A 144,179-nucleotide genomic window follows, 5' to 3' on the forward strand; every position below is an offset into this window, starting at 1 on the left:
CAACCGTTAATGAATCCTCCCTAAATATATTTACAGAATAGTGCTTAGGTAGAATTTTGGCATTTACACATGCAAATATACACCTAGGCACATAAATGCCCTTATTCTAAATATTTATATATGTAGTAAGGGTTTGTTAACACTTATGATATTGAATTACTCCCATAGTTGCAGGGTAGTCAGACAGTTTCAGCCCAGCACTATCTACAGAGCATTTCAAATTCCATGGAGAGTGAAGTTTATACATTTACTTGTTGCTGGTTAATGGCTTCTTATGAAAATTTACCTCAGTACATATATGAAAATATACATCTTTCTTTCATGCATGAACCTTACTCACATGAATTGACTAGTATGTATTGCAAGTTAGATAAACTATGGACTTCTGAAATTCTCATAAGAATTCTCTGAGCAGTGCTAATAAGGTAGCTGTCTCTCTCGTATATAGCTTGCTAATTGTGTAATCATGTTAAATGTTCCCTTTGTAATTCCTAAATAGCAAGAGTGTCTAAATAATCAGTCAGGATGACCTTCCTTCACTTTTCCAACTCCCTGAGAGTTTGACTGCAGCATGTGGAAGAACACTATGATGAATGTTAAGTACATGAACTGTCTAAACTGTTTTGCCTTTAAGGGGGGAATTTTATCATTTTTTTTTCTTTAATCATGGATAAACCCTGTTTTTCCTGTGGGAAGGGCTTTTATAAAATTATTCCAGGAGTTATGAGTAAAGTGAAGGCAACACACAAACTTATGCAAATAACAGTGATATTCAGCCATTATCTGGATAAGCTATCCATTTAGCATAGGCTTGCTATTGGATATTAGTAATATCAGTCATCATATAACATGAATATTCAACTTTTCTGACTGTGCAATTCTATAACAGGGCATCTGAATGTAGACAACCTGATAATGTGAGTAGTGAACCTATTTTATAAGGATACTTAGAAACATAGAAATAGACAGCAGATAAGGGCCACGGCCCATCAAGTCTGCCCACTCTAATGACCCACACTATTTATTTTTGCGGATAGATCCCACATGTCTATCCCATCTGGCCTTAAAATCTGGCACGCTGCTGGCCTCAAAAACCTGGAGTGGAAGACTATTCCAGCGATCAACCACCCTTTCAGTGAAGAAGAACTTCCTAGTATCACTATGCAGTTTCCCGCCTCTGATTTTCCACGGATGCCCCCTTGTTGCCGCGGGACCCTTGAAAAAGAAGATATCTTCCTCCACCTCGATGCGGCCCGTGAGATACTTGAATGTCTCGATCATATCTCCCCTCTCTCTACGTTCCTCAAGTGAGTAGAGCTGCAACTTCCCTAACCGCTCCTCGTATGGGAGCTCCTTGAGTCCCGAGACCATCCTGGTGGCCATTCTCTGGACTGATTCCAATCTCAGCACATCCTTGCGGTAATGCGGCCTCCAGAATTGCACACAGTACTCCAGGTGCGGTCTCACCATGGATCTATACAATGGCATAATGAATTCCGGTTTACGGCTGACGAAACTCCTGCGTATGCAACCTATGATTTGTCTTGCTTTGGATGAAGCTTGCTCCACTTGGTTTGCAGATTTCATGTCTTCCCTGACAATCACCCCTAAGTCTCTTTCTGCTTCAGTTCTTGTCAGGATCTCGCCATTTAGGGTGTAAACCTTGCATGGATTTCGGCTCCCCAGGTGCATGACTTTGCATTTTTTGGCATTGAAACTGAGTTGCCAGGACCTAGACCAGCGCTCCAGTAGAAGTAGGTCATGCACCATATTATCTGCCATTGAATTTTTGTCTGTTGTGCTTTTGCTCACTACATTGCTTAGTTTGGCATCATCGGCGAATAATGATATTTTACCTCAGAGCCCTTCTGTCAAGTCTCTTATATAGATGTTGAACAAGATCGGGCCCAGGACGGAGCCCTGTGGCACTCCACTTATCACCTCTGACATTTTGGAGGGGGTGCCATTCACCACTACCCTCTGAAGCCTACCTCCAAGCCAGTTCCCAACCCATTTGGTCAATGTGTTGCCCAATCCTAAAGAACTCATCTTGCTCAGCTACCTACGGTGAGGTACACTGTCAAATGCTTTGCTGAAATCCAGGTAGACGATGTCCAGGGACTCGCCAGCATCCAGCTTCCTCGTCACCCAGTCAAAGAAGCTGATCAGGTTGGATTGGCAGGATCTCCCTTTAGTAAATCCATGTTGGCGGGGATCCTGTAGATTCTCCTCGTCCATGATCCTATCCAATTGGCATTTGATTAGGGTTTCCATTAGTTTGCTCACTATTGATGTGAGGCTCACTGGTCTGTAATTTGCCATCTCCATCCTGGAGCCTTTCTTGTGGAGTGGAATGACGTTAGCCGTCTTCCAGTCCATCGGGACGTTACCTGTACTAAGGGAGAGATTGAAGAGCGCCCTAGGGTGTAGGTTGTCAGGCCCCATTGCCTTGTTGACCTTGATTTTTGACAGCTTGCAGTAGACGCTGCTGGGTGTAAACTTGAAATTACTAAACGAGTCAACTGATTTAACCCTTGTTTGTAGCTGAGGGCCGATTCCCGGCGCTTCGCGGGTGAAGACTGAACAGAAGTATTTATTTAACAGTTGGGCTTTATCCGAGTCCGTCTCCACATAGTCTCCATCTGGTTTTCTGAGACGTACTATCCCGCCCGAGTTCTTATTTCTGTCACTGATATACCTGAAGAAAGATTTATCCCCTTTCTGGATGTTCTTTGCTAGAGACTCCTCCATGCGGAATTTGGCCTCCCTAACTGCTGCTTTGACGGCTCTTGACTTGGCCAGATATTGTACTCTAGAGTCCTGTGTCCCTGATTGTTTGTAAGAGATGAATGCTTTTTTCTTCTCTTTGATGAGGTCCGAGATCTCTGTAGAGAACCACTGTGGCTTGTTGTTCCTTCTCCGTTTGCTTACTGATTTAACATAGCGGTTTGTTGCTTCCTGTATGGTGGCTTTCAAAGTTGACCACATTTCTTCCACGCTGTCGGTGTCTGTTTGGTTTGTAGTGCCTGGTGAACGAAGTCTCCCATGTCTCCCTTAGGTTGCAAGGTCCTTATAGGATACTCATGTAAACTAGCATCAAAATGTAGGTGTGAACATTTACAATAGATCTATGGCTTGTATAAATGTTTGTTCCTAAATACAACAGGAATGCACACAACTTCTGTCTGCATAAATGTCAACCCTACTTATGTCCCGCCCTTGCTCCTACCCTGTGAATTTCCATCTAATAGTTATACACTATGGCAGTGGTTCTTAAACCAGTCCTGGGGGACCCCCAGCTAGTCGGGTTTACAAGCTATCCCTAATGAGGCAGATTTGCATATAATAGAGGTGACAGACATGCAAATCTGCCTCATTAGAAACATAGAAACATAGAAAAATGACGGCAGATAAGGGCCATAGCCCATCAAGTCTGCCCACTCCACAGACCTACCCCCTAAGTCTGCTCTAGAGACCCCGCTCCAAATGACCCATTCTTAACTCCACCCTCTCAGGGATCCCACATGGGCATCCCATTTACCCTTAAAATCTGGCATGCTGTTGGCCTCGATCACCTGTATCGGAAGCTTGTTCCAATGATCAACCACTCTTTCGGTGAAGAAATACTTTCTGGTGTCGCCATGAAATTTCCCTTCCCTGAGTTTAAGCGGATGCCCTCTTGTGGCTGAGGGTCCTTGGAGAAGGAAAATATCTCAAAAACCCGACTGGCTGGGGGTCCCCCAGGACCTGTTTAAGAGCCATTGTCCTAAAGCTTTAATTGCTGCTATGACTTCTTTTAAAATATCTGGTTCTTTGGCTTCAGTACTTAAGCGTACCTGATTACTATTATCCTCTATAATAAAACCCTAAGTGCACATGCACACTGCCACTGTGCTGTGTGCCTCCGTGCCAAATTTGATTTCTGGCACATGGGGCGGCTTGCGACTGCGGTGGTGGTTTGACTTCTGCGCTGCCGGGACGCCACTTCTCACCCCCGGACCAGCAAACACAGCAGCCGCGGTGCATTTGCTAGGCTGGCCCACTTCGATAATGCAAGGTGGGCCAGCCTAGCAAAAGCCCCAAGTCTCCCCGGGCTAGCGGATGCTGGACAGGGGGAGCAGGGAAAGGAGAAGGCCTACTGCTGGACAAGGGGATCAGGGAAGAGGTGCTGCTGGGCAGGGGGAGGTAAAACAAAGGGAGAAGGGCTGATGTTGGACAGGGGGAGCAGGGAAGGGGTGCTGCTGGACAGGGGAAGGTTAAATGAAGGGAGAAGGGCTGCTGCTGGACAGGGGGAGCAGGGAAGAGCTGCTGCTGGACAGGTGGAAGGTAAAATGAAGGGAGAAGGGCTGCTGCTGAACAGGGGGAGCAGTTAAGGGGTGCTGCTGGATAGGGAAGGAGGTAAAACGAAGGAAGAAGGACTGCTGCTGGTCAGGGAGAGCAGGCAAGGGGTGGTGGTGGACTGCCGAGGAAAGAGAGAGACAGAAAGAAAGAAAGAAAGACAGACAGACAGAAAGCGGCCAAGGAGAGAGAGAGAAAGAAAGACAGACACACATATCTATTCTAGCACCCATTAATGTAACGGGCTTAGACTAGTATATATTATAAACCGCTTTGGGTGAATCTTTTCATGAAAAGAAAGTAAATGAATGAATATTCTATAAAGCACCTCTGCAGTTAGACTCGGTTTATAGAATCACCCATAATGCCTATTCACATAACTAACATTTAGGTGTAGGCATTTATACCAATGAAAACCAGGTCTAAATGCTTGTGCCTAAGCTGTGCATGATTCAGACACATTCTATAATAGTACGTCTAACTTTTAGAAATGCCTACAACTCGCCCATGCTCCTTCCCTGGCCAAGCCCCCTTTTGAGAGACGCATACTAGAATTTACCACTTTAGAATACACCACTTTATAGAATATGCTTTGAAAAATGTGCACATAGATTCTAATTAGTGCCAAGGCGTGTTAATTGATATTTGTGCTAATTGGTTTGTTAAACAATTAGGTTGTGTGCACAAATCTGCAATGCACACAGATTTACGTGCACAAATTTGGGCGCACTATATAAAATCAGGAGGTATATCATTTGAGTATGAATTATAGAAGTTAATGCATAGGAATAGATAGGCAGACCTTACACATGGAGCTAATACAAGGAGTGAAGCCACCCTAAAATTGAAAAATTTCATCTTTAATTTTTTTTTTTTTTAATAAAACTTTATTCATTTTAAAACCAGCAGAAAGTAATAAAACTTTATTCATTTTAAAACCAGCAGAAAGTGCAACATATTATTCAAACAGTTAACAAATTAGACAGCACTCAATACCATCAAATGATACAGTAAATACATATTCACCTCCCCAACCCCACACAACCTTCCTAAAAGTATAAAAACACTCAGGATAACACAAATGATCAAGATAGACAACCTTACAAGCAATTAATAATTCAATACATATCGCCTCTCCCACTCACCCCCATCCTGGATGTGCAAAATCAAAATCAAAAAGGGCAAAACTAATAATCAAATCTTGCAAAATTTTGTTAATGAGTCCCACATTTCTTTGAACTTCTTATAATGTCCCAAATGCATTGAACTCATGCATTCAAACTTATATGTTTGGCACAAGGTTTTCCACCAAAAACTGTAGTTTAAGCTGTCCCAAGTCTTCCAATTCTTCATAATAAGCTGAATGGCAACTCCTGTCATGATGAGCAATAATTTATTATTATGTGGAGTTATCGGACTTTTGTATATTAATAGTGTACCTAAAAGCACTGAATCGTATGTCAGTGCCTGAGGAACTTCTAGAATCTTGTTTATTTGACCCCAAATGGATTGCCAAAATTTAAGTATCAAGGGACAAAAGAAGAGCAGATGATCTAGTGTCCCTATATCTAGATGACAGTGCCATCATCTATTTGACTTAGAACTATCAAATTTTTGTAATCTAACAGGGGTCCAGTAAATTCTATATAACAGAAATAACCAGGTTTGTCTCATAGATGCTGATTCTGTGCATCTCATCCTCCAAGTGCAAATCCGTGGCCATTGAGTGGCAGAAATTTTCTGCTTTGTCTCAATGCTCCAAATGTCTCTTAGCTCAGATATTAATTTATACCACTTGGCTGCCTGATGCCCTAGCAAATTGGTCTGGAAACACAGGCCCGGCAAACTATACTGAGTTTTTAAATTGCACCAATCAGGGAACCCCTTCTGAATGGCCTGTTTCAACTGCAACCACTTAAATACTTGAGACTTTGCAATACCAAATGTTTGTTGCAGTTGTGAAAAGTCAATCATCTTCCCTTGCATATGCCTGCCTGCAGCCAGTGCTTCCAGAGGATCTTAGACTCACCAATTTGAATCTTGGAGTTTATCCAGTGGCGTACCTAGCATATATAACACCTGGGGCCCATCATTTTTGACACTCCCCCATCTGTATGAAAAACATGATTTTTAGTAACAATCCACATGTCACACAAGAGTGTACCTAGGAAAAGGCAGCATCTTACATACTTTAGTGAGCAGTACATCAATACACCCATTATAAAACTAAACAAGCCAGACTAGTACAGATCAATCCTACACAGTCAGTTCTAACAGAAAGCCATGTCTTTTCGAACACACAGAACACAGAAGACACCTTCGCCTAGTATGTAATCACAAACTAACCCCTCCCCCTTTTACAAAATTTTAATGTGGTTTTTAGCCACGGTGGTAACAGCTCAGATGCCAACGTTAAAAAATGCTCTACAGTTTTGTAAATGGGGAGATAGAATAAAAAAATGTCGACAAAGGTTAAACTGAAGCACCAAGAAGCTGGACTCTGCATACAATGCAATACCACAGAAACAGTGATGCATCTCCCTTAAAGCAAAAAAAAAAAAAAATGTTATTTTTTCTACCTTGTCTTCTCTGATTTCTGCTTTCCTCATCTTCTTGTCACTCTCTTCCTTTCATTCACTGTCTACCCTCTCTCTGCCCCTTCTATATAGCATCTTCTCTCCTATTCCCTTTCTAGAAACTTTATGCCCCCTCTTCCATCTCTCCCACACCCCCATGGTCTGGCATTTCACTCGCTCCTCTCCCTTCCCCCAACTTCCATCAGCATCTGCCCCCTTTCTTTCCCTCCAACTCAATTCCATGCCGTATCCTTCCCCCTTATGTCTCTTTCCCCTTTCCCTGCACACCAATTCCATCAGCATCTTCCCCCTTTCTCCCACTCCACCATGCTTCCATACAATCCTGACCCCCTTTCTCACCCTTCACCATGCTTCCATACCACCCTGACCCCCCTTTCTCACCCTTCACCCACCCTGCTATGCTCCTTTCTCTCTGCATCCAAATCAGCAAGGTCCCGCGATGACAACTTCTGCTGCCGCTGCTCCGTAAGAGGTAAGTGACATCGGAGGGGGATGGGCCGGCAGATGCAGGGAGTTGCAGCAAGGTCCCAAGATGACTGCGGCCGCCGGTCCACCCCCCCTCCGACGTCACTTACCTCTTTCATAGCAGAGGCGGTAGATGCAGTCATCACGGGACCTTCTTGCATTTCAGCGCAGCTGCCAACTCTGCTCTGGAATAAGTACGGCAGCCATGCTGAGGTGCCATTTAGAGCAGCGCAGGAGGTTCTGGACCCGGCTGGCTGTGCACTCACCCCGCACTCGCCTTAGTACGCCACTGAGTTTAACTATAAGGAATGACAAATGGATTGATAAATTGGAATAGGTATTATGTTGCTAATAAATTTTAATGTCTGCCATGTAGATAATAAAATTCTATTGTCATTGTACAACCTAGGTAACTTGATATTTAATGTATGACACAATCTCAATGGAGACAGGAGTTGCCATTCTAAATAAAGCCAATCAGGGAGATGTTCCATGAACATAAGAACATAAGAATTGCCACTGCTGAGTCAGACCAGTGGTCCATCATGCCCAGCAGTCTGTTCACGCAGCGGCCCTCTGGTCTAAGACCAGCACCCTAACTGAGACTAGCCCTGCCAGCGCACATTCTTGTTCAACAGAAACTTATCTAACTTTGTCTTGAATCCTTGGAGGGTGTTTTCCCCTATAACAGCCTCTGGAAGGACGTTCCAGCTTTCTACCACTCTCTGGGTGAAGAAGAACTTCCTTACGTTTGTACGGAATCTATCCCCTTTCAACTTTAGAGAGTGCCCTCTTGTTCTCCCCTCCCTACCTTGGAGAGGGTGAACAACCTGTCCTTATCTACTAAGTCTATCCCCTTCAGTACCTTGAATGTTTCGATCATGTCCCCTCTCAATCTCCTCTGTTCGAGAGAGAAGAGGCCCAGTTTCTCTAATCTTTCGCTGTACAGCAGCTCCTCCAGCCCCTTAACCATATTAGTCGCTCTTCTCTGGATCCTTTTGAGTAGTACCATGTCCTTCTTCAGGTACGGCGACCAGTGCTGGACGCAGTACTCCAGGTGAGGGCGTACCATGGCCTGGTACAGCGGTATTATAACCTTCTCTGATCTGTTCATGATCCCCTTCTTTATCATTCCTAGCATTCTGTTTGCCCTTTTTGCTGCCGCCGCACATTGTATGGACGGCTTCATCGACTTGTCGATCAGAACTCCCAAGTCCCTTTCCTGGGAGGTCTCTCCAAGTACCGCCCCGGACATCCTGTATTCGTGCATGAGATTTTTGTTACCGACATGCATCACTTTATACTTATCCACATTGAACCTCATCTGCCATGTCGATGCCCATTCCTCAAGCTTGATTATGTCACGTTGCAGATCTTCGCAATCTCCCTGCGTCTTTACTACTCTTAATAACTTCGTATCATCCACAAATTTAATCACCTCGCTCGTCATACCTATGTCCAGATCATTTATAAGGATGTTAAAGAGCACGGGTCCAAGCACCGAGCCCTGCGGCACCCCACTGGTGACGCTCTTCCAGTCCGAATATTGTCCATTTACCCCCACTCTCTGTTTCCTATGCTCCAGCCAGTTTTTAATCCACGTGAGTATTTCACCCTCAATTCCATGTTGTTCATGTGGAACCTTGTCAAATGCCTTCTGAAAATCCAGATATACAATGTCGACTGGATCGCCCTTGTCTATCTGTCTGTTTACTCCCTCAAAGAAGTGCAGCAAGTTCATCAAACACGATCTGCCTTTGCTAAAACCGTGCTGACTGGTCCTCATCAGCCCGTTTCCGTCAAGGTGATCAATGATGCTGCCCTTTATCAGTGACTCTACCATCTTTCCCGGTACAGAGGTCAGACTCACCTATCTTCTTGCACGGTATCCTCTGGGTATACCGGTTCCCGAACCATCGACTCTCTCTCTCTGTCGACTGTCGGCTTTCCCCTTCTTCCTAGTTTAAAAACTTGTCCACTTCTCCAATACATACCCTTTAAATTAACAAGCCTTTTAAAATGGACATGAATATTAACTAGTTAAACAGTAAGTTCTGCTAATGTGATACCTGCAGTCCTCAGTCCCCTAATTTACATAATAAGAGTATACTCTTAGATACAGATCAAGTCATCAATGAGCAAATACTGAGAGTTAACAAAAAAGAAGTGAATTCTACCATTCTACCAGTTATCCTATCCAGAAGTTTAACAGTTAACTTATTTTGGGTTTTTTTTCCCTGATTTCCTCTCTTTGTCAATGTTTTCCTTTTAAAAGTTAAACATTGCAGTAGTAGCTCTATTTATTATTCTCCCTGTGGTGATTATGTCAAACTTGATTGCATTTTGTTTATTTCTTTGTGGACCTTTATATCTGCTGATGTGAGGATTTTAACTCTCGTTGGATTACAACAGGGACATAAAGTACAACCAAGGACATAAATAAACATGAACAATCTGACATACAGACCTGTAGACAGTGAAAGAGCAATTTCAAAAACCTGAAATACAGTTAATAGTAGAGAGGTAGAGCTAATTGTACCCTTTATTGGTCATTTCAAAGAACCAAATACCTCAAGAAAGAGGATCTGGCCGAAATTTAAAACCAGTTAACTGACCAGGAACGGCTTCTGGCCAGTTAAATGACACTTAACCAGCTATTCAGAAATATTCAGCAGGCCTTTTCCACTGAATATTGTAAGCTAGTGCTTAGTGGGTAGACAATTATATCGCACGATATAACCAGCTACCCACTGACTAGGTTTGGCAGCAAAATTAGGAATATATTTGGCCGTTTTAAATCTAACTGACCAACGCTGAATATCTGCTTGGCCAGTTAAATTTAAACTGGCTTAAAACCGCCCAGATATTCAATGCTGGTCTATGTAAATGGGCCGGCATTAACTATCCGGGCTGAACGCCAACTGCAGGAATAATCCAGGCTGCCTTGTAACACGTTATTGGGAATCTTCTACCTCAAGGCCTAGTGTAGATCTCTTAAAATTATGGACAGAAGTAAAAGTATACTCCATAGGTAAAATACGAGAGGCTATGATCCGCAAGTGCAGAGTGGAAACTACAGCCTCTTTTTATCAAGCTGTGTTAGGGGTTTTTTTTATCGCAGACCGCTGCGGTAAAAACTCTGACACTCATAGAATTCTTATGAGTGTCGGAACATTTACCGCAGTGATTCACATTAAAAAAAACTCTAACGCAGCTTGATAAAAAGGGGGTCTAAAAGATATGCAGACACACAAGAAAATAGGCAATTTATATAAACAGTGCCTGGCATAGCCACATTTCACCCTGAAGGCTTTGTCAAAGGCAGAAAACTGTCAAAGAAATAAAATACAAAAAGAAAGAAATTAAGTATACTCAAATTAACAAGTAAAAAACCCAATTAAACAGTTCACTAAAATATGAATGAAAATAATAGAATCTTCATGCATAAAATATACATAATATTTCATATACAAATGGTGCTTGACTTGTCCATATTTCACCCCGAAAGCTTAATCAAGGGCAAAGGAGCAGGGTTTGGGTAGAGCATAGTAGGAATTAGTACATATGCATGTAGGTATTGGATTCCTTAATCCATCCACCCCAAACCGTACCCACAGGTGTGTATAGTACATTTTGGGGGCTCACCATAAATTATAAGGGGGTTATGCTGAGATATACATCTAAAAAAAAAAAAAATCTATAATTGGCTAACTGTTTTACTCCTCAGGGAGAGTGTTAGACCTTGCGGAAATAAAAATCTATTCCAAACACTTATAAATAAGCGGACATCAGTATGAGCTCTAAGAGTATAAACGTGGGATTTTTGAGTCAGGTAGCAACTCATAGGTGACCAGCACCAGACATAAGTCTACATGAGCGCTGCCTCATACATCATTTAGTCCTTAATGTGCAAAACCTGTGAATCAAATACTTGTAAAATCAAGGTCAAACAATCGCTACGGGGAGAAAAAGTATTAAATATATATTCTATAAACTCCCTAGAATATGCCCTATCTATACTCTATAACAAATCCTATCTAAAGTGCAAATGCTTTAAATATGAATTAATACAATTGATAAAAAATGAATTAACAATACACATTACACATTAGTATGACAGAACCCCTCAAAGTGCCTTAGGGGGAAAGAAGCACAAGAAATTTACTATAAGATGCCTAAAGAAAATTACAGATATACATCTGACACCCTTTATGTGAAGTTCACAGCAGTGCTCTCTAAGGTGCCCCACTGCTCTGTTGGGATGTCTATGAGGCCAATCCATTAATATACTTGCCCCTCCCATGTCCAAATAATCTGGATTAAGACCTTTTGAACATGAACATTTTTGTATTCGAAAATGGCCAAAACATTAGATATACTAAAGGCCATGACATCCAAATAGGTCATTTTCCAAAAAATTTTGTGGACGTCTAGTGGTTTCAAAAATGGATGTTTCCCCTCCCCAATATTTGAATGTCTTAAGAGAAACATCCAAAGTCAGACTTAGACACATTATCGAAAATGCCCCTCTTATGTTCTAAAATGGATGTTTGTATAAGTAACTGGCATGTTAAACTCAATTTTCCATGTATCTTAGAACAGGCTTTACATCAGCAGATCCTGATCTAAAATACTAGAGGAACTTGACACGTTTTAACTGGATGTCTCAATTCCAGTTTGTATGTTCTTCTTAAATACCGATCCAAAGTTTTGTTGGTTTTAATAGATAGCTTTCACTTATTTATATTGTAATAGGTAGAGGAATAACCCATGGAAGGTTTATTCAGAATTTAATTCTATTCTTGCAGTCTCTATGATTGCTGAAAAAGATTTATTATTTTTTTGTTTGATAAATGCATGGTCTGCTAGATCTATGTATGAAATTATGTATGATTTTCTTGTTAGAGAGTCTCCTGATATTTGTTGCATTGTAAGAGCCTTGAATTCTTGACAGTGACATATTAATTCTAAATCAATTATGCCCTCCTGGGTATTAGTATGAATTCTGTCCTAGAATCACACAGGTCACGGAGGTTGGGGGCTTAATGATGACAAAACCCCCCACATGTTACTAAAGTCTTGGATTCAGAGTGATTGCACTCCAGGCTGTGAACTGCTATTGATTTTTTTTACATAGATGGGGAATTTGCTTGATTTATCAACCTCTTCAACCTTAGCTTATTGATCATATTTTTTTAGTTGAGTATTTAGCTTCTTTTCATATTGACATTTCTAATTCTATTATTGTGGGAAAATGCAATGTACTGATGGATTTTTCATCTATGGCTGGGCCACAGTTGGAGTTATTGGAAGCAATGACCTTATTTGGTACAGTATAGGATTTTGATTAACAACTTTTCATTAGTAGCTCAAAGCTAGTTATATCTAAGGGGTTGTTTTTCAGTTGGCGGTAATCAGTGTTTAGCTGATTGATACTGGCGTTATACCTGGAAATTCAGTGCTTGGTCATGTCCAGGTTTTGGCATTGATTTCTAGATTTGTGAAGCTGGCTAAATTATGGCCAGTTAAGTGCAATATTCAGCACTTCATTGGCTATGGGGCTTTGTATAAGGACAGGACATACTTTTATATAATCCCATTTATGCAGTGACATTGTTAACATTTTTGTAAGAGATATTACTGAAGGGCTGTTGGGTAAGATTTGCCACTTGCGGATGATACCAAAATCTGCAACAGACAACCCTGATGGTTTGGAGAACATGAGGAAGGATCTAGTGAAACTTAAGGAATGGTCTGAAATCTGGCAGCTAAGATTTAATGCTAAGAAATGCAAGGTCATGCATTTGGTCTGCAAAATCCAGAGGGAACAGTACAACTTAGGGAGTAAAGAACTTTTGCACATGAAAGAGGAGCAGGACTTCGGTGTGATAGTATGTGATAATTTTAAGGTGGTCAAACAGGTTGAAAAGACGATGGCAAAAGTTAGAAGGATGCTAAGGTGCTTAGGGAGAGGAATGGGCACTAGGAAAAAGTAGGGATGCTCATGTTTAAGATTCTGGTGAGACTTCATTTAGAATATTGTGTGCAATTCTGGAGACCGCACCTTCAAAAAAGATATAAACAGGCAGCCAAAAAAGCAAACAAGATGCTAGGAATTATTTTTAAAAAGTGATGGTTAACAAGACTAAGAATGTTATAATGCCTCTGTATTGTTCCATGGTGCGACATCACCTTGAGTATTGCGTTCATTTCTGGTCACCTTATCTCAAAAAAGATATAACAGAAATAGAAAAGGTTCAAAGAAGAGAACTCCTCTTGTATGAGAAAAGACTAAAGCAGTTAAGGCTCTTCAGCTTGGCAAAGAGACAGTTGAGGGGAGATATGACTGAAGTCTACAAAATCCTGAATAGTGTAGAACAGGTAAGAACATAAGAATAGCCTTACTGGGTCAGACTAAAGGTTCAACAAGCCCAGTAGCCCATCCTCACAGTGGCCAATCCAAGTCATTAGTACCTGGCCAAAGCCCAAAGAGTAGCAACATTCCACGCTACTGATCCAGGGCAAGCAGTGCCTTGCCCCATGTCTTTCTCAATAACAGACTCCAGGAAATTATCCAAACCCTTCATCAAAGACTAAGGGACACTTAAGGTTTCAAGGTTCATTAAAATTTCTTATACCGCTTAGTTCAGATACAGTTACAGGGAAATACTTTTAAAACAAATAGGAGGAAATATTTTTTCACTCAGAGAATAGTTAAGCTCTGGAATAGAGAATGACACGGTGACAAAATTCATCACTGTTCCCATCCCCGTGGATAACTGCGGGAAATAATCCCATGTCATTTTCTAGTGTCTATTTCAACCTTGGTCCTTCTACACCAGCATTCTTCAAAGCAAAGCTTGCGGGTCAGTGGTTGTGCCCAATTATACTCTGATTCTTCCCTCTCTTCTTAAAGAATGACATGAAGATGGTTTCCCGCAGTTATCCGCGGGGACGGAAACGGTGATGAATTTTGTCACCGTGTCATTCTCTACTCTGGAACGCATTGCCAGAGGTTGTGGTAAGAGCAGTTAACATAGCTGATTTTAAGAAAGGTCTGGACAATTTCCTGGAGGAAAAGTCCTTAGTCTGTTATTGAGACAGGCATGGGGGAAGCCACTACTTGCCCTGGATCGGTACCATGGAATGTTGCTGCTGTCTGGGGTTTGTCAAGTACTAATGACTTTGATTGGTTACCGTGAGGCTAGTTTTAGGTTTTTAGGATGGAGTTGATCCAGAAGAAGGCTACTAAAATGGTTAGTAGTCTACATCATAACAGATTCAAAGATCTCAATATGTATACTTTGGAGGAAAGGTGGGAGAAGGAAGATATAGTAGACACGTTTAAATACCTATGTGGCATAAATACACATGTGGCCAGTCTCTTTAAATTGAAAAGAAACTTAAGAGTGAGAGGGCATGGTGATTGGCTCAGGAGTAATCTAAGGAAATATTTTTTTTTTGTTTTTACAAAAAGGGTGGTAGATGCGTGAAATAGTTTCATGGTAGAGATTGTGGAATCAAAGACTGTGTCCGAATTCAAGAAAGTGTGGTCTAGGAATGTGGGATCTCTTAGGGAGAGGAGATAGTAGATGCGCAGAATGAATGGGCCATTTGGCCTTTATCTTCCCTAATGTTTCTATGTTTCTAACTGGCCAAGTACTGACTCTGCCCTAGAATACCTCCATAATATCTGATTTTGAGTTCAGCACTAACCAGAGCATGAGAACAGCCATACTGGGTCAGATCAATGGTCCATCTAACCCAGTTTCCTATTTTCAACAGTGGCCAATCCAGGTCACAGTACCTAGCAGAAACCCAAATAGTAGCAACATTCCATGCCATCGATCCCAGGGGAAGCATTGGTTTACTCCATATCAGTTTGATTAGCACAAACCTTTCTTAAATCTAACTATGCTAACCACTTCTTCTGGAAATGAGTTCCAGAGCTTACCTATTCTTTGAATAAAAAATATTTCCTTCTATTTATTTCAAAAGTATCCCCAGGTAATTTCATTGAGTGTTATCTGGTTTTTGAAAGAATGAAAAATCAATCCACTTTTACCTGTTCTATACCACTCAGAATTTTGTAGACCTCAATTATATCCACACCTCAGCCTTCTCTTTTCCAAGCTGAAGAGATCTATCCTCTTTAGCCTTTCCTCATTTGAGAGGAGTTCCATCCCCTTTATCATTTTAGTCGCTCTTCTTTTGAACCTTTTCTAATTCTGCTACCAGTATATCTTTTTTTTGAGATACGGTAACCAGGACTGTGCACAATACTCAAGGTGAGGATGCAGCATGGAGCATTATAATATTCTTGGTCTTATTTATCATACCTTTCCTAATAATTCATAGCATCCTGTTTGCCTTTTTTTGCCGCAGCTGCACACTGGGCAGAAGATTTCAGCGTAGTGTCTACAATGACACCCGGATCTTTTTCGTGAGTGACTCTTAAGGTGGAATCTAGCATAAAGTAACTATGATTTGGATTATTCTTCCCAATGTGCATCACTTTGCATTTGACAACATTAAATCTCATTTTCCATTTGAATGCCCACTCTTCCAATTTCCTAAGGTCTTCCTGCAATTTTTCACAGTCCTCATGTGTTTTGACAACATTGAATAGTTTTGTGTCATCTGCAAATTTAATCAACTCACTTGCCATTCCAATTTCCAGATCATTTATAAATATGCTAAATAGTACTGGTCCCAGTTCAGACCCCTGTGGCACTCTACTATATACCATCCTCCATTGAAAAAAAATGGCCATTTAACCCTACCCTCTGTTTTCTGTCCAATAACCAATTCCTAATCCACAATGGAACTTTGTCTCCTATCCCATAGCATTTTAATTTTCTCAGGAGTCTCTTTGGCAAAAGCTTTCTGAACATCTAGATATGCTACATTAACCGACTCATCTTAATCCATGTTAATTCACACTTTCATCAAAATCAAGCAAATTGGTGAGGTAAGATATTCATGAAACCATGCTGACTGTCCCATTAAATCATATTTGCCTATGTGTTCTGTAATATTTTTTATAATACTTTCCACTATTTTACCTGACAATAAAGTCTGGCTTACCAGTCTGTATTTTTTCGGATCACCCCAGAAACCTTTTTAAAAATCGGCATAACATTGACCACCTATGGACAATTTTTTTGACAGGTTTCAGATCACCAACAGAAGATCAGCAATTTCATGTTTGAATTCTTTTAGTACCCTGGGATGCATCCCATCAGATGACTTATCACTCTTAATTTGATGATTTGGCTCAGTCTGTCTTCCAGGTTCACCAAGATTTCTTTCAGTTCCTCTGCATCATCACCCTTGAAAACCATTTCTGGTTCAGGGAAGATTCTGTTACACCTTCTTCCATTAAAACTGAAGCAAATAATTCATGCAGTCTCTCCTCTTTGGCCTTATCCTCTCTGAATGTCCATTTCGCTCCTTGATGATCCAATGGTCTCACAGATTCCCTTACAGATTTACTTCTTATATACCTGAAAAAGCTGTTACTATGAGCTTCTTCTCTTTGGCAAGTTTCTCTTCATATTCTTTGTTAGCATTTTTTAAAATCAGTGCTTTGCATCTAACTTGCCCAACAATTTCAGCAGCATTAATTAAGTGCCACTGAAAATGATTGGTTAGCTCAAAATAAGCAATTTAACTGGCCAGGCACCATTTCTGACCAGCAAAATCAGTTTGAATATTGACCCTTAGTTTTTTTTTTACTTGAGGCAAACATTGGGATTTTATTCCTGGCTTTCCTGGGTCTCGGCCTGCTGTTGTGAACATTGGTTCACTCTTCTCTTTTCACCAACTCACAAGAAAGGATAGTTTTGGATTTCATTTTTATTCTAGGCAAATTTGTAAGTCTCCTCCATTAGTTTTAATTATTTGAGTTCCATTGTCAGACCATTACTTGTCTTTTTCCTCATTGCATCCATTAATATTGCTGACAACTGTTTTAGAATAACTAGGAGTTGGGATAATCCTATAAAATTTTCCCAAGTTGTGGCATGAGCACATGGGAGAATTTTTTAAAGCTAAGAGCTCCTTTTACTAAGGTGCGCTAGCGATTTTAGCGCACGCACAAAACTACCGCACACTAAACTGCACAGTACACTTCTAGAATAATGACAGCTCAATGCTGGCGTTAAGATCCAGCGCACACGGCAATTTAGAGTGCACTATTCCACGCGTTAAGGCCCTAACGCACCATAGTAAAAGGAGCCCTAAGTGGTACTCTCACATTTTTCAAGTTGTTGAAGCACATTTTTCACCAGTTATAGTTGGGTCATGGTTGTAGGTCAAAAATATATAAATTGATATCAAATGTAAAAAATAAATTGTGGCAATTTTGAGAGAGAGTTTTTTTTAGGATCGATGAAAGACAATGGAACCCCTGTTGATACAGACGTTATTATCTAATCTAATCTAATCTAAACCTTAGGTTTGTATACCGCATCATCTCTACATTCGTAAAGCTCGACACGGTTAACAAGAGTTAGGGTAGAAAGGAACTCCAGTGGAGGGAAGAGACAAAATGAAGAGAAAATTTAGAGGACTAGAATAACCAGAGAGGGAGGAGGAGTTACATTTTTGAGAATAGCCAGGTTTTCAGATGTTTATGGAAGAGTTGGAGGGAGCTCAGATTCCTAAGAGGTTGTTCCAGAGCTGAGTGATTCTGAAAGGGAGGGAAGAACCTAGTTTTCCTACAAGTGAAACGCCTTTTAGAGAGGGAAAGGAAAGTTTCAGTTTTTGGGTGGATCTTGCAGAATTGGGGTTAGAGGAGTTCCAAGAAAGAGGAATGAAGGGAGGGAGAATACCGTGTAGGATCTTGAAAGCGAGGCAGGCACATTTGAAGTGGACTCTGGAGATAATCGGAAGCCAATGGAGCTTGGATAAAAGCGGTGAGACGTGGTCGAATTTGCTTTTTGCGAAGATAAGTTTAGCAGCGGTATTCTGAATCCGCTGGAGACTTTGAAGGTTTTTCTTTGTTAGGCTAAGGTAGATAGAGTTGCAGTAGTCCAGTCTGGAAAGGATGGTGGATTGGACAAGGACGGCAAAGTGTTTTTGATGGAAACAGGATCTCACTTTTCTCAGCATGTGAAGGCTGAAGAAACATTTTTTTACTAGGGAGTTGAGGTGCTGAGATCCTTTTCCTCTCTCATGAAAGACTGCTTACGTTTTGTTTGGGTTATTACATATATGTAGAACCCTTATAACGCATGCTTGTTCTTTAATGAGATCTCATGTGACACTGAGATTTACAGAGGGAATTAAACTTTCTAAGAGAGAGTTGTCATTTGTTGAATGCACCTGATGCAAATATAAAACAAAAGGTTATAAGGAACAATTTAATTTATTATTGAAGAGCTATTCACAGCTATCGATTTCAACTAAACAAATGATCTATTCTAAAAAAAAAAAATGCTGTGCATCAATCTGGGGCTTTTAAGGCTGTTCAGAAGCTTATAAAGAGATTTACAAGTTGATAAATTGGTTGTTGAGTTAGAATATTTTGCTAGGTTTTTTGAAGCAAAACCAAGCTGTGTTTCAATAAAGAATTTCCCTATTGATCTCAATGCACTGATATTAATAACTTCTTGTTGTGGTTAGAATTTGTTGAGAGGTTTTTGTAGCAATTTTGAAATGTATATCTAGATTAGACCCAGTCTGAACATGTTTAAAGAAATGCCCTTGTAATGGTACCTGTTGTGGAGGGATCAGATTAATGGTTCATTAGCACTATGGGGGCAATTCTATAACGTAGGTGCCAACACTTACGTGCCCCTTTTATACATGATTTGCATGTATCATTTTTTTTAATTTTAAATATTTTTATTGAAACATTTCCAAATAAAACATAACAAATTTAAGTTTATACTAAGTTACTTTCATCTTCTGATGCAATCCAGAAATGGGCAAAATGTAGCCACATTGGGCAATTTTAAATAAACATTTTTACCATTTCATCTTTGTGATCTACTTTTTTTTAAGGCCTTGAACACTGCATGATATCCAGTGGCACTAGGCAGCTAAATACCAGTGAATATCATATCGGAGGGGCCAGCCAGGAAAGGTTAACTATACAGGAGGCCTTTTACTTTGCCTATCAGAAACAAAGAAGCTCCTTCCCAGAAAAAAAGTAGATTCTAGACCCATGTGACACCTACACCTTGTAGCCTTCTACCTTCTCCTCACTAAGAACAAAAGTGGTCCGCTCATCCTGGAAACCACCTTCCCCCCTCCTTGGTTTCTGCAAGAAATCCTTACCCCATTCTTGATGAAAAACAGCTGGTGGAGACAACGGATCCTGTCACATTACACCTTAGTAAATAAGCTTCATGATAACTACCATGTTTCCCCGAAAATATGACAGTGTCTTATATTAATTTTGGGCCCAGAAAATGCACTAGGTCTTATTTTCAAGGTAGGGCTTATTTTTTTCATGAACATGATCATTTCTCCCTTCCTCTTTCCTTTCTCTCTCCCACATGTGCAGCATCTTTCCTCCCCTCTCACTCATCCCCTTGTGCCTTCCCTCTGCAGCATCTTTCTATCCCTCCCATCCCCCTGTGCAGCAGAACCCTTGCCCAGCTTATATCCTTCCCTCCCTCCCTTCCTCCCTCCCTCCTTCTCATTCCTTGCAAAGCTTCTATCCTTCCCTCCCATCCCTTGTGCAGCAGAATCCTTGCTCAGCTTCTATCCTTCGCTCCCTCCCATCCCATGTGCTGCAGAACCCTTGAGCACCCCCATGCGCCATATGGGCATCTGAACCCCCGCTGACCCTCCCATTCTTCTCTCCCATCCGAACCCCTCTGACCACGAGCCATACCTCCCTCCAGAGTAGCATTGGGCCGGTATCACTCTAAACAGGCTGCTTTGTGACCTCCTCCGTCATGGAATTCCCTCTGCCACATCACTGATGATGTCATCAGTAACATGGCACATGGAAGGCCCCGGCAGAAGGTCACCAAACAGTCTGTTTAGAGTGATGCCAGCCCGACGCTGCTCTGGAGGGAGGTATGGCTCGCGGTTGGCGGGGTTCGGATGGGAGGGAGGGAATTATGGAGGGTCATTGGGGGTTTGGTTGCGTGGCGAGGTGGAGGTGTGTGGGGGGAAGCACTGCTGCCAGCAACTAGGGCTTATTTTTGGGGTGGGTCTTATTTTCAGGGAAACATGGTAAACATCTCAGTGGCACTCTTGATGCTAGCCAGCATACAGAGTGTCAACAGGAAACCCACCAACAAGACCTTTAGGATCAGCAGGGCCTTGCAACATTTAACCCCTCTTTTACTAAGGCACGCTAGCCAATTTAGCACATGCTAATTGATTTAGCACATGCTAATCGATGTAGTGCATGCTAATGTAGCGCACGGTAATTGTTAATGATTAGAATGCACTAAATTGGTTAGCACGCCTTAGTAAAAGGACCCCTTACTTAGGTAGATCTCACCACAGGAATGTTCACTATTCAGTTCTGAGGTAGGATATAAATTCAAGGGCATTTACCACTGCTCTAGAACAGTCTTATGCAGTTTTGATGCAGATTCTCTCCCCCTCCCCCACCCCCACCCATACACACACAATTTCTTTAGTAATTTTTATAGAAACATACAGGAAAATCTGAAATAAAATTGTATTACTAATAAAAAAAAATCATGGATACCAAAATTAAAAAATTACAAACTACATTAAGGAATTCACTATAGAGTCATCTGGGCTTAAGAGCAAAGAAAAAGAAAGAAAAAAAATACTCAAAACAATGACAGAATTAAATATTGGTGCTGATTCTATTTGATAATTAGTTTTCCAGATACTTGTTTAAGAACATTAGGCCACCTTTACCCATATTTCTATTTGCTTTCTTTTCTTCTCTGTCAGCTTTTATTCTCAGGGAGGATTAACACCTTTTCCCTGAGAATAAAAAAACTGGATTTCTCTATCTTTCACCTTCAGCAAAACATAAAGCAGTCAGAAAGAATTTCTTTTTTGGCAGTATGACTATCATGTCCACTCCGGTTCTACACAAATGGGATTATCGCATATTTTGAAAAATACTTTTCCAGGAAGCAGCTGCTTATCGTGAGGCTATAAAATCGGATGAACTCAATCTCATAAGTCCCCATGACTCAGTTTGAATGGAGTCTAATGTGTACAACTGAAGCAAATGTTTGTTTCACCTTTATGCAATTTATTGATAAGTTTCACTACATCATTGCCATCACTGTTACTTTAATGCTAGGCAGAGTTTATGCATACAGTGTTTCCCCGATAATAAGACACTGTCATATTAAAAAGGCACTAGGTCTTATTTTTTTTCATGTACAATGATCATCTCTCCCTTCACCCCAATTCTTCCTATTTCCTTTCTCTCCCCCACATGTGCAGCACCTTTCCTCCCATCTCGCCTATCCCCTTGTGCAGTATCTTTCTATCCCTCTCTCTCATCACTTGTGCAGCAGAACCCTTACAGCTCCCTTCCCTCCCATCCCTTGTGCAGCAGAACCCTTGCAACTTCTATGCCTTCTATGGCCTTCTCTTGCCCAGGTGTTCCTCTGCCACATCACTGATGATGTCATCAGCAACACAGCAGAGGAATACCCAAACGATAGAAGGCCATGAAGCAACCTGTCTAGATTGCTGCCGACATTGCTTTTGTTACAAGGTATTTTGGTCTCACGCTTGGTGGGGGAGAGATGAGTCAGTGGGATGGGTCAGTCAGATGGATCAGTGGAGGGGGGCAAACGGGGTGGGGGGGCAGAGTGGGGAGGGGTGGGGGAAGCACTGCTGCTGGCGACTAGGGCTTATTTTTTGTGGTAGGGCTTATATTAAGACCTACCCCGAAAATCATGCTAGGGCTTATTTTCGGGGTAGGGCTTATTTTCGGGGAAACATATTTGCCTTTAGGTAAACCAGATAATTTGAAATTATGTCAAGAATTTCATTACAGTGCACAATTCCTTCAAGGTATTTTAGCTTTGCACACTTAACACTTTTCAGTCTTTTGCTCTTTCTCTCTCCCAAAATAAAATGTCACAATTAATTTAATTTCAATATCAGTGACTTTGAAGGCCAAATTTGTATTTTTCTGTGATCCTGCTTATGCTTACATTTAACCCCAAATCCAATGAGTTTTAGACACAATATAATGTTTGGTTCTTATATGAGTGCTTGCTACAGTTCTTATGGAAATTAGATTTCATTCATATCAAATATCAAAGTCTTTAAATGAAATTTTAAAGTAATCTTATTGGAACTGATATTCAAAATAATTTAGCCAGTCAGCAAGGACTACTGACTAATTAAATTGCAGATAGCTGGCTATTTCTAAATATTCAGCGAGAGATAATCAGTTATCTCCACTGAATATTTTTGGTCAGCGCCTAAACATGAGCTGTCTATCTCGGGAGAGGGTCAAAGTTATGCCAAGATATTCACCCCTAACCAGGACTGCTTAAACAGCTGTTCTATCTTTATGTACTAGCTGATGCCCGGTTAATGCTGAATATTGGCTTAAGTGGGCATGTGCTAGCCAGCTAGTGAGAATCCGGATATTCAATGCCATTTATAGAATAGCGCTAAGTGCTGTTTTTCAGTGTCGATGTTTTAGGCACCATATATAAAATTTAGTCCAAGGTAGCCTTGACATGCCGATATCTAGGTGGGACTGCTTATGCCACATCAATGGCAGATATAAATTGCCATGCTTAAATGCACCTTGCAGTATACAAGGAAGGGCTGTGGCTCACTGGCTGAGCTGCAGCCTCTACACCCAGAGGTTGTGAGATCAGATCCTGGTGCTGCTCCTTGTGACTCTGGGCAAGTCACTGAAACCTCCAGTGCCTACCACTTTGAATGTCAGCTTTGAAATGCAAAGGCAATACAGAAGTCCCCATTCCATTTTCATACACAACTCGTAACATTTTATAAATTGTAAGAATTGCTAGGCTGAATGACCATGACATGGCCATGATCCAGCTACAGGTATGGCCTACATGCAGTTGCGCATTAAGGAGCATGCATGTCATCTTTACAGAATAGTGCCTAGCATTTATGCACTTTTTTTTGCCAATTAAAGATGTCAATCCTGGGTGTAAGTGCTAGTATTCTGTAAATACTGTTACATTGTTAGTACTTTAATTCACTAGAATTACCCTCTAGGGTTAAAGAAGAAATCTAACAAGTTCTTTAAGAATGAGCCCCAAAATGAATATAAAACATCTAACAGACCTTACACAATAATAGCCATAGGAAACTATGGGCTCCTTTTACGAAGGTGCGCTAGCATTTTTAGCACGAGCTACAATGCCCCCAGCGCTAATCCCATGCTACACGGAAAATACTAACACCCGGTCTATGGAGGCGTTAGCGTGTAGCGCTTGTGGCAGTCTAAAACTGGTAGTGCACCTTCGTAAAAGGAGCCCTATATTGTGAAAGTCAAACATATCAATTAATAATCTGAAATGCACTGCACAAAATGAAAATGCAAACTTTACTGTTCACTGATGACGTACTATGTGTTCAATAAATTTAGCAAACAATGGAAGAATAGATATAGGTACAAAATTAGAATCTCAGGGTTAGCATTTGTTTTGCTTTTCAAAACAGGGCATACGACAGCACTTTTTAATAAAGGAAGAAGCTCATGCAATAAAAGTGAGCTGTCATTAAGATCTACAAACACTAGAACTATTTCAGCACTGCAAAGACTCAAAGAGTGAAGAGGAGCTCAAAATCCTCTCCAATATTCTTTCAACATAGCTGAATTTACCAACAGAAATTTACTGCAGGGCAATTCCTAACAAATACTCATTCAAACATTGATATACTGCAAACATTCTATGGCACAATCCACTGCTGCTTTGGTTCAAGGAACTTAGCATACTGATCAGAAAGCATTACAGCCTCTGAGCTTTCCACTGTTCTTGGTTTTATGAATCTTTGAACAGTTAAGAATAATTCATATAGTCAAGAAATTGCCTGATTTTTTAAAAAATATATTTATTATGGTCTGTCATACAAAGTAAAAACACCCCCTCTTCCCTCCCAAGAACCAACCCCGCTGGTGGCAGAGAATAAAAACCACAAGACTCTACAGAAAATTATCTATTCAATAAACGACTTAGTGCTACAGGTGTCAAGGTATTCCAAAAAGGTTCCCATGTAAGTACAAACTGCATTCCTGCTTTAGAATCAAGATCAGAGAAGTCTCTTCTTTCCATTGATGGTTGAAAAATCATTAACGATCACCACTGGGTCATTGAAAGGGGAGTAATTGATAACCAGTACTGCAAAATGCTCTTTTTCTCAAATGGTACAACTCTTTGGAGAAATTTGTCTCATTTCTATAGGAGATGAGATTGACAATTTATATTGTCCAAAGAGTATTAATGGAGAAGGTCACCAGAGGTACTGCCACTGAGTTGACACTGCAGACGTAAAGGAAGTCTAAAACTGAAGAATGAAAGGGCAGGACCTCAACATGTGACCCAAGTTTCAAATTTCTAGATTATTGGGTCTTGATATACCGCTTTTAAGTGCAAAACAGTTTACAATTATACAGAGATTTAAAAAAATATAAAAATGGGAGGAAACAGACTACATGAACAGTACAGACAAAACATGCTACATAAGAGAAGTGGGTAGGAATGGGAAGAACAAAAGGGATAAAGGCAGTCTTTAATGTTTGGCCAATTTTCTAAGTCTCATTAGCAGTTAGTCCTAGGAATAGATCTCATAAGCATCTTTAAAGAGAGAGGTTTTAAGGCTAGATTTAAAGTTGTTGAGATTAGTTTCCTATCTCAGGGCCAAAGATAGGGTGTTCCACAATGGCTGATGAAATTTAGGTCAATGATCATCTTGTCTCAGCTTTGCCTAAAAGGCTTGGGGGTAGAGAGACGTAAAGCAGAAGTAAAACATTTATATTACAGTTTCTAAAGCAAAATACTTTTGGTTGAAGTATCTGCAGATTTAACACAATTAGTAAACTGTTTCAGAGTGAGATCATGTACAATATCTCATTTCCATTTTTCAACATGTGAGTCATGCGCCAAGTTTTTCACCTTATTCAGTAGGTTTTTATGATAACATTTCAAAGGAACCAGTAATTGAGCATCTAACCAATAAGCGTCAGTTAAAGGTTAAGAACATAAGAAGTTGCCTCCGCTGTTTCAGACCAGAGGTCCATCGCGCCCAGCAGTCCGCTCCCACGGTGGCCCATCAGGTCCATGACCTGTAAGGTGATCCTTGTCTAAATCATTTAATCCCCCTTGTCCTTCTGTTTATACCCTATCGTAACCTATCTCTACCTCTTTCTGTATCCCTCAATCCCCTTATCAAAAAACATACAAAAGGAGTTTTTTTTTATAATGGCCTGCCTCTACATTCTGCTGTTTAAATGTCCATACCACCACTATGTCTACATTTACAACAGAATAATGAACCCAATAAAAGCCTAAGTCCCAAATGCCCAAAACCAGACCTTTTAGGCAAAGGAGGAGCCAGTCCTTCGCCTAAAAACTGGATTTTGTAACAATGTCTGTCAAAAAGAACAACGGTTACAGAATCCACAGCACCCCCCCCCCCCATGGGAAAGGATTGTGGCAGGAGAGATGGCTCATCTCCCCTGCTGTGATAATGATTTGATGGGTACAATTTTAACTGTACCCTCTCAATTTGAGTCCTTATCAACAGAAGGAGCAAATCCAGATACTAGCTTAAATATTTTTAAACTAATGAAAAATATGGTCAATATGGAACTGTATGTCCAGGCGTTTGATCGTCCAGACCTGTGTTTTTCAACCTTTTTACACCCGTGGACCGGCAGAAATAAAATAATTATTTTGTGGACCGGCAAACTACTAGGACTAAAATTTAAAAAACCCCGTTTCCGCCCCATCTCCACGAGCTTGGTCACCTCAGTAACTATAGAAAAATAGACAAATATAGTGCAAAATATAGACAGCAGATATAAATTCTCAAAACTGACACGTTTTGATCACTAAATTGAAAATAAAATCATTTTTCCTACCTTTGCTGTCTGGTGATTTCATGAGTTTCTGGTTGCATTTCCTTCTGTCTGTGTAACCTTTCTTTCATTTCTTTCTTTCTGCACTCAGGCCCAAGAATTGTCCCTTTCTATTCCCTCCCTCTTTCCTTCCTATGTCCTCAGTGCCCCCGGTGCCTCCTTCCCATGTCTTTAGTGCCCCCAGTGCATCCTTCCCATGTCCTTAGTGCCCCTTCCTGTCTTTAGTGCCCCAGTGCTTCCTTCCCATGTCTTTAGTGCCCCCAGTACCTCCTTCCCAAGTCCTTAGTGACCCTTCCTATGTCTTTAGTGCCCCCAGTGCCTCCTTCCCATGTCCTTAGTGCCCCTTCCCATGTCTTTAGTGCCCCCAGTGCCTCCTTCCCATGTCCTTAGTGCCCCTTCCTGTCTTTAGTGCCCCCAATGCCTCCTTCCCATGTCCTTAGTGCCCCCAGTGCTTCCTTCCCATGTCTTTAGTGCCCCCAGTGCCTCCTTCCCATGTTATTAGTGCCCCCAGTGCTTCCTATCCATGTCTTTAGTGCCCTCAGTGCCTCCTTCCCATGTCCTTAGTGCCCCTTCCTGTCTTTAGTGCCCCATGTCCTTAGTGCCCCTTCCTGGCTTTAGTGCCCCCAGTGCATCCTTCCTATGTCCCTCTCACTGCCTTCCAAACTTTGTACCACCCCCACCCCTGAAGCCAGCCAGCATTGCCTGTCTACCTCTCTCCCTTCCTCCTCGGCCAAAGCCAGGCTGCTTGCCTGCCTACATCCTTCCCTCCCTGTCGCGCAAAAAAAAAAAGCCTCCCTCCTTCCTTTCCCCGGGTCGGCTGCTATCTTACTGCCCTGCTGCTGCTACTGCTAAAGCCGACAGGAAGTCTTCTTTCCGACGTCAATTCTGATGTCGGAGAAGACATTTTGGGCCAGCCAGGCAGCGATTGGCTGGTCCAGATCGTCCTCTCTGACGTCACAATTTACGTTGGAAAGAAGACTTCCTGTCAGCTTTAGCAGCAGCAGCAGGGCGGTAAGGTAGCAGCCGATCCGGGGAAAGGAAGGAGGGAGGCTTTTTTTTGCGTGCGACAGGTAGGGACAGGGTCTGAAAACGGGACCTATGGTCACCTTAATCTTGCCGGCCCTGTGCGGACTGGCAGAAATTTCCTGCAGACCGGCACCGATCCGCGGACTGGCGGTTGAAGAACAGTGGTCCAGTCTGTTATTACATCTATCTTTATACCACATTTCTCGTCCAAATATTCAGCCAAGCCCCAAATGCCAAGAAAAAGACCTTTTGGATGTGGGAGGGGCCAGCATTATGATGGACTGGCCACCCAGACATGGCAACAGAGCAGTGGGGCATCTTACAGGGCACTGCTGTGAACTTCACAGAAAGGGTGCCACATAAACATTTCACCAGAATTCACATATAAGTAATGTTGAGCCTCCCAAAACACACCCAAAACCCACTATACCTATCTGTCTCCAACCCCAATAGCCCTTATTGCTTCAGGTGACACCTATATGGCAATACAGTAGGGTTTCAGAGGTTTTTGGTGGGCTCATATTTTCTACCATGAATGTGGTGTTTAGAATGGCTATGGGCCTGGGTCCTCCTCTCTATGGTTCATTAGCCCACCCCTTTACTACTTAAGCCATTTCTGTGCAGCTATACCAGGCTTTCCTATAGCAGGTGCTGATATTCCAGTGACAGGTATGTATGTTATTATTCCAATTTTTATGGCGGTGTGAGGGGGTCAGTGATTACTGGGGGGGGGGGGGAGTGTGGGAGTCTGTACTTTTTGTCTGCAGTGGCTACCTGGTTACTTTGGATACCTTCTGGGCACTTAGACCTGGTTTTAGATCGCCTAAGTCACAACGTAAAAGTTCTGTTCAGGCAGCCTCGTAAAACTTTTGATTATCCCTGCAGTATGACTAGTCTAGGTCGGCCCTCATCTCGCCCAAATTCCGCCCTCACCACTCCTCCAAAAATGCCCCTTTCAGCTTTGGGTGCATTGCGGCATTCAGAGGCCTAAAATGTCCCTGGATACATCTAAAAAACTGTTTTGATTATATCAGCACTTGGACGACCTGTCTTTTAGACATATTTCCATTTTGATTATGAGCCCCATAGTAAATAATGGCAGATAAAGACTGAAGTGGTCCATCTAGACTGCCCAGCAGGATAAGTGCTACTCCATGTAGGTTAGTTTTCCATGTCTTCAGTAAGGCTTTAGAAATATATGTCTTTTATAGAAAAATATAGAGGAAAATCAAGAATGAGTTACAGTAGGAAATGCCTGGGCTATAATATTAGTACAGATTATATAGAGACACTTAAACTATTTTGTTTTCCTATAGATACTTAATATGCAACTTCCTCGGTCATTCAGCTGTGAAATGTAATGTGCTCTTATCACATTAGACATGCTTACTGAAAATCTCACAGGTTCTTTACAATAGAAAATGACAGCTTGAAAAGACTTTAAAAAGTCCAGTTCTACGTACTGTAGATCATAAGACTGAAATGAGATGTCCAGGTCAGCACTTGTTCAATACCAGTGACATTTTAGAAAATGCTCTGCTAGCTCAGAGTTTCAAGTTTGTTTACATTTGGTATACTGCCTGGGGCCATGCCTTCATGGCAGTTTACAGTAATAATTTTAAGTACTGGAAAGAGAGAAAATAAAAGATTACCAATCATATATGAGAAAAAGAAGAACAAAGAGTGTGTATCTTACTGCACTAGATTCAATCTATCACAGTCTATAACTTACCCTTAAAAAATGCTTTGAGACCCTTTAGAATTTAAATGGATGGGCAAGGATGGCAGTTTTTGCTTCAGGGTTTTTTTTCTCCTTAATTTCCTCACTATTATGGGCTCCTTTACAAAGCCGCGCTAGCGGTTTACCACGTGCTAAACCGCCGGCCGCACTAGCCGCTACCGACTCCTCTTGAACAGGCAGTAGTTTTTCGGCCAGTGCGGGGGTTAGCGTGTGATCAAAAGTCGCGTGTGTTAAACCCGCTAACGCGCCTTCGTAAAAGGAGCCCTATGTCTCATACAAAAAGAAAAGAGGTTGTCTTAGCAGTACTTTTCCCAGCAGTGTCCATCTCTCCCATTCAGCAGAAGCTAGATTGCTTCACAATCAGGACTTCATCGGTGCAACCTGGAAAGTCATATTCAGCTGTAGTGCCAGATGAGGGAGAGCCTGGCATCTTGAACTGAACACCTATCGCCTCCGGGATTCAATACACCTTCTTGTCCAGCGGGAGTCTTGGTGTGGAAAGCAGCAACCCTGGATGTGAACGTTGCAAACCAGGGAGCTGAGGGCAAAGGTGTTCAGATGGTTGATATAGTCGAAGGGACCATCATTGGAGTCAAGACATTTTCTGAAACTCCCAAGGAGGTAAAGCTGGAACATACCTGGAAAGTCCTCCAGCATTTGAACACCACAGTCTCTAGTTTGACAAAAGAGGTAAATGTTCTTGTTGCTAAAATTGATGCAGCCAACATTAAAATAAATAGCCACAAAATAAAAACAAATAGCCTTGACCATGGTGGCTAAATATTAAGCCATATGCCCCTAGGTCCCAGTACTTAATAAAATCTAGGATCCTAAATTTACCTATGAAAATTCACCTAAATTTAGATTTTTTAAAAGAAGCTAAATCTGTTATTGTTGCCAGCAGTTTCTTAGAATCCTAAATTTAGGAACCTAAAGAAAGTAGGAGCTTAAATTTAGAATTTAGGTCTAGAAGGTTTTCAAAGATACTAATTCAGAAACTTAAGTCTCAAAGTTGAGCCTAAACCCTTTTAGTATTGGCCACTTAGTAGTACTAGGCTCTTAGGCATAGATTCTGTAAAGTGCGCCTAACTTTAGGCGTGCTTTAGGCGTCTGATTTAAGTGGATAATGAGCGATTTAAGGGTCTTAACAAGCGTTAATTGGAACTTAGATGGATTTAGACGCCTATACGATGCCTAAACAGTGCCTAAATAACACTGATTGCCACTTGCGCTACAAGGACGTCTATAGCATGCCTAAAGTTAGGCGCACTTTGCAGAATCTAGGCCTTAAAATTTAGGAATCTAAAAACTGAGACAGAAATAGGGTGGGAAAAAATTTGCCTGTAGGTTTTTTTTGTGTTAAACAATGGTTGCCATCATAGGCGCCAGCTCTGTGGGTGCCCAAGCACCCCCAATATTTTTGGGACCTCATGTGACCGCAGATGCAGTACTACAGTGATCTTCATTGCAAGGCCTGTAGTCAAAGACTTTTTGAGCGGCTAATGCAGAAGTCTTGGGTTCCACTCTCCCCCCCCCCCCCTTTGCTAGATCCATCGTTGCAGCTGCTCTTTCACTATTTAGGCTGTTGGCAGCATGAGTATAGTAAACACTCTGCCTTCTGCGGCCTATTAGCTTTCCCTCTGCTTCCTGTCCCTGCATAAGTTTGAAGCAGTAGCAGAGGGAAAGCTTCCTGGCTGCCAAAGGCAGCGTGTTTACTTCATTCACACTGCCGGTAGCCCGAAAAGTGCAAGAGTAGCTGCCTTACTGGATCCAGTGGAAGGGAGAAATGCAAGGGAGTTACTGGGGGATCACAGGGAGGGGTCATTAGAGAAATGATGGTCTGCGGGGATGGAGAGGAAAAAAAAAGAAAGCGATGCCAGACCTCCTTAGGAGGGAAGGGAAAAGGAAGGGGAAGACAGAGATGCCAGACCATGGTAGGGAGGAGGGAAGGCGAGAAGAGGAGATACCAGACCACAAAAAGTGAGAGAGGGAAGGAGAAAAATGTCAGTCTATTGGAGGGGGAGGGACACAGAGAAAGATAACAGACCAGGGAAGGGAAGAAGGAGAGAGAAAAAGGTGAGAGGGGGAAGGGAAGGACAGGGAAATGTGAGATCAGAAAGGGGGAGGAGGGAAGGGAAGGAGGAGAGAGAGATGCCAGACTTTGGGAAGGAGCGAGAAAGATGTCACTTCAACAGAGGCAGAGAGAGAGGGGAGGAGATGTTGCACAGGGATGAGAGGATGGGGAAGGAAAGAGAGATGCAAGAAATGCTGTTTAAGAAAAGATGGGAATAGGGGAGAAGAATGAGGGAGGAGATGGAACACATAGATAGATGGAAAGGGAAGACATAGAACAGTATATAGATTTAAGAAGGAAGCAGAACACGTAAAGAAAGTTGAATATTAAAAGTTAATGCCAAAGATGAATGCAGGGCTGAAAGTGAAGAAGGAGAGAATAGCAACAAATGGATAAGAAGGCCCTAGAAACACAGTTAAGATACAGACAGAAAGAAGTTCAACCAGAGACTGTGAAAAGATTAGAAAAATAAAATCACCAGACAACAAAGGTAATGATTTTATTTTCAATTTAGTAACTGAAATATGGCAGTTTTGAGAATTTTGTACTGTTCAGGAAGAAATACATTTGTTTATATATATATATATATATCTTGGAGGCTGGATGGTGGCTGGCTGACAGTTGAGCTCCCTCCTTTTAAACAACTATACACCTATTTAATTATAAAATCCTCTAAAAGGACATCAACCAAGCAAAAGAAGCATATGGTATATGCGTTATGAGTAAAGACCAGCTGTAAATTCTAAACATCAGAAGATACTATGAGCTGTTCGCCTGCTCCTGCCTTTTGCCTGCTCTCACCATAACTGACATCTCTAGGGCTCCCAGGCCACCTCTCTTCTTCCGGGGCTCGGCGTGTGAGCGAGCTCAGCCCCCCAGAAGCAGCCGGGAACCCTCCTGAACTGCGGCAGTTGAGCCGTTCGCCTGCTCCTGCCTTTTGCCTGCTCTCATCGCAGCTAACATCTCCAGAGCTCCCAGGCCACCTTTCTTCCTCCGGGGCTTGGCGTGTGATCGAGTGCCGCCCCCCTGAAGCAGCCAGGAACCCTCCTGAACAGCAGCAGTTAAGCCGTTCACCTGCTCCCGCCTGTTCCCTGCTCGCACCGCAACTGACACCTCCGAGACTCCCAGGCCTCCTCTCTTCCTCCAGGGCTCGGCGTGTGAGCAAGCTCCGCCCCCTAGAAGCAGCTGGAAACCCTCCTGAACTGCGGTTGTTGAGCCGTTTGCCTACTCCTGCCTTTTGCCTGCTCACACCTCAGCTGGCACCTCCAGGACTCCCAGTCCACCTCTCTTCCTCTGGGGCTCGGCGTGAGTGCAAGCTCCGCCCCCCAGTAGCAGCCGGGAACACTCCGCTAGCTTCGGCCATGAATAGGAGCGACCCCCACGAGCACCACCGCCACCGGGAGGCCATGGTTGGTCCGGATGGTCATCGAGGCGCCGCAAACGGTCAGCGAGGCGCGGGCGGTGCCTGTCCAGAAAGGAGACAGATTCAGCGAAATTGGCATGCAGGAGGCGAGTGTGAATGTCTTAGACGAGTTGTTGACCGGAGACACTGGATTTGGGGCTTCCGGTTTGCTGACAAGGATTGAATGACATCTGGAGAAGTTTGGCAGCCAAAGCAGTGAAGTCATTTCAAGCTGGACTTCAGTCTTGACTGTTTTTGTTTTTTATTTTTCACTTTCTTTTTAGTTTATGATATATTTTAAATCTCATTCATTGTTTTGCCACTTGTTTTTGTTTTTATTTTATTATTTAAATTTCATTTAAGTTTCCCCAGAATTCTATAGTTTCAACGGTTCTCCCTTCTGCTTCTATTTCCTATCTCCCCTCTTTTCAACCTTTCAAAGTCCTTCAGATCATTGTAGTCTTATTAAAATGTTTATTTTCTTATTTTTCTCATCTATCTCTATTTTAATTTCTTCATTACTCTACTAATTGTCATTTTCCCAGGTACTTTAGTTAGATTGTGAGCCTTCGGGACAGTAAGGGAATTTCTAAGTATCTATCTTACTTATAATTTTAATGCACCCTATTGTCTATTTTCTGTAAACCGCTTAGAATCCTAACGGAATTTAGCGGTATATAAGAAATAAATTACATTACATTACATTACATAATCTAATCTAATCTTCAATTTATATACCGGGCCATCTCCCGAAGGAGCTCAACTCGGTTTACAGTTGATGAAATTAGAATAACATAAGAGCAAGCCTATGAAGGAGAAACCTAAGAGTAGAATGAATTATCGGTTCAAAGACAACCCGGAAATTAAAGTTAAAATATAAAATTGGTTAAAAATTGTTTTAAAGAGTAAAAGATTAGGGTAAATTGTTGCTAGGGCACTTCAGCAGGTAGACCTTCCAAATATAGTGTAAACAGCCAGGTTTTTAGAGCTTTCCATAGTCTGGCATCTTAGGGTTTTGTTTGTATATATTAGGACTTTTAGGCCCCCTTTTAACAAATATTCACTCAATGGAAAAGTCCTTACAAGTTGTGAAACAGAATGAAACAATAGGACTATCAAACACAACTGTCAGGTATAACAATTGAATTTGTGAAAAGGGGAAGATTTCAGATTCCTGCGCTGATGAATAACAATGGTTAAATCAGCCACTATCAGGTTAAGGTATCTTTCATTGATCTTCCCAACCTCCTACGTTAACTTATAACATATGTTTACAGTTCTCAGTATGAGCAACTTAGGAACAAAAAATCGGCACTTATCTTTTAACATTAGCTGATGGCCCAATGGGACCCGTTTCGCCACTTTTTGGCTTCTTCAGGTGTCTATGTTGTTACTACAAAAAATAAGTGCAATGAAAATAATTACAAAAAGGAACAAAAAATTAAATATATCATTATATCAACGGTATACTCACAGTGAACAGCTCAACATGCTCGGCATTGTGTGCCTGTGCCATTTTGAATTGAAACTAATGTTGAGCATTAGAAGCATTTTCAAAACTCTAAAACATTAAAAAAAAAAAATAAATAAACCAGCATAAATTGGGACTTGGATGTTTTTCTTGCCAAAATGACCAAGTACTGATTTTCAAAACCAGATTTCTAGACATCTTGTGGGGCATCCTTGCTACTGTACATCCAAGAGTAAAGGGGACATGTTGGAGGTATGTTCTGGGCCAGCTTTGGATGGACTTAGACTTGGATGTTTTGTGGTAATAATCAAAACTTTCCCAAGATGTCCTGGATGGAACTTAGATGTTGTGAGCTAGACCTATTTTAAAAGCATCTAAGTGCCGAAAAGGTACCAAAACTGACCAGACCCACTGGAGGGATCAAGTTATTACCTCCCACCAACACTCTCCTAGTAGTCACTGACTTCCTCCCACACCTACCCCTCAAAATCTGAATGAAACAGTACATACCTGTCTCTAGAACAGTAGCACCACACCTGGTATGAGAAAGCCTAGTAAAGCATCTTACAGGCATCTTAAGTAGCCTAGTGAGTGGGCTAGTGAGCCAAAAAGAGGAGAACCTGGACCCATAAGTCACTCTAACCACTACATTTATGGTGGAAAGTGTGAGCTCACCAAAACCTACCAAAACTCCATACTGCCATATAGATGCCACCTGCAGCCATAAGGGCTATTAGGGTTGTAGACAGATAGGTATAGTAGGTGGGTTTTTTTCTATGTGTGTGTGTGTGGGGGGGGGGGGGGGGATTGACGGTTCACCATACATTAGAAGGGCTTATGGTGAGAGGTACATCTGACACCCTTTATGTGAAGTTGACAGCAGAGCCCTACTGCTGCATTGATATGTCTATGTGGACAGTGGCAGTGTTTTTTTTTTCCAGTTTGAAGTTTAAAACTCAATGCATACTCATTTAATACGTTGCAATAATAGCAATTCAACTAATGATTTTTTCCTGCCAGGACATTATCAGACAGTAATCATCATAGAGCCTCATGATTGTCAACACCTTGAAAAATCACTCTCAGTGTTCCATTCCAGTTCAATAACTTATCGTCATATTAAATTGATGTCTTTTGGGTGAAATAAATGTTTTCATTAGTTAAGAAATGCAGAACTATTTTCTCTTACGGTTTATCTCTGCAAGCAATTACCCAGTAGAAGAACACACATATTCCTAAGAGAGATCTCTTTAATAAACTGTTAAAACGCACATTTAGCATGGAAACAAATTAGGAAAAAATAAATACGATTTTATAAGTATTCCAGTGGCAGAACATTCTCATTGATATACAATACAATTAATCTAACCATCATATTGTGTTGGGATGTGGCTAAGGCATGACAAAATCTGTGTCATAGATTAATTCTGAAGTGTATGGAATACAGAATTTTAAATAGATTTTAAGTATAGTACTGGGGATATAGCCTATATAAATACACATTAGTTAATGTAACTGTTTTCTGTTACCTGAACACAAAGGGCTCCTTTTCGAAGGTGCGCACGCTGAAGATTAGCGCATGCTAACCCCACGCTACACAAAAAATACTAACGCAAGCTCTATGAAGGCGTTAGCATGTAGCGCGCACTTAGCGCACGCTAAAACCATTAGCGCACCTTCGTAAAAGGAGCCCAAAGTATTTTTTTAGGTACAACCTGTTTAAAAATACATCATGGTGTCTGGTGATTCTCCCATAATGCTGACTTGTCTAAATTCTAATTGTCCATTTTTCTTTTTTTTCCCCTTCCCCTTGACTTTTCAAGGGCAATTCTGCTATATGCATCATGCATAAAAGAACAAAAGAAGAGATAAGACGAGAGAAAAGACACACACAGAGGAGGAGGTCATGACATTTCAAATCTTAAGAATTCAGTAATGTCTAAGCTGAAAGCTCTACTCATCTGAAAGCAGTCCAGCCTACAAAAGCAGCCAAAAGGCAGTGGATTCTGCTAGTGAAAGAAGAAAAATTTGGTTAAGGCAGAAAAGAAATAGGATAGGACTATAAAATCCAAAAATGGAAATTAATATAGATGCTAAGGGCCAGATTCTGTACAGGACACCCAGTCTCAGTAGCCGCCTAAACGGCTTTTGAGAATTGCACATGGGCATCCTATATAGAATCACCTCTGTCCTGACAGACAGAAGCCTAACCACCCTGATTCTCTAACCGGCATCCATGTCACAGGCACCGATTAGAGAATCGTGTTGCCAGTGAGCTGATCGCAACAAGGGAATCTCCCTGCCATGATCAGTTTAGCAGCCGCAGCAGGGAACCCATCCATCTACCCCACAAAGACGACCAGCAGGAGGGAGGCCCACTCCCTCCTGCCAGAATCCCCAAAGCCCCCCCACTCTTGAATGTCCATGTCAGGAAGAGTGCCAAATTCCTCCTGCCACCACCACCCCAATACATCCTCCGGCAGGAGGAATGCCCACTCCCTCCTGCCAGAAAACCACCCCACCCCCCCCGAGACATCCCTGGCAGGAGGGATGCCTAGTCCCTCCTGCCAGAAACCTACCCCACCCTCCTAAGACATCCCCTGGCAGGAGGGATGCTTAGTAGTCCCTCCTGCCGGAAACCTACCCACCCACCCCATGAAAATCACCAGGGGTGGCCTAAAGGATATGATCCCATGGTGGGTGGCCTAAGGGATCTGACCAATTAGAATCTTAATCCACTCCCAGTGCATCTTATAATGCACTAGGAGATAGGCCTAAGATTCCAGTTGGCACAGGTGACTAAGGCCGTTCCTATGGGAGGTACCTGGACCAATCAGGGCCTTAGGCCCCTCCCTCGTGCATCCCACAATAAACCAGGAAGGGGAAGGCCCACCATTCTATGGAGGTGGGCCTTCCAGCCAAAGGAAGTAAGCATCCGTCCATCCAGCCATCGAAAAATAGGTGGGCTTGGGGGGGGGAGTCGGGGAGATTCTGGTAGGAGGGATTAGGCATCCCTCCTGATGAAGATCATTGGGGTGGGTGGGGGGTTTCTGCTAGGAGGGACTGGGCATCCCTCCTGCCGCTGATCTTCAGGGAGTGGGTGGGGGATGTATTGGGGTGGTGGCAGTAGGAGGAATTTGTCATTACTCCTGCCATGGAGGAAAGGCGGGAGAGGGGAGATATGATAGAGTCATTTAAATACCCGCATAATATAAATGTGCATGAGTCGAGTCTCTTTCATTTGAAAGGAAACTCTGCAATGAGAGGGCATAGGATGAAGTTATGAGGTGATAGGCTCCGGAGTAATCTGAGGAAATACTTTTTTTACGGAAAGGGTGGCAGATGCGTGGAACAGTCTCCCGGAAGAGGTGGAGAAACAGAGACTGTGTTTGAATTCAAGAGGGCTTGGGATAGGCACATGAGATCTCTCAGAGAGAGAAAGAGATAACGGTTACTGTTTATAAGTAGACTAGATGGGCCATTTGGTCTTTATCTGCCATCATGGTTCTATATTTCTATGTTTCTATGACATGTGGGGGTGGTAGGTTTTGTGGGTTCCGGCAGGAGGGAGCGGGCATACCTCCTGCCAGTCATCTTCATGGGGAGGATGGATGGGTTCCCTGCCACAGCCACTAAACTGATCACGGCAGGGAGATTCCCTTGCCACGATCGGCTCAGCGGCCATGTCTATTTGAAGTGTAGTATTCTTTATTGAATCATAGCTCTTTTTTAAGCTATCAAGCTTACATGTTAAAAGCAAACGCTTATCATTCACAGCAAAATATTGATTCAGTTTCCAGTAACGCTGAAACAAATCATGTGATTAGATGGTAAAACACATTGTCTTCTTCAATTTCCAGCCATTTACGACAAAAATGGCGGAACAAATGTAAAAGTCAATAGCAGCGTTAATGGATTGTGCAATTGGTGCAAATAGTGCAAAAATATTTTTTATAATGTGCTGGAGTGCTATTAAAGTGCTGTTTAAAGTGCCATGTGCTTTTTACTTCAATGCCTGGCCCCCCGACCCAGGTTCTTCGTCAGGAGGGGTCTAAGTAAAAGCAAACTAACGTTAAAAACATTACAAAGATAAAACAAATACATACTCAATCTTATAACTGAATCTCACCAATCTTATATCAAATGTCAAACTTCTCTACTATCAATGTAAAGTTACTAAACAAACCTTCTCAGGCAAGCTAAATTGGGAAACGACACCGGAAGAGGAACTGGCTGAAGTTGCCTAAGCTCCCGGATTTAAATGCATGCGCACTCACTAACACACCCATCTGGCCAAAATACTGCAATTAAAGCAGCGGAAATGACGTTATACCCGAGGACATCACACATATACCTATACATTTAACCACTCGATTTCTGAATTTAAACCATTAGGGGATAATGTATTCCAATTATAAATGAATCGTTGTTCTTTCTGCAATAAAAGTTTACAGATATCTCCTTCATATTGATTAATATGTATAAGCACTGTATATCTGAGATTTTGCAATGAGTGATCCTCCCTCAACCAGTGATCCACCAGGGGGGCGGACTCTCTGTCCCTGCGGATATTGCTGAGATGTTCAACAATACATGTTTTAATTTTTCTACTAGTTTGGCCAATATACAACAAACCGTAGACCAGCATTAAGCTCACTTAAGGCCACTTCCAGGTGAAACCATGCCCACACCTAACCCTGAGCGAGCTTAGGTGGCCTTACGTGCCCCCCTTAGTGTTTTCCTTGCTTTTACTTTTATTTCTGTTGTTGTTTTCTTATATTCCAGTTAGTGGTGTGATTATGCCAGAGCTAACAGCGACTCATTACCCAAATCAGTGGCAGGGACAGACTGAAGTACTATTTCAATTACTATGTTCCCTTCACTTAGCCCCATGCAGTGTATAAATGAAATAAACACACTGATTCTCTTTCTTTTTCTCTCCCAAAGTTAGATGAAAGGAATCTAAAGAATATTCTTTACTAAAGTGTAATAAAATGTTGTACTCGCCTCAGGCTAAATGGAGTTAATTCTAACTGGACACAGAAGCCTATTCTCTAGAGCAAGGGCAGGCATCCTTGGTCCTTGAGGGTTGCAACCCAGTTGGGTTAAGATTTCCCTAGTGAATATATTGTTACTTGCCACTGAGTCAATGCTGACTTGTGGCAACACTATAAATATTTGTCCTGAGCTGGGTTCTTTTTTTAAAAAATCTTTATTAAATTTCCAAACTACCATTGTGCAAACAAACAATTTCAATATACATATTACCCACCCTGGATGTGTATGCTTAAGGGCCAATAAAATAAAATCAGTTATCATTCCTTACAGAACTTAGTCAATGGTTCCCAAACATCCATAAATTTCTTATACCGTCCCTGTTGTATGGTAATCGAATGTTCCGTTTTAAAAGTAATGCAACCTCTAATCAATTGAGCCTGATATAGATTTAATAGATGGGGGTAAGCTGAGCTGTGTCCTGGCAGCACATTTTATTCATTTATTGGGATTTATTAACCTTTTTCATGAAGAGATTCATCTGGGTGGTTTACAATACACTGAAATCAGGTACTCTTAAGTATTCTCCCTATCTGTCCCAGCAAGCTCACACTATAACTGTGATATCTGGGGCAATGGAAGGATTAAGGAGCAGGCTGGGATCAAAATCACAACTTTAGGGTTCTGGGCAGTGGCACAGTGAGGGTGGGAGGCACCTGAGATGGTGGTGCCCCTCCCCCACCCTCATCTCTGCTCCTCCTGCGCCTTCCCTGATCCCTTTGCCACGTGTGAATCCTCCTTCCCGGTACCACCGCCATGAGCAACAATAACTTCAACGTGCTCCTCATGCCCCCATCGGCTGAGCCTCTGACGTTGCTTCCTATGCACGCACCCGAAAGTGACATCAGCGGGAGAGATGAGGCGGTCGCGAGGAGCACATTGAAGTTGTTGCTTGTGGGGGTGAACAACTAGAGGTACGAGGAAGGGAAGGGGTACCCATGTGGCGAAGGGAGGAATGGGAAGAGACGGGGTGGAGAAGAGGAGGGGTGCTGGTGCCCCCACCAACATGGTGCCTGGGGTGGACCGCCCCCCCACTCCTACTACACCACTGATTCTAGGGCAGCAATTCTAACCACTAGGCCACACCTCCACTCCACAGAGGAGCATCTATAATAGTGGTCTCAAACTCACGGCCCAGGGGCCATATGTGGCCCGGCAGGTACTATTTTGAGGCCCTTAGTATGTTTCTCATAATCACAAAAGTAAAATAAAACAGTTTCTTGATCATATGTCTCTTTAGCTATAAATGACAATATTATTATTAAGACTTAGCCAAAAGGAAAGATTTATAAGCTACAAAGAGTTTTACCTCATGCAAAATTGTCATTTCTAAGACATTAACTATTTTTTTCTGAGGCCCTCCAAGTACCTACACATCCAAAATGTGGCCCTGCAAAGTGTTTGAGTTTGAGACCACTGATCAATAACTATTATTGTATTGATCCATTCCATTGCTGATCTTCCTCTTTATGCCAATCTTCAACCTTATTAAGCATGTCTTTCTCTAAAGAATTTTTTTCTCTTTGCATGCAGTTTTCACATAGAAATGTTCTTTACTGTGTACTGAGGACCTGAAATATATATATAAAGTGGAACTAACCCCCTCTTTTACTAAGGTGCACTAACCGATTAGCATGCGTTAATTGATTTAGTGTGCGCTAAATGCTAACGAATCCATAGACTAATCTAATCTAATCTTTAGTCTTATATACCGGGTCATTCACCTGAGGGGCTCAAACCGGTTAACCAAACATAATCTTAAGGAATATTGATGAACAATAATACAAGGAGAATCAGTAAATATCAACATACAGTTATCAGCTAGAAAGTTCACCTTAGTAAAAGAGGGGTAAATTTAAGCACCTAAATTGTGCCTTTTTTTTTTAAACCCAAAGGAGCCTACCATTTCTGCTGAAAGTCATCTTAATTGATGAGTTTAAAAGTTTTGGTGGCAATATTCAGCCAGTGGCTGTCAGCTGTCAAAGGGGCTCATTTTCAAAAGAGAAAGACATCCCACAAATGACATAAAGTAACATTTAGATGTTTTATTTGCTAAAACGTCCAAATTGCCATTTTTAAAACCTATTTTCTAGATGAGTTTCTTTGCTGTTCTGCAGTTTGTCTAAATTTCAAGGCAGCATGTTGGAGGCATAGTATGGGTGGGCCTAGGGTGGTCTTATGATTTGGATGTTTTTCTACAATAATCAACCATTTTAGAAAATGTCCAGAACATTTGAGTAATTGGGATGTTTGGGGCTAGACCTTTTTAACAATGAATAAGTGCCCAAAATGTGTCCAAACTGACCAGATGACCACTGTAGGGATAAAGGCATGTCTTTCCTACACTCCCTCAGTGATCACCACAAACTTACTAGTTAGAGAGGGATATGGGATTGTGTGCCTTATTTGCAGTCCACTGCCCTGACCACCAGACTACTTCAGAGACCTTCTTGCTATTCTAATAGGACTGGCCATAACATCTACAGTTGACATACAGACAGGTATGTACTGTTTCATTCAGACCTTTGCTAGATGGGAATAGAAAATGACATGGTGACAAAATTCATCACCGTTCCCGTCCCTGCAGGTAACCGTGGAAAACCATCTCCATGTCATTCTTTAAGGAGAAAAGGAAGAATCAGAATATGAATGGGCACAACCACTGACCCTCAAGCCTTGCATTGAAGAATGCTGGTGTAGAAGGACTAAGTTTGAGATAGGCACTAAAGAATGACAGTGTCTGGTATCCAGAGCGGAGATTGTGATGTCATAATGCCTCATTCCACCAATGCCTAAGAGCCAACCTCATCAGTGATGTCACAATGGTTTGACTGTCCTATACTTGGCTCACATAAGAATCAGAGTATGAATGGTCATAACCACTGACCCTTGTAGCCCAGGACAGGGCTCAATAGCACTCTCAGTGGTTACTACAAAATAGCACACCAGCGTGTGACCCGAAATGGAGTCACCCTGCAGGACTGGACTGTTTTCAACAGGAACCAAAAATCCCAAAACAAAACACAATAATTGAAGTTCATAGGAAATAAATCAATTTTACTCATTCCTTCCTGAAGGTAAGTAGTTCATGATACAGCTGCCAAACTTGTCAGAATGTTCCCAAACAGCAGCAAACAAAAATATCAAAATAAGCAAGCAAACAAACAAACAGCATACAATAAAGTTCTCTCAGCAATGATTTAGTCTCAGCTGTGTCTGAGAGTTCAGCTCTCCTCAGAGCTAGTTCTGACTGCTCCCAGGCAGGCAGTTTCAAAAACACAAAAAAAACAGTTCATGGCACTTATTCAGTAGCACTAGTGCTCAAAGTTCATTAAAGCCTCTGGCCAGTTCAATTCACTGCCAGGACAGGAGAGTGTCAGGTTTTGCAAATTAAAGCCTCTAGACAGGCTTTCAAAAATTCCCTCCCAGGGTGTTAGCAAAACCTCTCCCAACAAATCACCCTCCTAGCTTGCACAACAAAAATAGTCCCCAAACAGTCCAGAGCAAAAATCACAACTCACTGTTCATAGGTGAAAGCCCAGCCCACCTGCATGGCTTCAGAAACATCAGGAGCATACTCTGTCAGACTCTCCTCATACTCCATGGGCTGTTCTCCTGGAAATAACAGCTCCTCAGCTTGTCCAGCCTCTAGCAGCTCCATGGGTGAAGGTTGGTTGCTCCTGCTTGGCCCAGGGGACTCCTTAACTGGCCTGCTTGTCTGTTCTCCACTGCTGGCTTAAGTACTCTGGGGCAACGCCCTACTCTGGGTGACTCAGCAGTGTTCCAGGGGCCTCTTGAGCTCCCCCGGTGGTAGCTCGGGGATGAATCACCCAATTCTTCATCACATAAATCAGGCTCCCTCTGGTGGTCACAGGCTAAATTATCAGTCTCAGGATTTACATGGACCTTCCTGATTCCACCTCGGGTTTTCATTTTTACTTTTTTTCCTGAACTACCAGGGACCCTGGCAGGCATCGTGTCTGCCTGGTCACACCCTCAAGCCTTGCATTGAAGATTGCTGGTGTAGAAGGACTGAGGTTGAGATAGACACTAAAGAATAACATGTTATGGCCAGTCCTATTAGAATAGCAAGAAGGTCTCTGAAGTAGTCTGGTGGTCAGGGCAGTGGACTGCAAATAAGGCAACCCAATCCCATATCCCACTCTAACTAGTAAGTTTGTGGTGGGCAGTGTGAGCCCACCAAAAATCTATTGTACTAACATATAGGTGATACCTGCAGGTACAAGGGCTATTGGGGTAGTATACATTTGGGTACAATAGGTAAGTTTTAGAGGGCAGTCTTAACTTTGCCTAGTTAGCTATTTGGGTACAGAACTGAATAATCAGCTATAGTCGCATAAATTCTGGGCACCACTGAAGACCTGTATATCCAGTGTTTGTAGCCAGGCAGGGCCTGGCATTGAATATCTGAGTCTAATTTAGCTGGTAATGGTCAACATTTAAAGAAATATTGACTACAACTGGTTGAATATTGACTCATCAGTTTTGATTGCAAAATGAGCTAATCCTATTGCAAAGAATTTTTTGCAGTCAAAAAGCTCTTGTAACCCTTAAGAACATAAGAAGTGCCTCTGCTGGGTCAGACCAGAGGTCCATCGTGCCCAGCAGTCCGCTCGTGCGGCGGCCCAACAGGTCCAGGACCTGTGTAGTAGTCCTCTATCTGTACCTCTCTATCCCCTTTTCCTTCTTTTGGTGCTTGATATTACTTTGCAAAAACATGGAGACATTTGAAGTGCTACAGCACAGGTGATTCAAAATGAAATAGTCATGCTTGCTTTTCTGGGTCACATTTTCCCCCCCACTTACAATAAAAAGTATACACACTGGGGCCGACTCAGAAAGCTACCACAGAGAGAAGTGCAAGGTTAATGAGGCATCTGCATGCACATAGCTGGTTGCTCACAGCAGATAGGAGTTCAGTGCAGAAATTTGCTCCATGGTAGACATTGGCATGAAATTTAATTGGATGGGGATATACTGAAGTAACAACCTGCTTGAAAATTTTAATGAAAGTTTGTATACAACTTTACCCAACATGTCTCTTCTATTTCCAGATTCAAGTTGGAGAAAGGACAATGGATTGAATATTGAAAAGTTCTAGACTTAAAATGTATTGAGTCACATAGAATGTTGACAACAAAGAATTTACATCATAGAATACAGAAAAATGAAGACAGTTAAAGACTATGGGGTTCATAATAATAAAAAAGTCTAAAAAGTGGCCTAAATGGCTACTTGGACGATCAAAAAGCCTGATCGTCCAAGTACCCATAATCAAAGCTGGTTTTAGACGTATCTAAAACCAGCTTAGGCCTTTCCCCTGCCTCTAAACGCACAGAGAGAAAAGAGGCGTTTTTAGAGGAGGGGAAAGGGTGGGCGGGAGGTGGACCGACCTACACCTAGGCGTACAACAGGTATAACCAAAACTTTAGGCAGGTTGTCTAGTCAGCACTTATACGTTTTGACTTAGACCAAATCAAAACAGATATAAGTGCTGAAAAGGGGCAGCTGAGCTGATCATGGCTGCTGCGATCAGCTCAGCGGAACCAGCAACCTGCCTACCCCCCTATAGCAATGATCGCGGCAGGAGGGATGGCTCATCTCCCCTGCCGTAATCCCCCCTCCCCCCCGACAACAATCAGGGCAGGAGGGAGCCCAAGCCCTCCTGCCCGCGGCACTCCCAATCTCCCCGACACTATCGGGGCAGGAGGGAGCCCAAGCCCTCCAGGCCTAGCGATCTCCCCTCCTCCCCCCACCACACGATCCGGCCAGGAGGGAGCCTAAGCCCTCCTGGCCCACGACCCCCTCTAACCCCGCACACCCCACTAAAATATGGACAAGAGGGATCCCAGGCCCTCCTGCCCTTGATGCAACCACCCCCAATGACTGCCCCCCCGAACTCCCGATCGGCCCCCCGCCCGACCTGGAACCCCCTCCACCGACCCCATGACTCCCCCACCCCCACCCCCCTTCCCCGTACCTCAAAAAATGTTGGCCGGACAGACAGGTGCCAAGCCCGCCCATCCGGCAGGCCAGCCAGCGCAGGAATGGGGCCGTATTGGCCCAGGCGGCTCAAACCCCGGCCAACAGGTGGGGACTGAGGCACCTGGGCCAACCAGAATAGGCCCGGGAGCCTTAGGCCCCTCCTGTGGCTAACTAAATTGGTTAATAGGGATTTAACACCTCATAATTGCCATTGATTGGACTTAATGGAAAGTTAGGCACCTAACTCATAAAACACAGTTCTATAAAAACGAGTCACCTAATCCAAAGCACCTGCCTAAAAGTGTGCATGGTTAGGGAGTGAACCATGAGCATGCTTTTGAATTAGGCACTTGTTTTTGAATTAGGTGCCGTTGTGCTCCTAACTTAGGAGTATGTGTTTAGGCCATGAAAACCCTGGTATAAACATGGTACACCTAAAATTGAGATGCTTAGTGAAGCTTAATGCTGAGTGGTGCTAAGCATGATTTTATACAGTGGCCCGGATTCTATAAATGGCACCTGTATCGACGGCCACCTAAAAAAGGCCGCCGATCGTGTGTCAATCGTGCATCAGTGCCGTTGATAGAATCACATTTTTTTTTTAGCTGACCTATACAGAATTGGGGCCTTACTGCCTCCTGTTTAAGAGGTGCTAAGTTCTTCTGCATTTTTATTTTTAAACTTTATTTAATTTTCAAGGCTAATACAAAGTGCATAAAATTATACATACATTAATAATCAGAATCAGCACTTACAATCAATCAATAACAATGCAAATTATTCACCCCCCTTCTTTCCAGTACATTCAATCAAGGAATAAAACAAAAGAAATATCCCCCCTCCCACCCTTCTCCTGCATTAATTTTAGTGCATGCTAATCATAACACGCTAGCTGGATAATACAGGAATACCCACTCTTCGCCCATTCTGCACACTCCAAAATATATTTTTTGAAAATAAGTAATGCGTAGGTTACTGCAGCCTAACAGGCAAAATACCACAAAATGGTTTAATGCAGGGGTATCAAAGTCCCTCTTCGAGGGCTGCAATCCAGTTGGGTTTTCAGGATTTCCCCAATTAATATACATGAGATCTATTTGCATGCACTGCTTTCATTGTATGCTAATAGATCTCATGCATATTCATTGGGGAAATCCTGAAAACCCGACTGGATTGTGGCCCTCGAGGAGGGACTTTGACACCCCTGCTTTAATGTGCTTCAGGGTAGCCTGTTCTCATGCACTAACCCTGCATTAAGGGCTTAGCACTCTAGGAAAAGGGTCGAGAACATAAAAGTTGCAGTACTGGGATAGAACAAAGGTCTGTTTTCAAGTGGCCAAACCCAAGTTCCAAGTACCTAGCTAGATCCCAAGTAATAAAACAGATGTTTATGCTGCTTATCCTAAGAATAGCAGGGTAAAATAAAACCTCATAGGCATAAAAATTCTAGGTTGAGTACTTTGGACTCCTTTTACAAAGCCGTGACAGTGATTCTGCCTCAGCAAATGCACCGAAGCCCATTCAATTCCTTTGGGCTTCGCATTTGCTGCAGTAGAATTGCTACTGGGTTTTGTATAAGGGGCCCTTCATGAGAGAACACTTTTATGGAACAAACTTTTTAAGGATATTTTGAAAGAGTAAAGAGACATTTGTTTGGATATTACCCTGAAAGAATTAAGATTAAATAAAAAGACATTAGATGGTTGATTATATCTACAGAAGGCTACAGGAGGACACTTTAGTAAACTCCTAATGACCCTGATACGGTAGTCCATTCCATATACTATTCTGCATTTTCAGAGCCATATATTCATTTTTTTGCTGGGAGATTTTTTGAAGATTATTTTATAAAGGCAACATAGCATCACGATGAGCAAAGAGCTACCAGTGCACCTCTGGAGGATAAGACAGTGATATTTCTTTGTAGCGCTCTCTGCTGCGTTACTTCAATCACCAGGACTGTGAACAGTCCTCTCAACAAACCAAGTAACTTTGTGTTCTCTTCAGGTTCAGGCAGAGATACTATTCTATAAATATCCACAGTCTATTAAAGCACAGACTTTAAGCTTTAATACTCTGCTTGCAATCCCCTCTGTTGTTTCCTTTAGGGCAAACCCAAAAGTTTATTCAGCCTGGTTTTAAAAGTCCCACAGGCTCAGTTTTTATCCAGAATCCACAATGAGGTTTCTTTATTTCCCTTTTCTAAGACCATAGCTCTGAAGTGTGGCATCCCAGAGGCTGCTCCACTGGGCTCAAAATCCTTTTTTAAAAATTTTCTTGCATCGTCTTTTAACAAGCAACCTTATAAACAAACTCTTATGCCCTCACCTGGCTAGAATAAACCCTAAAACACTCCACCTTCAAGAAAAAGCAAAACAACCTCCTCCTCCAACCTCCCTCTCCAACGTATCTTTAGTACAGCCGTGGAGCAACAGAATTAAAAAGCACTTCCCAAAACTCATATGTTATGTCCACCAACACCTATTTGGTAAAAAGAAAAAAAAATTTAAAGTTCAATCTAGCTTCAAATGCATATATATTTGTATATGTATGTATGTATATTTGTCTGTATATTTGTATAAATATGTATATATTTCAAATGTATATATATCTAGCTTCAATTTATATATAGTATTTTAAAGTTCAGCTAGCTTCAAATGTAGTTACCATTGAGTGATCCTGGCAAAAAGCCCAGGGCTGTCCAATAGTAGGGGCCACTTGCAGCTGAACCCTCCATTCTGTGTGCTGAGGTCCAGCACCAAACCCCACACTCTCAGCTACTTACCCACTTGCAGAGTTCTCCACATCTACAAGGTCAGAGAGAGTACTAAAGGCTTTCTCTCTGGCTGGCTGGACATTTCCTCTGCCGCACCTCACTGTGCTGATGCAACTTCCTACAGGCGAGACGCAGCAGAGGAAAGGTCCCGCTGGCCAGACAGGAAGCCTGTAGTGCTGTCTCTGATGCTGAATGTAAGGGGGGGGGGGGTGCGGTGGGGTGGGAGGTGCCATACCATGGGGATGCCGGAACTGAAGGGAAGGGGTGTGTGTGGGGTGTGCACACACATGATCTTCCTACCAAAAGCCCACTGAGTCTTAGCTATTAGTGCTGCCCGATTCACGATTCAAATCGATTCACCGATTCATTTCGGGTGAATCGATTCAAATCGATTTACCCCGACAAAAAATCGGCCTCTCGATTCATTGACTGACCCTCCCCACTTGCTCTCTAAAGCAGGAGTGGCAGCGCTGCCTTTTGCTGGCCTGCTGCTCCTGCTTTAGAGGGTGAGTGGGGATGGTCAGTCGGGAAGTGGCTTACCCGCTGGCCTTCCGCTGCTGTGCTTCCTGTACATCTTCCCCACTGGCTTCCCAGAATGAATTTTCCTAATTTCAGCAGCCTGCAATAAGATCGCTGGCACTAGCAATCTTTGCAAGCTGCTGTACAGCTTCGGAGCTCTCTTCTCTCTGCCGCGGTCCCGCCCCTTCTCTGATGTCAGAGAAAGGGCGGGACAGCAACAGAGCGAAGAGAGCTCCGAAGCCGTATTGCAGCTTGCAAAGATCGCTAGCGCCAGCAATCTTATTGCAGGCTGCTGAAATTAGGAAAATTCATTCCGGGAGGCCAGGGGGAACACGCAGGCCTTCCGGGGAGGGGAAGGGTGAAGTCTTTCGGGGAGGGATGCAGCGTTCCGGGGGTGAGGGGGGTGCAGCCTTCCAGGGCAGAGGGGGTACAGGCCTTCAGAGGAGAAAGGCAGGCAGGCCTTCGGGAGAGTTGCAGGCCTTCAAAGGGGGGGGAACAGGCCTTCAGGGGGGACAAGAAGGCAGGCCTTGGGGAGGATGCAGGCCTTCAAAGGGAGGGCCAGTCAGGCAGGCCTTCGGGGGGGATGTAGGCCTTCAAGGAGGGGACAGGCCTTCAGGGAGAGGTGCAGGCCTTCAAGGAGGGAACAGACCAGGGGAGGGGGGCCCTGGTGTAGAAGTACACAGAAGGAGGGAGGGAGAGAAGGAGGGGTTCAAAGAGACGTGCATATGCCGAACTTTGGGGGGGAAGAAATAATGGGTCTGAAAATAGAGGAGAGGAAGAGAGAAGATGGACAATGGGATTTAGGAAGGGAAGGAACAGAAAGGGAGAGAAGTTGGACACAAGGGATGGTGTGGAGGGGGGATAGAGATACTGGATAGGAGGGTAGTTGGGAAAAGAAAGGGAGAGATGGTGGACCCTGAGATGGTGGGGAAGGAAAGAGATGCTGGATGAAAGGGTAGTTAAGAAAAGGTGGATCTGTGGATGGAGACGAAAAAAAAGAAAGATGTCAGACCTCTGGGGGAGGGAAGGGAAACAGAAGGTGAGGACAAAGAGGGCAGATGGATGGTTAGAACGTAGAAAGAAGAAAGAAGGAGACCCTGGCAAGCAAGTTATCAGAAGACAACCAGAGCCTGAGACCAACAAGATTTAAATAATGACCAGACAACAAAAGGTAGAAAAACTAATTTTATTTTCCATTTTGTGATTACAATATGTCAGATTTGAAATGTGTATCCTGCCAGAGCTGGTGTTAGACCACAAACGTGAGCTAGGATTTAAGAGAGAGAGGAAAAGTCTTTTTTGTTTGTTTATTTTGTTTACACCACAGCGCTAGTGTGGTTAGGAGAAAGCAAAGGGAGTGAAGAGGCTATAAAAGGGGTGAAGAGGCTATAAAATAAACCCACCAGGATGTTTGAAAAAAACATCCAATCGGGTAGGAAAATTGAATCGAATCAAATTGAAAAACCAATTCAGTAGGCTGAATCGAATCGAATCAAATTTAATTTTATTTTCCTGAATTGGGCAGCACTACTAGCTATATTACTGTTTCAAATGGTGCCTTATGCTTAAAAGTATACACTCACATATACTTGGTTATGGTAGCATTCTATAAAGAAACATTGGCACTTAATTTATATTTATGAAATAAGCAGCATGCAAGTAGGTGTCTTTTGGCCCCTGTATATCACAACTTTATATATCACAACTTTATCTCAGCTTTGACCAAGCTATGCCTAGGATGCACCTGAATTTGGTCCACATACTTTCTACGTGTAAAGTACTTTATAAAAATTTTCCTTTAATGGTCAGAGGAATAAACAAATTATTATGCACTAGACAACAATTATGTTGGCATAGGTGTATTAAAAGAGCCATGATAAAGCATGCTGTTTTAATTTATTAATAGTCCAAGAATACTGCAACAGCTGTGAGCTATTTTCATGCACAATGATATTACCAATATTGATAAAAAAGAAAGAACAATGTAGTCAAGTTTTCAGCTATAGAACACCACATTTATTATTAAACTAGTCGTTAAGCCCGTTACATTAACGGGTGCTAGAATTTATGTCTGTATTTTTCTTTCTGTCTCTTTCCTCCCTCCATTTCCCTGTGTAGCGCTGTCTCTGCTTTCTTCCTCAGTCTCCACTCTCGAGCTGTAACATTACTGCTTAGCTTTTTCTCCCTGCAAGCATCTCTGCTCTCTTTCTCATCCCCAGTCTCTTTGCTATTTTTCTCTTCTTGCAGGGGTCTCTGCTCTCCTTTCTCTATATGTTCCTGATTCCTGCAAACTTCTGTTTTTTCTGTATGCTCTTGATCCTGTGTTTCCCTGTAGGTGTCTCTTCCTTATTTTTTTTTTTTATTCCTTCTTCACGTATGGTTGATTTATTAAAAGTTTTTATATTTTTCCTATTTGTTGCATGCCTGTCTCCTTGGCCGCTGTATGTTTCTCTTTTTTTGCTTTCTGTGTTTGTTTGTGTTTTTTTGCTGATTGTCTACTTGGTCGCTGTCAGTTTGTCTGTCTCATTGGCTGCTGTATGTCTTTTTTGCAGTCTAACTCCTTGGCCACTGTATGTCTGTATGGTTTATTTTCCTGAATTTATCCTTGGGCATTGTATTTTTTATTTTTTTCTGTTTGTCTCATTGGCTGTTTGTATTTTTTTTTTTTTTTTTGCTGTCTCCTTGCCCACTGTCTCTCTGTCTGTCTCCTTGGCTGCTGTATGTCTGTTTGTCATTTTTTTCCCTGTGTCTCTCTCTCTCCTTGTCCTCTGTGTTTTGTTATTTTTTCAATCTGTCTCTTTAGCCCCCTGTCCTTCTGTGAGTGTCTTGTCCTCTGTGTTTTGTTATTTTTTCAATCTGTCTCTTTAGCCCCCTGTCCTTCTGTGAGTGTCTGTGTGTCTCTCTCTCCTTGTACATTGTTGTTTTTTTGTTTTTTTCAATATCTCTTTAGCTCCTGATCCTCTCTCACTGACCCTTGCGCGACTGCATGTTATTCCGGCTGGGTTTCCATGGCAACCCTGCTCGCGGGTCTGTGAGTGTAGGGCCGTTTTGTCGGGTCTGGCGGCGCTGTGTAGCGGGGAGGCGGGGCCTCAACACCGGTCGGGCGGCTCGCACCGCCGGCCCCCAGGAGCCCGAGGCCGGCGGCGGGGGAGGCAGGGACATGCCTGGTGTGCCATGGTGCAGGAGGAACGGAGATCAGCGGCTGGCTGCAGTCCTGCTTGTGGAGGCGATCGGCTGGTGACGTATAAGCGCGCATGCGCACTCCTTCGGCCACAGACCTACAGCGCACGGAACACGCAAATAAGAGTGCGCATGCGCGAGTTAGCCTTTTATTATATAGGATTGAAGCAGTACTACTTCTTAAAAATAGTGAGAGGGGCATTGGCAAGCTTATCACTGAGGTCCTGAGAGCTATGATGCTTTCCATTTTTAATTTTGCATTGATTTTTTTTGGCAGGCACCCTTACCTAATTAAATATGTGTTATTCCTGGAGGATGACTTTTCTCCATCTGAGATAGCAGCTGCCTAGCACTGATAAGCCCCAAGAAAGAGAGAACATATGTTTTTGGTCCTTGGTTTCATTATGGATGACCTATTACAGAAGCCCTTGGGTAGTGCTTTTGGCCTGTCTTCTTAATATCATCTACCAGCTGCCTTAAATCATTTGCAAAAAAATCGCTAATAATGCATTAAGTAGAAATGATACCCCTACCATTAACATAATTAAACTGCTTATATTATATGCCTTTCAGTGTTTATTTCTCTCATTATATGGTTCCATGTGTATTGGTGACTACTTATATACAGCTATTGTCATAAGGTGAGAATGACATACCTAGAGCAGTCACAGATCAGATCACAGAACTCACTGATGACCTTCTGAAGAGCAGTGAAGACCTTTCTTTTCAACTAAATGGCCACCATCAGACAGTCCCCTCTACAGTCCTTCCAATAAATGCTTGTTATGCAACCAGTCATGTCATTTATTAACAGTACACAACTATAGAAAAATATCAACCCAAGTGATCAAAATATGCAATATAACATCCCTTATAATTAAATCACTTAATCAGATCAGTGCAGATCAGGGCATACAAGCACGATTAGAACTATGCCTTGATGCCATATTTATGGCCCTGAAGCAGCGGTTTAATTGTGATTCCACGAAACACTGGCCTGCATCACTATAACACTGAGAGAGAGGCACAACAGTGATTGAGATAAGTGAAAACAACTGTCAATTTTCTCTAAGTTAAGGAGAAGTGCATTTTTTGTTTATTGTCTTTTGCTTGCTTGAAGACAGTAATTTAGAACAAGCTTTGAGAAAAATAGTAAAAAAATTTAAAAGGAAAAGAAGAAAATTATGAATAAAATATTCAGGTTTTTGTGGCCAATGACTGGAGCTTGGAGCAATACAAACTACGTGGATTCTTTCGGTCTATGATTAGACTGTGCGTAGGCTCCTTTTCTGAGGCTTTTTCAGAAATTAGGATGATTTACTGGTAGTTTCTTTATTAATGGTAAACATCTCTTTGTAATTTCCTATGAATGTCCCTTTGCAACCAGTCATGTCCTTAAGCAACCTTGAATGTCTAATGTAATTTACTATGAATGTCCTTCTGTAACCCATTCTGAGCTCATGGGAGGACGGGATAGAAATCTAAATAAATATAGTTAATAATATCTAGTTGTTGGATGAAAAGATTGATGACATACTGTAAGTCTTCCTTGTTAGTATATAGTCCAGTTGCATATCAACGGATGGGACTTTTATTGGCTGGGTCCCACCCAGTTTGGTTTCAGACGCCCAAAATTTAATCTCCTTCAGCGTGGCTGGCAGGGATTCCCAAGCCCCACCAGCTGAAGACATCCTCCCTGCTGAAGGAATTGATATGTTGGGCACCCACTGGCACGGTCCTGGAGCCGCCACTGCTCTTATCCACAGACCACTTCCTCCCTTGTGCATGCTCAGTTTTCACACATGCATGAAACTTAGCATATGCACATAGAGGCTGGCATCTGGTGGTAGCAGTTCTAGGACAGTGTTGGTGGCCACCTAACATATCAATTCTTTCAGTGGGGAGGAGGTCTTTGACTGGCAGAGTTTTGGAATCCCCACTAGCATAGATATGGTGTTTACCCTGGAGGATGCTGGGGAATGGAGGTGGAGAAGTCGAAATTAAAATTGGATTTGTTTTAGCTGGTGGTGGCAGTGGAGATTAAATTTTTGGCCCACTCACTTTGCTCTTGAGCTTACCCTAAATCAGCTGCCTGGCTATGCTACTAATATAGTCTTTCCACCAAGTCTCTTACTTTATGTCTCTATGGAAGCACACAAGCAACTGGGATCTCATAGGCACAGAATAAAGAACTTTTGATTATGGAGTATTCTAGACCAGTGTTTCTCAAGTTGGTCCTGGAGTACCCCCTTGCCAGTCAGGTTTTCAGGCTATCCACAATGAATATGCATGAAAGAAATTTGCATCTAATGGAGGCAGTGTATGCAAATCAAGTTTAGGCATATTTATTGTGGATAGCCTGAAAACCTGACTGACAAGGAGGTACTCCAGGACCGACCTGAGAAACACTATTCTAGACTCCAGAAACTATGTATGAATGTCTCCTGGAATTGTTTCAAGTATATCTTAACTATGGATCAAATTGTGTAAGGTAGGCAGGGCTCTTAAACCTTGGTTTGTCAACCTACTTAGAACAAGATTACTCTGATACAAAACCTACATGCATATACATCCCTGAATTTGTAGCACTACCAATCAGCACATGGTCTGTATGAATACGAACATAATACTGATTTTACACAAACCTCTTTCACTATGATCCACTCAAATGCAAGCTCTGTTGGAATACAAAGTAAGTATACACAAGCAATGCTCTTTCAAGTCCTTTGGAGATGGGCAAGTGATGATTAGGACAGGTTGTGGATACTGCTAGGAATCTTCAGCAACAAGCCTGCACAGAGGTAGGGAACTCCGGTCCTCGAGAGCCTTATTCCAGTCGGGTTTTCAGGATTTCCCCAATGAATATGCATGAGATCTATGTGCATGCACTGCTTGCAATGCATATTCATTGGGGGAATCCAGTGGCTCTCGAGGACCGGAGTTCCTACCCCTGGCCTATAGGATAGATGTTGAAAGCAAAAAGATACTCCAAAAAGTAAACTGCCAGAGGAGCTTACAAAAGAGACCAACTGAAAGGCAGTATAGTCAACGAGTTCTGAGAGTGGTATTTTAGCTTTAAAGAATAAAACAGGGTAACAGACCCTTAATAAATAATCCTATACATAAATATATTATATTACAATATTGAAACGGGATATCCTCAGTGTGAAGAATTAGCGAGGGTAGGAGAACCTCCGGCGCTTAACACACCAAGGCAGAGGCAACAAGCCCCTACCTGCACACCATCACTGGATATCTCATGTGTGCCCAACCAAAATAGTGAAAAATAGTGCAGTAAGAACATAAGAATTGCCAATAGCACTCTGAGAACCAACAGCCAACTCCAAAAGGAAATAAACTCAGACTTAGCTTGGATTAGAGAGTAGACAAAATCCTCCCAATAAGGAAAGTCCAACAGGAGACTGATTCCAAAAATTATTCTTCAGGATAGATGTGGCACTTATAGTCTGCACTCACAAAAAGCAGCAGAAATGAGAAACTGTTTGTGAATAAGGAGTTGCATTAGCAATAAAATACTTTCAGGATCTGGTTCCGGCGGGATCTTCTTATGAACTTGGGCTACCGGACGTCCGGATTTCCCTGGACATGTCCTCCTTTTAAGGCCATGTCCGGGGGACCGGATGACTTATCAAAACCCAGCACTTTGTGTTCTGAAAAGCCTACTCTAAATTGCATTGGGCAGGCAGCGGGAAGTGGGGCTGGGGCAGGACTGGGGCAGGGATGGGTAGAACTGGGCAGGCCTGGGGGGCGGGACTAGGGGTCTGGATTTTACATAAGTAAAATATGGCAACCCTACCATGAACTAAGTGGGCAATAAATAACTAGGCACCCAATTTTAGGTGCCCCAATGCCACATAGCGAGATCATATTCTATAACATCATGAAACCAGATTCTGTTATGGAATACTAGCATAACCCAGCATTGGCGCATTTAATATTTATGTGCCCACAGTTATACCAGAAAGACAAAAAAAAATAGGGATGGGCAATAGCACTTCACACAGGATCCAAGGGTCTATAAAACGCAAAAGATTTATTGCAACAGCACCACACATATATTCTTGGAGCACCCGACATGGCACCTTGCTTCAGCAGAACGCCGCCTACCTCAGGGGTTGTGAGATGTTAGTTGTGGTCATAAAATACCTGAGCACAAACGAACATGGGCGGCTAAAAAGCTCTGCACCAGAATCCTAATCGTTGAGCTCAACCCCTTTGTTTCTGCCAGTGTGAACACCCAATTGCATTTATGCACTATGGGCTGGATTCAGTAAATGACACTCAAAAATTAATTAGGTACATATGAAATCACAGTATAAGTATTCAAATATATATAAAGAATATTTTGTAAAGTTCTCAGACTCGCAACCTTATAGATTCAGGGCCTATTCTATCAAACTGCGCTAGCAGTTTGTAGCGCGGTGAGTTATGCTGAATGGCTTGCGCTGCTCCCGATGCTCATAGAATTCATATGAGCGTTGGGAGCAGCGCGGGACATTCAGCAGTTTGATAAAAAAGGCCCTTAGTATAAAAACCAAACCGAAGTTGCCGCTGGGACCATCATAGCATATCACTGTCCCGACCGCCATTGATTGAAATCAACTGAAAAATAACATATAAAACAAAACTTATCTGTGGTTCCTTGGTGGTCAGCTGGTCTCATAAACAGGCAACAACTGCAGTTATGAACAAATGTAGTGAAAGTGGCTTGTAAAGCCGAATATACATACAACCCCCCCAACTCAAGTTTCGAGGCCTTCATCAGGAGAGGATACTGATTATGGCTGCAACTACCAGATGAGCTGGCAAGATGTGGACTGGAGAAGCGCAATCTATAAGATTGCAGATCTGAGCACTTCACAAAATGCATATATTTGTATACTTATACTGTGATTTCATATATACCTACTTCAGTTACATCACAGAGTTATTCATTGGAATTCCCTAGAGTTGATTCCATATTTCCACTCAAAAATCAATACTAAAAACAAAAAATTTTGCTCAGTGCTATTCACACATGCCCTTTATAGAATTATGCTTAATGCCTTTTCCTGCTCCAAACTTTGGGTGTCAAACTTATGCCTGCTAAAACCTGGTATAAAATGCTGATGCTCAAGTTAGGGGCACTGAGGCAGTATTCTATGCTAACACATATAACTTTTCTGCATGTCCTTGACATGTCCATGCCTCTCCCATGGTAACACCCCCTTTTGAGTTATAAGAACATAAGAATTGCCTTACTGGGACACAGTGGCGTACCTAGCATATGTGACACCCGGGGCCCATCATTTTTTGGCACCCCCCCATCTGTACGAAAAACATGATTTTTAGTAACAAGCCACACGTCACACATGAGTACCTAGGAAAAGGCAACATCTTACATATGCAGTGAGCAGTACAACATCAATACTAAACAAGCCAGACTAGTACAGATCAATCCTACACCGTCAATCCTAACAGAAAACCATGTCTTTTGAACAACAGAACACAGAAAATACCTTTGCCTAGTATGGAATATGTCATCACAAACTAACCCCTCCCTCTTTTACAAAACTGTAGTGTGGATTTTAGCCACGTTGGTAACAGCTCTGACGCTCATAGAATTCTGAGGATCAGAGCTGCTACCACCACGGCTGGCGCTAAAAATCGCTCCACAGTTTTGTAAAAGGGGGGATAAAATAGAAATACATAGACAAAGGTTAAATTGAACCAGCAAGAAGCTGGACTCTGCATACAATGCAACACCACAGAAACAGTGACACATGTCTCCTAAAGCAACAAATAAATAGAAAATTTTTGTTCTACCTTTGTCTTCTCTGGTTTCTGCTTTCCTCATCTTCTTGTTACTCTCTTCCTTCCATCCACTGTCTGCTATCTCTCTGTCTCTATATGGCATCTTCTCTCCTATGCCCCTTCCAGAAACTGTATGCCTCCCCCTTCCATCTCTCCTTTCACCCCCATTGGTCTGGCAAATCTCTCCTCTCCTTCACCTCTCTTCTGCAATCCCTTTCTTCCCTCATTTTCCTTTTCAATTTATTTTCTGCATCCATCTAGATTACGTTCTTACTACCCTCTCATCAATTTCCTTTTTTACTGTCTACCTACAGCTCGCCACCTCTTTCCCTCACCCCCTCCAGTATTTCCCTAACTCAAACCTTTTCCCCCATCATGTGCCCTCCTTTTATTTATCCCCTCCTTCCATCCTCTGCCCTCTTCTCTCTTTCCCTTCTCTCCACTTCCATCATCTTCCCCTTCTCTATTTCCCCCACTTCCATCATCTGCCCTTTCTCTCTCTTTCCCCCCACTTCCATTCTCTGCCCTCTTCTCTCTCTCTCCCTTCTCTCCACTTCCATCATCTGCCCCTTCTCTCTTTCTCCCACTTCCATCATCTACCCCTTCTCCCCACTTCCATCATCTGCCCCTTCTCTCTCTTTCCCCCACTACCATCCTCTGCCCTCTTCTCTCTCTCCCTTCTCTCCACTTACATCATCTGCCCCTTCTCTCTTTCTCCCAATTCCATCATCTGCCCTCTTCTCTATCCCCACTTCCATCATCTGCCCCTTATCCCCACTTCCATCATCTGCCCCTTCTCTCTCTTTCCCCCCCACTTCCATCATCTGCCCCTTCTCTCTCTTTCCCCCACTTCCATCATCTGTCCCCTTCTCTCAATCTCTCCATCCACCACAGGCCCATCTTTCTCCCTCACCTTTCCGATTTTGGCAACAAGATCGGCAAGGCCCCCCCCGCGAAGGCACTGAGCGGTATCGGCGCCCCCCCACGACGGCACTCAGCGTCATTGGCGCCCCCCCTGCCCCACGACAGCACTCAAGTTTGGCCTTCTTCTCCCGGCATCAGCAGAACTTCAGATTGGCAACAGGTGCTCAGTCAAAAGCTTTCCCAGACTGAACTGCCTGGGTGGAAACAGGAAGCTGAGTCAGGGGAAGCTTTTGACTGAGCACCTGTTGCCGATCTGAAGTTCTGCTGCCAGGAGAAGGAGGCCGAACTTGAGTGCTGTCGCAGGGCAGGGGGATGCCGATGCCGCTGAGTGCCGTCGCAGAGTGGGGGGGGGGGGGCGCTGATGCCTCTGAGTGCCGTCGCAGCCCAATAATTTTCCAGACCTGTTCAGCTGTGCACCTCCCCCTAAGGCTGAACCCGGGGTGGACTGCCCTCCCCACCCCCTCCCTTGGTACGCCACTGCTGGGGCAGACCAAAGGTCCATCAAGCCCAGGATCCTGTTTCCAACACTGGCCAAACCAGGTCCCAAGTACCTAGCTAGATATCAAGTAGTAAAATAGATTTTATGCTGCTTATCCTAGGAATAAGCAGTGGGTTTCCCCAAGCCATCTCAATAATGGCCTATGGACTTCTCTTTTAGGAAATTATCCAAACCTTTTTTAAGCCCCTCTAAGCTAACTGATTTCATCACATTCTCCAGCAACGAATTCCAGAGTTTAATTACTCATTGTGTTAAGAAATATTTTCTCCGGTTTGTTTTAAATCTACTACTTAGAAGCTTCATCATATGTCCCCTAGTCCTAGTATTTTTGGAAAGAGTGAACAAGTGATTCACATCTACTCTTTCTACTCCACTCAGTATTTACCAGACCTCTATCATATCAGCACTGAGCAATCTCTTCTCCAAGCTGAAGAGTGCTTTAGCCTCTCTTGCTAGGGAAGTTGTTCCATCCCATTTATCATTTTCGTTGCCCTTCTCTGTATCTTTTCTAATTTCACTATTGCGTTTTTGAGATACGGTGGCTAGAATTGCACACAGTATTCGAGCTTGACCACAAATCTATGATGATATGGTACAGGGTGGCTGTACCATAGAGCAATACAATGGCATTATAACATTTTCATCTTTGTTTCTATTCCTTTCCTGATAATTCCGAACATTCTATTTGCTTTCTTAGCCGCACATTGAGCTGAGGGTTTCAACGTATCCTCAACAATGACACTTAGATCCTTTTCCTGGGCAGTGACTCCTAACATAGAACCCAGCATCACGTAACTGTAGTTTGGGTTCCTCTTTCCCACATGCATCACTTTGCAAGGTAACCTATGAGGTGCACAGTCTGCCCTGCCTTCCAGCACAAATGGAAGCCAATCAGGAGACCTTTGTTTCTTGATGTAGGTTGCTTGACACCCACAAGCTGGGATGTAGCATACAGGCTCTATCTCCAGGCCTTTCTGCTTCTACCTAACACTGCAACAATCTGTAGCAGATTGTTTATAACAGTGTTTCACAAACTTTATGAGACGCGGCACACTAAACTGCTGGTCACGGCTTGAAGGGACCCGGAAGTGTGCGGACATCACCATGATGATGTCATTACATCGATGTCTGCACATGCCCTCCAGATGGGGCCCTGAGCCACCAGAACTGTGTGTGTGTGACTGTGGGGAGGGAGGTCCAGAAAAAGAATAGGCAAGGAGAGGAGGAGATGCACAATGGAGGAGGAGAGGCACTGGCGGTGGCTGACTACCTACAGGATGTGCCTCTCACCGTGAGAGGCATGTCCTGTGGGCAATCAGCCAGCGCTGGTGCCTCTCCTCCTCCCCGACATCTCACAGTTGACCTGAAATCTCATGGGGCACACATTTTGCGATACACTGGTTTATAATGTAGTCAGGGTGGCACAGCTCTCTGCGAGCTCATTTACAGAACAAAACATAATACAGCTTGACCACAAATCTATGATGATCTGTTTCAGGGAAGGAGAGCAGAGTGACACAGAAAGGAGAGAAATCTTACTATGAACCAAATCAAAAGGAGCCACAGGCGTCCCCATTCATACCTTATATGGACAGGAACCTTAAAATGCTTCTGCCCCTCCATCTATCTGTCAGATCAAGTCCTATGACTGGACATCTAGCAAAGCTCCTGCAAAACCATACACAAGATAGATTGTGTCACTTGGAAAGCATATAAAATGATCAATGACTCAAGACAGGCACATTCCTCTATACAGTAAACCAGGGGTGCCCAAATGGTCGATTACGATTGACCAGTAGATCGCAAAGGCAACATGAGTCGATCACGTTGACTTTGCGATCTTTTTCGCCCTGCTGTTTCCCCAAGCAAGGCCTGGTGCGTACAAAGCGCCGGACTCACAAAACTTCACCTCCGACATCAATTCTGATGTTGGAGAGGAAGTTCTGGGCCAGCCAATCGCTGCCTAGCTGGCCTGGAACTTCCTCCCCGACGTTAGAATTGATGCCAGAGGTGAAGTTTTGTGAGTCCGGCGCTTGTACATGCCAGGCCTGGCTCAGCAGGGAGAAATCATGTTGGTGACTTGGGGGTGGGGGTAGGGAAAGAATCAGGAAGTGGAGAAATCGGCACGATTGCTTGGGGGGGCAGGGGGAGAGAGAAAGAAAGGCAGAAATAAAGAGGGGGGCCAGGGGGAGAGAGAAAGAAAGGCAGAAAGAAAGAGGGAGGGGGCAGGGGGAGAGAGGGAGAAAGGCAGAAATAAGGGGGGGGGCAGGGGGAGAGAGAAGGAAGGGCAGAAAGAAAGAAATATTGGCTTTACAGAAGAAGGAAGTGTAACCAGAGACTCATGAAATCACCAGCCAAAAAGGTAGGATAAATGATTTTATTTTTAGTTTAGTGATTAAAATATGTCCGTTTTGAGAATTTTGCACTATGGCCCCCATTTACTATACCGCAATAGCGGTTTTAGTGCAGGACATTCAGTGCAGCTTCTTGCGCTAAAAAACGCTATCGCAGTTTAGTAAAAGGGGAGGGGGTATATTTGTCTATTTTTGTATAGTTGTTACTGAGGTGACATTGCATATTTTAAAGTCATCTGCCTTGACCTCTGATACAAACCCCGAATACAAATGATAATTAATATTTTCTCTGCCTATAGTGTGCTTTGTGTTTTAAAAATGTTATTGTTGGTAGATCATTTTGACTTGGTCATTTTAAAAGTATCTCGCAAGCCAAAAAAGTGTGGGCATCCCTGCAGTAAACTATGCAAGCAATAACATTTTTACATAACACTGAGTTAATGCTGGCAAATTTGAAGTCAATTTTGGTGTAGATTGGCACAAGCTAAATAAACCTTGTGTTAGGTAGGAAGATCAAAAGCAAACCAAAATCATCTTGCATGAGTTTTTCCTTTCCTACATCTTCAAAGGCAGGCATTGATAATGTCATTTACGATGTCATTTACGAGCAGTTGGATGGAGCTAAAGAGGACATTCTTTCTAAAGAAAATTTGTCTGGCACAGATAACTTCAGTGCCAAAGTTGGCTGTGACACAACCTCATGGAGTAGAATGCCAGGACCTTAAGGTGTTTGGAAATCCAATTCAAACACCTGCTACATGTGAAATACTGTACACTGAACACAATCCTACAATCACAAACACCAAGTTTCAGTAGTTAAGCAAGTATAACAGTGTCTGTATGCTTTTTTTCTCTATGCAATAGCATAGATTTCTCCAACAGGCAAGAGGAAAGACAGGTGCAATCACCCCTTGCCAGATCCACCATGCCCATGTGGAGGGGCATTTCCGAAAAGCCCTTTAAATCAGAATTGGAATGTCCTGCACATAATGCTCAAAAGGTCTCTCTCTCAAAGCCAATTTCAAACAGAAAAAATGTTCAGATTTTCTTTTCAAAAATGGCTGTGAGATGGATGTTTTTGTGCTGAGAATGTCCAAAATGAAACCTCCAACTTATGAACAGCAAAAAAAAAAAACCAAAAAGCAAACAGGTATAGGGACATCTGTCTGCCATGATTTTGAGAAAAATAGCCACAAAGGCTCCAGGCAGAGCAGAAGGGTAGCCAAGTATAGTAGATGTTAAACTAAGGGACTTCACTTCAAATCCTACACTAAATCTTTTATTTTATAATTGTGAGTCCTCCAGGAACAGAAAAATTCCTACTGTATGTGAATGTACACCACTTCAATAGCCTTGCAGGTGATTTATATATTCAGGTATAGGGCGGTATACAGTATTTCTGTTTCTGGAGGGCTTACAATTTTACAAAAAGAGTTAAAGTGGGATTTGAACTAGGGTCACTAGGTTTAAAAGGCCACTGCACTAGGTTACTCCTCACACTTACTTTCTAGTTTGGTCAGAATATCTGTAGTACCTGAGACTGTCATACAGTTTCCCTTTCAGGGAAAATGGTGGGTAACAGTAACCATGTTATTAAAAAAAATAAAAGGGTTAAAAAAATGAAGACGCCTACTGGCCCTTAAAAAAAAAAAGGCACCTGCATCATATAGCACCTCTGTAGTCTCAATTCAAGTGAAACGTAGGTGTCAGAAATGTAGGCCTTGAAAACCCTGGCCTACATTTCTGGCGCCTACCTTTCACGAAGCTGCGATTAGACGTCTTCAAATTATACAGAGCACTGCCATAAAACTTTTTTCTAAGGCTAGCAAATTTAAAAAGCTCATTGGCTGCCAATTGCATATAGAATTACCTATAGAATTATCCTCCTGTCCTTTAAAACTTTAACATCAAAAGCACCGATCTTCTTAGATAAACTCTTAATTCTTTACACATCTTTACGTTCACTTAGATCTCCAACATCGGCCCACAGGATGCATGCAGCTCCAGCAGTCCTTCATTGTGGCGCCCCCCCCCCCCACCTTGGTTGACATCCTCCCAATCTTACCTCCAGTTATCCCACCTCAGCCCTCTAAACCTTCACCACCGTTGTTGCCATATCCAGTCCAGCTGCCATATCTAATCCTAGCCTCAACAATGTCCCTCCCACCATATCTGTCTTTGCAATTGATAAAGGGGCCACCAAGTGAGCTGAAGCCACGACTGGCTCTATGATTGTTTGGCAGTGGTGCTTAAAGATCTGGACTCAGAGTAATGTCATGCCCCAAAATGCTGACAAGCATTCCCATATCTAGTGGTGTGTCATACTAGGCACTCTCAAATCCAATTGCTTGGGTCCTGGTTTGAAACACACAATAATTCATTGGGCCAAGTGGAGGCAAAGAAGTTGGCTGGGAGAGTGGAGCTGACCATTTACACTTAAGCTTGCCTATTGATGGAAGAAATAAAAAAAATCACAGGTAAAGCATGGCAATATTCCAGCTGGCATCCACCATCTTGGGGTGCTCTGAGTTAGTTCTTTCTTTTCAGTTTCAATCTCTTTTTTTTCTGTATCTGTTTTATCCTTTAGCTAGCAAACTCCCTGTCCCTCTGCAACTCAGGAAGAGATGTTACTTCCTGTTCAGTGACCTGCCTACTTCATCAGCCATGAGATTTGAAAGACATGAGGCTGTGGTAACTTGTTTGTCGGCATGTAAAAAGTTACACCTGTTTCTTTGTCTCCTTTCCTCATGGTGGCTCCTTTGTGTCAGGATAAGCAAAGACATAGATTATAATTCTCTAGAATTATAATGGATTAAAAAAAGAATGAAAGTGAATGATTTCTGGACAATGCGGCCATTCACTTTATTTGAAGGAACCAAACTTTAAATAGCCTCATTAATCAAATTTTGCTATTTGCTTTAAAACAAATGCAAATCTTCGAGCAGTAATACAATACACTGCAAATACAAACAAAACATAGAAAAAAAAACAACCCCAAAACAACACTATTCAGAGCTTATAGCAAACCTTACATCCTTTGAAAGCAGCATCAGGATTAAAACTATATGAAATAAACCTATAAGATTTCAACATTACAAAGTTTACTTTGGACCATAGTACTCTAATATACCTCCTAATGGGAAAATAGAACATATAGAACATACAGGATTTCTACGATGAAACTACCAGTTAGTAGAATCTTTCACCTTCACCAAATACAGAGCAAGGGACCACAACTTAGAAAGAGAAACATGCAGACTAAACAAGAACTGGAAAACCTAAGAAGTCATAGTCTGCATGCAGTGCAACATCAGAGATATAGAAAGAGAAATACATTTGCTTCTGTACTGAGCAAAACATAGAGATGTCCATTTCTTAAAGCTAGCTCATTCCAATTTACTAATTCCCAAAATACAAGCAATATTCAACCTTGATTATTCTGGATATCATTTCCAGTCATTTTGGTCCCAATATCTGTTTTCTGCTGTCCTCTGTTTATCTTTTCCTCTCTTTCCAGGGTCTTCTGTCTATTTGCCATTTCTCTTCCCTTCTTCCATTCCTTTTGTACTTCTCTCTTTGACGATGTTCCTTTTCAACTCTTTCCTCTATATCTTTCTTTTCAGCCTCTCTATCCATTTGAATTTCACGCTTCCTTTTCACCATTTAGGGCTCCTTTTATCAAGGTGCGCTATGGGGGTTAAAGCATCGGACATTTCATCATGCGCTAACCCCTGCGGCAGCCTAAAATCCTAACGCCTCATCAGTGGAGGCGTTAGGTACTAGCGCGGCAGGCAGTTTAACGCGTGGAATTCTGCGCGTTAAACCGCTATCGCGCTTTTATAAAAGGACCCCTTAGTCTTCAACCTCTCTCTTTCCATCTTTCACTTACCCAGCATTCTATCTCCTTCATTTATGTCCTTTTTAGCATTCCTCTCTACTTCACCTCTACCTAGCTTTCCCATTCTCTCTCTCACTCCTTCTCCAACCTTTTATTTCTTTCTGTCTTTTATCCACTTTTCATTATCCAAGCTGTACCTTCTATAATCTCCCCTCTAGGTTTCTGATTATCCTCTTTCACTATATCCCTTGCTCTCTTTCCATTTACTTTTCAATACTCTCCTTGTCATGAATTTTCCTACACAGTTCCAGCATGCCAATATTTCCCTATTTTTCTTTTTCTCTTACCCTCCATGTAGCATCTCTCTATTCTCTTTTCTTCTCCACTCCTAGCATCTCTCTAATTTTCTCCATGTTCACCATCCCCCTTGTCACTCATCTTTTACCTCATCCCAGGCCCACTATCACCTCTTTCTTTGCTAGTGTTGTAGATGCTGCATCCCCCACACCTCAACCTGGCTTCCTCTTTCTTAGGATGGGCGCACAGCATGGTCTTAAGCAAGTGAATGGCTTAAAGGCACTATGCTCACTTTTTTAAGTGTTGCTGGGCATTTGGATGGCCCTCCAGCTCTCTCCCACCCCTCAGGCCAGTGCCAAGAGACTATGTCCCTCCACCTTTTCAGATTAGTATGCCAATGAACCTTGTACAAAGCTGTTAAAATAGTATATTAACCAAATTCTGCTGTAGTAAGAGGCACACCCAATAGGTTTGTTAGCTTCTAGTTTATTTATTATCGGAAAGGATTAATGGAAATGCGTTTTCCGAGAAATCTGTGAGACTATATTTTAGAATTTTAATAACTGTATTCTGGGATAACAGGTCAATAGTGCATACTTTGCTAAAAAGGTATTAAAACTTCATATTTTAATAGTTTCATTTTGAAAAGACATTAAAGAAATGTCAGCTCATATCAAAACATTCTGATGATTTTGGTTGATAAATATTAATATAGGATTAAATTGGCACAGAAACAACCCCTTGCAACTTAAACATGCAGTTGTCAAACCTTAGGGTTAAGAAAGAAGGTGGCAAATAAGGAAGAAAGAATGACTTAAAAGTGCAAAAATCTGGAGCAGCAAATTCTTCTGCCTTGTGCTACTATGCCATCTAATGTGTTCAGTATAAAGTTTTTAAAAGCATTTGTCATGTTTAGTATATGGCAACCTACAGAAGGGTGGTTTGCAACCAATTACTTACAGGGTATATTTGAAACCCCTTCCTCAGAAAGCTTGCATTATTAATTGGTTCCTGAGGCAACAGGAGTTAATAGTGGTCAGCCAAAATAAAGCAATTTTCTTTTTAGAACACAAGAACTGCCACACTGGGTCAGGCCAAAGGACCACAAGCCCAGTATCCTGTTTCTAACAGTGGCCAATCCAGGTCACATGTAACTGGTAAGATCCCAAAGACAAAATGAGTCAGTGATTGTATGTGCAAACAGGGCAGGATTAATTCTTCGAGGACCCCTAGGCACACAAGTACACTGGGTCCCCCTGGCCTTGCCCCGCCCCTGCCCCACCCCCATTTTTCTGTTTTCTTATTTACTTCTTTATTTCCACTTGTATTTCTTTCTTTTTTAAATTCAAAACAAAGATTGGCATACCAGTGCACAGATTTTCTTCTATACCACCCCCAAACATCGCTGAACAAATTCCCCTTCCTTCCCTTCCCACCTACTTACCCAAGACTTTAACTCTGAACCCTTTGCGTATGTATATAAAAGTGCTCAAATATACTGTATTGTAAAGCAGTAATACTCTCCGAAATATGTCTATATTAATAACCAAGTTTACAATGCCTCTCAACTGCCTCACTCTATGTCGACCAACTATAATCCATATGTAACCAAATCTGTAACTCCTCTAGTACGTTCCACTCCATGTATGTTAACTTGTAACGAAACAACAAGCCAAGCAGTCCACCAAAGAATCCAACATGAAACAAAAGAAGATCGGCAGACAATAAGGAGATTTAAATCAGGTTTATTCAAGGTGCTCCCAAGAACCATACCTGATGCATTTCACCATACAAGGATAGTAAACGCTAACAGAAAACCATGTCTTTCATACACACAGAACACAGATACACCCTCACCAGTATGGAATAAGCAATTACAAACAAAAAATAGAAATATGTAGATAAAGGTTAAATTGAACCGCCAAGAAGCCAAACTGCATACAGTGAAACACCACAGAAACAATGACACATAACCCAATACTCTGCAAAATATAAATATAGCAGATGTAAATTTGAAGAAACTGACACATTTTGATCACTATTGAAAATAAAATCATTTTTCCTACCTTTGTTGTCTGGTGATTTCATGAGTCTCTGGTTACACTTCCTTCTGACTGTGCATCCTTTCTTTCTTCCTCCTGTATGCTTCCTCTCCTCCAGACCTCATCCCAGCCAACATCTCTATCATGAGTCCAACTTTTTCTTCCTCTCTCCCTGCCTGCCCCCTGCCACCCAACACACTCCATTCCCTCCTCCAAATTTAAACTTTTTCTTCCTCTCTCCCTGCTCCCTTACCTTTCTTTTTCTTTCTCTCTCGCTCTCTCCCTGCCACTCCCTTTCTTTCTTTCTTTCTCTCCCTGCCCCCTCTTTCTTTAATTCTCTCTCCCTGCCCCTTTCTTTCTTCCTACCCCCTCCTCTTTCTTTCTATCTCTCTCTCCACCCCACCTCCCGTGGCCACTGCCACTGCTGCTGATTTCGACAAGCCACCGCCATGATTTCTCCCTGCTTTCCCGACGCGATGGGCCCACAAGCCTTCCTGCCCGTCAATTCTGAGGTCGGAGAAGAAGTTCTGAACCAGCCAATCGCTGCCTGGTTGGCCCAGAACTTCCTCTCTGATGTCAGAATTGATGTTGGTGGAGAGGGCAGAGGAAGGTTTGAGGACTGCCGCATTGGGGAAGCAGGGAGAAAGCAGATGATCATCGTGGCCCAAAACAGAAGGCAAGGGCCCAAGGCAGCTGCTCTCCTTGCTCTCCCCTAACGCCGGCCCTGCCTGCCAATACAGCCGAGAAGGGGCAAAGATGAGGAGTTCCGGACAGCAGAGGAGGGAAAGCTGAACAGTACAGGGAAGGAGGCAAGAGATCGCATCTCCCCTGCAGCCAAAATTGTCCTTTTCAGAGGGGCCCCGACACGGCAGCTGTTCTCACAAGCTGCTGGTGGTTGCCCTGAAGTTTTCCCTTTGATGCAACTTCCAATTTCCGACAGGGCAGATTGTGGCAGAGGGAAAGCTTCGGGGCAGCTGCCATGTCAGGGCCCCTCTGAAAAGGGCAATTTAGGAGTTTAACAAAGAAGTTCAGACCGCGGGACCCTCTGGATCTGTTGGGCCCAGGGCAGTTGCCCTGTTTGCTCTCCCCTAACGCCTGCCCTGGGGTCTCCCTTACAATTCTGGGCCCTAGGCATGTGCCTCCTGGGCCTACCCTTTAATCCGGCCCTGTGTGCAAACATGTCGTAAAGTAGGACATGTCCAGGGAATCCGGACATCTGGGGACCTTACTCTGGGTCATTTAAATGAATCACCTAAGGTCATTCAAGGGCTCAACTCTCCCTCTCTCCAAGAAGAATGCTTATTTATTTATCTATTTATTTAAAATATTTATATCCTTCACAATCCCAATATGCTTGCAGTTCATGTGCTTCTGTTTCCTTAATTCCCCAGCACAGTTTAACATAGATATCTTCCAGATTCAGAGGCCTGAAGTACTAAGGTATACATGGCTGACATGTTAATTAAAGTACAATCTTTTTTCTGATCAACTAGCTGAATCAGAGCATGGTTTTCAACAAATAAGGCAGCAGGTGCCAAATTAGCATTAGCTAAAGGATGATGGTGTCAAACATCTTTTAACCATTAAAGACAATGGTCTGCATTGCCCAGCCCCAAGGCTGCATGTGCCTCCCTCCCCAAAGTCCTGTATTGCGAGCCTCAAACAGTTGGCTGAGTTGCTCTTCAAATCCTGTAAATGTAATTTCAATCTTGCCCACTTGATATAGGAACTGCAAACAATTTCTCTCGTGTGTTATCAAGTGTCTCATTTACGGCATTTTCAATTGCTGACAATCTAAAATAAAGTGAGTTTTTAAAATATATCCTTGAAGTGTTGTAGAATCAATACTGGTATTAATTTTTAATGCTTAACACCTAGTCTGAACAAGCAAGTCAAGGTGATTTATAAATTCAGTAGTATCTGTAAGATTGAAATCTTTTGGTGGCCCTCAGAGCTTTCTTGCATTCACATTACGGCCCTTTACATGAAAAAGGTTGGAGACTACTGATTTAGTGTATGAGATTTCTGTTGAGGGACTGCATCCTGAAAAGAAAAATGCTATTATATTGCAATAGCTTAAATGACCCACTAATCTTACTGAAATATGCTCAATATTGCGGAAAGGCTGTAAGGGCAATTTAATAACTGGTCATGTGCTATGATGCACAAGTTTATCTGAGCCTTCAAATCCATCCATTCTAACCACTCCCCCAACACACACCTCCTCCTACCTGTGCAACCCACCCTCATATCACCCTCTCCCACTAAACCAATGCTGTAATCTCCCTGTTCTCTCCTCTTGTATCGATACCTGTGGTATCCACACTGCATTTCTACTTTACTGTATACCGTCTTGTACTGAAAAGGTATGATGGGATATATATAAAGCTATTATTATCTTGCACCTGTAAATGACCCCTCAAGTTGCAATTACATGTGCAAGTGCACTACTTGCTGTTCTAAAATGCAGTTTGTAATTGCTACATCTCGTAACTGCAAAGGAGCATATGTATATATGGTCAGCGCATGGATGAGCCATGGGCACATTATCAAGCAATATATATATATAACTTATAGAATACTATAAGTTATGTGTTGCATGGCACACACAGTCATGCTAACATTCTAGTATTCTATAACAGCTCAGGTACGCCCAGATGCTGTTATAGAATTTGTGGTCAGAATGTGCCATTGTGGCACCTAAATCGAAATGTCCAGTTACAGAATTGACCCCATTGTTGATTTGTATACTTTGATCACCCAACCCCTCAATTAAACTTCTGAAGAAATATGAACCTTGAATATGAGCTGCTGAGGAGGAAGTTGTAATGCAGGAACTGAAAGATGTCCTGAGTCATTCTCCATATCTTTTCTGTAATCATTTCAAATGGACTTAAAGACAAGAAACAGTTATAGTTTAGAAAGCCAACGTTGGACCAGCAGTTTGCTGTTGAAGATAAGTGTTGCTGTTTCAAAAGCTTTAAGCTACAGAATTTTTCTGTTAGAAATTGTTATTCATGGGGAAACTAAATTTATGAAATATGACATTGCACAAATATGAATTATAGGTACACTTCACTAATTAGAATGAAATGCAAACTGAAGATAAAAATAATGAATTAAGGGAAGGGAAGGAGGTCATAGTATAAATGATTATTTGAAAACTGAATAGAATGTGGACTTGGGAAACAGAGAGTGGGGGTAAATGGACAATACTCGGACAGGAAGAGCGTCACCAGTGGGGTGCCGCAGGGCTCAGTGCTTGGACCCGTGCTCTTCAACATCTTTATAAACGATCTGGACATAGGTACGATGGGTGAGGTGATTAAATTTGTGGACAATATGAAGTTGTTCAGAGTAGTGAAGACACAGGGGAATTGCGAAGATCTGCAATGTGACATAATCAGGCTCAAGGAATGGGCATCAACATGGCAGATGAGGTTCAACATGGATAAGTGTAAAGTGATGCATGTCGGTAACAAAAATCTCACACACGAATACAGGATGTCCGGGGCGGTACTTGAAGAGACCTCCCAGGAAAGAGTTCTGATCGACAAGTTGATGAAGCCGTCCGCGCAATGCGTGGCGGCGGCAAAAAGGGCGAACAGAATGCTAGAAATGATAAAGAAGGGGATCATGAACAGATCGTAGAAGGTTATCATGCCACTGTACCTGGCCATGGTGCTCCCTCACCTGGAGTACTGCGTCCAGCACTGGTCGCTGTACATGAAGTAGGACACGGTACTACTCAAAAGGGTCCAGAGAAGAGCGACTAAAATGGTTAAGGGGCTGGAGGAGTTGCTGTACAGCGAAAGATTAGAGAAACTCGGCCTCTTCTCCCTCGAACAAAGGAGATTGAGAGGAGACATGATTGAAACATTCAAGATACTGAAGGGAATAGACTTGTAGGAAAAGAACAGGTTGTTCACTCTGTCCAAGGTAGGGAGAACGAGAGGGCACTCTCTAAAACTGAAAGGGGATAGATTCTGTACAAACGTGAGGAAGGTCTTCTTCACCCAGAGAGTGGTAGAAAACTGGAATGCTCTCCTGGAGTCTGTCATAGGGGAAAACATAAGAACATATGAAGGTCCATGACCTGTAAGGTGGTCCCTCCCCCTCCCCCCCCCTTATCCCTCTGTCTGTACCCTTCATAACCTTTCTCTACCTCTATCTTTATACCTCAATCCCCGTGTCTTTCAGGAATTTATCCAATCCTTCTTTGAAATCCTGTAGTGTACTCTGTCCTATCACAACCTCCGGATTGAAGCGCATTCCAGGTGTCCACCCTCCAGGGATTCAAGACAAAGTTAGACAAGTTCTTACAGGTAGGGCTAGTCTCAGAGCACTGGTCTTTGACCAGATGGCCACCGCATGAGCGGACTGCTGGGCACGATGGACCGCTGGTCTGACCTAGCAGTGGCAATTCTTATGTTCTTATGTTATGTGAGGTCTTATGCACTGAAATCTGTTTACATTGTATGATATACCATCTTTCTAGTTTATGGACTGAGGGTTTAGTAATTGGGTACAAGTTTTTTAAAAATATAAAATAAATTAAGCTATACCATTAAATAATAAAAAAGGGAATTTAAAGGTATACATTTTTACCTATTTTAAACAATGTAAAGTAATTTAAGAAATATCTTTTAGCCCTAAATAAGAGGTGGTAAGTGCTCCCACATTCATTTTTTGCAGGTAACATGTGCTAATGCAAACATTAGCTAACATGTCAATTAGAACCGGGCAAATACCAGATGACTGGAAGATAGCAAATGTCATCCCAATTTTCAAAAAAAGGATCAAGAGGAGAACCAGGTAACTACAGACCTGTGAGTCTCACATCAGTTCCTGGGAAGATGGTTGAAGCACTAATTAAAGATACCATTGTGAAACACCTGGAAAATCACAACCTAATAAGAGCTAGTCAACACGGCTTCAGGAAAGGGAAATCATGTTTGACAAATTTACTTCAGTTCTTTGAGAAGGTGAATAAACAAATTGACAATGGAGATCCAGTGGACATAATTTACTTGGACTTTCAGAAAGCATTTGACAAGGTCCCGCACACAAGGCTTATGAGGAAACTACTAAGTCATGGAATAGGAGGTGACGTACACAGATGGATCGGCAATTGGCTTGAGAACAGAATGCAGAGGGTGAGCATAAATGGGAAATTCTCGGACTGGGAGAAAGTGACTAGCGGCGTGCCCTAGGGCTCAGTTCTTGGGCCCATCTTGTTCAATGTTTTTATAAATGACATGGAAGAGCAAAAAACAAGCAATATAATCAAGTTTGCAGATGATACAAAACCATGTCGGGTGGTTGGCTCTCAAAGGGACTGCGAGGATCTTCAGAGGGATCTGAACCAGCTGGAGAAGTGGGCGAAAAAATAGCAGATGAACTTTAACATAGACAAATGCAAGGTGATGCATCTGGGTAAGAAAAACAAGGAACATGAATATAGGATATTGGGTGTGACATTAGGAAAATGCGAACAAGAAAGGGACTTGGGGGTACTGATAGACAGGACCCTAAAGCCATCGGCTCAATGCGCGGCGGCGGCTAAGAAAGCAAACAGGATGTTGGGCATGATTAAGAAGGGGATCACGAGTAGATCAGAGGACGTCATAATACCACTTTACAAAACAATGGTCAGACCACACCTAGAATACTGTGTCCAACACTGGTCTCCATACCTCAAGAAGGATATAATTCTGCTGGAGAGGGTGCAGAGGCGAGCCACGAAGCTAGTCAAAGGTATGGAGAATTTGAGCTACAAAGATCGCCTTGGAAAACTGGGACTGTTCACTCTCGAAAAGAGAAGACTGCGAGGGAATATGATTGAAACTTTTAAAATATTGAAAGGATTTGACAAAATAGGCCAGGAAGCAGAACTACTGACTTTTTCAGATGTAACACGGACAAGAGGTCATAGCCTGAAACTGAGTGGCAGCAGGTTCAGGACAAATGTCAGGAAGTTCTGTTTCGCACAGAGAGTGGTGGATGCTTGGAATGCTCTTCCGGAGGAGGTTGTGACAGAGACTACTGTTTTGGGTTTTAAGCGCAAGTTGGATGCACACCTCCTTGCAAATCATATCGAGAGATACGGGAAATCCAAGTCTCCAACAGGGAGCACCTAACTGGGCCTCCGTGTATGCGGGTCGCCGGACTAGATGGACCAAGGTCTGATCCAGTAAAGGCGTTTCTTATGTTCTTATGACCTGAAAAATAAATTACCGGTATTCAGAAATGCCTTAAATTGTGCCCCGTTGAATTTGTGCTTCGCTTGTGGAAAGTACCATGTTAAGAAACACTAACCCCCTCTTTTATAAAGGTACACTAAGGGCTCCTTTTAAAAAGCCATGCTAGCGGTTTTAACAAACGCACCGAATTAGCGCGCGCTATAGTGCGTGCTAGCCGGAAATCTACCGCCTTCTCAAAAGCCCAGATTCTTATGCCCTGTGGAAAAAGGGCTCCTTAATCACTTAATTAATAAATATGAGATTTTGCAGCATGACCAAAAAGCAATTTATATTAAATCCATATCCAGTTTAAAGAACTCACCAGAGCTTATGCTCAATTTAGTCTAGGCTCTTGTGTCCATTTCTAATCCTTTACTATAACAGACATACAGTACAGACATGCCTTGTCCAGAGTCAATTTCTACTCCAAACATTCATAAATCCTAGTCAAGAGCTGAAACAATATACTATCATCTCATAAACTGATGAAATCTTTGTGGGGACTCAATCTATGGAGCTTGGTAGACTGCAGTCAACTTTACAAAACCCTTAAAGCACACTAATTTTCAAGTGGTCTGACTTTAGATGGAGCAGGAAGCTCCAGATGAAATGCTATAGTCCAATGGATCCCAGTTCACTTCCAGAGGAGCTGACCCAGCTGCTCCTGCCATCTGAGTATGAGGATGGTTCGAAAAGTTTGCTAAAAAAGCAAGTTAAACGTAATCTCCATCGAGGTAAGTTTCCAGTTTTTTCGTTAGCTATTTTTCCTTAGAAACAAAAAAAAAACTGAATACTTGGACTAAGGGGCTGATTCTGGAAGTGACACATGTTGCGATAAGTGCGTACAAAATGGGGCTTGCAACATGTCAATCATGGAGAGGTGCTACTTCCAGAATCGCAGTGAGCAGGGATTCTAGGCTCCAGAAATGTAGGCAGGGTTTAACAGGCCTAGATTTCTGGTGCCTGGATCCTGTCAGAATTGCGGCCAGTGATGCATAGTGATGGCACTGGACCTAAACATGCCCACTTATGGGCTTCGGCATCACTATGCGCTGCTAGCTTCCAGGGAATTAGGCGCTGGTCCCGGAGGCAGCATAGCGGTGACTATATATATTTTTTAATTGGGTTTTAATGGCATGACCAATTATCATGCCACTTAAACCCAATTAAACCACTTATATTAGGCATTGGTAGGCGCAATCTAGGTGCTTACCAGCACCTAATATAGGGCGACTTGTTTGTGAATCCACGTCTAAGTATTTAGCACATGCATAAAAATTTAATTTAAAAAGACACAAGAATGCTAGCTACCGGGATCGGTCGCTGCAGGCTTCCCTTCTTTTTTTTGTTTTTTTTTGGGGGGTTTGGGTTTTTTTTTTCCTTCTTCTTTCTTTCTTTTTCTTTTAAGGGGGGGAGACTTCTTACATTAGTTCCATGGGCCACAAGAGTACGGTCTTTGGAATCTTAGTGATTTTTTTGTATGTTTATCAGGGAGGGGAGTTGGGGTTTGGGGGTTTTTACTGGATGGGTGGAGTTGGGGAGATGAGGGGAGGGTGGAGATTGCTGTATTGTTGGATGCTGGTTCTTTTGATTTTGTTCTGCTCCTTGCTATCTATTGCTTGGCATTCTCAATAAAAAGATTTGAACATAGAAAGACACAAGAAAAAGAGAGAAAAAAAACACTGTTTTTTTTTGACCAGTGATGATGTTCAAGCCCCTTTAAAAGTGTTTTTACAAGCAAGTCTTTCAAGCACTTGGTCTTTTCCCAGTTTGAATAGCTATGATATAGAAATAATATCAAAAGCAACTCAGAACCGTTTACATCATGACCAATTATCATGCCACTTAAACCCAATTAAACCACTTACAATAGGCATTGGTAGGTGCAATCTAGCTGCTTACCGGCACCTAATATAGGGCGACTTGTTTGTGAACCCAAGTCTAAGGCCCTCTTTTACTAAGGTGCACTAAGCGTTTTAGCGCGTGTTTAGCAAGCGCTAAATCAACATGCGCGCTAACCGCTAACGCATCCATAGGATAACATACACGTGTTAGCGTTTAGCGCGTGAGTAGCGTGCACTAATATTTATCACGTGCTAAAAAGCATAACGCACCTTAGTAAAAGAGGGGAGTAAGTGTATAAACCTCGATCGAACTTACATTGTTTAACTTGGTTTTTTTTTAACCAAATGTTTCAAACCACCCTCGTAAATTAGAATTCAAAGCAAGTTTGTTTACATGAGACAACTGTTAATCAATTGTTTTCAGTTTTATTCTTACTATATTAAAGATGTGAGGATATAGGTTTTGGTTTTGAGTTTGCAGTTTTTGACAGCATTATTGACAACTTGTACTGATTTCCCTTTACTGAATTTAAACTGCATTATTTATTAACCCGTTACTACTAGATTATTCCTTTTTGCCTCTTTTGTTGCAACAAAATAAACAGTATATTAAATAGTTTCCCTTCTATTTGTTCTGGAAAAATGGAAGTTGGAATACTCTTGTAAGCATGAGTTAAAAGAAGATGACTCGAGAGAGACTTGGGTGTGCTGGTGGATGCATCACTGAAGCCATCTGCACAGTGCGCAGCAGCCTCAAAAAAAGCCAACAGGATGCTGGGCATCATAAAGAAGGGCATAGCAACCAGAACGCGGGAAGTCATCATGCCTTTGTATCGAGCGATGGTACGTCCACATCTGGAGTACTGCGTTCAGTATTGGTCGCCGCACCTCAAGAAGGACATGGCGGTACTTGAGAGAGTCCAAAGGAGAGCAACAAAAATGGTAAGAGGGCTGGAACACTGCTCATACGCCGAGAGGCTGGATAGGCTGGGGCTCTTCTCTCTGGAAAAAAGGAGGCTTCGGGGAGATATGATAGAGACTTTCAAGATCATGAGGGGCATAGAGAGGGTGGATAGGGACAGATTCTTCAGACTGAAGGGGACAGCAAATACGAGGGGACATTCTGAGAAACTGAAGGGAGATAGGTTCAAAACAAATGCAAGGAAGTTTTTTTTCACCCAAAGGGTCGTGGACACTTGGAATGCGCTACCGGAGGAAGTGATCAGGCAGAATACGGTACAAGGATTCAAACAGGGATTGGATGGATTCCTGAGGGATAAAGGGATCGTGGGATACTGAGGGAGGAGCTGGGAGGTAACACAAGTATAGGAAGTAAATCAGGCAATGTGTATAAACTAACCTGGTCGTGCATGTGCAAGACCGGAGGGCTAGGACTTCGATAGGAAGGCAGGACTTAAATGGGAAACCAAGGTGGCAAGGGAGCCCCTTCTGATGATTCAGACAGGTCTTGACCTGTTTTGGGCCGCCGCGGGAGCGGACTGCTGGGCGGGATGGACCTGTGGTCTGACCCGGCGGAGGCACTGCTTATGTTCTTATGTTCTTATGACCCATGAGCTGGAAAAGTACATGCAGAATATATAATTCATCCAGAAAAGATTTGATTAAGATTAGCCCTCTCTTTTACAAATGCGCAGCGCGGGGTTTTTGCGTTGGCTGTAGCGGTAATTGCTCCGACTCGCATAGGAATTCTATGAGCATCGGAGCAGTTACCGCCGCTTCCAGCGCTAAAATACGCGCTACGCGTTCATAAAAGAGGGGGTAGATATGATTCATTTAATATACTGAGCCTAAAAAGAAACTAGCATGATTTATGTGTCTATAAGTTCTCTTTCCTTTTCCTTTCCTCTTTCCTCCTCCAGATTTTGACAATTAAAGTAACAAAAAAAAGGGTAGGAGGAACATTTTTTTTTTTTTCTGTAGTTCCTGCTTTGGCCCACAAATAAGGGGCCCTGTTACCAAACAGCATTAAAAAGTGACCTTAGCGTACCCTTACACAAGTTGTTTTTCACATTAGTGCATGGCCTTTAGCATGTGAGACCCTACCACCATCTATTTTGCAGCCGGTAGGGCCTCAAATGCTAAACCAATGCTAATTGGTTAGCGTACAGCAATGTAGTTCGCTAACCGATTAGTGCAGAATACGCCCACTCTCTGCTCCCCAGACATTGCCCCATACCACAAAAAAAAAAAAGACTGCTTAGTAATCAAAGGTTTGGGACCTGAAACTTCAAGACAATGACTCTCTTTAAACCTTAGCCATCAGAGGCTGGAGTAGAACAAAAGTCACAGAACTTAAGCCAATGAAAACTGAGATAAGACAAAAGGACCCAGAATTTTCCAGACAAAAGACACTATTAAAATCCAATCAAGGCATTGCCCTGCTAATAATCAAATGACTGAGCAAACCAGATGACTTCATACAGCCAGAAACAGAAAAAAGTTGAATTGAAATTTTGGTTTGAGATTAGACAATATTCCTGCCTAAGTGATTGGATGGGACTTCAAGATCCCAGAGTCTATAAAAGTGGAAGAATCACCTATGCACTTTCTCTTTGGATCATTGCTGGACTTTCAACATGCCCTGTGTTCTGCCATGTGCTCCTGAAGAACTGTTCTACCAGCAAGGCCTGTATCATAGTGAGTTCCAAATTTCCAAGTTTTTATTACAATTTGATAAAACGCTTATAAACATTTCTAAACGATTTACATTAAAAGAACTAGGGTAAAAAACACTTAAATTATACCAAATAAAAACATGACAATTATTTATAGGAAAATCCAGCTTAAATTAATCATTCTGCTTTTCTAACAATATTTTATTTTGTGGAACATTTCTCTTGTTCAAAGTTCCCTAAATTGTAACTAAAATTACTGCATTGCCTGTCTAACCTTATAAATAAATTTTGCTCTGTAAAAATAAAATTCTAATTTGTCTTTAAATGCTTTGAGTATCTGTTCTTAAATATTACACAGAGCTAAGTTATAGGCAGGTAGCTCTATTCCCCATATTAACATCTATTATAATATATATAACTAGTCATTAAGCCCGTTACATTAACGGGTGTTAGAATATGTCTATCTGTCTTTCTTTCTTTCTATGTCTCTCTCTGCCCCTGTCTCTTTCTTCCTTTCTTTGACTCTCTCCCTCCCAATGTCTGTCTGTCTCTCTCCCTGGTCCCCTTTGTCTGTCTGTGTTTATTTCTTTCTGTCTCTCTCCCTGCCTGCTGTCTTTCATTCTTGTGCGCTGCCTGCCTGGCCCTCTTTTGTCTCCCCCCCAAAGCAAACCAAGATTGCCCCCATTCCCTCTCCCCTCCCCCACTTCCCTATGCAGCAACAGCAGCATACCCCTCCTTCTCTGTGTAGCAGCAACAGCATTCCCCCCCTTCCCAGTACAGCACATTCCCCCACACTTCCCTGTACAGAAGCAGCATTCTCTCTTTCCCTGAGCAGCAACATTCCCCCCTTTCCCTGTGTAGCAGCAGCATTCCCCCCTCCTTCTGCATCCACCCCTTGCCTGCTCCCCCTGTTCCCTTCCCCTGTCCATCAGCATTCATTTCCTGCATACGCTCTACTTGCCTCAAAGCAAAGCGCTGCACCGCGCTGTTGCTGGCCTCGGTGTCTTCTCTACACTGCGGCCAACCCTAGCGGAAACAGGAAGTTGTGAGAGGGCGGGCCGTAGTGGAGAGAAGATAGTGAGGCCAGTGGTTAAATGCTGTGAGTAGGCGAGAGGGAGGAGGGGGAAAAATAGATGGCGGCAGGGGGGTTTGGAGGACGGGACGCGTGCAGCAAGCCACCGCTCGCGTCTGAAGATTTTTAAAAGGCGCTTGGCATTGGGGCGCATGCGGCAAGCCACCGCTCGCGCCTGAAGATTTTAAAAGCTCCCCTGGATTGGTCTGCCCAGCTCCTTACCTTAGTTGAAAGACACAGCGGCGGCGCCTCTTCGCAGGAGCAGGGCAGACCGAAGAACAGCACGGCCGACAGCCGCCGCGTCCGACATCCGCCTCGGGGGAGGAGAGAGTGTTTCGCGCGCATGCGCACTCCTATCTGAGGTGCCCTACAGCTCACGGAAAATGGAACACGCGATGGGAGTGCGCATGCGCGGCTTAGTCTTTTATTATATTAGATTTTCTGTACCATTCTCATAAGGGAGATCAGAATGTTTTACATGAATTTATTCAGGTACTCACGCTTTTTTCCCTGACAGTGCTGGCAGGCTCACAATCTATCTATTGTACCTGGGGCAATGGGGGGATTAAGTGACTTGCCAAGGGTCACAAGGAACAGTGTGGGGTTGACCCCACAACCTCAGGGTGCTGATGCTGTAGCTTTAACCACTACACCACACACTCTCAAGTGTTATATTTTTTTTATTGATGGAGAAATCTTATAGCAATTGTACTTATATAGCTCACATCCCCTGACTAAGCTGACAGTTGAAAGGGAAGGTTTTATATGAAGATGCTGCTAGCAAGGCAGCAAGAGTTGTGCCCACAGCACACGATCAGTTCCTTTTGCCCCAGGCCTTGATTATAATATTCCTGTAACACAAACCATGTCTCAGGGATTTCAATGGATTCACACAGCACTACGAGCCACTCTAGAACACAGCTTGTTAAGATGAGAACATCAACAAGACTCACATTTCATTGTATTTGGATTACCGGTACAATTTTTTTGCAAAACGTTATCATCATATTAAATATTGAAGGATATTTGTTTTTATTGTGAAAGGTTTGATAGATCAAAGTACCATACCTTGCGTTCAGGCATTAAAGCTCTGCCAATATCGCAGGGTTGCAAGCTTTTGTTTTAACTTGCCATGATACAGTAGTTGATATTTCATTCTGAATCTCAGTATTTAAAATTTTCAGCTCATTTATTCCCATTGCCTGCAGTTTGCGTGCCTTCTGGATATATCATTTTCCTTTTCCTTTTATTCCTTTCGTGCTTGGTATACTTGCAGTAAAATTATAATCCTCATAGATAATCTCAAGTGATTAAATATTTCTCCTTTCTGTTTATCTTAGCCTGCCAATTACTAACAGATGCTAAACGATAGCTATCAGTATGCAAACCCGCCAAGTTTGCTAATTGCTTAATAGGTGGCATGCAGAGAAAAGGCTGAAATTTCAAAGTTTTAATGGCTTAATTTTAACACTTGCTAAGGTGATGCTATTAAAGGCTGTGGATTTGGATGTGGAAGTAGGAAAACGGTAGCTATGAAATGAGCGTAACACCCTCAAGTAGAGTGGATGAACACACAAGCAACAAACAAAAATCAATAGTGAAAAAGAAATGTTTTATTTATGCATGTATGCATATGCAATTGCTCATATATATTGACATTCTGCCAGTTTGTGTTAGTCTCCCTTTTTTCTTTTTTTAGCTTTTCATTTGTCCTCTTATCAGTTTTAATGTCAGGTATTTCTAGGATATGCGCAGGAAAAATTGTCAGCTCAGTCTGTGTTCTGATCCATTGGTCTTGAAATTCATTTCTGGATTCCAAAAGCTTTGTTTTCTGTAATGGGGCAAATAATATTGCATTCTAAGGGGGTCTTTTATTAAGCTGCACTAGGCAGCTAACATGGGTTTTATTGCATGTTAGATGTTAGCACAGACCCACACTAATATCTAGCATGTGTAAAAACTAGCAACTTGGCAAAAAAAACAACCCAAAACAAACAAACCCACAAAAAAACAACCATGCTAGCTGCTTAATGCATGTAGAGGTAAAGCAAGTTCTAGGAGCGGCTAGCTATGACAGCTAGCACGCTGGTTGATACTGCATGGTAGATGTCACTACTACTGATAATGCAGCTGGACTTACTGCCAATTCAAGAAGAACTGGTAGGTACAACCATGCTATTGGCAGTCATGTAACATGGCTGTCTCAATAAAGACTGGGGCTGATATTCAGAGGTGGGAGGCAGTCCGACTAACTCCCGTGATTGGCACGGAACCTAGAAATTCATCGTCTGGCCATTTCCCGTGACCAGCACTGAATATCCGGGATTTTTATTGGTCGCTAAAAAGTTAACCGGCTATATGATATTCAGCACTAACCAGCTGATCTTTTAGTGGCCATAGATAGACCAGCTATTTGAGTGGTCTAGTTTTGGCGCTAAACCTAGCCAGCCAGCGACTAAATATTTGCAGTTAGTTGGCTATGTCACAAACTATAGCCGAGAGGCACATTTCCACCCACAAGCGCTGCTATAACAGTGCGTCTGAAAAGCCCTTACCACCTGTCTTTTTGCAAGTTGATCTGAGTATCCCTGCTCCTGTACTAACCTGTCGATAAAAAGCGCTGCACACCTTTACTGCAGCATGCTAGTGCATTGTGGGTACGCATGCCTACAACACACCCCTTCCTTCACCTATCTCCGCCCACAACTGCGGTAAGCTTTACTGCCTGAATTGCCATGTGGTAAATCTTTTTTACCGCAGCGGCAAGTACAGCATGCTTGTGGTATTGTTTGCCATGAAGCAATATCCTACCATGCCTTAGTAAAAGGGCCCCTAAGTTTATTCAGCCTGGAATCAATCTGGAATGTTCTGCAAAAAAGCTAAATTTCAAAATATTGATGTCCTTGTCACAAAAGCAAAGTTTGAGGGGAATGAAAGCCTTTTTCTATACTTTTGTGGCATAGGCAATTAAGAAAGAACAGGAACAACAACAAAAAAATTATTACATGAGTGATATTAGCGATTAGCTGACCAAATGCTATATAACCAGCCTGGTGCTGTTCCTGGTTGGTTAAATAGCACGGAATATCAGACAGAATGAGGCCACTATGTCAACTGAACTTCCCTTCTGGTCCCTCTCCAATCTGATCTGCCCCCCAATAGAGTACCCTTCTGATCCAATCCCCCAGTAGAGAACCCTGATCCCATCTCTCCCAAATGGATCCTCTTCACAGCTCCTCCAACACTACCCCCTATTGAAAGACCCTCCCCTAATAGCATTGACCCTTCCCATCTACCCTGAGCCCCCTCCCCAAAGCACTTGCAGAGGAAAAGGTGCTAGTACCCAGTACCCCAGTACCTCAGTATCTGGAAAAAAGCCCTATTTATAACATTTACCATTATTAAATTGCTGATAGCCTTCTACCAAATATTACTTTCAAGACTGAACTATGACAGGCCCACCCATATCCGCTCAGGAAATCACTAATTCAGAATGTTGGCATAATTGTTTGAGAGTTGTCCATTCAGTACTAGTTAAACTCTTATTGAATGTATGATCTGAGTATCCCTGCTCAAGTTGATGAAATTCTCTTAATAAAAAAAAAAATCTCTAAATGTGGTAATAAGAGGATGTATAAGCTCCTGAAAGATACTAACACCACCTCACTAGGGGGATGGTCACTAAAAAGGTCTTTCAATTGTAATTTATGAAGAAATTTATAAATTGAAATTCTTGTTTGACATATGTAGATGCAGGTTCAAACCCCAGTCCTAAATTAAGGGCTTTCTCTTCTGCATCTATAAGGGGAATGTTGGAAATATTAATGACTGTTAATATCGTTGGTGTTGTGACTGAGTTGTTTGCCTCCGCTCGTTTGTTTCTTGAATATCTACTCTGAGATTTCTTTGTCTTCGGAGTCTGCCTTGCGCTTGATGGCCCTGTAAAAAAAGGAAAAAAATCTTTAATTCCTAGACTAGTCCCTCCACTTTCCCTGATCATTGTCAGTAAAACAGGAATCAGATTAGGAATCTTCAAAAATATTGATGAGTGATTTGGCTTTCACATTTATTTTTAGATATCTAGAAATACATTCAATTAAGTTGATAATCTTTTTCATCATATTTATATTTCTTAAATTTCATCTGGTATATAGAATCTGTAAAAACATCTATTTTTGTTGAATTCTAATCTTTGCTTCTCGTATTCTTCAACAGTTGATGATTCCTGGAGATCTTTCCTGTTTTCCTCAATATTATTGTACAGATCGAGTTCCACAGTAGTAAAGGTGAGGAGTGGCCTAGTGGCAGAGCTGCTGCCTCAGCACCCTGAGATTGTGGGATCAATCTCCACACTGCTCCTTGTGACCCCAGGCAAGTCACTTTCTCCACCATTACCCCAGGTACAAAATAAGTACCTGGATATGGCGGATGGGTAAACTGGATGGGCCATTTGGTCTTTATCTGCTATCAAGTTTCTATAACCATAAAGCTCAATGACATCATAATGTAGGTGTAAAGAGCCCTAGCCAATAGGGAGAGGAAGAGATAATGTTTACTGCAGATGGGCATACTGGATGGGCCATTTGGCCTTTATCTGCCATCATGATTCTATATGTAAACCACTTTAAATATGTAACCACAAAAAGGCAGTATACAAGCCCCATTCCCTTCCCCCCTTCATTTATTAGCAGAGTAAGATTCATACTGCATTTGCTGAGAATAGCATTCCATTTGTTAACAAACTGTAGATCATAAGTAAACAAATTTGATTCCATCTAAATCCACAATCCCCTAGAGATCATTCGTGAATTGACATATTGGACAAGGGTATTTCCATATAATTCTGCCCACATGAGTTGCTTATATAAATTATGTAGCTCAGATCAGATATGTAGACAGACAAGCTCTGCAGGACTTTATAATACCTGCATGTCCCTAGAAACTGAAAACACAATATTGAAGTACCACCACCAGCAACTTTAAAAGTGAAGTTAAATGGTGCATTTTTCTACTTAGTTCCAATATTGTGGAACAATTTACCAGTAGAGTTAAGGAAGAATCATTTCAAAATTTTAAGAGACATCTAAAAGCACTTTTTTTTTTCAAATGGCTTTCCTGAATTGAATAATGGAATGGGGACCGCAATCTGTATTAATTTGTATGAATTTGTACTGATTCGTGTTGATTTGTATTTATTTATTTCATATAACAGTTTTAGTGGATATGTTTTAGAGGCAGAGAGGAGACGGGGTGCTGGTGACCCCATCAACATGGTGCCCGGGGCGAACCACATCTCCCGCTCCTCCTTACTATGCCACTGATTACCCTTACCCTTTTTGTATTTTTCAATTAAGAATTAAACAACAGAAGAAAGTTGTGGTTTTTAGCTTTTCTTTTGTTGTCTCTGTAAAGCAGCCATTTTCACCACAATCTTCGGGACACACCTTTCAGGATATCCATAATGAATTTGCATGAGACAGATTTGCATGCACTTCCTTCTTGGTATGCAAATCTATCTCATGCACATTTATTGTGGACATCCTAAAAAACACCCTCGATGGGTCTAGGTATGACCTGAGGAATGTTGGGAATGGATGCTGTAAAGGTTCAGCAAAAGATCATCAAATAAGGAAAGTCCTTCTGTTTTCTGAATAAGACAATACTGTCAGTTTTGACATTGGTCGGTTATTAGCTGGCATGGCTATGAGCACCGTTGCTGCTGTTGGCATTGACTATAACCACTCTTGGCAGACGTGGTTTTCTCTGGCACCGTATGGCAGAATCGGGAAAGAGGTCTGAAAGTAATAATAATAATTTATTTTCTTGTATACCGCCCCCACCGACAGTTCTAGGCGGTTCACAACAGAAAAAATGGAACATTTCAGTTAAAAAATACAATTTTAAAAAACACAACTATTATAACTACTACATCCATTAAATACAGCATCAAATAAAAAGTACATTTAAAATACAGAGCCTAATAAAAAATACCTTCTTAAATATCAACATTCTTGTTTATCAAATAGGTGAGTTTTCAATAATTTCCTAAATGTAAAATAAGAATAGGCTTGAACAATCAGCAGACTCATCAAGGAGTTCAACTTCCCCGCCTGACATTCCAATGTCCTGTCCAAAAAGTCTCTTATAGCGACAGGCCCTTGGGATAGGGAATTGGAACATACCTGAATTTCTGGTACATTTTAATGAATTAAACAGTTTCAGGTAAGATACCAAATAGGAAGGTAATAAACCAAAAAGAACCTTATAACAGATACACCCAAACTTAAAAAATACTCTGGCCTCAAAAGGCAGCCAATGCAGTCTAGCATAAAAAGGACTAACATGATCATACTTCTTAAGACCAAAGATTAAACAAACTGCTGCATTCTGAACTAACTGAAGCCTTAATAAAATCTTTTTTGGTAGCTCCAAATAAACAATATTACAATAATCCAGAGTTGACAGTACAGTAGACTGGACCAGCAACCGAAAGGACTCTAGATCAAAATACTTCTTAATGGTCCTCAATTTCCACAAAATTGCATAGCTGTGTGTACATAAGTTCATTGAAGGTTTGCACTTTATGTGGATGAAATTCTAATTGGGAATTTGTTTGGAATTTGTGGAATACTGGATGATCCATAGCAATTACTGATGACAGATATGTTGCTTCCTTAGAATGAGTATATCTTAGTATGAGTTTCTAGTTAACTTGACTGGTAATTCAATTCAGGTTTAGAAACATTTTTTGTAGATTACTTTTTTCGTGGGTTTTCTTGCAAAATATATGATTTAAGCTGCATTTTCAGCAAAGATATTTTCTTTCTTTTTGAAGCCAACATGATCTAATGTGACAGTAATTTTCTAAAATTTTATATTTAATGCCATCACTTTTAGCTGATGGATAACTAGCTAAAGCTTAGATTTACTAAAGTGCCTTCTACACTAGCATCAGCTAACATACATTAATACCCATTATTTACTCCAGAAAAGATAGTAATGTGGTTGAAATGATCACCAAGGAATGGGGTGATGCTTGAGAGGAATTAGGGGTGATGGATAGGGACTCAAATTGTTAGGAGTATGCAAATAATGTAAAGTTCAGGCCTGGTCAATAAAATAGACGAATAATATGCATGTACTAACATTTAAAATCTTTTTAGTTGAGACACCATGCACTGACTTGCAACTTAGATATCTGCTGAAACTAGTAGTTTATTCAGAGTAGACTGACTCCCAGTAGGGATTTTTCCCACTTTTGTTTTGGGTAAGAAGACCAACAATGCATGGCAGTAGGAGAATGGAAGCTGCTTCATCTCTAGGGCCAGAGTTTGAGGTAGAAAATGTGGTGGACAGCGGTGAGCTATTAGAATGGCGTAGGTGTGTTTGAGACAGGAGTTTGGGTGGACCCTGGTTGGATTTGTAAAATATGTGTTTAGGTTATAAACTATATACCTACTTGTAACACTGTAGCATAGTAAATGATGGCAGATAAAAGTCCTGTATAGTCCATCCATTCTGCCCAAAGGTCACATTCATTAGCTGGGTTTAAAACTAGTTTGGACAAGTTCCTAGAGGAAAAGTCCATAGTCTCCTACTGAGAAAGACATGGGGGAAGCCACTACTTGCCCTGGGATTGGTAGCATGGATTGTTGATACTATTTCAGTTTCTGCCAAATACTTGTGACCTGGATTGGTCATTGTTAGAAACAGGATACTGGGCTAGATGGACTATTGGTCTGACTCAGTATGGCTATGCATATGTTCTTAGGTTGTTTCATTTCATTATTGAACCGACAATCCAATATATTATTACAACATTCTCTGCACTTGGTTCCACTTTATGAAGTCTTCCCCTCCCCCATCCAGTCTCTGCAGCATATGATATGTATATGGTATAAACTCATTTCTGATCTTGATCTGTTTTTGCCATTTTCAGGCACTGGCCTTACTTCCCAACTACTGGAGTTGCCATTAAACCCCACTCCAGCCCACTTTAGCATCTCTCGTACCATTTATGGGACCCAGAGGGGCCGATATTCAGAGCAATTTAAGTGAGCTGCAAAGATTCTGGCCCACTTAACTCACCTCTTGCCATCCAACCACCGATATTCAGCAGCACTAAGTTAGGCAGTGCCACTGAATTTTGGCTTCGACTGGCTCAAAAAAAGTGAGACAGTCAGGGGCAGGCCATGGGGCGGTAGTGGGGCTTATGTGGATGCGTTTGATATTTAGCTGAGGCCCACATTAGCTAAGTGAATGAATTTAGGACAGCTAAAAAGTCTAACAAGACTTGAAACTGCCAGGCAAACCTGAACTTCCGGCACTGCATGACAAGCTTGCAGAGAGAGAGAGAGAGACAAGATGTAGTGAAGGAGCCTCAATCTCATTGTTCCTTGCAGCTGAAGGCAGATGAGGGGAAAGAGTGGGTGACGGCTGGACAGGGAAGTACATGAGGGAGAGAGAAAGAGAGCAAGAGAGATTTGATGTAGTCTAGGGAGTAATGAGAGAAAGAGACAGGGTGAAAACGGGGAAATACATGAGAAAGGAAGAGAGAACCCAGGTGTTCTCAGAAAGTTTGTGAGTTTTGGCCTTCAAATGTTACAAAATATAAAATGAGTCCTCGCCGATAAAGAAAAGATTGGACAAACCTGACATATACAATTTAATACAATAACCCAAGTGCAGAGTGAGCTGATAGTTATCACCTATATTAAAGGCTTGGGAGAAGTGCCAGACTTTCACCTGTTTCATTATGTAGAGGTAGTCTTGAATTTTATGTAGTCCTGCTGGGACCGATTCCAAAGTGTGAGGGCTACTCCTGAAAAGGATCACTGGTTAATATCATATCATCCAATTTATTTTGATGAGAGTACAGATAGTGATGCTCCTTAAGAGAACCTTAGAAGCCTCAAAGGTGTGTAGAGGGCTAACTTATTCTTATATTCTCTGGCCCATTTGTCTGAGGACCTTGAAATCAAAGACAGTGTTTTAAATTTTAACTGCAAGCTTTTGGTAGCCACATTTCACTCTGAGCGGGAGTCCTTCAAAAGCTTTGCTGGCAGTGGGGGGGGGGGGGGGGGGAATTCAGATGTATTGCCCAAAAGAGCCAGATGATGAAAAATGCAAGACAAACCATTTTAGGCACCCATTTAGTTTACTGGTGCTATTAATTTAATCACAGATATGTGAATTTTAGTGACTATTTTATAGAATTAACCTATTATAGATCATTTGGGCAAGACCATTTTTGTGTGACTGAGGTCACTGTATGAACCTGTTTTAAAAAAAGGTGTATGGGTGACCATGTTCATTTATTAAAATAGAAAACAAAAAAAATCACAAAGGATCCTCTAGATTTGGGAATGGAAGTGAAGCGTTGACGCATTTAGCATCCTAGGCCGTGGTAGAAACCCCTACTGTGGTTTAGTAAAAGAGGTCCTAAATTTGATGATGATACAAAGTTGTTCAAAGTCATTAAATCACAAGAAGACTGTGGAAAATTACAAGAGGACCCTGTGAGACTGGGCATCAAAATGGCAGATGACAATTAATATGAGTAAGTGCAAAGTGATACATGTGGGAAAGAAGAACCCGAACTATAGCTGCATGATGCAGAGTTCCATGTTAGGATTCACCGCCCAGAAAAAGGATCTAGGTGGCATCATTGAGGATACGTTGAAACCCTCAGCTCAGTGTGCGGCAGCGGCTAAGAAAGCAAATAGAATGTTAGGAATTATCAGGAAAGGAATGGAAAACAAAGATGAACATGTTATAATGCCTTTGTATCGCTCTATGATGCCACTACATCGTGAATACCGTGTGCAATTCTGGTCACCACATCTTAAAAAAGGTATAGTGGAATCAGAAAAAATACAGAGAAGGGCAACAAAACGGATAAACGGGATGGGACAACTTCCCTGTGAGGAAAGACTAAAGCAGCTAGGGCTCTTCAGATTGGAGAAGAAATGGCTCAGGGGAGATATGATAGAAGTCTATAACACACTGAGTGGAGTGGAACGGGTAGATGTGAATCACATGCTTACCTTTCCAAAAATACTAGGACTAAGGAGCATGCAATTAAGTTACTAAGTAGTACATTTAAAACAAACTGAATAAAATATTTCTTCACTCAACATGTAATTAAACTCGGGAATTCATTGCTGGAGAATGTGGTGAAAACGATTAGCTTAACATGATTTAAAAAAGAGAAGTCCATAAGCCGTTATTAATATGGCTTGGTGAAATCCATTGTTTTTCCTAGGACAAGCTGCATAAAATCTGTTTTACTCCTTGGGTTATTGCCAGGTACTTGTGATCTGGATTGGCCTCTGTTGGAAACAGGATACTGAGCTTGATGGATCTTCAGTCTGTACCAGTATGGCAATTTTTATGTTCTTTTGAAGGAGAGGGAGAAGAAGTAGAGCAGACACAGGTTTTGATTGCTGGAAGAGTTTGTGAAGGGAAGAAAGACTAAGAGAAGTGGCTTGGGCTGTGAAAGGGAGAACAAAGCTGAAGTGAAAGCAAGCTAGGGGGAATGGTGTCAAGGGATGTGAAAGAAAGAAGTGGGTGAGTGGTTAGTTGAAGAAAGAGAAACAGAGAGAAAAAGAGGACTGTGAAAGAAACTCTGCTGGATGAGGGGGCTGATAGGGAAGAGAAGCTGAGAAAAAGATTCTGAGAAGATCAGATCGGGTAGGAGAGAGAAGGAGGGAAGAAATACTAACTGGTGAAAAGAGGGATAGAAGGGATGAGACTAGGAAAAGAAAATAAAGAAAAAAGCTGAGAGAAAGAGAATAGCCTTATGCACACAATTTTGAAAATTATCAGCTGCTCCCCACAACTGGTCAAGCCCAAGTATCACTGGGTGGGAGATAAAATATTGTTAATTGGGCTGGGTCAGTTTTGGGTGGTATCTCGGTTTTTTTACACCAATGTTGCAGTCAGTGGAGATAAATAAGATCTTTTTTTTTTTTAGAAAGATGGGGAAATTAGAGGTGGTTGTGGAAGCATGGAATGCCATGAACTGAAAATATCTCCCTTTTAAAACTTACTTTCTCTTGATAGCTCTGATTTTGAGAGGAACAATGGTCAGGAATTGAACTGAAGGGGAAGGGAGAGTAACACTGTTACTGTTTTTCATAAAAAAAACAAAAATATTATTCTCCAATTATATCCCACAGGAGGTAGAAATGATGAGCACTGGGCTATGAAAGCCTAAAAATGTGGCATAGCAGAAGCAGTAGGAACCCACATCTGTTTTATCATTGCCTCTGTGCAAAATTTCCTAACCCCTATTTGTCCTGTCTGTTTTAATTAGATTGTAAGCTCTATAGAGCAGGGATCTCTTACATGTTAATGTACAACACTATGTACGTCTAGCAGTGCTAAAGATGTGATAAGTAGTAGTAAGCCGTTAGCATAGTTTTGGGGGGAGGGGGAACAAGGGACATATTGGGCCTCAAATTAAACTACTGCCATTGAATATCCGGGTCAGAGTTCAGCAGCTTACAGCTGGTCAAGCTGATTTTCATCAGCTGACTGGCTAAGGCTAACAGTCAAAGACAGGCCTGCCTTTTAGGCAGATCTACCTGACTGTGTGACATAGTTGGCCCACTGAAATCAGCGGTGACTGGCTACATTGCTCGACATAGCCCAATATTCAGTGGGAGATATCATTGGACAGCTGGCCAAACGAGACCAAGCCCGCCAAAAGCCTTTCCAGGTTGGCTAAGTCCCCCCGAATATTAGGGAGATTGTCTCAAAACTCTGTGTGTTTCCTGTTTTGGCTCCTAGCTTTTCCCCTGCTTAATTTCCAAATCCTTGCTCCCCTCTTTGCAAAACTCTAAAGCCACCTCTCAGGTTACAAATTGGCTTCCTAACCAGGATACCTATTCCTTGGTTGCTAGATATGGTGCCGGCATTGAATTTACGGGTTCGCCACAGACCATGGGAGACAGCTGGCTATCTCGTGTGGTCTGAATATCGAGTGCTTTGTCCCCACATATATATATTAAAAAAATCTAATTATACCTGTGAAGGGGGAGAAAAATAAAAAAGTGCAGGGGGAGTAGAGAAGGAAAAAAGAGGTCAAAGGGGAGGAAGAAGGAAGAAGAAACTAGGGGAAAGTGAAAAAAAGGGGGGGAAGAGTGTGGTTGTAGACAGACTGAGGAGAAAGAAGGACAAATTGAGGTAAACAATGTTATGGATGGACTGAATGGGGGAGGGGGGAGGAAGGGAGAGAGAGAGATTTATGATGCTGGCTAGCTGCACAAGATGGAAAGGAGGAAAGACTGGCAAGACCATAGCTTTTGACATGGCCATATGAATCTTCCCCATGGCCACATTACCTGCCTTGCTCTTCACATTCAGGCACAAGCTGGTCACTCACTACCAGATGTACAGTAAAACATTGGTTTGCAAGTGTTTTGCGAGACAAACAAAACATTTTATTCAATTTTAACTTGATATACAAGCAAGGTCTTGCAATACAAGTACATACAGTACATCACAACTGAGCCGATGGTTCTTCTCGCTCTCTGACGCTGCGGGAGTGTAGTGACTGTTCTAAATGAGCGAGGTCTTGTAATACAAGTATGTATACTATTTTGTATTAAGGTTTTGGGGTTGTGGAACGAATCGTCTGAGTTTCCATTATTTCTTATGAGGAAATTTGCTTTGATATATGAGTGTTTTACATGTTTTCGGAACGAATTTTGCTCGCAAACCAAGGTTTTACTGTACTTTGGTTTTTTTTTTTTATTTTATTTGTTTATTCAATTTTATCAATACAAACAAGCAATACATTACTTGTATTTCAGATTAACATAAATTATTAAAAAGAAAACTTATAAACCAATTCCACTTAAATCAGTGTTTTGGTTATTCATTTATACTTCCAATATATTTAGTCCACAATCTTTTAAAAGAGATTCTTAGCAAAGAAAATTAACAATAGAAACAATCTTATCCAACCTAGAAAGCGGCAATTATCTGCGGTGCTACAGCCATTCATGGCAGGTTATACATTCTCAGTCATAGGCACTACTTGCTCTTTGGATTCTATAAATCCTATTAGTTGTTTAGGTTCAAAAAACAAGTAATTCTTGTTCTGAAAAGAGACAAAGCATTTTACAGGAAATTTCAATAGAAAATTTGCCCCCAAGGCAAGGACTCTTGGCCTTAATGCCAAGAATTCTTTCCTACGCCTCTGGGATCTTAAAGACATATCAGGAAATATTCGAACATTAGAACCTAAAAACTGATCATTGATATGACGAAAATACAAACGCAATATATATTCTCTATCACTTTCCAAAGCGAGAGTTATTAACAGGGTTTTCCTTTCCGTTATAACCTCCAAGGAGTTTTCCAGAAAAGTTGTTAAGTTCATATTTTCATTGTTAGTCCCTTGAATCTCATTAGGAGTGGAAATTTCCACAGGCCTCTTGATTTGAAAATAATTAGCTCTAACAATAGGTGGCAAACTTTCAATAGGAATAAGCAAAATTTCCTTGAAATACTTTCTTGCCATCTCCATTGGTGAAATTAAGGGACATTTTGGAAAATTTAGGAGTCTCAAGTTATTTTTCCTTAATTGGTTCTCGAAACTTTCCATTTTTCTAGCAATAAATGTTCTTTCTTTTACTAATTCCAAGTCCAATGTTTCCATTCCACAAATTCTTGACTCCTGTTTTTCTATTTTCTCATTTAAATCTTTAAGGACCAAACCCTGTTGCTCCACTTTAGAGTGGATAGTCCCATAGTCAGTATTTAAAGTGGAAAAAGACATTTTGAGGTTAGCGTCCATAACTGAAATAGCCTGCCATAAAGCCTCCATATCAATTACCTTAGGCTTCTCCAACACCCCAAAAGTGATCTTACTTCCTCTCGAAGCTCCTCTCTCTCCTCTCCTGCAGTGTGGGTAAGCTGTCGGTGTACTGCAGCTTCTTCTTCGGCTCCAGATGAACTTGGAGTTACCAGCCCTCCTTCACTGAGGATCAAAGACTCCTCCCGGGTCCATGATGCATCAGGAACTCCCAGTACTGCACTGCTTCCAGGTTGTGGGGGTGGATGCCTCTGTTCCGGGCTTAACATCGCCCGAAGCTGCTGGCTGAGTTCGCCCGACGAATTCGGGCTCACCCCTGAAGTAGCCACCGCTGATTCGCCCGATCGGGCCAAAGCCTCCTCAATTGTGCTCTGCACCAGACGCGGTGCCGCTACCGCCGCTGGAGGGTTGCCACGGAGGGCTCCTTTCCTCTTACCCATGTTGAGGTAAGAGAACTGCTAATTCAACAGAAATAGCAACGCCGGCCGAGAACAAGAGAGGGAGCCTCACTCTCAGGCGTCCGCTCTCATCGCCATCTTGAATCTCCTGTACTTTGTTTTTTTGCTTTGCTGGATGAGAGTTGTGAGTTTTGAGTTCAGCATCCTCGATCATTTCCAAAAGTTGGCTCCTATGTTACTTGTTTGTTAAGTGCCGCATGGCCAAGAGGTATAAAATAAGATGTGCAGAACTTAGCACATGCTAATGTCCATAAGCATATGTTAAGCTATAGTAAAAAGGCCCGTTTAACATCTATAGTCTGCAGCCTCGGTACCCTGAGGTTGTGGGTTTAAATCCGCACTGCTCCTGGGCAAGGCACCTGATCCCGCATTGCCCCAGGTACATTAGATAGATTGTGAGCCCACCAGGACAGACAGGAAAAATGTTTGAGTACCTGAATGAATTCATGTAAACCGTTCTGAGCTGCCTTGTGAGAATGCTATAGAAAATTGAATAACTAAATAAATGGGTGTCAGGTCAAAAGCGCGCCGGGACAAAGGCAATTGAGCGCAGTGCGGAGGTGCGCACCGCAGAAAATTACTGTTTTTAGGGCTCCGACGTGGGGGAGGCGTGGGGGGGAACCCCCCACTTTACTTAATAGAGATTGCGCCGCGTTGTGGGGGCATTGTGGGGGGTTTGAGGGGTTGTAACCCCCCACATTTTACTGAAAACTTCACTTTTTCCCTGTTTTTAGGGAAAAAGTTAAGTTTACAGTAAAATGTGGAGGGTTACAACCCCCTAAACCCCCCACAACGCCGGCGCGATCTCTATTAAGTAAACTGGGGGGGGCTCCCCAACAAAACCCCCCGTCGGAGCCCCTAAAAACTGTAATTTTCTTCGGTGCGCGACTCTGTCTTGCGCTCAGTTGTCGACGCGCTCCTTTGTCTTTCGCGGGGTTGTCTATGAACAAAATAAATGTGCTTCACTTCCATGTCATTGACCTCAGCCATGAGTACATGCATTAAGCACCACGTACATGGTCACTAATGGGTAGTGTTAATATAGTACATTGGCCCCTATATAATTCAGTTCTATAAATGTGTATGTGACAGTTTTTAACACTTGCTAATATGCTTGCAAAACTGGAAAGAAATTGACCGAAAGTTTCGTAATAAATTATAAGAACAGAGCAATGGCATTTATTGGCACTTATTTTCAAAATGAGAATGGGATTTTAAAACTGTATGCAGAATTGAAATACGTGTCTGAGCACGTGGGCGAGATTTCCCTTCAAACAGCTTCAGTTACTCTTCTGACCTGACAACAAATGCTCACATGCACACAACCTATCAGGGCATAGCTGTCATATTTTGATATCCTACTGTACATGCCCAAGAGGATTTTTTTTATATTATATTTTCTTTAGCTTTCGTGGTAGAATTACATTTTGAGACCAAACATGTTCTGCTTTCAATTCCCTTCTTCATTTTGTTGGTGTAAAAGCTGGCTGATAGGTCATGACTTTTGAAATCTTTTTCCTTTGTGATGAAAGGATGTTCTATTTAAATTATTTGCAGCTCCCTTTCTGCCTCTCACCCTGGGCAATTCACTTACCGTATTTTCACGCATATAACGCGCGCGTTATACGCGTTTTTACCTACCGCGCATACCCCTCGCGCGTTATACGCGTGAGCGCGGTATACAAAAGTTTTTATACATAATATTGTGGTTTCTGCGTGCTATACCCGTGTGCGCATTATACACGGGTGCGCGTTATCTGCGTGAAAATACGGTAATCCTCCATTGCCCCAGGTACATTAAGACTGTTAGCCCTACATGGACATATAGGTAACATGCTTGAAGTACATGTAAGTCAGGGGTGTCCAATGTCGGTCCTCGAGGGCCGCAGTCCAGTCGGGTTTTCAGGATTTCCCCAATGAATATGCATGAGATCTATTAGCATACAATGAAAGCAGTGCATGCAAATAGACCTCCTGTATATTCATTGGGGAAATCCTGAAAACCCGACTGGACTGCGGCCCTCGAGGACCGACATTGGACACCCCTGATGTAAGTAAACCGTTTTGAGTGTGGTTGTAAAACTACAAAAAGGCGGTATACAAGTCCCAATCCCTTTCCCTTTCTCTTTCCCATTATAATGTGCTCAACTCAAATTTAACAGCACTTCTGTAGAAGAGCCCCTAAATTAAGGAATAGGATTTGATGCAATACACATGTGAGGCTAGAAGTTATACAGAAAGTGATGAAATTCAGCTGTACACCATCTTTTTAAATTATGTTGGCATTTTAAGTTATCCATGCCAACAATTTAAAGGAGTGTACACAAAAACTAGGCCGTGAAGATGAAAATTACAATCACAAAGGGCTCCTTTTACTAAGCTGCGATAGTGGTTTTAGTGCACACTAGAAGCTAATGCCAGCATTCAGCTGGCATTAGTTCTAGCCACATAGCGCAGGTTTAGCATGCGCTACAATTCTGCGCACGCTAAAAATGCTATCGCAGCTTAGTAAAAGGAGCCCAAAGTGATCTTGGCAAAATTTTACAAAAAGCATATACAGTGTTCTCCCGGTCGTTCGCGGTCCCGGTCATTCGTGGTATTTTCCGACTGCGAACTGCCAAGTAGAGGGCAGTGGGAGAGGCAAGAGAGAGCAGTCGGAGTGCCGGCAAGTCCAGGAAATCACTCGCTGTATGCTCCGACCACCTCTTCCTGCACTAAATCAGGCCTTATCTAATCAGGAGCTGTTTTGATATGCAGTTCCTGATTGGTAAGGCCCGACTTAGTGCAGGAAAAGGCGGTCGGAGCATATAGCGAGTGATTTCCTACACTCACTGGCGCTCCGGCTGCTCTCTCCTGCCTCTCCCGCTGCCCTCTCCAGTCTCCCCCATGAAAAACCGTATTCGAGGTTTTTCAAGATTCGCGGGGGTTCATGGAACGGAACCCCCATAAGTATCAGGGGAGTACCGTATCTACTATAATAAAATGCTAAGCGCGCATGCACACTCTTCCCTGATCTGTAGTTTTGTGGTCGGCAGAGTGCGCATGCGTGCTTAGCTTTCCAGTGACCACCAGACAAATTGGAAAACGCTGGCTTTCCTGCTCGCGCAATACTGGACAGCAGAGACACTACCCCCTCTTTATTCACATGGCCGAAGTTCAAAGCCGCGGTGGCGACTCCTCTCTCGAGCCGCAGCTGCGTTAGAGAAGGCTTCCGATGCAGGCGGGGATCGAGAGAGAAGCCGCGGCGGAGGCTTTGAACTTAAAAATAAACTTCACAAAAGAACCACCCAAACTCCCGTTGATCCTCCCATCGTGGTCTGACCCTCCCATCCCTTCCCGCCATCTGACCGGCTCGCTTAGTCCCTTGCTGCCCCCCCTTCCTGCAGTCCCGAGAAACCTGCCGATTCCAGCAGCGTCCGCAGCACTCTAAACACGCTGCTTCGGGGCCTTCTACTGCCCTGATTTGCTCTGCCGCATCTCTGTCATCAGGGACGTGCAAGAGTACATAAGGGCAGTTTGAAGGCCCCGAAGCAGCGTGTGTAGAGTGCTGCGGACGCTGCTGGAGTCAGCAGGTTTGTCGGGACCGCGGGAAGGGAAAGGGGGAGGGTGGCAAGGGACTAAGGGAGCCGGCCAGACCACGGGAAGGGAAAGGGGGGATAGGGGAAAATGCTGCTGCTGCACAGGAAAGTGGTGTGGGCTGAGAGAAATGGAGGAGGAGGGAATGATGCTGCGGCTGCTGTACAGGGAAGTGGGGGGAGGGAAATGCTGTTACTGCTGCACAGGGAAGTGGGGTGGTGGAGGTAAATGGATGGGGAGGGAATGCTGCTGCAGCTGCTATACTGGGAAGTGGGGGGAGGGAAATGCTGTTTGTGCTGCACAGAAAAATGGAGGGGGAGGGAATGCAGCTGCGGCGGCTGCTGCACAGGGAAGTGTGGGGAGATCGAAATGCTGCTGCTGCACAGGGAAGTGGAGTGGAGGAAATGCTGCACTGGGAAATGGAGGGGGAGAGAAATGCTGCTGCATAGGGGCAGGGAGAGAGACAGATAGAAAGAAAGACAGACAGCAGGAGGAAGGGAGACAGAAAGAAAAGAAGAAAGACACAAGGGTAGGGAGAGACACAGAAAGACAGACAGACAAAGGGGGCCAGGGAGAGAGAAAGACAAAGGGGGCCAGGGAGAGAGACAGACAGAAAGAAAGACAGCGGGAGGAAGAGAGACAGAAATAAAAAAAGACAGACAGACATATATTCTAGCGCCCGTTAAATATAGTTCAAATATCAATATCATCTGTCAAATATAGTCCAAATGTAAATACTATCTAGCCAACCTTTGGCCCTGCCCCCAGAGTTCCCTCACTCTTGTTTATGTGAATAAATGTTAACCATACAAGTTATCCAGTTAAAGTTGATTTACTCACCATACAACATTTCTGATGCTGATGAAATTTTATAATAGGGAACCTCAATATGTGTGTGTGAGAGGGAGGCTGATAACATGGGGCATGAGCCTAATCTATAAGGATGGATAGATCATGCCACTGAGTTGGCCACCAACTCATGGCAACATACACAATGAGGAATCTACCCTGTGATGTTTCACAGCAGAGTATAGGAATTTTATTTATTTATTTATTTTTTAAATTTCTATACTGTTTAAAACTAAACGGTTTAAATGATTTACATACATAAAATTGTAAAAAAAAAAAATAATAATAATTAGACAAACAAACAAATAATCTATGTGTCAATGGTTTGCCATTGTCTTCTCCTGCACAGATCCACTATATTGCTGCTTCCTAACATAGGGCCTCTCAGCCTACAACATGTATTATTTCCAGGTAGTTTCCCATCCAGGTACTAGCTAGACCTGACCATGGTTAGTTTCCAATAGTAAGAGCAGGTCTACTAAAGGCAGCCAGGCCAAAGGCTAATCTGTAAGGATAATTGTGTACTATTTGCAAAGAGTATGCCCTCTTAATGATGGTTCCCATTATGATAAAATGGCCAACAAAACCCAAACAATTCCCATAAACACCATGGGACATGACTCTAAATTAACATTTTATGCTTGTCTATCCCTAATAGCTTAGGGGAGGGTGATAATTGATCTAAATCCAAGTCTAATTTGACAAAGTGGCTTGTGTCCCTTTGTGACGAATCACGTGTCTTCTCTCGGCTAGCTGATAGTGTGCCTTGAGCAGTGGTAATAGGTGATTGTGTTGCATAGATAGTTGTAAAGGTTAAGGCCTCACATAGATTTTTACAAAGAGCTGAATGCATTTCTCTTGCCAAATTCAGAGGTTGTGCCTGAAGCAGGGAAAATCTTTGGCTTATTTCTGCTCCTTAGGGGTTTTATCAGTGAATCACTACACTGATACAGCTGGGACTTATTATGACATCACATGATCCATCTTGATACTTGTAGGGATGATTCCTTCCTCACACCTAAGGTTAGGCTTCACTCATATCAAGCAAGCCTGAACCATCTTTTCTGTATGAACCATCTCTGCCTGATGCAATCTGGATGTGTTTACAAGAACTGTGTGTTTCAGTCAAGGCCCACCCTAACTTGTCCAGCTTCTGTATGAAACCTGGAGGAGTTATGAACTATGTTATGATCTATGTTTTGTGCTTATCATCTATGGTGCCTTACAAGGCCTCTGCACAAGAAAAGACTATTCATTCTTGCTTTTCTGCTTGGATTAGTCCTGGAGGGTCATCTGACATGACCTAAGGAGAATGGTGTTTGTGAGGATTTAGACTATGTTTTGATGTGAGGGAGCTCGGATCAAAACTTAGGTTTCTCTGTACACTACACCGTAACAATAAGAACTGATAAAAGTTGCCTCTTGTGACCTTCTCTCTTATGAGAGTGAAGACAGAACTGTCTTTTTAACAGATCTGGTTTCTAACGCAAAAGGAACGCTAGCTAATACATATTATAGCTGCTCCAGTGACAAACGAACTTGTCTGACCAGAATATCCTAGATACGAGATGTACATATGACTTGTTTATGTTGCATTAATTAGTTATACCCATAAATCTGCCTACATACCCAAACCTCCTGGAGGCCACCAGCAAGGAGCTACGGTTCCTGGAACTTCTCTGAAGTGACTAAGGGGATATTTCTGGAGATGTTTTGGTCAAGAAGTCAAAATGGGAGGCATGGAAAGCATCATCTTCCAAGATAAGCTTTGGGTCTATAAGAGTATAAAGATGGACTCATGCTTCCTGGCTTTCACTCTCTAAAAAGGGGCATGCTACTGGTTTCTGATCCTGAGGTCTGCTGGCTACACTATCCCTGAGCTGCTACCCTTCAGGTATATGATAAAGTGTTTAAATAAAGAATTTCAAAAAAAAAAAAAAAAAGAGAGTTGCCAGACCCAGACTACTACTTTTCCAGTGTCCGGTGCTCTCCTAGTACAACTGCAAATTTTCTACTGCCCGAGAAACATCTCTCTCACAAAGACCATGTTGGGCAGTGATCCAGGTGTCGTGCATCGTTCCAGAGCTCCAACTGATGAGAGCCTCTCTGCACTAAAGTGCTGAGTGTCGCTCCAGAAGCCACAGGTTATATCAGCTTCTCTGTGTAATCTGGGATTAGTTTAAGAGGCTGGTTCATAACCTACAATATAGGGGAAGCTTGTGCTTACTTGCCAAGTAATCAATATAATTGTGGGTTATTATATTTCCTATGCATCCTAGCTTGTTTAAGCACTAAAGTCTCCTACCTAATTTGCACTTATTATTATTTGCCACTTGCAATACAAATAAATATTCTATTTTTTTCTAATACAGATCCTGGTTTATTGCTTGTCAGAAATCCTGTTTGCCTGGGGGGGGGGGGGGTTGAATTTGGATCTTTCGGAATGCAGATAAATATTTATTCAGAAGAAATTGTAAAAGGTAAAATCAATCCCAATTGTCAACATAAAATTCTTCGCTCCTGTTTCTCATCCATGATTTTGTCAAAACGTGGAACTTTCTCACTGATTGAGCTCTGCAGGTCTGCCTATGGATTCAGGCAATTCCTAGATTTTGCTTGTTTGACAAAGAGAACTGAACCCAGATTCATACAAGTGACAATCAGTTACTGTCTTTACTTATATGTTAATTCTGTTATTTTCTCCTTTTGATTAAATAAATGAGACTACTTATATGGCCTGGCTAGGCCAAGGCACTGGAATACAGAAATTCTGATGTGTTAGCGCTCTGGTATATGAAATCTTTATTAATCTACATAAAATTTAGTTGCTCAATTTATATTTGCATTTGATGCACTGAGTTGAAAGCTTATTTTTTAAAGCACAATTTGTTCACTCACAGTATGGTGTGTGGTTTAATTTGTGGTTCAAAAATTAGAAATTAGGCTTCTTCATCTTCAAATGTGATATTACTTTTGTAGGGGATGCGGACATTAATCAAACATTTCCCAAAGTTTAGGGAGTATATAAAAGGTTGGGAATCACTGCCTTGAGGGTGAAGAAATGGATGGATCTGGAATTGTATGCATGTTTTTGGTGGGAATTGGTCAACTTGGATGGACATTTCAGGGTGAATGTAATCAAAGAATGATTTGTTCTTGGTAGACTATATGCATATGTGCTGTGTTTTATTAAACCACGGAAGAGCTTCTTACTGTGGGCTGGCGAGGTAAATGTTCCGACACTCATAGGAATTGAATGAGTGTTAGAGCATTTACCTCACCGGCTCGCAATAAGAAGCTCTTCCATGGTTTAGTAAAAGGATTGCAAAGTTAGCCAAGTCCACAGAGAGTGCAGGGCCAGATAGAACAAGATTGTGAAAAGCTATATGTCTTGGTTCAATAATGTACTGTGTAAAGTGCAGATTCTGAATGAAGAGAGGAAATATTTTGAGAAAGGGGGCCATGGGACTATCCATATAGGCAGTGGCGTACCTAGGGGGGGGCGGGGGGGGCGGGCCGCCCCGGGTACCAGCCCTAAGGGGGGGTTCCCGGCCTTGCCGTTCAGTCCCCCGCCACCCCCGAAGGACCGCTCGCCCCCCTGGCCTCCCCGCACCACCTATGAACAGCCGCAGCAGGATCGCGAAGTCAGCGTCAGCATCCCTGCGCTGCTTCCTACGACGCGATCCCGCCCCTCCTCTGACGTCAGAGGAGGGGCGGGACCGTGGCGCAGGAAGCAGCAGGGATCGCTGACGCTGACTTCGCGATCCTGCTGCGGCTGTTCATAGGTGGTGCGGGGAGGCCAGGGGGGCGAGCGGTCCTTCGGGGGTGGCGGGGGACTGAACGGCAAGGCCGGGAACACCCCTTAGGGCTGGTACCCGACGCTGACTTCGCGATCCTGCTGCGGCTGTTCATAGGTGGTGCGGGGAGGCCAGGGGGGCGAGCGGTCCTTCGGGGTGGGTCGGGGCATCAGGCCTTCAGGGTGGGGCGGGCGGGCAGGCAAGCAGGCTTTCAAGGGGGAGGGGGTGACAGGCAGGCAGGCCTTCAAGGGGGGACAGGCCTTCGGGGGGGGGTGCAGACATTCAAGGGGTGCAGGCCTTCAAGGGGGGCAGGCAGGCCTTCAGGGGGGTGCAGACCTTCGGGGGGGGGGTGTAGGCCTTTGGGGGGGTGCAGACCTTCAAGGGGGTGCAGGCCTTCAAGGGGGGAAAGGCAGGCAGGCCTTCAAGGGGGGGACAGGCCTACAAGGGGGGGGGACAGGCCTACAAGGGGGGGGACAGGCCTACAAGGGGGGGGACAGGCCTTCAAGGGGGGGTGCAGGCCTTCAAGGGGGGTGCAGGCCTTCAAGGGGGAGACAGGCCTTCAAGGGGGGGAAAGGCAGGCAGGCAGGCCTTAAAGGGGGGACAGGCCTACAAGGGGGGGGGACAGGCCTTCAAGGGGGGGACAGGCCTTCGGGGGGGTGCAGACCTTCAAGGGAGTGCAGGCCTTCGGGGGGGGGTGCAGTCCTTCAGGGGTGGGGTTTAGGCCTTCAGAGGGGGACAGACCTTCGGGTGGGAGGTAAAGTCCTTCGGGGGGTGCAGGTCTTCAGGGGTGGGGTGTAGCCCTTCGGAGGGGGGACAGACCTTCGGGGGAGGGGGGTCCTGGTGTAAAAGTACACAGAGGGAGAGAGGGAAGGGGGGGTTCAAAGATACATGCATATGCCAGACTTTGGGGGTTAGAAATAATGGGTCTAAAAACAGAGGAGTGGGAGAGAGATGGTGCATAATGGGATTTAGGGAGGGAAGGAACAGAAAGGGAGAGAACTTGGAAACAGGGGATGGTGTGGAGGGGGGATAGAGATACTGGATAGGAGGATAGTTGGGAACAGAAAGGGAGAGATGGTGGATCCTGGGGTGGTGGGGAGTTGAGAAAAGGTGAATCTGTGGATGGAGACAAAAAAAAGGAAAGATGCCAGATCTCCGGGAGAGGGAAGGGAAACGGAAGGGGAGAACAGAGATGGCAGACGGATGGTTAGCACGGAGAAAGGAGACCCTGGCAAGCAAGACAACAAGAGCCTGGGACCAACAAGATTTGAATATTGATCAGAGAACAAAAGGTAGAAAAAATAATTTTATTTTCTGTTTTGTGATTACAATATGTTAGATTTGAAAAGTGTACATGAGACAGCTTGAAATGGGAACTTTTCTATTTTTGTGAATGGCAAGGCTGAGTTCAGTTAAAATATATGCTTTATAAGAAAATATAATAATGTGTTTTATAAAATTTATAAGCATTGCTGGCATACTCGGTGAGGTGTTCCTAGTGTTGGTGGTGGTGGTAGCATGTCAGTGTGTTGAGAGGAAGAGGTAGTCTGGGAAATTCTGCTGAGCAAACTCTGGGCCCATTTCCACCCCCAGTTAGTCCACTCCACTCAACTGGTTCACACACTGAGTGGGTCTTTGGGTGTTATTTCTGGGTAGTTGTTTTAGAATCTCTTCCAGTGGTTTGTCAGTATCTCCTTCTGGTCCAAGGAAGGAAACTTTGTCAACCTTAGCATTGACCTTCAGAATATGTTTGTAACAGCGCTGCTTGTGTGGCATTAGGCTATGTAGTGATCGAAAGAAAAAAACAGACCTTTGCACATTTTTGCACTATATGGTGGGTGTATGAGGAGATTCATTTCCTGCACAGTTAAGTCCATTTTTTCTACTGAATAATAGTATAGGTACAATGAAAGTAAATAGCAAAAATGTTTGAGTAGATAATTAAGGAAATCTTTTTCATATTGCTTGCTTATGGACTGGGAAAAAAGACTGTTCAAGCAAATGTCTCCAGAACTGCTTTAATGGAAAAATGTGATTTTTTTTTTTTTAAGTACTTTGTGAAATTTATTGTTGTTGTGAAATTTATTGTTATACTTTGTTTAAACTTAAAAAGCGGTGTCATTAACAGTGAATCTAATCGAAAAATCGATTCAACAGGGTGAATCGGATCGAATGAAATATTTTTCTCTGAATCGGGCAGCACTATTGGCTACCATGAGAATGGGCTACTGGGCATGATGGACCATTGGTGTGACCCAGTTAGGCTATTCTTATGTTATGTTCTCATCTGTAGGGGCCTTTGTTTTCACTTCTTATTTTAATGTATTTTTTTCCTGGGAACTTATCAGTGTTTTTTTATAATGGGAACAAAAATGGAAGAGAATTAATGTGTGTGGAATGGGGGGGGGTAACTAATTTCTTCAGCTAAATAATTCAATCCACTTCAAACAGACATAGGAGAACTCACGCACCATTCACACACCCTCCAACCAAAAACGTCAAAAGAAAAAAACTGTTCGACAACCTCCTAGCCATTCGAGCTGCAACACTTGACCCCCAACTCTACAACCTATTGACCTCGACCACAAACTACAAAACCTTAAAAAAAGAAATAAAAACCCTTCTATTAAAAAAACACATAAAACCAAACTAACATAATCAGAACTGTCCCAAGCATCACCTGCAACTACTCCATATGTACTTCTGATGTCATGACAATTCAGACAAAATTTATGTTATGTTATGTTTGGAATAATGGTTACATAAATGAGGTTCAATAAAAGAAAATTTTCTGTGGGAGCATTTGTTGGAACTTCTGTTATCCTGATTTCTTCTATCTGTGGGCTTTCTTTAGCTAACCTACTTATCTGGGGCTTTCCACTTCTGCAGCTGCCCTTTTCACGGTCCACTTTGCGCTTGCACTCTCTGGGGAGGGGGGGTTGGGTCTGGGCTTGGTGGGGTAGGTGTGTCTGGTAGTTTTGTCTGGGTGGTGGCTGGGTGTTTCTTGGGTGCTTGTTGTGCGGATTGGTGTGTCTGGTGAGCGGTCTGGGTGTTGTTGCTTGTGGGGGTTTTTTTCATTATAAAATATGGCTGAGGGTCTAGTCCGGCTTATTATTCTTGTGGGTTCTGGGGTGGGATTTGTTTGCTTGCCCCAAGTTTTGGCCTTTTGTTGTGTATTGCTATGCCTCTCATTGGCAATTTTCTCTTGGGAGAGGCTTGTTCATGCTTGTTGTTGCTGTTACTCTCATTCTGTGTTCTTTTTGATAATGTATAAGTTTCTGTACAGACCATGGTTGCTTGTCTGGACCTTTTGCCATTCTCAATAAAAATACTTTGGAAAAAAAAAAAAAAAAAAAAAGAAAATTTTCACTGCCTGTTTCTATTCTGACCATTTATTCCATTTCATGGTTATTGCAAAAAAAAAAAAAAAAAAAAAAAATTTTACATGAGGGGGGGGGGGGGGGGGGGGTGTCAAAAAATGATGGGCCCCGGGTGCCACATACCCTAGGTACGCCACTGCATATAGGTGTTGAAATAGAAACATAGAAACATGATGGTAGATAAAGGCCAAATGGCCATCTAGTTTGCCCATCCACAGTAACAATTATCTCTTTCTCTGAGAGAACCCACGTGCCTATTCCAGGCCCTTTTGAATTCAGACAGTCTCTGTCTCCACTACCTCTTCTGGGAGACTGTTCCATGCATCTACCACCCTTTCTGTAAAAAAGTATTTCCTTAGATAACTCCAGAGCCTCTTAACTTCATCCTATGCCCTCTCATTGCAGAGTTTCCTTTCAAATGAAAGAGACTCAACTTATGCGTATTTACGTAGGTATTTAAACATCTTTATCATATCTCCTCTCTCCTGCCTTTCCTCCAAAGTTTACAGATTGAGATCTTGTCTGTCCCAATGCGCCTTATGATGAAGATCACATACCATTTTTGTAGCCTTCCTCTGGATTGACTCCATCCTTTTATATCTTTTTGAAGGTGTGGCCTCTAGAATTGTACCAAATATTCTAAATAAGGTTTCACCAAAGTCTTATACAGGAGCATCAAAACTTCCTTTTTCCTAGTGGCCATACCTCTCCCTATGTAATCTAGCATCGTTCTAGCTTTCACCATCACCTTTTCAACCTGTTTGGCCACCTTAAGGTCATCACATACAATCACACACAAGTCCTGCTCTTCTGTCGTGCACATAAGTTCTTCACCATCTAAACTGTACTGTTCCCTCGGGTTTTTGCAGCCCAAATGCATTACCTTGCATTTCTTAGAATTAAATTTTAGCTGCCAAATTTCAGACTGTTCTTCAAGCTTCGCCAGGTCTTTCTTCATGTTATTCACACCATCCGGCGTGTCTACTCTATTGCAGATTTTGGTATCTGAGCATAGGAATTTTGACGCCCTCATGAAAGCTCACGGTTTGAAAAATAATAACACATGCAAAATGACACCAGCACAAGGTTTTAAAAATTAATTAATATTTATTGAGTTATTGTTTCTATTTTTCCATTATGAGATCAAAAGAATCAAGCATAATTGCTTAACAGTTGCACTAATGGGAGATCGTTATAGTTGCCAAATGCTGGCCTTCTAATAACGAGCTCATCTTAATATCTCCAGATTCTCTATTATATACTGTTGGCTCATTATGACATCATCACTTTGGCAACCAATAACAATTAACAAAAGAGGTGGTCTTAAAAGTTAGACAAAGTTTTAGAAAAGTACATTTGTTTGCTTATAGTCGTTTCTGAATATAAATCATAATTTTCACAAAAGTATATTAAGAGAAATTATTTGTTAAAAAGATGCTGAAAAGTTCTCAGCCTTAGAGGAAAAAAGCTCTCCCTAAATTGACAGGTTCAAATTACATAGCTGTAGCCCACAGGAGGAGGAGGAGGGGCTGCCTGAGCTGACAGTCTCACACACAAGCCTTCCTATGTTAGAGCAGGAGTCTCTGACTTAATTACTTCCAGATGTTGTGCCCTTTAAATTTCTTTAGGTTGCAAATATATATATATACTTTTCAAAACCCATTCTTTTGTTCAAATACACAGTCATAAACACACTCCAGTCATATTTGCTTGATCAAGCCTTCCATACATTCATTCATTCAAAACTATATTTAATTCCTGTTATATCTTAGTTTGGGACACCTTATCTTTCTTTTACCAGTCGAAAGCACAGCTGGTGTTAATTAACACCACGCTGCTGGGAGCGGGACACTAAACAAAGAAAAACAGAGCAGGACAAAGAAGACAGAAACTAGTCATTGGCACAAAATGGTGTCCAAAGACAGAACAGATATAGTAAAAACAGAGAACCCAAAATGGATTCCTCTGGTTTCCTTCATGATCTGGCCCAACAGCAAAGTACATAAAAAGAACACCATTCTTTCCCTTATATTAATCTGTAGTGTGTTTTTATGGTCTTGGCTTCATCACCCTTTTTCGTATGCTTCTATTGGGCGTGGCCTTAACTAACACATATGTTTGTATCTAACTAGAATTACCCAGAATCATACGATAAACAGACGCTTTTGTAGAAAAACTCCACAAAAATGCTGCACCCATCATGTTCCGACATTCATTTCATTACCGTCCCATAAACATCACCCCCTACTGGCCACGAGCCACTACTCCTCATATCATCTGCAAAGAGGCAAATCTTACCCGACAACCCTTCAGCAATATTGTTTATAAAAATGTTAAAAAGAACAGGCTCAAGAACAGAACCTTGAGGCACACCTCAGAGTGATCTCCATTGACCATTACCCTCTGTTGCCTTCCACTCAACCAGTTCTTGACCCAGCCCATCACTTTGGGACCCATCCCAAGGATACTCAGTTTATTTATTAGACATCTGTGTGGAACACTGTCAAAGGCTTTGCTAAAATCTAGCGCACATCCTCTATCCAATTCTCTGGTCACCCAGTCAAAGAAATTGATCAGATTTGTCTGACAAGACCTACCTCTAGTGAATCCATGTTGTCCACAGGATTCCAGGAACTTAATCATTCTCTTTTTTAAAAGTGTTTCCATTAATTTGCTTACCACAGAAGTCAGACTTACCGGCCTGTAATTCCCTACTTCTTTCTTACTTCCACTTTTGTCGAGAGGGACCACATCCGCTCTTAGATGGAGGCAGTTATGATGCTGTTGTGCAATTACAGTTTGCAATTCTGTTAGGGAAGCTGTAGACACTGGTGGTGTTGCTAGGGTAGGGGAAGTTGGTTTATAAATAAGTTGGTTCATAAATGATGTCATCAGTAACGCGGCAGAGTGAAATCCCTGATGGACAAGGCCAAGTAGCCTATTTATAATGCTGCCGGCATGACGCTGCTTCGGATGAAGGTAGGGCTCGCTCACTCACTTGCTTGCTCGCGGTCGGCAGGGAGGGAAGGATGGAGAGTCAGCAGGGATTCGGCTGCACTTTGGGGGATGGGGTGCTCGAGGGATGGGAGGGAGGGAAGGATAGAAGCTGGGCAAGGCTGCATGAGGGATGGGAGGGAGGGAAGGGTGGAAACTAGGCAGACTAATGCTACACAGGGGGATGGAAGGGAGGGAGGGGAGGAAAGATGCTGCACATGTGGGGGAGATAAAGGAAAGAGGAAGAATTGGGGTAAAGGAGAGGGAGGGAGAGAGATGATCATGCGCATACCCCGTAAATAAGACCTAGTGCCTTTTTTGGGCCCCAAATGAATATAAGGCACTGTCTTATTTTCAGGGAAACATGGTAGGAGGTGCAAAAGAAAGAAATTAGAATGTTCTAATACAATGGTTCTTAACCTTTTCCTGGAGGTATACCTAAGAGGTTTGGAGTTGAGGTATTACAATTAGTATGTATGATACATACATATCTTGAGGATGTAGCATATGCCATTCTGTCCATGAATATTCGATTTACATATCCCAAAAAACAGACCAGTTTAACGTGCTTCCGTATTAGGGTAGAGAACATCTATTACTATAGCAGTGTTTTTAAACTGCCCAGCACACACTTGTTAAGTTTTTAGGACATCCGGAAGAAAAATGCATGAGATAAATTTGCAGCATGGAATTCAGCATGGTCACCCAGAAATAGGGTTACTATATGGCTCCAGAAAAAGGAGGATTGATTGAGACATCCGGGTTTTACTTCCATTGAAAACCCGGATGTTTCAATCTGTCCTCCTTTTCCTGGAGCCATATGGTAACCCTACCCAGAAAACATGATTAGTTAGTATTCTCTCAGCACAGATATGAGATCCGCTGTCCTTGTATTCCATGTGAAGTATTCTAATTTCCCTGAATTATTTGGAGAGCAACAAACAGCTGTATAAAAATAACACACGCTCTACTTCCACAGATTTCATTTTTTGGTTGATTCTAATTGACAGACAGTGATATAATGCTTAATAAATCTTTCAACGGAGGAGGGAAGGAATAATGACTGAGCTACATGAAATAGATTAGCTGCAATGGGAGCCACTCTTCTATCAGCAGGTTTCTCTAGCATCACATCCTTATTATCTAGGTTATGCCTCTCACAGCTGCAAACACTACAGGATATAATGATACAAATTCTTCATTTATGCTTCTGGTTTAAAAAAGTAAAAGTTCCATTAGAGAGGTTTTGTTCTGCATGTTTATGGAGTAAGTTTATTATTATTCTCATTTTTTATGTTGCAATATATGCTATTTTTTTTTAAAATGACATTGAAGTTATCAGAAGAAAATGGAGAAGGGCTTAAAGCAACTTGCATAATGAAGTCTCTTTAATGACACTTCTCATCAAGGTACTCCTTACTGTGGCTATAATCAGATTTGCATAACCTTGCAGAATTCTGATTGAGGCCAGTCCTTTGTTCCAACTCTTTACAAGGATCAGTTTCTTTTTTTTTTTTTTAATTTTCACTTCTGAGCAGCTTAACACATTCTCTTTTGCCTACTTGCTGAGATATTCCTCCCCCTTTCTGCTATAATCCAAAGCTCTTCTATATTGCAGCTTTATTTAGTTTTGCTTGGGAGGGGGCTTTATTTATTTATTTTTTTCCAATTCTTTATTCGTTTTAAAAGCCAACAAAAAGTCCAATAGCTTAACCAACAATTGGTACAAAAAACAGCACTCATTACAATCAAATAATAAGATAAGTACTCATCCCCCCCCTTCCCTCCCACCCACCCTTCCTGGATGTGTATAACACTCATTCAGAAATCAAAGGGAAATATTAATGATCAATTCATACAAAATTTTGTTAATGGATCCCAAATCTCTGAATTTATTATAATGTCCCAATTGTAACGAGTTCATACATTCAAACTTATAAACTTGGCATAAGGTTTCCCCCCAAAAGTTATAATTTATTCTATCCCATTTTTTCCAGTTTTTTGTGATTAGCTGCATAGCAACTCCTGTCATAATAAGAAGTATTCTATTCTTATTTGCATTTATTGGACTCGGGCATTAATAGCGTTCCAAACAACACTACGTCATATGACAATGACAGTGAGACTTCCAATATCATATTAATTTGAACCCAAATAGACCTCCAAAATTTAAGTATCAAGGGACAATAGAACAATAGATGATCCAGTGTCCCTATATCGAGATGACAATGCCAGCATCTATTAGACTTTGAATTTTCTAACTTTTGCAATCGAACAGGGGTCCAGAAAATTCTAGATAACAGAAAAAAACCTAGTTTGTCTCATTGATGCTGACGCCGTACATCTCATCCTCCAAGTCCAAATCCGTGGCCATCGAGTAGCAGAAGGGAGGGGGCTTTATAAACTAAACTACCCAGGTAGTATGTAGACCTACAGATATTCTGTATTTATAGATTAGCAAGACTATTTTCAAAGGATTTTCAAAGGGACACTCTCAAGGTATATGTTCTCTCTTTGGACTTTTCCCTATCCTTTGCTGCTTCCCTATTTTCTACAAAATAAAAAATAAAATAAAATAAAAATATATATATATATACCCTGTTTCCTCGATGATAAGGCAGGGCCATCAAATAAGACAGCCCCCCCTTTTTAGAAAAAAATGTAAAATAAGGCACCCCCCCGCAAATAAGCCACCCACCGATACCTGCGCTTACCCGAATCGGGTGGTACGGTGGGTGACTCCGTGTGGTCCCTCCGTCTACCGTATTTGCCTCCATGGCTGCGTGCCGCACCTCGTCATGAAGTGAAGAGGAGGAAGTGACAGGACTGCAGCGCGCGCACGTGACTCCACGCAAGGAAACACAAGCAGCTTCCCTCATCCCTCCCTAACGGAGACTGCAGGAGTTTGTTCACGGCCAGAACATCCAAAAGTGAGACACGCAGACAGGTTTCTTTTGCTGTGAGCAATACCACTTACTGTATATAAAGCCTGTTTAAAATGCATACGGTATATAAACAATGGTTTCACATTGTCAAGTCCCTCTGATGCTGCACTACAGAATAATCTATTTACTGTGTTTCCCTGATGGAGAACATTGGGGACATTAAATGGTACAATATATGGTATGATGGATAAAGCTGGCCATACATGGTACGATTTTTCGGCCGACCGATTCTTCAGCCGTCAAATAAGACAGTCCCCCCTTTTTAGAAAAAAATGTAAATAAGGCATCCCCCCGAAAATAAGCCCTAGAGCATATTTTGGCCTTCCAAAAAAAATAAGACAGTGTCTTACCATCGGGGAAACAGGGTAAGTAGTATGATGTGCATATTTGTACTTGTTGAGGGACGATTCATTTTCAGCCTAGGGAATTTAACTAAGTAATAGCTTTGGGGTCATTTTACTAAGGGACGCTAGCCATTTTAGCGCACACTAAACGCTAGCACGTCCATAGACTATAATGGACGCATTAGCATTTAGCGCATGGTAAAAAGGCTAGCACGCCTTAATAAAAGGACCCCTTAGTTACCTAGGCAAATTTCTTTGAAAATTCTCTTTGCGTATTGATTCGGGAGCTTTTCCACATATAAATTATTATTATTATTCAGATTAATCTTCAAAAGCGGTTACTATATTAAATATAGAAAATTTAAGTGCATCTTTAATTAGATAGCAGTGGGTCATGTTAATATTTATTGAATGCATGGATAGAATTTATCTGAGCTTTTTGGTTCAATTTTGCTACACTGTAAAAAAAAAAAAAAAGGCAGATTAATCAAGTAAAATTGCCTAATGCTTTTGATGCCAGGGTCCCCACATGTATGCAACAAATCTTTCACCTGTTTTGCTGCTAGTGCCTCGAGTTGTTTCAATAACTGCTGCTTTCTGTGTCTCTCCTTCTTCCAGTACTCTAGCCCTTGTCAGAAAAAACAATCTTCTGTTTTCCAGAGTTCCATCGGAAATACATAGCTTTCAATATTGCCAAGTACCTTCAAGGCAAATACAAAAGGAAACAATGCAGGCAGTTTCCATCCAAAGATCGCTTACAAAGTATGGGAACAAAAAATGTGCTTATGTACCCTGCTGCCCTTATTAATGTAGATCAGTGTTCTTCAAACACCGGTCCGTGGACCAGTGCCAGTCTGCAGAAATTTTCTGCCGGTCCACAGGGCTGGTACCTCCATCGGGTCCAAGAGATTGTTCTGTAGCCACCGGTCCTCGGTATGATTATTGTGGCCTCTTCGGTCCGGCTCCCTGAGTGCTATAGTGCACAAAGCCGTGGGAAAAGGCTCCTATCCACGGCCTGCGCCTGACCCAGAAGCCTTCTCTCTGATGTCACAATGTCAGAGGGAAGGCTTCCAGATGAGGCGCAGGACATGCGTGAGGAGCCGCTTCCCATATCTTTGTGCAATGCAGCACTCAGGGAGCCGGCTCGAAGATGCTGCGTTGATCGCACCGTGGACCGGCCTGAAGCTAACACTGGGGGGCAGGCCAGAACGCAAGGCACATGGAGGGAGAGAGACAACAACGGTAGGGAAATTCTTTTCTTTTTTTTTTTTTTTTAGTGATTTTACATCTGCCCTAATTGTCTGTCCTGTCTGTTCAGGAAGAAATAAATTTGTTTGTTTTTCTCTGGGGGTTGTACTGCTTGCAGAGTCTTGCATCTTAGGGTTTGTTTGTGAATATTAGTACTTTTAGATTTTGGTCCTGCATTTGTATGGGGTTATCTGTTTTCTGGTAGGAATGAATGTTGAAAAGCATACAGTGTGCTTTGTGTATTTTAATTTTGTGGTTAACCATTATGTGTTGTTAATACGATTATATTGTATGTGTGTATATATGAAAAATGGATGGAAAAAATGTTGTTACAATTAGTACTATTATGGGGGTGGGGTCTGGGACGGAGATTGGGTGGAGATGGGCATGATTTAGCCCAGTGTTCTTCAGCTGCCAGTCCGCAGACCGGTGCTGGTCCACAAAATAATTATTTTATTTCCACCGGTCCATAGGTGTCAAAAGGTTGAAAAACACTGATGTAGACCACAGAAAAGCGCAAAACAACCTGTTAGGGTAAAACTGCATTGGCCAATTTACCAAAATGTGTGAACCTTCTCTCTTTCACTATGCTTTCACCCCAAAGTCTGAATTATTTTAAAACTATTGTTAGGAAACTGTTCGCAGATCCTGCAAATCTCCCTTCACAAACAATTCTCCTCAAATATGACAATAGAACCCAGAAACTAACTTAATCAAATTAGTTTATTGGAAAAAATTACTTCAGAAAAATTACAAAAGAAAAGAATTTAAGTTTCAAGTTTATTAAGGCTTGATATACCGCTTTTCATTTCTAAAGCAGTTTATAACATTACATATCTTTAAAAATTAAAAACAATAAATTTGTATAACATTATAAACATAAATACATAGGTAGACAAATTTCATAAGACACATGAGGGAAAAAGAAGGGGTTTCATTGCTAAAATAAAAAGGTGGTAGGGAAGGAAAAAACAAAAGGGCAAGCTGCAATGTTCAAAGTCTAGGTCTCGTATGCTTCTTTAAAGAGAGAGGTTTTGAGCATTGATTTGAATTTGAAAAGGTTGGATTTGTGTGTAAGAGAAATGACAGTGCATTCCACAACGTTGGGGCTACCACTGTAAAAATTGTTTTACGAGTGGTGTCAATAAATAATTGCCTAATAGAGGGAACTGCAAGAAGAGGTTGTTGGGTGGATCAAAGTGGTCTTGATGTTATATGCAGAATTAAAAGTCTATTTATGAAAGCAGGTTAATGATTGGAAACTTAGTGCAGCTGGTTAATATATAAACTGGAGGCATTTAAACTTAACCAAAGTCAGCTTGCTCTTATTTTATGTACTCCTAATTAAAAAGACAGACTAGTTCCTCAATATTGTAGTTGTAACTATAGACTATAAATTAAGTCAAAGAAATACATATATTACCCAAGCATCTCTCTCTGTAAAGACCATGTAGCTACATGCTCTTAGTGGAAGGGAACCAACAGAAGCCCCTCAATCTAACTCTGAATATCTTTTATCCATAAAATTTACACTATGTGACCATATAGAAAGTCCCCAAAACCAATGCATATGTGGGTCAGGGCACATTTCTTCTTGGCACAATTTCTCTAAGGAGGGGCAAAATACACAATACCAGCCACTCTTCATTGGCTAGTTTATGCCAAACCCCTTCTCCTTAGCATATGATTGGTGGATACATGATCATGCCAACCTTTCCTTTCCCAGAACCCCTTGCAGGCCTAGGTCACCCTGCTCCTCACATTTAGGCATGTCATGTCATGTCACCAATAAGTCTGTTTCTTCAGCCCTGTTCTTCTTTGTATGATCATCTGTATTTGGGTTCAACTTAAACATATGATCATTGCCAATCATCAGCCAAATGGCTTCTGCAAATCTGAAAAACAACCAAATTAAGCAACTCAGGCCTGCCAGCCATTTCAGAGAGAGAGACACTCCCCCCTGTCTTCTATTTTTAAAGTTAGCATCTGTCTCACTATGTTATCCCAATTCGTAGCGATAAAATAATATAATTAATTCATTACAAACCATGCATACATTTTAAAATCCAAATGAATGCAAATTGTGGTCCTCCTGACCTAAACAGAATCCTCTCTTCTACCCCCCCCCTCCACCCCGGAGCACATCTTTTAAAATTCAGCTCATAGTCTGTATTTTCTAAAAACACACACTTAAATTTCAGCTTCTTGAGGAGGATAGTTTGGGGTGGGGTGGGGGAGGGATAAAGGGAGGCTACACAGGCAGTGAAGGCTATGTAGGATAGTGCATATGGAAGAGAAAACAAGAATGGAAATAGAAATGCAACAGAATTCTGGATTGGTGGAGATAATCCAGACAAATAGCTGGTTGAATCCTTTTGAAAGGAGTCTCCCTTATGGCATGGGCATGGGAAATTTTGCCATTTATTCCCATTGTGAATTACACTCCATTTGATATCATAGCATTTGGCATGAAATGAGATATGATAATCTTAGCAGCTTGTTTATTAAAGTATAGTTAGTAGTTACCATCTGGCTGATATTCAGCTGGCAGCGGACAGTGCTTTTTTGTCCACTGCTAGCACAAAAACCAGAAATTCGGTACCAGATCCCATGCGGGCTTTGGCATTGAATTTCCAGTTTTTTTCTAAGCCGGCTAGTGTGTGATTGGTTAAGTTAATATTCAGACTTAACCGGCCATGAGTTAGCACATAAAGTTAGGACAGCTATTCATGTGATCCTATTTATACACTAAACCTGGCCAGTTAGATCTGGATATTAGGACCTAAGCAGACTATGTCCCCGGAATGCCCCTGACAACTGACTTTAAGTTAAGAGCTAACTGGTCATTTTCTTTTTTTTTTTTATAAATCTTTATTCATTTTAAAGCCCAAAATAAGTGCAACATATTATACAGTCATTTTATACTTTAACATCACTTAAATTCAATCAAAAATATATTCTATGACAAATACATATATCACCCCCCACTACATATTCAACAATTTGAACTCAAATTAAAAATATATCTTCCCACCCCCCTCCCATCCACCTACCCTGGCCGTGTATTATCAATGGGCAAAATCAACAATCATTCCTTACAGGATTTTGTCAATGGCTCCCAAATATCCATAAATTTCCTATAATGTCCCTGTTGTATGGCCATCATAAGTTCCATTTTAAAAGTGTGACATAGAGATTCCTACCAAAAAATATAACTTAATCGATCCCAGTTTTTTCAATAATGACTGGTTAAAAATGACTGGTTAGGTAGCAAATTGCCTTGACCAGATGGTATACATCCCAGAGTGCTGATAGAATTGAAAATTGAACCGGAAGACTGGAGGGTAGCCAATGTGCTGCCGATTTTTAAAAAGGGTTCCAGAGGTGATCCAGGAAATTATATATCAGTGAGTCTGACGTCAGTGCCGGGCAAAATGGTAGAGACTATTGTACAGAACAAAGTGACAGAACATATAGATAAGCATGGATTAATGAGAGCCAACGTGGATTTAGTCAATGGAAGTCTTGCCTTATCAAGCTACTGCATTTCTGTGAAGGGTGAATGAACATGTGAATAAAGGTGAGCTGGTTGTTGATATTGAGTATTTGGATTTGCAAAAGGCAAAGTACCTCATGAAAGACTTTCTGAGGAAATTATAAAGCCATAGGATAGGAGGTAATGTCCTATTATGGATTAGGAACTGGTTGAAAGGAAACAGAGAGTAGGTTTAAATGGTCAATATTCTCAATGGAGAAGAGTAAATAGTGGGGTTCATTAAATCACCCTACAAAACACCCTCACAGCTAGAATTTCAACATAAAATACCACAAAGCCGTGAACTTATGTGAAAACAACAAGAGGCAAACTTCAATGTGTTACAGGCGGAAAAGCCTTAGAATAAGGTAGGAAACCCTCCTCTAACTAGGGAGGGTAGGTAACTTCATAGGCATAAAAACCTCTTTATATCACTGAAAATTAGATAGCAGGCAATGCTCAAAACTTATTTTAGGCAGTCATTGAAATATTACAGGCTGTTAAACTTTATAAACTTTTTTAACATGATAAACTTATCTTCACTTTATTCTGGCACAGGCTCCCGACACAATGGCCAAGCGTTTAACCTCGTGGCTGTTTCAGCGAATAGGGAAGGTGGAACCTCAATCAACCAAGATATCTAGTGGCTGCAGTCAAGGCATATGCTAGGATGACTCTTCTTCTCCCCTGGGCATTGCCTGCTATTATATTTTCAGTGATATAAGGTTTTTATGCCTATGAAGTTACCTACTCTCTTTAGTTAGGGGAGGGTTTCCTCCATGAAAATAAACAGGTGAATCGCTGGAATGGTGTCTCAGGGTGAGGAAGGATCTATACTTCTACTAAGACTAAGGGGTCTTTTTACTAAGGTGCACTAGCTGTTTTAGCGTGCACTAAACGCTAATGTGTCCATTATATTCTATGGATGCGTCAGCATTTAGCGTGCACTAAAACAGCTAGCGCGCCTTAGTAAAAGGACCCCAAAGTATCTTAATTAAAAATTTGGCCCCTTATGTGATTGAGTTTGTCACCCCTGCTCTAGACAATGGCAGGGAGGAATGTAAGAGAGAGAGAAAGAGAGAGAATGAAACCCAGGAAAGAGAAATAATGAACCTGGGGAAAAGGAAAGGGAAGGAAGGGCATTGAAGGGAGAGATGTTAGATCCGGTGGTAGGAGGGAGGGAAAGAAGAGGAAGGGAGAGATGTTAGATCTGGAGGTGGGAGGGATGGAGATTATCAGTTTAAAGAAGAGAAGAAAATGGGATTTGATATATTGCCTTTCTGTGATTACAATCAAAATGGTTTATATATTATATACATATACTTATTTTGTAACTGGGGCAATGGAGAGTTATGTGACTTGCCCAGAGCCAGAAGAAGCTGCAGTGGGAATTATATAATAAATAAATAAAATACCTGTAATTATGAAATTAATCACAATTAAAAAATATAATCAATATGCAGTTCTAAGGCTGCATAATTACTGATATCCCAAACTCACAGTGAGATCGACACTAGCAGGTAGGAAGAGAAAGCGAAGGGCACCAAAAGAGATAGTATCTCATAACCAATTGGGAAGATATGGAAACTGTTATGGCCAATCGAACTTAGAGAACAGTTGCTGTCTAATATGCCCAGGGATATGGGCAGCCATAAATCTAAAGCAGTCTCATTATGTAATTTGCAAATAATGCATGTTACTGTCAGAATACAGCTTTATGATGTGAGAAAGCAACAAGGCAAGCGATCCACCAATGAATCAAACGTGGAATAAAACAATCGGTAGACAGTCTAGAGATAATACCAGATTTATTCAAGCTGCTTCAAGCAACAGGCCTGATGCATTTTGCCAAACAAGGCTGCTTCAGGGACATTTAACTAACTGGGATCAGAAAGAGATTCCACAAGGAATGAAAGCCAGCTGATGCAAAAGAACAACTTACTCAAAATATGCAATGAGTCTCCTGAGTCTCTGTCAAACGACAAACAGCTGTGTACTGATTGTTTTATTCCATAATGAAGCTTTATAAATGGACCTCTATCTTTGTATATGAAGCACTGGAAGGTGAAATGACTTGACTGAGGTGATGAGGAGTGTCAGGGAGATTAGAACACTAGCTTTCTCAATTTTCAGTTTGCTTCTGTAACCAGTAGGCTACTTCAGTGTATATAACAAAAGCTATTGAAAACATGCAGCTATTTAGGGAAGAAGTTGGGTCTGCTGTTAAATAAATAGAGCAACCTATGAGTTTTATGAGAAATATGTCCTGGACAAATAAGTCTATTTAGATTAATTGTAAGGATTTGGAGGATCAATTATTTTAGAAATATGTATCAACATGAAATTTGATAATTATTATGTTAACTCCTAAATGATTTCATCTAGTACTCTTTATGTAATCCATTGAAAAGTTCTCAGCCCGACCAACAAAGTTGGGGCAGTCTCCACCAAGGGCTATACACTTAGTCCAGTGGTTTTCCACTTGTTTCGTTCTGTATTTTTCTGATGGAACAAAAAAGTGGAAAATCACTTGACTAAGGACGGATTCTATAAATAATGCCGGTACTAGCGGCCGCCTTTGATAGGATTGTGGCTGTTTTTAAAACAGGCGCCATAAATGTAGGCCAGTATTTTACAGGCCTACATTTAAAGTGCCTGTTTTGCACCTACGGAAGCGCCTAGGGTCACCTAAGGATGCCTAAGGCCACTTCCAACCATGCCTATGCTGGCCTCAGGTGTCCTTAGGCATGCCTAGATGCTTCTGTAAGTGCATAAATGGTACCTTCAATGTAAGTAGAGTTTGCCGCATTAATTTTTTAAAAATCATGCGTCCCGATTGGTTAGTTAAATGGTGATAGGACGACTAACTTCAGAATGCTGTTACTAGAATCCAGGCCTAAAAGTATAGCCCTCGATGGAGACTGCCCCAACTTTGTTTAAAAAGCATGGGATAAACAGTTGATCCCTAGTGATAGATGAGTCTACTGCTAGGGGTCAGACACACCATGTTGAACCCAGATCAGCAACTAAACAGGAGCTGATCATTCCTGTGGGATCATTCCTGTTCTCTTATTAACCCACTAGGGACACCCTGTTAAGTACTGATGAGGTTGAGGGTGGGCAGGGGGATGGTGATAAAGAGGGGAGGGGTGAAGATCTTGACTGGTGGTAAGGTGGTTTCTGGATGCTGATTGAGGACACTAGGTAGATAGTGTAGATACTGTGCTATCTGCCGATGCATGTACTGTGCGCTAAATAAGAACATAAGAACATATGAATTGCCATACTGGGACAGACCAAAGGTCCATCAATCCCAGTATCCTGTTTCCAACAGTGGCCAATTCAGCTCCCAAGTACCTGGCAGAAACGCAAATAGCAACATTCCAGAGCTAAGATTGTGATGTCATAAAGCCTCATTCCACCAATGCCTAAGAGCCAAGCTCATCAGTGATGTCACAATGGCTTGATTGTCCTATACTTGGCTCACATAACAACATAAGAGCTGCCATATTGGGACAAACTGAAGGTCCATCAAGCCCAGTATCCTATTTCCAACAGTGGCCAAACCAGGACCCAAGTACCTAGCTAGATCCCAAGTAGTAAAACAGATTTTATGCTGCTTATCCAGGAATAAGCAGTGGATTCCCTCAAGCCATCTCAGTACAGTAACTGCAGTACAGTAACTTCAGAGCAGATGCTACATGTGCCCCTTTAGTTACCCCTCAGGGTTTGTATTTGCTGCATATTAATTTTTGCATCTAACATGGAGTTAGTACAAAATGTTATCATATTTTAGTAATTAGGCCACTAGGAATCTCACAGACTGATGCATTGCATTATCACTATGTCACTGGGCTAATTTGCAGATTTTTTAATTGTACCTTATTCATTTTAATGTCGGTGGTTTAAACTGATAATAAGAAAATTATGTTATAATAAATTTCAGTGGTAAAAAGGAATTCATTATGATGATTTTACTGTGTAACAAAATAGTGTTTCCAAATTATGATATTCTCAAAACAATTGAGTCAGTAAATCTTCCTCTGTTTTCCCACCAACTTACATCTTGAAGGAAAGTTGAGTCTCTGCTTTTAGCATCTTTCTTGTACCCTTCATCATTATCTGTTATTTCAACTCAGGGACAATCACAAAATGTATACTGTAGAGATTATTGTTGTCATATATTTAATGACAGGAAGGAACTACATAAGGTTACAAGCTCTTCCTGGGAAACCACAATAGTCATTTATTAAAAATAAATTTTATGCTGTTGGGAGTTTGTGTGAAATTAATTCTCAACTACTTTAATACAGAATACTTTTCAAGTTTGCCTGCATCAGCTTCAAAGCTATCTTCGGGATGCTACCAACCTACCTAGCTTCCCAATTCTTCACCAACTGTCCAAATAAGTCCTCTCGCAGAGCAAACCTCTTTATCTACCCATCTCTGAAATCATGTCAGTACAAGAAGTACCTAGACAGAATGCTATCATTCTAAGCAGCTAAACTGAACACATGGCTAGCAAAACCAATTCTCGAGGCCACATCATACGCTGACTTCAGAAAATCACTGAAGACCCATCTCTTCAACGCCATCTAGTTTTCTTCTACCAATGGTAACCCCCCGAAAGCCCATCCGCTACCTTTTCCCTTCCTCTTTCGATGTATTTTTGCTGTAATCCTCTCTTATTCTCATTGTAAATATCTTCCTGTAAACAGTGCTGATCTCTTATATCTGGTTCACATTGTAATACCCTGTATCTTATTGTAAATATCCTCCAATACCTTACTCACATTGTAATATCCTGTATCTTATTCACATTGTAATTATCTTCCCGTAAACAGCTTTGATCTCTTGTACCTTGTTCTGAATCCTTCGTTATATAACTTTGATGTCTTGTTCCAATGCTAATGTATCTCAGATTCCTGGTTCCAAAGCTTGTTATCTTATATCTTGTTCTAAACATATGTATCTTGTTGTAAACATTTGTCTCCAGCTGTAAACACTGCACTCTCTCTCAGAACGACTCTCATTGTAAACCGCTTTGAACTTAGGGTATAGCGGTATATAAGAAATACAATTATTATTATTATTATTATTAATTATGCAAATCTATCAATATTTGGAAAGCAAAATATCAGAACTCTGAGTCTGAATACTTAATGATTCTTTTCCAAGTACAAAAGTTATGCACTTGCCAGGTAAACATTAATTTTAAGTATTGTAAGCATCATAATCACATGAATTTCACAAGATGCCAAACATACTGGTATGGAGAATATGAATACAATTAATGCTAGACAGAAACAGTGATAAAAGTGGGGAAGAGAACAAGAGAAATGAAATAAAATGCTGTAGGACTCCCTGTCCCTCTAAAATTTCATCATAGACACCTGAAGGATCCCTCCTGCTTGACCACATATGATTGCGAGACTCCTGGGCTTGTGATCTCAATATAGCTTTGCCTGATGATGTGATTTTAACTGCTGTTAAAAATTGCCTGCTTAGGTAAATATACTACATTTTGGGAACAACATTACAAATTGGTCCTGCGATTGTATATCTCTCCTAAGAGGGCTCACATTTCTGGGTTCCGAGCCTCTGCTGCTTGTCTTCATTGTAACGCCCCTGAGGCTGGTTTGGGACATATGTTTTGGACCTGTCCTGCCATTCAAACCTTTTGGGAGGCCATTTTTCTTCTTGTAGAACGTATCTGGCATGTTACCATACAACGTTCCCCCTTGCTCTTATTGGGAGCCCCCCTTCATTTTTACGCCAGATGACGAGGGACTGCAGCTTTTCTTCGGTGGACTGTATTGATTGCTCTGAAATGCATTTTGCTTAAATGGTTGGAGGCAGATGTTCCTGATTATTCTCTCTGGTGTTGTCGTCTGATAACACTCCTGATGAGGTAACGCATAGAGGTGCAGGAATTTTCCTCCTTGCTCGGGTGCACTTTTCAGCACACATGGGAGCCTTTTTGGAACACTATGACACCGGCGGCTCATAGTCGCATGTTGAACTGTTGATAGGTTGTTCTTTGTTTCTTGCTGAGTTCAATGACTGATGGCTGAAGGAGGGCTGAGGGTGGGGGTGGCTTGGGGCGGGGGTTGGTGGGCTGAGAGGGGGTGGGGGGATTGCCTGGTCTTTGTTGATATACCGAGCTGATACCACGTGTTAGGTTGTATTTCTTGTTCCTGGTTTTGGTTGAGCTCAATAAAATATATTTGACAATAAAATGCTGTAGACAGAATAGAAAAAAAAACCTGATGCACAAATTAGAAACTGATAAATGGAGAGAAGGAAGCATAGTGTCAGAACAGAAACCAGGAAAAAAACCTCCACAAATAAGCCTAGAACCAACGAACCACAGTTGAGGTCCAAAACAGTTGGCGTGCAATTTTATCATGATCGTGAAAAACACTGATGTACACTGCACATGCCAAGCTTGTGTTTTTCACGGTTGTGTTTGTGATCAACCATTATCTCATTTTTACAAATAATTGCGCTTGTGGTTTACAAAGACTCCTGGGCAGGCTGTAGAGGCCGAAACACGTGCATGTCGAGCCACCGTACTAGTCTGTGATTTGACTAATAAAATTGCACACCAACTGTTTTGGACCTCCACTGTGGTTTGTTGGTTCGAGAAGGAAGCATAAACATACAAGTACACAAAGCAGTGATAATATGAGGGTCTGCTGAAAAGTTCTTAGTCCAACCAACATAGCTCGGGCAGTCTCCATCGTGGGCTATACACTTAAGGCTGGATTCTGTAACCGGCGCCTATGTAGGTGGAGGCCTAAAAAGCGGCTGCTGATCATGTATCAATCACACGAAAGCACCAGTTACAGAATCATGCCTAAATTCAGCCAGCACAGGCCTACATTTCAGCTGCCTTATCTATGCAGCTGCAGGATCCTAAAGTCAGGCTGCAGCAGCCATAAGCTGATCGCGGCAGAGGAAACGATCTCCAAAACCGTAAGCACATGAAATGTAGGGTTTTAAAACTCTGGCCTACATTTCAAGCTTCTAAGTTTTCACACCAGGCACCGTTATCTGTGATTCTGTAAATGGCGTGATTGATATGCGACCAGTGCCATTCTTCTAGATGCTGGCCGATTTAGGTGCCGTTTATAGAATCAGCCCTTATGGGAATAAAGCATAAATGATTTTTAGAATTGCTTTCCCCATGTGTTGTGGATGACTCATCCTCCCCTATATTTCTGTGTCTCTATATAGCCTTATAATATATGAGTAAAAGCTTTAATACTAGCAGTAAATGATTTGAAAACAGCCTTCTTGAAAATTTTTAAATAACTTGGAATGCTCACAAAGTACGAGAGCTTTAATATAATATGATAGCAAAACACATCTTGGAAAGCTATTCTTGGATTAAGAAACAAAAATCATTTCAATGAGTTATCAACAGAAATGAACTGTCAAACTATATGACCTCTATAACCAAGGAAAAGGATATGAACGGTTTTTTGCATATCTAGAATGGTATGACTAAGATCAATTCACATCAAACACCCCCCAAAAAGAGGGTTGCATGAAACAATACATCCTTCAAAAACTCTTTCTAATAACTAAGAGAAAGAGCCACAACTAAAAGATTATTTTATGAAGGCATCATCTAGCAAACTGTTTCAATGCCATTCTTTGCCCAAAGACAAATGAAAATAATAGCGCATTACCTATAATGTAATCACTTTAATATCTATCTATCTATCTATCTATCTAGACCAGGGGTGTCAAAGTCCCTCCTCAAGGGCCGCAATCCAGTTGGGTTTTCAGGATTTCCCCAATGAATATGCATGAGATCTATTAGCATACAGTGAAAGCAGTGCATGCAAATAGATCTCATGCATATTCATTGGGGAAATCCTGAAAACCCGACTGGATTGAGGACCTCGAGGAGGGACTTTGACACCCCTGATCTAGACAAATAGATAGACTTGTGAAAATAATCACCCTGATATTCAGATTGTGCTGAAGCAACGCTGGAAATTTAATTTTGCACTGTTTCCAGTGACCAGCAATGAATTTCTGGTCTATTTTTGGCCAGCTGAGATATAGCCAGTTTGGTCAATATTCAATGGCTAATCAACTGTTAACTCCAGACTCTGTCCCTTCTGCTTTGCTGCGCCGTATGCTTGGAACAAGCTTCCCAAATCCCTACAGCGGGCTCCATCTCTGGCAGTGTTCAAGGCCCAGTTAAAAGCCCACCTCTTCGAGAGTGCTTTCGACTCCTAACTCCTCTCATCTTGGGTTTTGCATTCCCAACCCTATAAGTCATGTCTGTCTATCCAAGTTAGATTGTAAGCTCTTCCGAGCAGGAAGCGTCTTTAAATGTGAAAATGTACACCGAGTATGCCTTTCAGCGCTATATAAATGATTATTATTATTAGTAGTATGATGAAGGAATTTTAAGTTAGAAACTATTTTTTGGCTATGTGCTGTGATTCTAGCACACTTTATCAAAAAGTTTGATCTATACAATTTTTGTTTGAGTTAAAGCCATTATATTTTATACTATTCTCACATTACAATTTGTTGGACTGTTCTGATATCACAATTTTAAGCACATTATTTTTCACAAGTATATATATTTTGGAGGTACTTTATTAGATTATAAGAAATGTTGGGCTGTGTATGTACCATTCTTGTCTTTAGCCTTTCGGCAATGACTCACATTGAAGCAGTTTGCTAGATGATACCTTCATAAAATAATCTTTTTAGCTGTGGTTCTTTCTATTCAGCCATTGGAAAGGTGTTTTTTTTTAGAAGGATATATCACTTTGATCAAACCTTGAAACTGGTTACATTTACCCTTGCCTGTTACTCAGCTGTACTCTTAAGGGAGGAATAAACAGTTGGTCTACTTAACTCAAATATTATTTTTTTATTGTGCCATGATCCTTAAGAATAGTATACCTAAAAATAACATAACATACTGTACTATTCTCAGTATATTTCATTTTTATCACTGTATTTAATGTTTCTTGCCCATTTTGAAAAGCTTATAGACATACCCCTGAGAAAAGAGCCGTGTCGGTTGGTTGAGTGAACCAATAAGAAGAGATATTCTTCCTTTCAGCATACATTCCTTGGTTTTATAATTAAGAACGATCTATCTACTGTGGCACCGACACTTTAATTCAGAAGGATTGGTTAAATTCAATCTTGGATTTTGGCCTCAGGAATTTCGCTTACAATTTACTCTACACTATTCACAAGGAAGTAATGCTTTTAAAGGACAAATTGTCAAGGGAAAGCATCTTTGTATATTTCCTTTGTGAAATGGTACAAAATTTATAAGTAAAAGCAGCAGATGCTTTTGTACCTTCCTATAATGATTTTAAAATTGCCCCATTTATGATTCTTGATAAAAGTCTGTTATTTAGAATAATATTGGGGAAATCCTTTGGCTGTCATTGGACAACTTAATTTCCTGTGTAGAAAGAAAGCTTATTTCTTGACAGCTTCTTTTGTGCACTTTTGTATTTAACTATTGGCAAACTAGTTTTAGGGCTCCTTTTATCAAGCCGTGCTAGCGGTTTAACGCGCGTTAAACCGCTGGCCGCGCTAGCCGCTAATACCTGCCTTGAGCAGGTGGTAGTTTTTTGGCCAGCGCGGGGGTTAGCATGTGATGAAACGTCACACGTGCTAACCCCGCTAGCGCAGCTTGATAAAAGGAGCCCTTGGTCACATTGGATGCGCTATTTCACATAGCTGGAATATGGTTTCAAAATTATAGGTCTCTGGAATGATCTTACTATCCCGTTGCGGAACCTGGGCTCTCTCCAACTATTCTGCAAGCAACTGAAAACTTGGCTCTTCTCTAACATGTAATTCTATTTTCCCCCTTACTCTTCCATTCTATATATAAGTTCATGTAAACCTTTTCCTTTCTCTTCTTATATTTTAAGTTCTTGTAAACCGTGCCGAGCTCCACTTCCATGGAGAGGATGCGGTATATAAACTTAAGGTTTAGTTTAGTTTAGTTTCATATAGGATATCTTCAGAAACACAAGGGTGGTTACAGAACTTGTTCTTTCAATCAAATAGCTTTTGAAGTTTGTTTACGCAGCTACATGTTTTGTGCTCTTTTATTGTCTTATGTAAATATTATATTACGCTGTAATTTTTTAGAGTTTTTCTCCTGATGAAATATGGTATTTTGATGGTCCTATTTCCATATTTTTACTACACAGCTTTGTTTTATCCCAGACCTGTCATCTGTGAACATTTATGCCACAGGTTTGGTTTCATTTTTATGAATTTGTATTTACATTATCATATGTTTTGTTTGTCACATATACATATCTTTGACATATTTATCATTTGTTGTATTTATATGTATTTATTTATTTATTTGATTGGCCTCTGGTATTGATTTGTATGGTTTATGAAAATTTTTTAATTTTTATTTGTGGAGAAATGTAAAATCTTGCATGTAGGAAACAGAAACCCGAAGTACATCGTTGTGGGTTCTGGGAAGGGGTTTGTGTGTTCTTAATTTTGGCCTCTTGTTGCGCTTTGCCTTGCGTTTGTTGGCAATTTTCATTCGGGAGAGGCTGGTTCATGCTTGTTGTTGCTGTTCCTCTTACTTTTTGTGATATTGTGACATTGTGTATGTTTATGCTCAGCTTGTGGTCGCTTGTCCGGACCTTTTGCCATTCTCAATAAAAATACTTTGAAAAAAAAAAAAAGAAACCCGAAGTACAGCTATACGATGGGAGGGCTGTTAATGGGTGAGAGTACCCAAGAAAAGGACTTGGGGTAATAGTGGACAAGACAATGAAGCCGTCGGCACAGTGCGCAGCAGCTGCTAAGAAGGCGAATAGAATGCTAGGTACTATCAAGAAAGGTATTACAACCAGAATGAAAGAAGTTATCCTGCCGTTGTATCAGGCAATGGTGCGCCCGCATCTGGAGTACTGCATCCAATATTGGTCTCCGTACCTTAAGAAGGATATGGCGTTACTCGAGAGGGTTCAGAAAAGGGCGACGCGATTGATAAAAGGTATGGAAAACCTTACATATGCTGAAAGATTAGAGAAACTGGGGCTATTTTCCCTGGAAAAGCAGAGACTTAGAGGGGACATGATAGAGACTTACAAGATCATGAAGGGCATGGAGAGGGACAGATTCTTCAAACTTTCGAAAACTACAAGAACGAGAGGCCATTCAGAAAAATTAAGAGGGGACAGATTCAGAACCAATGCTAAGAAATTCTTCTTCATCCAAAGGGTGGTGGATACCTGGAATGCACTTCCAGAGGGTGTAATAGGATAGAGTACGGTATTGGGGTTATTTTTCATATAGATGGGGGTGTGTGTGTCAAAAAATGATGGGCCCCGGGTGCCACATACCCTAGATTTGCCACTGCGTTTAGCGCATGCTAAAACAGCTAGCGTGTCTTAGTTAAATTGGACTGCTATAAGGCATTATATTTAGGGTTGCTTGCCTCTTATATCAAGTCTGCAAGTTATTCAGAAAGCAGTTGCCAGACTTATCACAGGGTGTTCCTGCTTTCAACATATTTATTAACCATTCCTTAAACCAGTGTTCTTCAACCGCTGGTCCGTGGACTGGTGCCACTCCGCAGAAATATCATGTCGGTCTGCAGGGCCGGCACGTACATCAGGCCCAAGACAGTGCTCTTCAGCCACCGGTTCATGGTGCGATCGATGCGGCGTTGTCTTTGGGCCGGCTCCCTCTTCCTCAGTGCTGTAGTGCACAAAGACACGGGCAGCGGTTTCTACGCGCTTCCTGCCCTTGAACCGGAAGCCTTCTCTCTGACGTCACAACTTCAGAGAGAAGGCTTCCTCCGAATGAGGCGTGGGATACGTCTTTGTACACTGCAACACTGAGGAAGAGAGAGCTGGCCCGAAGACAACACCGGGGCAACATAAAATGGTCATGCAGGAACAGGCCAGAAGTTAAGGCACAGCATGGAGGGAGGGAGACAACAAAGGTAGGGGGAATGATTTTAGTTTTGAATTTAGGGATTTATTTACATCTGCTGTCTGTTCAGGAAGAAATGCATTTGTTTCTTTTCCTCTGGGGTTGTACTGCATGCAGAGTCTTGCATCTTAGGGACTGTTTGTATATATTAGTACCGTACTTTTAGTTTTTGGGGTTACCTGTGTTCTGGTAGTAATGAATATTGAGAAGCATACAGTGTGCTTTGTGTAGTTTAATTTCATGGTTAACCATTATTTGTTGTTAATATGATTATATTGTGTGTATGTGTGTGTATATATATATATATATATATGAAAAATGAATGGAAAAAATGTTGTTACAATTAGTACTATTACGGGGGGCGGGGTCTAGGACGGAGATTGGGTGGAGATGGGTGGGGTCTGGCCCATGACTTAGCCCAGTGTTCTTCAACTGCCGGTCCACGGACTGGTGCCGGTCCACAAAATAATTATTTTATTTCCGCCGGTCCATAGGTGTCAAAAGGTTGAAGAACACTGCCTTAAACAACTGCACTGGCTTTCTGTTCAAGCCAGAATTGATTTCAAAATTCTTCTTTTAATGCATAAAGCATTAAGACAGGATTTCACACTTTCTCCCTCTTTTACTAACGTGTAGCATGGGTTTTAGCGTTGGCAGCGGCGGTAACTGCTCCGACACTCCTAGGAATTATATGAGCATCGTAGAAGTTACCGCCGCTGCTGGCGCTTAAGCCCATGCTACGTTTTAGTAAAGGAGGGGGTTAGCTGCAATCTGCTTTGCATATGCATCAACCAGATTGGGCTTTGAGATCTGGAGGGAAATGCCTTTTTTTTCCAGCTCCTTTATTGAAATAAATTTATTTTGAGTTTCCTAGAAGGCATTTTTGTTTCTATTTGTGGATCAATTATGTGGAACCAACTGCCTTTGCAATCAAAATTGACTACTGATACGATACAATTTTAAAAAAAGCTATTGAAAACGGTTTTATTTTCGTGTGCATTTGGGAATCATTGCTCCTTAATATTGGGGGTCCTTTTACTAAGGCGCGCTTGCTGTTTTAGCGCACGCTAAATGCTAACACGTCCATAGACTATAATGGACGTGTTAGCGTTTCGCGCACGCTAATATTTAGCATGCACTAAAATGGCTAGCGCGTCTTAGTAAAGGACCCCAATGTTTGGAATTGAATTGTTTGGAAGGAAGTTATCCTGCCATTGTGTTGGGCGATGGTGCGCCCGCATCTGGAATACTGCGTCCAATATTGGTCGCTGTACCTTAAGAAGGATATGGTGTTACTCGAGAGGGTTCAGAGGATAGCGACACGTCTGATAAAAGGGATGGAAAACCTTTCATATGCTGAGAGATTGGAGAAACTGGGTCTCTTTTCCCTGGAGAAGAGGAGACTTAGAGGGGATATGATAGAGACTTATAAGATCATGAGGGGCATAGAGAGAGCAGAGAGGGACAGATTCTTCAAACTTTCGAAAAATAAAAGAACAAGAGGGCATTCGGAAAAGTTGAAAGGGGACAGATTCAAAACAAATGCTAGGAAGTTCTTTGCCCAAAGTGTGGTGGACACCTGGAATGCGCTTCCAGAGGACGTAATAGGGCAGAGTACAGTACCGGGGTTCAAGAAAGGATTGGATAATTTCCTGCTGGAAAAAGGGATAGAGGGGTATAGATAGAGGATTACTTCACAGGTCCTGGACCTGTTGGGCCGCCGTGTGAGCGGACTGCTGGGCACGATGGACCTCAGGTCTGACCCAGCAGAGGCATTGCTTATGTTTTTATGACTTTTACTGATGATAGGTCCTGTTTTACGGGCACTCATGTTTTTTGTTATTGTTTAATTATTGCTCTGTATTTTTGAAGACCATGTATGTTTACATTGTTCTCTGTTTTGTTCTAGGTAAATTATAAATCAATAAACCACAAAATAATAGACTGCTAGCCTCCACCCTTTGCTACAATCATTATTCTTCAACATTCGCAAGGCTTTGTGAACACCTGTTAGACAAAATAAAGTCAATAAAAAACTTCGCAAAAGTTGGTCATGTAATACAAATACAAAGTTCTCAGTCCAACCAAGAAGAGCGTGACAGTGGATATTGTTCAGTCAGTGATATGAAAACAACATTAAAACAGATCATTTCGTTTCTGCAAATTGGCACTTAGGGCTCCTTTTACAAAGGTGCACTAGCGTTTTTAGCGCTTGTGCAAGATTAGCGCGCGCTAGCTGAAAAATTACCGCCTGCTTAAAAGGAGGCGGTAGCGGCTCGCGCGCGGTAAAAACCACTAGCGTGCCTTTGTAAAAGGAGCCCTTAATGAAATAACACTCTTTTCAGTTACAGTGGCAAAAGAGAATTTAGGAAATTGGAGAACTTTTCAGCACTCACTCACTTGGACCACATGCCATTTTCATGCCCTAACCTGCAAAGGTTTGAGGTTATGGTATGGAATAGAATGTTAATATTATTAAATATACATTCCCTACTATTAATATAAAAATTATCATTTTCAAATCACTTTGTTTTACGGGAACCTTTATCTCTTGAGCAATGCAATGCAAGTTGTTTGAAATCTTAATTGCTATTGATCTGACAACAATTGTGGTTTAATTCCTATCTCATTTACAAATCTGAAACAATAGCTGAGAAATCTAGATCTCTCAGCAAACATTTTGTTCTGTAAACAATTAACTAATGTTGATTCGCTGTCATGATAAGGTGTTACATCGCTATTATCTCCAACATATTGTTTCTATTTAGAAGTGCTGATGACATTAATGATTGTGGAATAATATTAACCTTATACATCACAAGCTGTATGTATGACATTTTTATTTCTTGATGACTGTTATGTTTCATTTTTATATCTAAAACTTCAGTGAAATGATTTGAACATAAAATAAACCATAAAGCATTATTGATAATAATAATAATAATAATAACTTTATTCTTATATACCGCCAACAATCTTGCGACTTCTAGGCGGTTTACAATAAAGAGACATATCAATGGAAGCTTATAAGAATAGGGCTCTTTTTACTAAGGTGCACTAGTGTTTTTAGCGCATGCAGGAAATTACCATGCACTACACCGCGTGCTACGCTTCTAGAACTAACGGCAGCTCAATGCTGGCGTTAAGGTCTAGCGCGCGCGGCAATGTAGATGGCAATGCTAGCATCTATTAGATTTAGAACTATCTAACTTATGTAACCTAATAGGGGTCCAAAAAAACCAAGTTTGTCTCATAGATGCTGACGCTGTACATCTCATCCTCCAAGTCCAAATTCGTGGCCATCGAGATGCAGAAATATACTGCTTTATCTCAATGCTCCAAATTTCTCTAAGACTATGGGCTCCTTTTACGAAGTCGCGTTAGCGGTTTAACGTACGTAATAGTGCACACTAATTTGCCGGCCGTGCTAGCCGCTACCACCTCCTCTTGAGCAGGCAGTAGTTTTTCGGCTGGCGCGGGGGTTAGCGTGCGCTAAAAAGTTGCGTGCGATAAAGCCGCTAACGCAGCTTCATAAAAAGAGCCCTATGTTTCTATCTTTCTAAGGCTAAAGAAGGAAGTTACATGTGAGTTTAACATTAAAGCACTATGGGATCCTTTTACTAAACAGTGGTAAGTGCTTGTGGGTGCTTACCATGGGATTGTACTGCCTATCTGTGTCTGTATATATGAATGGATCATGCCTCTGAGTTATGGCAACATGCACATGAGGAATCCCTCTCTGTGGTGTTTCATAGCAGAGTATAGAAGTGGTTTGCCATTGCCTTCTCCTGTGTGGTGTGTAGCTCCACTGTGTTGCTGCTGCCCAACATGGAGCTCCTCAGCCTTCAGTGCCTGGTACCAGGGCCAGATTAATCAATAGGCCCATGAGGCACGTGCCTAGGGCTCGAAACTGTGAGGGGGCCCGCTGAAGGAGGTCAAAGAGAGAGCCCTCTTTTTTTTTCTTTTTTCAAACAGCAATTATTGGCAACGCGCCCCCCTCCCCCAGCACTCAAGATCGGCAATGGGCCCCCCTCCGGCTCTCAAGATCGGCAACGCGCCACCCCGGTACTCAAAATCGGCAACGGGCCCCCCCTGGCACTCAAGATCGGCAACAAGCCTACTTCTCCCTCCGGCATCAATAGCACTTCATATCAGCAACTCCCTCTGACACAGCTTCCTGTTTCCGCCCAGGCAGTTCGAGTCAGAGGGAAGCTTTGGACTGAGCATCGCGTTACTGATTTGAAGTGCTTTTGATTCTGGTGGAGGCCCGTTGCTGATCTTGAGCGTCATCGCGGGGTGGGGGGTCGTTGCCAACCTTGTTGCCAAAATCGGAAAGAAAGGTAAGAGGAAGGGAGAGAGATAGACTTGTGGTGGATGGAGAGAAGGGGGCAGATGATGGAAGTAGGGAGAAGGGGGAAGGAGAAGAGGGCAGATAAAGTACTATTGAAGTTGTGTTGATAAATGTTTAGAAATAGAAAATGGAAATACGGTGATCATTTTATTGGACTAATTTTAATACATTTTTGACTAACTTTCAGAGACCAAATTCTCCTTCCTCAGGTCAGGACAGCATACTATAACAGTAGTACACTTTACTGACCTAAGGAAAGAGGGTTTGACCTCTGAAAGCTAATTAAAAAATGTATTAGTCCAATAAAATGGTATTATCTTATTTTCCATTTTTTGTTTCATTTTTAGTTGTTAATTTGTAAAGTGATTTGTTATTTCTCTTTTTTTCAAATTAACATCTGATATCTTTATATTTTGTTCAGTATTGGGGGATATGCACCACTGTTTCTTCACTCCCTAAACTGTACCGTTCCTTCGGTTTGTAACACAAGCCAGCATGCTGATTGCTCTGCATTGTTCCGATGATTGTCAGAACAGTGCAGAACCTTCAGCCGCCAGCCAGTGCTAAAAACTTCTTCCGTGCTTTTGTAAAAAAAAAAAAAAAAAGGTGGGGGGTTAGTTTGTGATTACTTATTCCATACTGTGTGAGGGTGGTAATAGGTGTATGAAAAACATGGTTTTCTGTTAGCATTGACCAGCCTTCTTTGGCGAAATGCAACAGGCATGGTTCCTGGGAGCACTTTGAATAAACCTGATTTGAATCTCCTTATTCTCTGCCGATCTTCTTTTGTTCCATGTTGGATTCTTTGGTGGACTGCTTGCCTTGTTGTTTTGTTACAAATTAACATACATGTGGAACACATCAGAGGAGAAACAGATTTGGTTGTTTATACATACATATGGGTTAAAGTTGGACGACATAGAGTGAGGCAGTTGAGAGGAGTTGCAAACTTGGTTATTAATATAGACTTATGCATTTGAACACTTTTATATACGTATGGAAAGGGTTCAGAGTTAAAGTCCTGGGCAAGTAGGTGGGAAGGGAAGGAAGGGGGGTTTTGTTCAATTTGGGGCTTGCATAGAACTAAAACTGTGCACTGGTATGGTAATCTTTGTTGTTTGTTTTGAATTTTATAATAAAAGAAAAAAAGAAATACAAGTGGAAATAAAGAAAACAAGTAAATAAATGGGGAAGGGGCAGGGCAGGGCTAGGGGGCCCAGTATACTTGTGTGCCTAGGGACTCTTGATGAATTAATCCTGCCCTGCCTGGTACTGCCAGTGGTCTCCCAACCAGGTTTTAGCCAGGCCTGACCCTGCTTAGCTTCTGATAATAAAAGCAGGCCTCCTTAGGGCAGCCAGGCTAAAGGTTCTTTGCACTTATACCGCTAACTTAATTTTCTCTAAAGGATGGAGAGTGGGTGTGGAAGTTTTCATCAATGCATGAGGCATTGATGAAATTACCTTGGCAATTACCGTGTGCTAATTGATTAGCACAGCATTGGCACATCACCCTTTACCACCTATAAAATAAGTGCTGGTAAGGTCTCTCGCAGTAACTATATTTAATGGCTGCATGCAAATGGTTTGATTAGCACATTGCCATTAAGTGGGAAAATGGAAATGTCAGCCATTTGCCAGCCACGGCATAAGTTGCTTTAGCAAATGGGAAGACATGTGTAAGCGGCATGCTAAGAACACTTTTGGCAAGGTAGAAGAACCCTTATGTTTCTAACGTGATTAATCGGGGCTTTTACAATTTTTACTTTTAGAAGAACACCAGATTCATCTGGTGTGATATAACATTAGCTGAACTGAGGTCACCTGTTGGTAATATTGTTTGGATGATGGGGTGGGGTAAAAGAAGGGGGGTAGGTTATATGAGGGGCATATATTAAGTGGTGTTAAGGGTCTGTAGAATAAAGATTGTCAAGTACAGAAGAGGAGGTTAGAAAGGGTTAAGAGTTAGAGCTTATAAGAAAGAAAGGGATTGGAGGTTTTAGAGGTGGGGGTGGAGCAGTTATGTGATTGGGTGGATGTTTATGGCGAGCTGGAAGAAGTTCTATGAGGAATGGAGAAGAATAGAGTGTCTCCTCAGGGTGGAATTATCCCTTCCTCCCTCCCATATGTGCTGGTAGTATGTTTTCTGTCCTTGTTGGAGTGGGGGGGGGGGGGGGTTGTTTTCCAGATTTTATGTGAATTGGGGGGTGGGTTGGGGGGTCACAGCTTAGTGTGGGGTGGAAAATGAGGTACTGACAAAGTTGGATCTGGGAGAGCAGCAGTTAATAAATAAATAAATATAACCACTCGTAGGCGACACTGCTGCGGGGAGAAGCATGGTCTGTCGTCACCATAGGTCATGTTTGGGGGATGTTATAGAGTTTAAAGATTTAACAGGAGCTAGTTTCAACACCGAATAGCTGCCTGGGGGTTTGTGAAATATGCATTGAGGGTTTGTTGGTTTTGAACAAGGATTGTAAGGGTAGTTAATATTATGATTGACAATAAAGCTGCGGCCAAATATTTATTCCAATAAATATTTGAGTTGTGTGATCATTGTTTGCAAGTGTGAAATTTTCAGTTGCAGGTGATTTAATTTAATTTAATTTCTTATATACCGCTATACCGTGAGGTTCTAAGCGGTTTACAATGTGAATGCATTTATTTTATTTTGCTTGGGTTATTGCAGTACCCTTTTCTCTGGACTGAATATAGGGCATTTTATATCAAAACTCACCTTGAAATGGACTTGTCTTAATATGAGGGGCCCCTGAAAAGTTCTCAGGCCAACCAGCAAAGCTGGGACAGTCTCCATTGAGGGTTATACACTTAGGGCTCCTTTTACAAACGTGCGTTAGGGCCTTAACGTGTGGAATAGCGCGTGCTAAAATGCCGCGCGTGCTAGCCGCTACCGCCTCCTCTTGAGCAGGCGGTAGTTTTTTAGGAAGCGTGCACTATAGTGTGCGCTAATCCAGTGCATGCGCTAAAAACGCTAGCGCACCTTTGTAAAAGGAGCCCTTAGTCCTGTGATTTTCCACTTTTTTCATTCCATATTTTTCTGATGGAACACAAAAAGTGAAAAATCACTGGACTAAGGCCCTCTTTTACTAAGGTGCGCTAACCGATTAGCGCATGGTAATCAATTTAGCGCACACTAAACACTAACGCATGCATGTTAGTCTATGGACACTTTAGTGTTTAGCATGTGTTAATTCGATTAGCACGCACTAATCGGTTAGTGCACCTTAGTAAAAGAGGGGGTAAGTGTATAGCCCCCTGGGAGTGGGAGACTACCCGAGCTTTACTGGTTGGGCTGAGAACTTTTCAGTGGCCCCTCATATTACATTTGTGAGGTTTTTTTGGTTGTTTCTCTGCATCATCTGTATGTTATTTTAAACATAATTAAAAACATTCTCAGTATAAAAAAATCATAATACTGCAGCTAAAATTCTGATTTTAGTAAGGCTGAAAGAACTTGTTTTTTTTCCCCCCTTGAAAAGGATTAGGTCCCAATTCCTGCCCCATACTTTCTCTCTGTTTTTGGAAGTCAGATGCATCTGGGGACATATTGTAGAGGCAAGAAATGATCTCCGAAACATGTCCAATTTATTGTCAGCTTTACATCTCTTTTATATCATTTTACATGAATCAGTGTTGTCAGCATGTGACGTAAATGCAAACCATATATGGACACAGGTCACATGAAACTTTAAAGAAATCAGCATTTTTCTATCTATAAACTGAAGTCCAAAGGGTCAGCAGAGCTGCCTTTTCCTTATCTAAAGCTGTTTGCAAATACGGCTTATAAAAACAATTGAATTCACTTCACAACAAGATAACACACATATTTTCAAACATAAATGTCCTTGTACTATTTCAGCAAGAGAAGGCAAACAGAGTCTGGATTTACAGTTTTAAACACAGTCTATGGAAAACTACAAGACGTGTCCCTTCAATCCCCTCTTATGTCATGAAAATGACATCATAAATGCACAGCATGAGCTGGGAGGGAGTGATACTCTAGATATGTCTCTCGAGGAGGGGTTTTTAGGAGCTGTAATACGAATAACACAGTACATGAGCAGTCAAAGACAAGAGTGCAGATAATAATAGAGATTATAACAATAAAAAGGTCTTTTACCCAACCCTGCATTCAACTAAAGTGCTAATCCCAAGAATTAGATAAATCAGAGTTACATTTGAGCTCAGCAAAGAGGTCTGCTAATTTCTGAATGGCCATAGTAACCTGTATTGTCAGGAATAAAAGTGCAACACCATAAAGTACTGGGAAGAATTTTACAGAATTCTCAGCTAGAATCATATCTAGGGCCATACGATTTTGAAAACCATCTGAGAAGTGGAGCCTAATTGATCAGCAATACTTTGCAAGGCGTCCCTAGAGTAGTTCACAAAGCGTTGCTGATTATAATAAATTTAATTAATCCAATCAACATTCTTATTAATAGTAACAAAGGGAATAAGGAACTCAAACCCAGCCTTAACCTGAGCTCGGGCCTTAAATTCATCTGGTACCCCTCTTGGGACCCCTATAGCATCTATGTATACATGCGATAAGATTTATATCGAGACAGATAAGAGGAAAAACCATGTGAATAGGAAGGATGCCTTTCAGAAAGAATATGCAGGAGCATGGTAACCTTAGCTAAAGTGCACTGGCCTATCCACTGGCTGGGTAGCTTAACAGGGAGCCAAAAGTCTCCATAGAGCCAGTAAATATCACCTAGGGTGAAAATCTGATGCTGCAACAATGGGGCATATCTATAATCCAAGACAGAACAATAACCTGGGGGTAAATTACCTACAAAACTACCCTGTGTCAGATTAGAAACATGACATGTGTAATTACCCTTATAGATGGTAATGGCAATATCAAGCTTTTTCTGTCCAGGCAGCAAAAGGTATTTAGAACACCACAGTGCACAAAGAGACTAGGTAAAATTAGAGGAGGTAGATAGATCCCGTAAGAAAACTGATGGGTCGGATAGCTAGACCCACCCTTAAACCACATGTCCATAATGTACATACCTTCATCAGTAGGTCTAGGGTTGTCAATAGTAAGAGAAAGCTTAATAATTTGTGCAGGAACACTTTTCCTATAACATTTTCCAACCTTATGAAGGGTCATACAAGTAAGCAGTGATTTACTATTTTGGTCCACTTTTTTTTTCAGAGTACTTTCTGGTTTATAAACCCAGTCAGTATCAATATTCCACCCTACCGCTCCCCAGAATGCACACTTATCCCCCCAACGTGAGTCAGTAACACATATATATACATATGTCTTTAGTTTTTTTAGGAGTCTCTGAGGACCAATGACACAGCCTTGGGATATCAATTGATGAACAGTCCACAATGTCACAATACTCAAAAATGAAGGTGACCACATGCACACTGCTGGAAGTATACCAAAGGGTAGCATACTGTCTGTCTTTCTGGATTCCAATTGAAGGACAGCCTTTTTCGAGGGAGTAGTCCAGCTTGACGTCGTGTTCGCAAAGAGGTGCCGGGGGTGCTGTTTACAGCAGGAGTGTCATTTACAGATGGGTATGGGCAGAAAGTGTCGTGGACCCAGAACACATCATCCCTGTAGACCCAGTTAGAAATGATCCATACAGGAAGAAAACCTAGCTGCAGAGTTGCCAGTAAGAGAATGATAAAGTTGGTAGAATGCTGCAATGAGATCATCATGTTGTTCCACTGGAGGAGGTGAAATCTGCGCAGGGAAGACTTGCTTCTGGGGTTTTAGGTTAACCCTCTTCAAGCGACTTGCATGGATCCAAACAGGAAACTCCTCAGTGAGTACAGCGGTCCTGGTCACAGTGATCACAGTAGTGGGAAGGCCAAAGGGGAAATCTGTCTGCTTCCTAACCTTGGAAAGCTTCTGGACGATCACCAGGCTGGAAAAAATGGGTAGGAATCTGTGGAGAGAAAGGAGAAGTGCAAAACACGTTTCTTTGAACAAGCCCTAATATTTCAATGAGCTTTTGGACGTATTCCTCCTGTATCAAGGGAAGATCACTACTCTCAACTATTGAGGGTTTGTCTACCCATGGGACGGGGAAAGGTCATCCCGTGAGAATCTCAAAGGGAGAGCAGCCAGATGTCTGTGCATACAGAAAGAGATACTTGAAAAGAGATGCTTGAAAAGCATTCCAAATATCATTCTGCAGCTGTACTCCAATGTGATCCAAATAAGAGATAGAAAACAAAAGAGAAACCATGTTGCCTGTACTGAATGTGGCAACATGTGACGATACCAATACATTTACTTGATATAGCTATGGCAAAAGAGATACAATACTCAGTTACTTAAGGTTCTTAATTGAACATTCCAAAAGATGTGTTTTTGCGTGCTTTATATAACTATTATGGCGCTTCAGAGAAACCATACTGATGTACTGAATGTATTCAGAAATGTATACTGAATGGATCATATGTAGGGAACACCACGAAATAAACGCTGTATAAAGTAAAACTTTTTCTTAAACATATAACTCTAACTAAACTATATTCAGAATATGAAAGCTAAAAGTAAAAGAACATTGCACAGTTAAACTAGTAAGAAGTGGAAAAAGAGCTCTAGAAATGGCCAATATTATGTATCCTGGGGTACCCACTAAACTAAAACAAGTAGACATGACACAGACAAAACATAAAGTTTTAAGCGTGAAACTATTATTCCATCTGTCAAGTGTGCAGGGCTGAATTTAACTCTGCAAATAAACACATTGATATAAAAAAAACCAAAACAAAGAAACAATAATGTATATCATAACCATCTCATATTTGCCTTAAGATTATGCTCACCACACTGGCTGCTATTAGTTCAGTGGGTCTATTACAAGATTTTAGTTTTGGCTGCATAACATTGCACACAGATACATATTAGATATGTTTGTATGTCTTTTTGCTCACAGGGTTTATAGTTCTTTCTTTGGTTAACATTTTGAATTTGTCACGGACTTGTATTAGTGCACATTTCTCTCTTATTTCAACATTATGAAAATAGTTGATACTATTTTTGTGGTTATTTGATGTTTTGGGCCAGTTTATTACGATGTGATGTGTTGCAAAAAAGGTTAAACTGAAGGTTACATATTATTGTCTTGTAAGTGTTGCCTTATTTGATATATCAGCCCTTTGTGGGCTATTTCTCTTGCAGAGGCTGATTTGAGTGGGATTGTTGTAAATCATTTTGTTGACTGTTTTAAGTAATTTTATCTGTGTTTTATGAGCCTTTTATGGAACCTGCCTTGGGCGTTTGGGGGGGAGAATGGGATAAACAATGAAATAAATGCAGTGAAATAAACTGGTCTGAGCTAACAGGTTTTGACAGGAGGCTAAGAGGATAGGTTGCTGAGAAAAGTTGTTTGAGGCTGAGATAACGCGCAAGACTTTTCCTGCTAGAAAGATCACAACAAAAATCCAAGGATATACCCAAAGATCAAAATCTCCTGAAATATAAGTTTTTAAATGGCTGGAATATAAATGATAAATAAATATGTGGAAGGGCATTTTCAAAACACACGTCTAAGTCCAGTTTGGATGTATGGCGCTAGACGTCCAAAGTTGGCAGTAAGAAAATGCCTATTTTCAAAAGACAAACCACCATACGTCTAGAAATAATTTTTTTTAATGAAAATCCTCTATCTGGACTTCCAGGCCATTGGGATGCCCAGACCATCAGGATGTCGTTCTGTATACTATGTTTTCAAACAAAATTTTGTCCAAGTCCCAAACACCCAGAACAAGACCTGGAAGGGGCCAGTCCTGTAATGGACTGGCCACCCAGACATGGCAACAGAGCAGTGGGGCAGCTTAGAGGGCACTGCTGTCAACTTCACATAAAGGGTGCCAGATAAACATCTCACCAGAACTCCCTTATGGGTTATGGAGAGCTCTCCAAAACACCCCTCAGATCCACTATACCCACCTGTCTACAACCCCAACAGCCCTATGGCTGCAGGTGGCACCTATATAGCAGTAGAGTAGGGTTTGGGGGAGTTTTGGTGGGCTCACCTTTTCCACCACAATTGTAGTGGTTTGAGAGCCTGGGTTCTCTTCTCCATGGTTCACTAGCCCACCCATCAGGCTACTTAAGACACCTGTGTGCAGCTCTACTAGGCTTTCCTATACCAGTGGCTGATATTCTGTAAATAGGTATGAAAATTTGTATTCTGATCTTTGTGGGTGTGAGGGGGGGTCAGTGAACACTGGAGAAGTGTGGGGATGTCTTACCTTGATGCATGCAGTGGTCATCTGATCAGTTTGTGGCATTTAGACCCTTCTAAAACAGGTCCAGGTCCAAACATATAAGTTCCATCCAAGATGTCTTGCAAAATGTGTGATTATCGCTGCAAGATGTCCACCCTTGAGACTGCCCAAAGCCCACCCATAAGACCTCCACCATGCCCATCTCATGCTCTGAACATACAGAGGCTGGAAAACCTTGCTAGATGTACATAAAATTGATTTTGATTATCGGCACTTGGACATCCAGGCGATTAGGACGTCCAAGAGCCGATTTAGGATGTTTTTTGGACATTTATATTTTTTCATTATAAGAGTGTATTAATATAGTATATCTCTAAACTGCTACTGTTACTGCATGTGTATGTATATCTTCTGAAACAGAGCTTGTTGATTTTAACTATCTCTTGTATCCAGTTGCTCTCCCTATTTTCTCCCCTTTCTCTTTCTCCTCCCATCCATCAATCCAGTTTCCTTCTTTCCCTCCCACTCCTTCCATTCATTGCCTTCACGAGTTTTTCCCCGTCCTTCTATCCAACTTCTCCTTCTTTCCCCCTTCCATCCTCTGTCACCATTCTTTTTCTTCCAACCAGAATCTTCTCTCTTTTTCTCCCCTTCTATTCAGCATCTTCATTCTTTCTCTCCCTCTTCAATCTAGTTTCTCTTCTTTCTCTCCTCATTATATTCAATGTCTCCACCTCTCCCCCCTTCCAACCAGCTTCTCTCCTCTTCTTCTCCTTACCCTTCCATACAATGTGTCTCCTCTTTCTTTACCCATCCTTCCATCCAACATTTCCCTTCTCTTTTCATCTAGTATCTGTTCATTTTCCCACACCCACCCTTATATTTCCTGTTGCCCCCAGCTGCTGTCAACTTTGTGGACCTTTGCACCAGAAGAGGAAGTTGATGTTAGAGGGGGTAGGGGACTAGCATAGCCAACATCACATGCATGGAGCCTGAAGTTCTGTGACTCTTTAGCTTGTTTGCTGCAGCTGCTGCTACTAGGCTAGAAAGGCAGCAGAACGTCTGCTACTTCTACTACTTCTACTCATCATTTCTATAGTGCTGCTTGAAGTGGTTTGCGGTGGGAAGGATGTGAGGAAAGTGTTACACCAGGTATTGCATACCAACTGAACATATACTGTTTTGAGAACCTATATTTTAGATGAATGGTATTCACTCATAGTTCTTAAGAGCTACAAATGGGTCCTTTTCAAGATATTCTTATAAATGTACATGATATAGGGCTCCTTTTATCAAGGTGCGCTAGCGGGGTTAGTGCGTCGGACATTTCATCACGCGCTAACCCCCGCGGCAAGCCAAAAAACTAACGCCTCGTCAATGGAGGCGTTAGCGATTAGCGCGGCAGGCGGTTTAATGCGCGGTATTCCGCGCGTTAAACCCCTACCGCAGCTTGATAAAAGGACCCCATAGATTTGAATACAATGAAGATAGTATGTAAATCAAGCCAATTTGTTGCTCGTGAGGGCTGGATGTATCTATTACTGCATTAGACATTTAGGCCCTGATACTCTGAAAGATACCTGCAATTAGGCGCCTAGATTGTTGAATGGTACTGTTTATTTTATTGATCCCTCAATTAGAATCCTAGGGGATCTATTGATTTAAAATTTAACCATGACTGCACAGACTGACACAGCAGTTCGAAAGGGCTTTCTATGCTCTGGAAACTGTGGTCCATCAGGTCTTATTTTGATAAACTGCTCTTTCAACTGTTTGTACAGTCTTTGATACATTTCGGATTACTGTAACATTGTTTATTTTGAGGGTCTGTAAAAAAATCTTTGTAAACTTCGGTTAATTCAGAACACTGCTGTGCACTTAATTTTTAATCTAAAAGAGTCGGATCATGTGACACCTTATTTACGCAGACTACACTGGCTTCCTGTTGAAGCCAAGGTGGTCTTCAAATTCGGCTATATATAAGGTGTTGCATGGTCTTGCCCTAGTGGACCTAATTCATTTTGTGAATTCAAGGTGTTTTACTCACATGTGTCATTTTTGTGCATCTCCTTCTGTAAGAGGCAGTTTCTATAAGAAATATCTACAGCATTTTCTTTCCTATCAGGCAGCAAGTTGGGAGTGAGAGTTCTGTCCTTTATTAATTAATTTCAGTTCTTACTTGCTTTGTAAGAAATTGCTAAAACCTTACTTGTTTAAAATATTTTTGGGAGAATGATGTGTGTTTTCACTGACTATCTACAGTTATCTTTGTCCAGCAGCAAGACGGGGACTATCCAGTCTTTTGTACTGAGTGTCACATGTTTGATTATCTCCCAGTTGTTGAGAAGTCTTATGTGTATACTCAGTGCAAAGAGCTTCTAGCACTCATGGAATGGGTCTGATCTCTTGAGGGTTGAGTAGCAGACTTGGAGGAGCTGAGGGAGACAGAGAGGTAAATAGAGAAGGTCTAAAGGGACATTGTAGAAAGTCCCACCTCTAGTCTAGCAGCCTCTGTGCTGCCTCAGAGGAGGTCTTCTTAAAAGAGAGCACCAGCTTGGTGAAGTAGGAGGCAATCCTGTAGCCAGGAGCTGCTCCTCAGGGGATGCAATGTCCTCTCGCACCAAAGCTGTGTCTCCATAGGCTTCTGCCCAGGAAGGAAGGGTTAGGACAGCTGCTATAGTGGGAGATTCAATCATTAGGCATGTAGATAGCTCGGTGGCAAATCTTACCTGAGAGCCCTTCAGCAATATCGTTTATAAAAATGTTAAATAGAACAGATCCAAGAATAAAACCTTGAGGCACACTACTGGTAACAACCCTTTCCTCAGAGTGATCTCTGTCATCTTCCACGCAACCAGTTTCTGACCCAGCCCATTACTTTGGGGCCCAATCCGAGAGTACTCAATTTATTTATTAGAAGTCTGTGTGGAACACTGTCAAAGGCTTTGCTAAAATCTAAATACACCACATCTAGTGTACTCCTTCTATCCAATTCTCTGGTCACCCAGTCAAATACATTGATCAGATTTGTCTGACAAGATCTACCTCTAGTGAATCCATATTGCCTCCGATCCTGTAATCCACAGGATTCAAGAAATTTCACCATTCTCTGTTTTATAAGTGTTTCCATTAATTTGCTTACCACAGAAGTCAGACTTACCGGCCTGTAATTCCTTACTTCCACTTTTGTGGAGAGGGACCACATCCACCCTTCTCCAGTCCTCTGGTACCCCTCCCGACTCTAGAGACTCATTGAAAAGGTCAGTCAGTGGAACCACCAAAACTTCCCTAAGTTCCTTCAGCACCCTTGAATGTACACCATCTGGCCCCATCACTTTGTCTACTTTTATTTAGCTAGCTCCTCACGAACACAACCCTCTGAAAATTGATCAGGGTTTACCACTACTCTATCCCTATT

Source organism: Geotrypetes seraphini, chromosome 4, assembly GCF_902459505.1.
Source record: "Geotrypetes seraphini chromosome 4, aGeoSer1.1, whole genome shotgun sequence".
Classification (NCBI taxonomy): domain Eukaryota; kingdom Metazoa; phylum Chordata; class Amphibia; order Gymnophiona; family Dermophiidae; genus Geotrypetes; species Geotrypetes seraphini.